The sequence below is a fragment of the Leuciscus leuciscus genome (genome assembly GCF_965113295.1).
Source record: "Leuciscus leuciscus genome assembly, chromosome: 3".
NCBI classification, from domain to species: domain Eukaryota; kingdom Metazoa; phylum Chordata; class Actinopteri; order Cypriniformes; family Leuciscidae; genus Leuciscus; species Leuciscus leuciscus.
The window spans coordinates 64,347,258-64,491,436 of record NC_138727.1 but is presented as its reverse complement, the minus strand read 5'-3'; the positions used below and the strand labels follow the sequence as shown (position 1 = coordinate 64,491,436).

The following is a 144,179-nucleotide window of genomic DNA, read 5'->3' as shown; positions in this document are numbered from 1 at the left end:
CATGCCAAATGCTCTTTATTTCCTGTCAGATATAAACAAGTGTGCCAATAAAACATTTTCCGGCTCTGGTGATGTGGAGATGGAGAACACAACTGATATGTTTGTTACGAACTTAAAGGTATAGCGGAGGATGTTTTACTTCCTGGTGGGTAGTCTAAACTATTGGTCCTCCTAATTGTCAATCATTCTGGTGAATCAATCAAACTTTTCAAAAAGTGGAGAGGGCGGGTCTTATCTAAAATTTGGAAAGATCCTCCGCTATACCTTTAACTGAAATGGTCTTTTGGGGCTTACCTGTTGATGATTTTGAAATGGACATGCAGACCACAACTGATATTATGGACTTTCAGCCCATAACTGAGACGAACACACCTGAATTGGTCTTTTGGGACTCACTTGAGGATGATTGGAGTGATGCAGTGTATATTGACAGAGATGATGAAATGGACATGCAGAGCTCAACTGAGAGGGATTTTCGGAGCTCAACTGGCTCTGAATCAAAATGTGAAGGTGCCTTTTATATTATGTTATACGTCTTATTACGCTTTTCCACTTATTCAACTTTAGTTAGTGTGTAATGTTGCTGTTTGAGCATAAAAAAAGATCTGCAAGGTTACAAAGCTCAAAGTCCACCCCAAAGGGAGATATTTTATTTAACAGAATCCACTTTCCAAGAACTACAACTGACTACTCGTTTGTGCCTCAACGCTTTTTTACGGGCTTTGTGAAGTCATAATGTTACTCATTTAAGTTACCCACGTAAAACCCCCAAAAAGGCCTGGTTGAGCTGCATTAGAGAAGACTGTGGTGTCGCTATGTCAAAGAGATACTGTCGCGTCCACCCCGTTTCAAAAACTCATTTGATCTTCCTAAGGCTGACGAGAGTGGTTAAAATTGATTTTAAACACTGTTCCTAAACATTATAACCCCAACGTTTATCTGTGTGCTGCACATTTTACGGAGAACGGCTTCCAGAAACTAAGAGAGTACAATGCAGGCTACGCACAAAAACTTCTCCTGAAACGGAGCAGTTCCCACTTTTTCGGGACAATTGTTGTTCGTGGATCACAAATTGCAAGTATGTCTTATTATTTGTAGTTGTGTTTTCTATTAACAGTTCCAGTTATAAGTTTTATGTTGTTGCTACGATGTAAACAAAAGGCAAAGCTGTTCGCATGCTAGCCAACATTAGTGTTGTTGACATGGCGTTTAAGCTCTCACTTTTGTAAGACTGTTCACCGCCCTTTAGGAATATTAACCATGGTTTTGTCAAGTCAAGTCAAGTTTATTTGTATAGCGCTTTTCACAATACAGATTGTATCAAAGCAGCTTCACAGTATTAAATTAAAATAATACAACAAAGTTTGTTTCAAGAGGAATTTATTGATTGATAAAATTAAATTAAATATCCCCAAAATATCCCCAACTGAGCAAGCCAAAGGCAACAGTGGCAAGGAACCGAAAAACTCCATCAAGTGACCTAATGGTGTCCTAAAACTCCATCAGGTGACCTAATGGAGAAAAAAAAACCTTGGTAGAACCCAGGCTCAGTCGGGGGCCAGTTCTCCTCTGGCATTTATGAGCTAGAGGCCGGATTGTAGTTTGAACTGTAGGATTATATGAATGCCTGGCTGAAGAGATGCGACTTTAATCTAGTTTTAAACTGGGAGAGCGAGTCTGAGCAACGAACAGTATCAGGAAGACTATTCCAGAGTTTTGGAGCCAAATGTGAAAATGCTCTCCCTCCTTTGGTGGTTCTGGATATCCTAGGTATGACCAAAAGCCTTGAATTTAAGTCAAGTCAAGTCAAGTCAAGTTTATTTGTATAGCGCTTTTCACAATACAGATTGTATCAAAGCAGCTTCACAGTATTAAATTAAAATAATACAACAAAGTTTGTTTCAAGAGGAATTTATTGATTGATAAAATTAAATTAAATATCCCCAAAATATCCCCAACTGAGCAAGCCAAAGGCAACAGTGGCAAGGAACCGAAAAACTTCATCAAGTGACCTAATGGTGTCCTAAAACTCCATCAGGTGACCTAATGGAGAAAAAAAAACCTTGGGAGAACCCAGGCTCAGTCGGGGGCCAGTTCTCCTCTGGCATTTATGAGCTAGAGGCCGGATTGTAGTTTGAACTGTAGGATTATATGAATGCCTGGCTGAAGAGATGCGACTTTAATCTAGTTTTAAACTGGGAGAGCGAGTCTGAGCAACGAACAGTATCAGGAAGACTATTCCAGAGTTTTGGAGCCAAATGTGAGAATGCTCTCCCTCCTTTGGTGGTTCTGGATATCCTAGGTATGACCAAAAGCCTTGAATTTAGTGATCTTAAAGAGCGCGATGGATTATAGGGTGATAAAAGATCCGTTAAATAGACTGGAGCTAAGCCGTTTAGGGCTTTATAGGTCAGTAGCAATACCTTGTAATTAATACGGAACTTTATAGGTAACCAATGCAGTGATGATAAAATCGGTGTTATATGATCATATTTTCTTGATCTAGTAAGAACTCTAGTGGCGGCATTTTGGACTAACTGTAGCTTGTTTATTGAGGATGCAGGACAACCAGCTAGTAAAGCATTACAGTAATCCAGTCTCGAGGTCATGAATGCATGAACTAACTTTTCTGCATCAGAAACTGATAGCATATTACGTAGCTTAGCAATGTTTCTAAGGTGGAAAAATGCTGTTTTTGTAACATATGAAATATGATTTTCAAAAGACAGGTTGCAATCGAGTATAACACCCAGGTCTTTTACTGTAGAGGATAAAGTAACAGGACATCCTATGATGTTAAAGTTGTATTGTGCGAGGTTTTGTGGGCGGTTTTTTGAACCGATAAGTATTACCTCTGTCTTGTCTGGATTTAATAAAAGAAAATTACGGGTCATCCAATCTTTTATATCTCTAACACACTCTGTCAATTTGGAAAATTTTGCGTTTTCATCCGGCCGTGATGAAATATATATTTGAGTGTCATCAGCATAACAATGGAAACTAATTCCATGTTTCCTTATAATATTTCCAAGTGGCATCATATATATTGAAAATAACAGAGGGCCTAATACAGATCCCTGCGGCACTCCATAGTTTACTGGAGTTATGATCGATTTTTCTCCATTTAAATAGACAAAATGGTAGCGGTCAGATAGGTATGATTTGAACCAGCTTAGTGCTTGTCCTTGAACACCAGTATAATTTTGTAGTCGATCTAAGAGTAATGTATGATCTATAGTATCGAACGCAGCACTAAGATCAAGTAAAACTAGTATTGAGAATGAGATACAGCCTTGGTCAGAAGCTAAAAGTAAATCATTTGTGATTTTAACGAGCGCAGTTTCAGTGCTATGATGCGGTCTGAATCCAGACTGAAACTTTTCATAGATCTCATTTTGTTGCAAGAAAGAGCCCAGTTGAGCGGACACCACTTTTTCTAATATTTTAGACATAAATGGAAGATTTGAAATGGGTCTATAATTTGCTAGATTATTATGATCTAATTGTGGTTTCTTAATGAGAGGTTTTATAACTGCCAGTTTAAATGTTCTTGGAACATGACCTAAAGATAAAGACGAGTTAATAATATTGAGGAGAGGCTCTTCCACTACAGGTAACACTTCTTTCAGTAGTTTAGTTGGTATAGGATCTAATAAACATGTTGTTGTTTTAGATGAAGTGATAAGTTTATTTAACTCTTTTTGTTCTATAGTTGTAAAGCACTGTAATTGTTCTTTCGGGGTGATAATTGAAGCTGAATTATAAGGCGCGATTGAAGATTGAACGTTTACAATTGTGGTTCTGATGCTTTCTATTTTCTCAGTGAAGAAGTTCATGAAATCATTACTACTGAACTGTAACGGGATATTTTGTTCGGGTGACGTCTGTTTATTTGTTAGTCTAGCCACAACCTTTAACCTTTAACAACCTTTTGGTTGTTTTCTATTAGTTTGCGGAGGTGCTCAGCCCTGGCCGCTTTTAGGGCCTTTTTATAACGTGACATACTGTCTTTCCACGCGATTCTAAAGACCTCTAAATTAGTTTGTTTCCATTTACGCTCTAAAATACGCGTTTCTCTCTTTAAAACATGCGTAGTATTGTTATACCATGGTGCTTTATTTTTCTCTCTGACCTTTTTTAATTTAATAGGTGCAACCACATCCAATGTTCTAGAGAGAATGGTGCTCATAGTGCTAGTTAGTTCTTCTAGTTCATCTGTTTGTTTGGGTTCAGGCAGCAGCTGAGACAGATTAGATAAGCAATTTGAGAAATTATCTATGGTGGATGGGAGGATTGTTCTGCCTGGTTGATAACGCGACGCCGCATGACATATTACAGCAGTACGTAATATGCAAGTTACCATGTAGTGATCAGTGACTTCATCACTTTGTGGAATGATATCTATATCGGTTGGATCGGTTCCATGTGATATAATTAAATCGAGTGTATGATTAAGACGATGTGTTGGTCCGGTGACGTTTTGCTTGACCCCAAATGAATTTAATAAATCTGTAAACGCAGCTCCTAACGCATCATTTGGATTATCTACGTGTATGTTAAAATCTCCAACAATTAGTGCTTTATCGACATTGACTAATAGGTCTGAGAGAAAATCTGCAAACTCTTTTAGGAAATCAGCGTAAGGCCCTGGCGGTCTATATACGGTAGCCAAGGCTAGAGATAATAGGGATGTTTTTCTAACATCTAAGAGCGTAACATTTAGTACAAGTACTTCAAATGAAATAAACTTATAACCCGTTTTCTGGGTAACATTTAGAATATCTTTATAAATGGTTGCAACACCTCCGCCACGACCAATCAGACGGGGCTCATGCTTATAACAGTATCCAGGAGGAGGAGACTCATTAATACCGAAATAATCATTTGGTTTAAGCCAGGTTTCAGTAAGGCAAAGTATATCGAAGCTATTATCTGTGACTATTTCATTTACAATAACTGCCTTAGGTGTGAGTGATCTAATGTTTAGAAGACCTAGCTTTAGAAATAGTTTTTGTTTACTAATAGCAACATTTTCTGTTTTAATAACAATTAGATTTTTCCTAGATCCTGCATTAGATTTATTATTTGATCTCACTAAACGAGGAATAGACACGGTTTCTATGCAATGTTCTACACTAGTATTTATATCAGTTGAATTGGTGCAGCAGAGACTATGATTTGGACTTTTGGTTACTAGTCAAAGGGTATTTAACATTTTGGAGATGTTATCTGACAGAAGATCCGCTCCGAATCTGCTTGGGTGTAAGCCATCAGCACGGAAAAGCCTAGGACGCTCCCAAAACAGATTCCAATTATTTACAAAGAGCAGTTTCTGCTCATTGCACCATGACATTAACCATTCATTTAGCGCAAATAATCTGCTGAACTTTTCATGCCCTAGTCGGTACTTGGGAAGCGGTCCTGACACAATGATCGTTGTTTCAGGCGATGTGCTGCGTACCGTATCGATTAGATTCCTGAAGTCTTTCTTCAGAATCTCCGTCTGGCGCAGCCTGATGTCGTTCACTCCCGCGTGCAGGACCACAGTTCCGACGCGCTCGTCACCGTTCAGGATCTCGGGAACGCGAGCAGCGATTTCAGAAACACGAGCACCAGGAAAGCAGTGACTTTGCACCTTACTTTTACCTAACGTAGCGTGTACATGCCGAACGATGGAATCGCCGATGATCACAGCATCGCGTTCTGTTTCGCGTAGAGGGGAGAAGCGGTTTTGTGTCGATAACTCGAAAACCGGGAGGGTCGGAGAAAGTCTTGGTCTAAACCTGACTCGCGTCTTCCGCTGCGGAACCACCCAGGCTTCGTGGTGGCGTGTTGGAGCCGGAGTGAACGAGACCATGGCTGATTTCGACCGATGCTGAGGAACGCACGGAGTAGACGCGGTCGGAGTCAGCGGGTTAGTAACGTTAAACACTGATTTGTGTGCATCGGCGCGTGATGTTTCAAGAGCCAAACACCGGTCTCTCAGCTCGGCCTGTCTCAATAAAAGGTTGTGGATCTGTTTCTCAACAGCTTCCAGCTCAGACTGCAGTGCGTGAAGCTCAAATGTGTCCTCACCTGCACCAAGCGGTAGACTACTTACATCTGATATATTCGCCATTTTAACAGATGGACAGTGAGTTAGCAACGAAGCTACCAGTGATGCTATCAATATTAATACTAATTTATATTATAAGTTTGTTTGTAAGTGAATGTGGAGAAGACGTGTTCAGCCGTGATCCATGGACGTAACCTTTAAGAGTATGCAGCGTTGGATCACTAATAGGCTTGAGACGCGTCTGCTCAACAGTCCGCGTTGTAACTATGAGGTTTTTTAGGTTTTTTAGTGGTAGGGGTGTAGAGTAGACGCACGATAGGCGAAAAAAAAATGTTTGTTTATAAGTGAGTGTGGAGAAGACGCGTTCAGCCGTGATCCACGGACGTAACCTTTAAGAGTATGCAGCGTTGGATCACTAATAGGCTTGAGACGCGTCTGCTCAACAGTCCGCGTTGTAACAATGAGGTTTGAGCAGTAGTGCTTCTCAGTGAGGAAAAGTAGAAAATGTTCGTTGTAAGCGAGTTTAAAGAGAAAAATCAAGAATTATAAATCAAATCGATAGAGCTCCAAAAACAACAACGCATTCAGACGCAACGCATGATAATAACAGGACAAGACATTACTCACCGTGTTTGTTGAGTGTTTCTTACTCACCTGAGCTTTTCTGAACTCAAAGGCGCGAGAGAAAATAGATAAATAAAAATAGCTGAGCGCACACGGGTGGCGCGTTTACAGGCTAGCGAATTACTAGCGTGTTGTGCTAGTAGTAACGTAAGCTAGCGATGTCAGGGTTGGGTAAGCTGTATTTAGTAGTAATATAAACAACTAGAAATTGTAGTAAATGATGGTTCAAAACAAGGAAATACGAGGCTAAGACGGAGCTTACAGCACCGAAGCAGACACACTCACAGCAGGCAGCGAGAAAAATCAAGAATTATAAATCAAATCGATAGAGCTCCAAAAACAACTTTTTTGGAGCTTAATTTAGTGATCTTAAATTTAGTGATTTAGTGAAATTTAGTGAATTTAGTGATCTTAAAGAGCGCGATGGATTATAGGGCGATAGAAGATCCGTTAAATAGACTGGAGCTAAGCCGTTTAGGGCTTTATAAGTCAGTAGCAATATCTTATAATTAATACGGAGCTTTATAGGTAACCAATGCAGTGATGATAAAATCGGTGTTATATGATCATATTTTCTTGATCTCGTAAGAACTCTAGCGGCGGCATTTTGGACTAACTGTAGCTTGTTTATTGAGGATGCAGGACAACCAGCTAATAAAGCATTACAGTAATCCAGTCTCGAGGTCATGAATGCATGAACTAACTTTTCTGCATCAGAAACTGATAGCATATTACGTAGCTTAGCAATGTTTCTAAGGTGGAAAAAGGCTGTTTTTGTAACATATGAAATATGATTTTCAAAAGACAGGTTGCAGTCGAGTATAACACCCAGGTCTTTTACTGTAGAGGATAAAGTAACAGGACATCCTATGATGTTAAAGTTGTATTGTGCGAGGTTTTGTGGGCGTTTTTTTGAACCGATAAGTATTACCTCTGTCTTGTCTGGATTTAATAAAAGAAAATTACGCGTCATCCAATCTTTTATATCTTTAACACACTCTGTCAATTTGGAAAATTTAGCGTTTTCATCCGGCCGTGATGAAATATATATTTGAGTGTCATCAGCATAACAATGGAAACTAATTCCATGTTTCCTTATAATATTTCCAAGTGGCATCATATATATTGAAAATAACAGAGGGCCTAATACAGATCCCTGCGGCACTCCATAGTTTACTGGAGTTATGGTCGATTTTTCTCAAAATGGTATTGTGATTGATTACTGTTTGTGTTACCAGAGTTTTCCGATAAATATCATGATGAAATGGTGTATAATATCGTATCTAAAATGTATAAGAAAATTATACATTATAAATCCGTGCATGAAATCCGTTCTGGACGACCCTCTTGTTTGTTAACATTCTTAAGTCTGAATCAGGCTTGAATTGGTTTGAAATTGACGCCACCCTTAATATTTTCACCTGAGCAGATGAAACTCTCGGTTATGGTAAGGGGCGTGACATTTCCCAAACAAGCGCTGCCAATCAAAACACACTGGGCCAGCTAACCAATCACAGCACATTTTGTATTTTGGAAGGAGGGGCTTCATGGAAACAGGAACTAAAGACGCATTCGAGACAGACTAGGGAGAGAGGTGCTGTAATAATGTAAAATATGTGAAAATAATGTGTTTTTTGAACAATCAAACATGAAAGCATATTCTAGTACACCCCAAAAACAAAATTAAGACTTCATAAAAGGGCATAATAAAACCACTTTAAAATTACATTAATTCAAATATTATTAATATTCTAATAATGTTCTCTCACCCCATCTTTTTTTTTCTCTCTCTCTCTCTCTCTCGCTCTCTCTCTCTCTCTCTCACAGACATCGATGAGTGTAAAGATCCAGATGTTTGCGGCACAAACGCAGTGTGCAAAAATCATCCAGGCAGCTTCGTCTGCAAATGTAACCCGGCTTACAGTAACTACGGCAACAACCAGTCAAAGTGCATCGGTGAGCATTACAGCAGGGAGATTGCTCTGTTCTAACGAGAATCTTGTAGAAGTTAATCAGTGCACTGTAATCTTTTTAGTTATTTTGATCTCTGTTGTTGTTGTGCACAGAAATGGACTGTGATCAGTTTAAACCTCAGCCTGATGCAGAACACACACCGAAGAAGGTAGAATGTGTGCTTCTGCTTATTATGATTGTTATAATTATATTATTAATATTATTATGTTATGTTAAGATAAAACTTTCTTAAAATAGCATTTAATGTTCATATATTATTCATATTTGATATGTGTTCTCATTTCTTTGTGGAGAAAAAAAACGTTCTTTAAACTAGAGTTGTCAGAATACTGGAATTTCTAACTTCGATACGATACCTTGAAAAATGTAGATATTCGATACCATTTTCGATACCACAGGGAAAAATCTGCCAAATAGGTTTTTATTTATTTATTATTATCTCATAATTGTTTGAAATTTTGATTACACACAACACAGGGAGGCTTTATTTTAAACTTTGTACTAAATTCTCAAAAAAAGACAAGTAAACAGTCAGTAATAAAATAAGAACAAATAAACAAATTGCAAACAATAGCACAAATAAAGACAAAAGAATAAAGAGACAAATGAAAAATATGTTGAAAAAAACAAAAGATGAAAAAAAATATGTTTAGTTTTTCAGGTGGGTCTGGTAAGAAATACTACAGAAATTTAAATAAAGTAATCAAATGTTAAATAACACTGCATGGATAGTCTTCACTGTAAAAATGAAATACAGATTAGTGCTTACAATTAAATTAAAAGTTATTCAGTCAAGAGCAGCAAGTGATTTTTCTTTGTCTCTTGTTCTTTGATTAACATGACAGGCCGCAGCAGGAATATTCAATATTAGGCTGCTGACACAAATTTTTTATCATAGGGACTCTTCAACTGTGAGTGACGGAATCTAAAACAAAAATCCAGAAAATCACATTGTATGATTTTTAAGTAATGAATTTGCATTTTATTGCATGACATAAGTATTTGATACATCAGAAAAGCAGACCTTAATATTTGGTACAGAAACCTTTGTTTGCAATTACAGAGATCATACGTTTCCTGTAGTTCTTGACCAGGTTTGCACACACTGCAGCAGGGATTTTGGCCCACTCCTCCATACAGACCTTCTCCAGATCCTTCAGGTTTTGGGGCTGTCACTGGGCAATACGGACTTTCAGCTCCCTCCAAAGATTTTCTATTGGGTTCAGGTCTGGAGACTGGCTAGGCCACTCCAGGACCCTGAGATGCTTCTTACGGAGCCACTCCTTAGTTGCCCTGGCTGTGTGTTTCGGGTCGTTGTCATGCTGGAAGACCCAGCCACGACCCATCTTCAATGCTCTTACTGATGGAAGGAGGTTGTTGACCAAGATCTCGCGATACATGGCCCCATCCATCCTCCCCTCAATATGGTGCAGTCGTCCTGTCCCCTTTGCAGAAAAGCATCCCCAAAGAATGATGTTTCCACCTCCATGCTTCACGGTTTGGATGTTGTTCTTGGAGTTGTACTCATCCTTCTTCTTCCTCCAAACACGGCGAGTGGAGTTCAGACCAAAAAGCTCTATTTTTGTCTCATCAGACCACATGACCTTCTCCCATTCCTCCTCTGGATCATCCAGATGGTCATTGGCAAACTTCAGACGGGCCTGGACATGCGCTGGCTTGAGCAGGGGGACCTTGCGTGCGCTGCAGGATTTTAATCCATGACGGCGTAGTGTGTTACTAATGGTTGTCTTTGAGACTGTGGTCCCAGCTCTCTTCAGGTCATTGACCAGGTCCTGCTGTGTAGATCTGGGCTGATCCCTCACGTTCCTCATGATCATTGATGCCCCACGAGGTGAGATCTTGCATGGAGCCCCAGACTGAGGGAGATTGACCTTCATCTTAAACTTCTTCCATTTTCTAATAATTGCGCCAACAGTTGTTGCCTTCTCACCAAGCTGCTTGCCTATTGTCCTGTAGCCCATCCCAGCCTTGTGCAGATCTACAATTTTATCCCTGATGTCCTTACACAGCTCTCTGGTCTAGGCCATTGTGGAGAGGTTGGAGTCTGTTTGATTTAGTTTGTGTGGACAGGTGTCTTTTATACAGGTAACGAGTTCAAACAGATGCAGTTAATACAGGTAATGAGTGGAGAACAGGAGGGCTTCTTAAAGAAAAACGTACAGGTCTGTGAGAGCCGGAATTCTTACTGGTTGGTAGGTGATCAAATACTTATGTCATGCAATAAAATGCTAATTAATTATTTAAAAATCATACATTGACTACGATTTTGATTTTCTGGATTTTTGTTTTAGATTCCGTCTCTCACAGTTGAAGTGTACCTATTATAAAAATTACAGACCTCTACATGCTTTGTAAGTAGTAAAACCTGCAAAATCGGCAGTGTATCAAATACTTGTCCTCCCCACTGTATTTATGTTCCAAAACTTTCTTACATTCGCCAACACAGACATTTTTACAATATTTTGTGTGTATTCGACCGTTTAATGCAATGAGCCACGAAAAACGAGTCAATTTGGAACTTGAGATCGGTTTGAGAGCCGGCTTTATGTGAGCGGCACTTATATAGATCAGTGGTGTGCGCACATTTGGTGTGTGATTATTACGAGAAAACGTTCTGAAAACAACATTCTCTGAACATCATTGTGATGTTATTTGTACCTTATGAATGTTGACATGAAATGTTCTTAGAAAAACATTCTTTGGGATGTTATTGATATTTGCCGAAAGTTAAGGTCTTGGAAAATTACAAGTAAACTTTCAACGAATGTACATTGTGAGTAAAGATAAGGTTACAACTAACATTAAAGATGTCTATAGAATTTGATTTCTGTGTCTTCTTTCAGTTGAAGCATTTGATGTCACTGTTGAAGAACAGCTGTGAGTCTCTGAATAACACACAGGGAGAACATTTCACCGGGGAGAAGTTACTGGAGGTTAAACACACACTGCATGATATATTCTCATAGTAGTTTGTGTACATGCACTTTCACAGTGGCTGAATGAAATTCATTTCGCAGAACTTTTGCAATTCCACTGATGAGCTGCTGTCAGATGGGAACATCGCTGACGGCAAGACGCTGAGTCAGTTTCTGTCCACGGTGGAGAACAGCATGCATCTGATCGGACCTCAGCTTAAAGAGCCTGTGACCAGGACGGAGACGCACAACACCTGTGAGACACAAACATTTAAAGTTTACACATTATCTCATTGTGTTGATGAATGGAAATACTGTGTTTCAAATGTGCATAAAATGAAACTGATATTGAGTACTGGAAGTACTGAAAGCAGTTGCTCTGTATGATCATGTGAATCACAGTTGCTGAGGTTGCAGTCAGACGGGGTCAGGCTCCGCCCAGTGGGCGTGTCACTCTGAGCACAGACTCCGCCTTCTTCAACACCAGCTGGGAAACAGTTGTAGGGAAATCATATCCAGGTACAAATACACTCATGCACATACCGTAAAACTTCAAATAATAACCCGGGCTTTTATTTTCCCAAATCGCCGAACTGCACCGGCTTGTATTTGAGACAGGCGTCTATATGAGACAGGCCTTTAATTTAGTGTTGAGAAGAGCATGACAGTAGGAGGTTACCAAATCTGTGTTTGTGTTTAACAGATCAGTTAATGTAAGAATAAGCCTACTATATTTCCGTATGTCTAAAGGGGGTCGCACACCAGACGAGAAGCGCAGCGCCACGTCTTTAAAATTCGAACACATTATTCTCTATGAGTGTACAATGTCTCAAATCGTCGTTAATGTATATATACTGACTTCACCCTGTGCTGCAATATACATTCAGTTTTACATTCATTAACAGAAATCAGCTGCTTGAATGAAAATTGCTGATGTTATCGGATTTTCAGGTGCTATTCTCAATTCATTCAGTTCACGGACGCTCTGAGGTAAAGTGAATTCAGACTGCAGACTAAACAACGATTGTATTTAATTGTATAATTGTATAACATAGTATAGACATGATCTTAATTCCATAATATCCTTAAACATAACAATATTGCTGGCCATAAACTGACAAAGTGCGCGTCCGGTGTGCGATACCTCGAGTTATCATAGACGTGACGCGGCGCTGCGCTACTTGTGCGGTGTGCGACCCCCTTTAGATTATTGGCAGCATAAAAAAACAAAACGATGTGACAGCAATGGGCTGAACAATACAAGTTACCGGTAATATCTAGGGATCGACCGATATGGATTTTTTAGTGCCGATGCCGATACCGATTTTTTTTCATAAGCCTTAGCCGATGACCGATACGGGCTGCCGATTTTCTTGGGCCGATATTTGGAGCCGATACTGCTTTAATGCTGAGACTGAATTAATTCGGTTTAAACGTGTTTGAATTAATGATTCACATTAGTTTTTCTTTATAAATAGACTGGAACATGTTATTCTGTGTAGTTGTCTGATATATGTAATCGTGATCTCCATTTTAAACAAAACAAAAACGATTTTAAACCAAATAGATTCTCAGTTTATTATGAATTAGGGACTGTTCACATATCGCGTCTAAAACGTGTGGAAAGCACGGCCGCGCCGCTTTCTCCTTTCTACAAGCGCTTGCGCTCCCGTGGCGTCTGTTGTTGCTATGCAACCATGAACTGCGCTCTCCATGATGACGAGGAAGTAAGGATTAATTTATTTCTAGCCCTTTACGACTACATATATTTATGGAGATGAGAAATAAAAACCCGCCCTGTCCAGCTATGATCAGCTGTTCGGCCGAGCTTTCGATGTTGTCATGGAAAGGTCAGTTGTTTTTTTGTCACATGACCTGCGTGTGCTTGCGGCATTCTGAAAAGTTTAGATGTTTTCATCTCACCACGGCATAGGAGCGCCTGGACAAATGAGCGCGCTGCATCGCATGCGTGTCGCAAACACGTCACTGCTTTTATGAGCACACGTCCAAACGGAATCACGGAACAACGTCTGCATTATTTTTAATCCTATGACCAGTGTTTGTAACAGCTGCCGTATGCATATGGATAGCCTCAAACTTAGCTATTTGTATGGCGTTCCTGTCAAATGTCGAGAGCGCATTATTGTAGCGCGAAAGTACATTAATATAATGCGCGAGAGCGAATCTCTCTGCTCGCGCGCGGAATATAATGCGCGAGCGCGAATCTCTCTGCAGCTCCCTAAATACAATGACAAGCAGTTTTATATATGAGGCATTCGGCATTCGCGTTTTCCATTTGGACCCGCAAACTTGCTTAGCTATAGTTGCACGCACATATAGAGCAACGTGTTTCCACTTTCAAAGTGTATGGCAATATTTCAGCTAAGTCAAACAGTTAAAAGATGCTTTGAAAGTTTAAACCTTACAGTTGTCTTGAAGAGGCTACCAGCACTCTGCTAGTGTGGGAGAGGCAGTGCATGGGCTGCACGTGAACTGCAGCGTCTCTAGCAACACAGAGCGGACGCAAAAGGACCCTATTCATCACTATCATCATCACCGCGATCCTCAACTACAAGTTGAAAAATTCCTCCTCCTCGTCGCTCTCCTCCACTTCTCCCTCTCCGGCCTCCGCTAACTCTGCCTGCCTTGCTTGCGCTAACAGCTCCGCCCAGATGCGCAGGGCTCTCTTGCGTTCGCAATCTGCTCCATAGAACTGGCTTAAACAGACGATCTGACAGGTTTTAGAAAATTAAATACAGCCCGAAACTAAAAAACAGACCTGGCCTCTATTTGAGACCGGCCTTTATTTATCCAAACCTGCAGCCACACCAGGCGTGTAAAAGAGACAGGCGTCTATTTGGGACTCAGCTATTATTTGAAGTTTTATGGTATATGTACTTATCAAAGCATGAACGCCTTCAAGACTCTAAATGTTGTTGACTTTTAGGTTTTGCATTTGTGGCACTGGTCAGTTTTAAAGATATGAACTCATCCAGCGATCAGTTTCACACGATGAGCAGAGAGAGATCAGATGATGGAGAGAGAGACATCACTTATCAGCTCAACTCGAAGGTGGTGACGGTCGTCGTCAGTAATCCAGAAACCAAACAGCTGTCTGAGCCGGTGACGATCATCTTTACACACGAGCAGGTGAAGAAGTTAAACGGTTTAATAGATACAGATGAAAAACCAAATAAATGTGCATTCCCTGTTTGAAAATCCGGTTTAAGCTGGATTCTAGCTGGTTCACCATATTATGTTCCAAAAACCAGCTTGACCACATTAAGCTGGTATGACCATCAAGTAGCTGGTTTGTTTCTGGCCCAAGATGCTCCACCAGTCTTATTTTAGTATCATTGATTTATAATTATTAGGGGTGTGATGAAACACTTAGTTTGAGGATACACAATATTGGGTTCACGATAAAAAGTCAAGATGATATTTTAACATTATTTTTATGAAATCTTCAATGATGAAATATATGATTGAAAATATAGTATTTTATTCGACTGAAAGACACAAAATGCAAAATAATGCTGTAGCATTTTGAAACTAATCTAAGGGTTTTTCAAATTTTTTGGGTAATCGAGTACCCCGTCGATTATTTTGACGAATAATCGAGTAATCTGATGTGTTTTGTGGAAATAAAACTAGACCTATGTGAACAATCTGTTCATTGACTACGAGAAAGCATTTAACAGTGTGGACAGGCAGACACTCTGGAAGCTTCTACGACATTATGGAGTACCCATAAAGATCACCGATATATCATCCGGAACTCATACGACGGACTGTCCTGCAGAGTGATCCACGGCACACAAGCCACGGACAACTTCCAAGTGCGGACTGACGTAAGACAGGGGTGCCTGCTTTTTCCTTTCCTGTTTCTGCTTTCCATAGACTGGGTCATGAGGACATCAACAGCACGGAGAAGGAACGGTATTCAGTGGACCTTATGGAAACAGCTGGCCGACCTCGACTTTGCAGATGACCTGGCACTTCTCTCGCACACCCAGCAACAGATGCAGGAGAAGACCAACACTGTGGCAGAGAACTCCTTACGCATTGGGCTGAACATCCACAAAGGGAAGACCAAGGTCCTCAAGGTCAACGCAGCCGACACAGCACCCATCAAGCTGGAAGACGAAGCGTTGGAGGAGGCGGAGAGTTTCACCTACCTCAGCAGCATCGTTGACAAGCAGGGAGGTACCGATGCAGACGTACAAGTGCGTATCGGCAAGGCAAGAACAGCTTTCCAGCAGCTGAAGAAGGTATGGGACTCCAGTGCCCTAACCATCCACACCAAGATCAGACTCTTCAATACCATCGTGAAGCCAATACTCCTATATGGAGCAGAAACATGGAGAACAACAGCCTCAACCATGAAGAGAATCCAGACACTCATCAACACCTGCCTCTGGCGAATACTACGAATCAGAGGGCCAGTAACAGGGAACTGTGGGAGAGAACCAGACAGCAGCCTGTAGAGAAAGAAATCCTTCAAAGAAGATGGCGCTGGATTGGCCATACCCTCCAGAAACCCGCTAACAGCATCACCAGACAGGCGCTCACCAGGAACCCTCAAGGCAAGAGAAAAAGAGGCCGCCCCCGAAACACCTGGCGACGAGACTTGGAGGCAGAATCCAAGAAAATGGGACTGTCATAGGGACAACTGGAGAAAGTGGCCCAGGACTGGAACTGTTTGAGAGCTCTTGTTGACGGCCTATGTCCCAAACAGGACTAGAGGCAAATGATGATGGTGTGAACAATAGCCTTTAGAATTACTTAAAATACATATATTATAACATATATAATAACAATGAGGCATTTGGTTCAAATAAAGTGTCAAATGCAAGTAATTATATAGTTTTATTTAACAACACTGTTAACCCTCTGGAGTCTGAGCGGTTTTCTGGGCCCTGGGGGTGTTCTGACATGCTCTGACATTTGTGCTTTTTTCAGTTGCTTATAAACATATTAATGGCAAAGGTGTAAATTCACTCTATATAGCACAAACAGGACTACAATAATATGTGAGCCACATGTATGTACATGTTTTCATTTTTGAGAGAATAATGTTTATGCGTGGTTATCGAAAAAACTAAAAATTTAAGTTTTTGAAATAAGGCCACAAAACACATACTAAATATGTGGCAATAAGACTTTTGACTAATGGATGTCGTCGCCTATAGTTTTTTCTTCAAAATTATGTGAAAATAGTCTTGCTTTATCGTTCACATAAAACCATACATTGATTTAAATTGATGTAAAACAGGTTTTGCTTGGAAAGCCAATATGCGAGGGGGGCGTGAACGAGGAGTGGTTTACACCTTAGAATACAATGTCCCACCCACTCTGCATAATTAGCCATTCATTCAGGTGTGACACAGTGACTGAGCCACAATGCAAGGACAAAAGATATATTTAGAAGAAGACTTATATTGACCATTTAAGATTTTGCTTACATCTATCTTGTAAATATGTTTTGCTATTTTATTAAAACGGTTACAATTACAACAATAATTACAATTTCAACAATATTTCAAGTGTACTCTTTCTTTGTAAAAAAAAAAATGATTATAGGCCTACATTTTATCTATGTATTCATTAGTTTGAATATAGCCAACATTGGAACAGCTAACATCTTAGTTGATGACTTTATTTTTGACAAAAATAGTATTTTATATATAGAAATTGCTAAACAAAAGCTTATTTGATGTGGCAGTATATTCTACAGTAAAAACTGTACCCAAATCTACTAAACAAAATGTTGTCTTTCATATTTCGTCTGACTGTAACGTTGTTTTCATGAAATATTAGGGCATATTGTTAATTTGCAGTTTAATACGTTGCTTATACAAATAGCCTACATTTTATTTCAACATTCAGTCGATTTTTACTCATCTCAGTATAGCAATACAGTTTGCTAAAACATCATCATTCATTCACACACGCGATTTAAATTTAAACTGTCTTTGCCAGCTGTGGTAAACAGCGCGCATCTCTGCCGTTTATTCATTCATAAACAGAAACCCACGTGAAGAAATTCACGTGAGAAGGAAAAAACGTACTAGTATTCCTCAGCTCGCTCCTCGATATACCCGCACTTCTGAGGGACATTTTCCATTAGTATTATTCCTCACAGCGCTGCAAGACGGTGTAAACAAGTAATGATCTAAATAAACTTGTGTGTTTTCTCGAGCTGATGGGGGCGTTCACAGGATTGCCTCAGCCATTTGCGTTTGAATAGCGCGCGCTCTCCGTGGGCGTGTCACATTACATCTGAATTAGCTGTAATGAGGTCGACTGGAATCGCTCTCTTTTAATACAGATTTCACAAGATGAGAATATTTGTTTTTTATATAAATTATTTCATTTAAAAGAAGAGAATTCAAGCTTCATGCCTGTGTGTCTGTATGCCTGTTTGACTGAGTATTCGCTGAGTTATTGTTCATTTTCGGACGCGTTTCAGAATGGACTTCACTGGCAGAGAGAAGGCAGAACTCGCTTCGTGTTTATTTTTCTTTATTTGGCAAAAAGCACAACACTTTGTTTTTATTGTGAGTATACACAAAAATAATACACATTTAACAGAATCGATTGATGTATGAAACTCCTATGGAAAATCAAAGTCAACAGAGTATTTATGAGTTTCTTTTACACTGATAAAAAAAAAGCGAGCTGGTATCGCCGGCGATACCGTCGACCTCAGGGGGTTAAAGTACATAATAGGCAGGTGTTCACTTATTCCTCATTTCCTAAACTCTTCTTCTCCCTTCTTCAGGAGAGGGCGGAGTCTCTCGGAGATGGTGTGGTTTATTCCTGTGTGTTCTGGAATGAGACAGAGGGGGCGTGGTCTGGGAAGGGCTGTGAGAAGGTGTGGTCTAATGACACTCATACAATGTGTTCCTACTCTCATCTCAGTAGTTTCGCTCTGCTCATGGCCCTCTACCCTGTCCAGGTACATGTGTGACATATTTCAGATTTGAGACTAAATTATGATGATATTAACATGTCCGTTTGCTCTTCCTTTCCTCCAGGACACGTTTGAGCTGGTGTTGATCACGCGTGTGGGTTTAGTTCTGTCTCTGCTCTGTTTATTTCTCTGTATCCTGACGTTCCGGTTCTGTCGTTCCATCCAAGGGACCCGAAACAGCATTCATCTTCATCTGAGCGTGTCTCTCTTCATCGCAGACCTCGTCTTCCTCTGCGGGATCTCCAGTACTCACAATCAGGTGTGTTCGAATGAGAAAACAAGTGTTGGAGCTGCGGAGTGCGGAGGGTCTGGACACACCACAACATGGTGTACCAGGCCTACCACTATGCCCTCAGAGCGTGCTTCTGCCTGCTTCGCCACCATTGGTGACCCGAGGAGCAGAGACACCCATTGGTAGACCCACCCTTGCTCATGGACAATCTCTTTCTAGGGCTTGTTCGATGTTTCCTTGCCAGTTCTTTGTTTCAGGGTCCCGAACAGGTAGACTCTATTTAAATGATCCCTCTGTCAAACTTTGTGGCAGTGTTGCAGCGTCTGCCCAGTGTTTCTCAGAGGGTTCTGAATATTTTGGAAAAAGGTTACACAATTCAGTTTGCCTCCTGTTCGCCTCATTTCAATGGGGTGTTAGAAACAGCAGTAAATCAAGATCAGTCAAGGTTCCTAAATCAAAAACTGCATCCTCTCTTGGCGAAAGGCTCCATAGAAGTTGTACATCTTCATGTGAGAGAGGCAGTTTTCTTAGCTGGTACTTTATTGTACCCAAAAAAGACTGGAAGCTGCATCCAGTTTTGGATCCACATGACCTTAATTGTACTCTGAGGACATACAGATTCAAGATGCTTACGCTCAAACTCAAATTTTCTCAAATTCAATCCAAGGATTGGTTTGTGACAATAGACCTAATGGACACTTATTTCCAGATGAGATTTGGCCAGAACACAATACATTTCTCATGTTTGTTTTCTGGGGCGAAGCTTACCAGTATTGAGTGCTTCCTTTCAGCCTAGCCTTGACAAACTAGTGCACTGATCCTGTTCTGGCTCTTCTAGGACTCCAGGGAATTCATGTGCTCAATTATATAGATGTATGGTTGATTTATCCCAGTTGAAATAGCTAGCAGCATGACATTGAGATGTTGTGCGGGCTCGTATGAAGTGTTTGGGGCTCAGGTTGAACCTCAAGAAGTTTTTTGCAATCTCCCTCTCAGAGAACCCTTTTTCTATGAGTTGTTAGGGACTCTACAATGATGGAGTCATATTTGTCTCCTGCACGTGTACACTATCTTAACCATGAAGGCATTAGGCTAGACCTGAAGTTGTCAGTTGTTCAGGTTCAAATACAGTTAGGTTTCATGGTGACAGCAGCCAGCGTCATTCCATTGGGTCTGCTGCACATGAGGCCATACCAGTTCTGGCTCAAGGACAAGGGGTTTCATCTTTTTAACCATCCTTCCAGAGTAATAATGGTTATGCACAGAGAACTTTGTATCCTTCAGCTTTGAAAGAGACATTGGTTTCTAAACCAGGGCCCCATCCTCGGGGCGTGTTGTTGTTGCAAGACTCTAACGACAGATGCTTCCCTCAGGGGGCCACCCCGCTCAGGGATTTTGAAACGGAATGGATCTTTCGTGGCACATAAATTGTCTCGAGATAAGGGTGGTATTTCTGGCATTGAAATACTTTCCCGTTCAGTTGATGGGCTATCATGTGTTAGTCTGCAGAGACAACACTACGGTAGTTTCTTACGGTAGTTTGCAAAATCTTTTCCTGACAGGCGCAGCAGATCCTGTTCTGAGCAGAGACTGAATACTGAATTTCCCTCCTTGAGAGCCGTTTATATTCTGGGACATGTAAACCTGGGGGCAGACATCCTGTTGAGGCAGAGTGGAAGTTCTCCAGCCCAACTGGCGCTGGGTCATCTGCGGACCAGTTTCAAGAGAGTGCTGTGTCTCCCGAGATGACGGAGAATCGACGCCAGAGACTCACCGCTACCCTGTGTGGCCACAGGAGAGAACGACTGAAAAGAGAACGACTGAAAAGAAAACTCTCCGCTGATTCCGTTGCACAGGAAGACCTGGACATAAAAAGACAGCTCCTTAACAGACTACAGGCAACAAATGACGACTTGGGGCAGACAATGGGACGGTGGTCATCTACAATGGACCGTCTGAACTCAAATATTGAACTGCTAGTACAGCATATTGTGGGTTCAGGTAGGCCTACCCCTCAGTATATGCCTCCACAGTCACCACACACCATTCACGATAACCCATTTAATTATGGACATATGCCAATAAGAAGGCCACTCCAGGAATACAATTCCCCTGGACATAGCCACCACAGCAGTCCACCTGCAAAGCACAGAGACTACAGACATTTGTAAATGTTATTTTAGTACTGCCAACTTAAAAAGCAGTGCTCTTGTATATAGTTTTGTATTTGCATGGTGTGTTTATTTGGGTGTTGTAGTTAATAATTTGTTATTTGCACAGTATAAATTAGTTTAATAAAGACAATAAAAAAAACGTATTCATGTGTATTTGCTGTCTTTTTCATCTATAAATATCTATATCTCTAGGTATATAGATATATCTACAGATATATTTAGATACAGTACAGGTCAAAAGTTTGGAAACATAACGATTTTTTTTATATTTTTGAAAGAAGTCTCTAATGCTTATCAAGGCTGCGTTTATTGGATCAAAAATACGGAAAAAAACCCAGTAATATTGTGAAATATTATTACAACTTAAAATAATAGTTTTCTATTTGAATATACTTTAAAAAAATAATGTATTTACATTTACATTTAGTCATTTAGCAGACGCTTTTGTCCAAAGCGACTTACAAATTAGGACTAAATTAAGTGAGTCATCGTGAAGAGGCAAAAACAACGCAAGAAGTGCTAAAAATACGAAGTTCAGGCATTATTCAGAGTAAGCGAGAATTTACAGGAAAAGGAATTTTTTAAATTTTTTTTTTATTCCTGTGATGCAAAGCTGAATTTTCAGCATCATTTCTCCAGTCTTCAGAGTCACATGTGACATCCAGTCTATCACATGATCCTTTAGAAATCATTCTAATATTCTGTCATTCCAACTGTGTTGGAAACAGTTCTGCTGCCTAATATATAACGTGCACGCTACCTTTGTTAGTACATCCACGGGGGCCCTCATTTTTGTTGTTGCTCCTTCCAAGTGCGGACGAAGTCTTTCGCTGAGGTTGATAAGTGCCAATCTGGACATTCGAAAGTTTTGGCACCATTCCTCAGGAACCACAACTTCATCGATAAAATGATCCCACCATGCGCTGGTTCTTCCCGGCTTAACCCAAAACCGACGCTCCATGTACGGTCGATACCGCCGCTGCACACGAGAATTGTCAAAGATCGATCGAATAATAGATTGCCTCCGGCGCATGTAGGCAGTTATAGCATTGTAAAATGCAGAATTTACTTGCACAACAGCTGCTAGCAAAGACATCAAAGTCAGTAACACTTGTAATTCGTTATCCATGTTGCAGTCTCTAACGTAACCAACTCCAGCTGTTTTTGTATGTTTTCTTCTGGGGACGGGTCATGTGATGGGTGGCTGACGAATCAGGGAAGGATACGCCATGACCGATGACACCCAATCATAGAGCCGAGAGTGAGCTTCTGCGTCATCGTTTCTAAAGTCCTCCGTTTTGACCCGTCCACACTAAAACGCCCTCCGGAGATTCAAAACGAAAAACGGGTCGTCAGCGTTTCTAAACTTCTCCGTTTTGGGTCTCCGTTTTTGCCGTTTTAGTGTGGACGGGAGGTGCAAACGTAGCAAAAGGTCTCCGTTTTTAAACGAAAACGCAGTAGTGTGGACGGGGCCTAAGGCTCTTGCCAAGGGTCTGTGCTGCAGCAGGATGGTCATCATCACACGTGTTTTTAAAATGTTATAGCTTGGACACTGATTCAACACCAGGGGGCGCATTACAAAAAGATCCTAACTTTAGAATCCCGTCTTATCTGTTTGCTAACCATGGCAATTTCAGTTAGGACCTCATTTAGGACAGAAGCTATTACAAAATGACTTTCTTAAGTGCATAATCTTATCTTAACTGCAGATAGGAAAAGGCTAATACAGAAGCATCCTAACAACCCCAATGGTGTCCTAACTTCAAAATTATTTGAAAGCCAACTATAAAAATCACACAATAATAGCTCTGTCTGAGAATGGCGTCACATGTATTAATGATACAAGAGATGTTTGATGGTGGAAAGACTTTATGAACACCCAAATGATGTGCTGCACTTTGACAACAAAACTCCGACAAATAATTACAGACTTAGGCTTTGCCCTTTCTACCAAGCTTATCAAAACTTTACTTAATGAAAAGCACCCCTTATTTTGTTTCTCCATTCTCCAGTTTTTACGTTTTACTTCATACCAGCTGTTTGCGTGTCGTTGGTTGCCTGGTAACAGACCAGAGAGTTGATTATCGAACTCAATGGAGGGGTTTAAATTTTCTAACTACAGATAAGATGAGATTTTGTAAGATAGGATAAGAACCCTAAATCAACTTAAGATTTGCTTCTGTAATATGAATTTGTGAAAAATCCTAAATTAACTTGTCAGATCTTAACTTAGAAAGAATGTTTCTGTAATACGCCCCCAGGATCTCAGGTTCTTCAGGGATGATCCAGGTTGTACTGCCTTCAGAATTTGCCTGAGCCAAAGTTAACAGTCTAGCATGGTGGTGTGGGTATTATCATTCCCATAGTGTCAACACCATGGCACAGTGTCAAAGTTCCCATCTGAAAGGGAACATCTCAGGTTACATATGTAACGTACTAACGCAATTTCTACAGAACCCCTGTCCTCCCCCCCTTGCCCTTAACTAATTTGGCCCCTGCCCATGCGGAGGTCTTCGCACGCCACTTCAGACACTGGTGTTAGTTAATGGCTAATAACACTGGCTTATTTAACACAAAATGTAAAATGGTTATTGTAATCAAACAGGAGCTGATCTGACATGTCTGTTTGTCTCTCAGGTAGCGTGTGCGATTGTGGCGGCACTGCTTCATTTCTTCTTCTTGTCTGCGTTCTGCTGGATGCTGCTGGAGGGGGTTCAGCTCTACCGGATGGTTGTGCTGGTGTTTCACACCACAGTAAAACATCTCTACATGTATGCGGTGGGATACGGAGTCCCTCTCGTCATCGTCATTATCTCTGCCATCGCCTTCCCAAAGGGATACGGCACCCAAAGACAGTGAGTTTCTGCAACCAGTGCTGTTCATCTGTAGAATTATGTGTGTGTGTCTCTATGTACATGTATATGCACATGCATAATTATTAGACGATATTTTCGAAAGTCGATATTCTGATCATATATTTTTTTCCAGGCACATTTTACCTATTCCAAACTACATTAGTCTTAATACAATTCTTACTATGTTTATTAGTCCATAATAAATTGCATAAAATGTTTACAAATGTTCTTTTTAACTGAAAATTCACATGTAAACCCCCACACGGCACAGATCCTCAAGAAACATTTAACAATAAAAAGAGACAGACAGGAACAAGAAGAATTTATTTTTATTTTTAGAAAATGTTTATTGCACGTCTAGATATACAACTATTAGACAACATACAGTCAATAACACTAATGTATTTGTTGTAATATACTGAGCCGGGAAGCAGTCAGGTGACAAAATAACAAACTACTCGAACCCGAAGATGAACCAATCACTTCTGTTACCGGTACAGTCTGCATTGCCTAAGAATTGTTCTTTATTGAAAGTCCATTTTGCCAGTGGTGAAGAACCCCTTTAAGATTGATGTGGTTTGGAATTGGTAAAATATGTTACATGATCAGAATATTGACTAATAATTATGCACATGCACTATATAATATATAGTTAAAGACCCCATGAATCAAAATGTGAATTTTTTCTCTCAACTTTTTGGTCTATATGCTAGTGCACTGTTTAAATGTTTTGACAATTATGAACACTTATATTTATCTTTTCCTTTGGGAAATGGACCAAACGTATTGATTACTCATCTTAAATGCAAACAAATCATTTAAATCAAGGTTCATGGCTGTGATGTAAACTAAAGTCTTTTGAAAAATGTCTCCAACTTCCTGTCTGAATAGCAAATACATTGCCCATAAAGATAATCATTTAATAGGTTAAATAATACTCTGGATAAAAAGGTCATTCTGAACCAGAACTAAATTTGAGCTTGAGTCAAAATGCAAGAGATTAAAGGGTAACTCTCGCCAAAATGCAACCTAGGCTCTTTTTGTTAATCTACCTGAGGCAAACCTTCATTTAAAAGCATAATTAGAATGGAAACGTCACTTTTAAGTTTGACCGTATTTTCGTTTTTGGTTAAAATGCCTTGTGAGTGGGGCACTTTTATGATAGCATCAAGTTGTTCAAAATCAGTCTTTTTAGTAAACTCTTTGTACACAAACAATGTTGTCAATGCTTGAGTTCATGTGTAGAGCCCCTGGTGATACTTCCAGCAAAGTTTCATGTTGTGTCGAACCTTCTTAGTGTTTTAAAAATAGTGATTTTTGATGCTATCATAAAAGTGCCCCATTCACTCCCATTCACAAGGCATTCAACCTAAAATGAAAATACAGTCAAACTTAAAACTGGTGTTTCAATTCTAATTATGCTTTTAAACGAAAGTTTGCCTCGAGTAGATTAACAAAAAGACCCTAGGTTGCATTTTGGCGAGAGTTACCCTTTAATATTTGGTATCAACAACCACCTGATCTCCAATAGTTCAGAAGAATTCTCCTTCAGCTACTTCATGGTCAACATCAACACATCAGATCATTCACGAGTCTATGATTAATTTTCAAAGGGAATTGGAAAGGGCAAGAGGGATGAATTATTTTGTGTGTCTGTGTTTGTAACCATGTGACTGATTTATCATTCCAGCTGTTGGCTCTCTCTTGATCGTTATTTTATCTTGAGTTTTTTCGCACCCGTCTGCATCATCGTCATCCTCAACTGTTTTTTCTTCATCATCACTGTGTGGAAACTGGCAAAAAAATTCTCCAGTCTCAATCCAGACCTCTCCAAACTCAAACAGATCAGGTGTGTGTGTGTGTATTATTTTACTATCATTCATATCCTATTATAGTTTTTGTGTCCGTCTTTAATTTTGTTTTATCTCAGTAGTTCTGATGAATTATATTGGGTGTGTGTTTCTCTGTAGGAGTTTTACGGTGACCGCAGTGGCTCAGTTGTGTGTTCTGGGCGGGACGTGGGTCTTTGGCTTCTTCCTCTTCCAGGAGAACGGGACTGAAGTCATGTTGTACCTCTTCACCATCCTCAACAGCCTCCAGGGGGCGCTAATCTTCATCATGCACTGCCTGCTGTCCAAACCGGTACTTACACACACCATAACAGCAGAAAACACATGATGAATTGGCTTCAACACACTGAAGGTTTGGTAACAGTGGTTTGTTTTGTATCTCGCAGGATTTCAGTGATTTGAAGTGACAGTTCACCCCCCCCCCCCAATAAAAGGATGCAAACGGATCACAAAATGCAATTCATGCCATATATACCAAGGGTTCTGAAGTAGTGGTTGACCGATATATCCCCAAGGACCAATATATGGCATTTTTAAGTGATTGGCATTGACCAATATTTTTCTGATTGACTTTGAGCTTTTATTTTGACATCGATGGTACTTTTATTTTGACAGCGCTAAGAACACCAGCGTCTGAGCGCAGTTTTAAGCGTAATCTTTAAATCCTTGATTTAAAACTATGCTGCGCTATTACCAAATGGCCACTACATCATATTCATGTCATATCCTCTGTGTACTGTATGTAAAATTAGCGTTACCTGCTCTTTATTTATGGAAAGTATGATATGATTCCCAGTGTGCAAATCACTTATCACATTACTGGGTGAACTGCTAGTTACAGTGTTTATTTAATCAGAAAATCCATATCAGTCGACCACTATGGTCGACTGATAAGCAATTGGGTTGGCCAGAAACGTCTCGGTTACCAATGTAACCCTCGTTCCCTGAAGGAGGGAACAGAGACTAGGAGGGATAACACCTAGTGAGCCCGATCACTCTGATTACTCTTAAAATCAAGCCAACAAGCTTTGGCAGGTGCGTAATCAACGCCCCGCCTTACCCTGCGGGTATAAACACGGAAGTGGATGCACCTACCAGTTGTTTTTCGCTGAGGGGGGGAGACACAACCAGTCAATGACGGCAGAGGTGACTCTGCCGAAGGAAGATACAAGCTTACCGTAGGAAGCATGCCGTAGAGAAATACACATATGGGATCACCGTAGGGATCACAACGTATGGGCCCCACCTAACACAAGTTTCACAAGCATACAAGTGATAGGACTAGTATCAGACACACGCCACGTCTACTACCAACAGGGGGCTCGGAGGAACTCAATAGGGTTCCGTAGAACTCACCAGAGTAAATTTATGCACTTCAAGGAGGGGAATGGCGTAGCAAGCCGACACTAAACTCAGGCTAAGTGAGGCTGACTTCAGTGAAGGAGCCTACTAAGCCGTGAGTTCAATACACATTAGTGTAATGTCGCCCAACCCCTAACACAATATCTGTTCAGCGAGGCACCAATGTCGACGCTTAGGAAAGAGCACACGCTCCAGATGGAGAGACTCTTAACCCAAGTGGACACGGTGCACCTTGGACTTCCACCAAGATGATGGCCACACATTCCCACGTTGGCCAACCATCGCACAGGGAACCGCCCTCCTTTCTGCTGGTCCCCAAACAGACAAGTAGTTAGTCCGGTACCGAGACTTTGCGTTCTGTTCTACCACCGCAGAGCGAGAGAAGCAGAGAAAAGTCAAGGCTGGGTCTGCTTCCTCCGAGGCAGCGCTCGCAGGCTCACTATCTATTCCCATTACAGGAGAGATAGGAGCCTTGGCATATATCCAGGCCAGGGTTCCCTGCAGGAGTAGCCCTGGCCCGAATCCAGGCACACTTCGTCAACTGAAATGATGCAAGTTCCCACCTTCTGAGGAGTAAAACACAATAGGAGAACTGTTACTAAAAACAGGTTTTTAACTCACTACCTGACTACTCAGGGGACCGCTCCGAGTGCATGGCACTGGAGAAGTCTCAGAGAAGGTAAGAGCTATGCAAGAAGGATGACCCCTTGCATTGCTCAGGAACCAGACGATCAAATTGTACCCCCCTCAGAAGCCGCACCGTGATGTGCCCATGAGAACATCGTCACCCAGAAAGGTGGAGCGGAAGCCGCACCCCACAATTCTAGTGCAGGAGGGAAGTGACAAAATGACTGGACATCTCAGGGGTTCTTATTTCTAAGAACGCCAAAGAACCGGTTCTACTTCGGATCACAAGCAGGCCTCCAGTATGGAGGGGTCTCAAGCAGAAGTATTAGTATCCATAGCTCTTTCAGAGGTAGATACTGAACCACCACAACCAAGCTGCCGTTTAGGGCTCAGTGCGGGTGCCATCGATGCCCATCTCTGAGAGACTCAGAGGAAGTCAGAAGGCTCTCGAGGAATAAGTCTAGTTGGGCCGGAACGGGGCAACTGAAGACTGTTCCATTCTGACATAGCACGCTGACGTGCAAGAAAACTCACCGGGGAACGCCCTTAGCGTGAACCCTGGCGTCAGTTCGTTCTGATACACTATCCCCAGTGAGTAGCAAAAAGATAGGGGAATACCCAAAGCAGCACGGATGACCCAGTGCAGCCCAGAGAATCCTCCCTACTGATACCTAGGGGGATGGGGTTTCCACTCTCTTATGGCGTTTGCTATCATGAGGCCCTGAGGCGGCATGATTGAGCAGGCCAGAGTTCTACTGTGGAGAAGCGTACCCAGCTTCAGCCCCATCGGAGGTAGTGGCAGGCGAGTTTGAACCAGCAAGGAAGCCCTTGAATTATCCTCGCTGAAACTCTAGGCGAAAAGACGCCAATGTAGTCTGACACGCCCAACTTAACTGACTACATGCCTGTTATACATGGCCCCTGCGCTCATGTCCCCAGTTCTGGTCTAGAGTCACTGACTCGAAAACCAAGACCTGTACACGGCTAAGGGTTTGGTAGCACACCACATGAGTGCGCTACTCTGCCACGGCCACTAGCGAATCTGGTCATAAAGTCAATGTTGAAGCGGTCAACACATGGAGGAAACCATCCAGGATGGCTGCGTCTCACACATGCCCCGGGAGCCTCTGAAATTAATCAGTGGGACCCTTTTTTACCCCAACACTGAGCCGACATGTCCCCTGAGGAACATGTAAACGAAGTTCACCTCCAGACTAAGAAAGGTACCTCTCTGTTTAGGAAAGGAATCCCTCTCAGTTGACCTGTGAACCCCACTGGCTATGCAGCACTCGTAGGGTAAGGACCGGTACCGAGACCTCCACCCCAGACGCCAGGCACGGGATGACCCATGTCTCGTGGAAGAGTGCAGCCCAAAGTACTGATCCAGCAGGTCCTTCGTTGCAACCACTGAAGGACCACAGTTTTACCTCCTGTGTGAAAACTGAACGGGGGCTTTTTATCTTCCAAAAAAAGGCCCGAACAGTAAACACAGATCCCAATGAACTCAATGTAACCCAAGTATTACAGAAACGGATCCCATAGAGATCCGTTTCCATATCGGCTGGAGGAATGGCCTCACCGCGACCCTCACCAGTGGGAAGCGATGACCACGCTCGTCACGGTACTACCTGCACACATAGTGACACAGGCAGCACCGGACCGAACGGGTGCCAGACGAACTGAATCGCCTTAGCCGAGTCAAAAATACACGAACCAATCGAGACGGTCAGGAACACTTTTCAGTGCTACAACTGACCACCCCAAAAGGCTCAGCGTACCAGACCTACTCAGAATGAGGCAACGGTTCGGAGGCAGAGACCTAGCTTCAGAGGTGGCCAAAGACCAGGTCTGCCTCCTTAGTTAGCAGCAGAGTGCGTGAGAAGGCATGAGCAGGTCCTCGAACGTATTACTGCTAACTAATGAAGCTGAGTCTCTAGCATAAGGAAAAAAGCTGAAACAGCCAGGAAAACCTCACGGCGCTACACCAACAGAATTCCAGATACCATCAACCACAACTTCGGTTAACAGAGACTCTACTCGGAAGGCCCGTAGGCGGCCCGAGACTGAATCATGTGTACATGTAAGTGCACTTCCCAGGGGGCGCTCTAGAACGGGGCAAAGGCACGGGGACTACACTTCCGCGTTTAACGGAAGCGAGTCTCGATCTTAGCACCGAGATGATCATATCCCCGCAATGAGGACATGAATCATCCACAAGAGCCGCTTCAGCGTGCTGAATGCCCAGGCACGTGACACAGCTCTCGTGGCCGTCAGAGGACGACAGAGACCGACCGCACCCAGAAACGCACGGATGAAATGGCATCTTGAAAAAGACACACAAATCACAACCGTGTTTGCTCTTTTAGAAATGGGACCCGTCACCAGTGCCGGAGCACACAGGGGAACAACCGCGGCAACACTCGAAAGTGAAGCACTCACTACTTCCGCCCTCAACCGCGTCAACAAAACACTCTTACTAAGAAGAAAATGCTGTGGAAACAGCTGAAGAGAGCTTCTGTAGCTCGCGACCACCGCTGCAACTGCTGTAAACACCGACACCAGGAGAGTCTTCCAGAAGAACACCGACACACTCGTTGTATAGTCGCTCGATCAGAGACCATCAGAATGAACCGATCAGCTCCGAAAGCGAAAGACAACTGGTAGGTGCATCCACTTCCGTGTTTATACCCGCAGGGTAAGGCGGGGCGTTGATTACGCACCTGCCAAAGCTTGTTGGCTTGATTTTAAGAGTAATCAGAGTAATCGGGCTCACTAGGCGTTATCCCATACAGTCGGTACGATCGACTGAGTTGAACGTTACCCGACTGAAAGGGAACTGTAATTTATTATTTAGTCAAACATCATTTGCTTTAGCTGTTGTGTCGCCCCCTTCAGGTCAGGACGGAGTATTACAATCTGTTTGGCCGAATTTGTCCACATAAGAAGAAAGTAGAATGCCGTGTCAGCCAGTCCAACAGCAGTCAGGTACAGTACACTAGTGAGTGTGTTTGAGTGTTTTAATGCTGTGTTTGTGGCTTCAGCTTCTTCATTCTTCCTTTGACTTTCACAGAAACCTCTGCGGAGCGACGGCAGCACAGCAGAGTCACAGATATAAAGTGCTTACAAACTCCTGAACACAAGGCACTCGAACACTTTCTGTAAAAGACTTTCACAAAGCATTCACAAAGGGTTGTTGTCATCTGATGAATATTGCAGATGTGGGTTTATCATAGATAGATAGATAGATAGATAGATAGATAGATAGCACTTTATTGTCCGTGTACACGGAAATTTGTATTGCAATACAAGCTCATATAGTGCATGTGCCAACGAGAAAAAAAGAGACAAAAAAGAGAAAATATATCCAATGCAACTGCAATAACTTTATTATCTTTAATCTTTTACTTTACTATGTCTATTATATTTCACAATATTATTTCATATTTCACTCCTAATAGTCTTTTTATAAATGCATTCTATTTACCACTATATCTATGCATTATATCTATTCAATGATATACTTTAAAATATGTTAGCAGAGTAATTTACGCAGACAACAGGGAATACTGTTTCACATCAACCAGTTTCGTTCAGACTGGCGCACTTTTATTTAAACAGAAACGTGCATTCAGTCACTGATTAGGTCACATGACATACACTCTGCAATATGATTGCCTGGTTCAAAGAAAAAATAAATAAAAGGTAAACAAATCAAATATAAATGAGAGCACAATATTTATAAATCTCAACACCCCCACTTGCTCTCACATTTCTATTTCATCATTTCCAGTTCATCATCTCAATACAAGTACAAAATTCATACACCAAACATAAATGAGTTAAATTTCATTAACTTGAGCTTTGTTGCTGGTTTTGTTAGCACATCTGCAACCATTTCACCAGTTGGACAGTATTCCAGACTAATTCTGCCCTCCTTTATCACAGATCTCACAAAATTATATTTAATGTCCACATGTTTACACCTCTGTCTATACACAGGATTTTTTGCTAAAGCAATGGCACCCTGATTGTCCTCATACACTCTCGATTCATATTTCTGACCATCAATGTTTTCTAACAATTGCTGTAGAAATAAACACTCATGTACAGTCGCAGCTAAAGCCATATACTCTGCTTCACAAGTCGACAGTGCAACAGTAGGCTGTCTTTTGGTCTTCCATGAGACCAGTGGACCATTTTTGTTTAGGCTAACACAGTAACCTGTAGTACTCCGTCTATCAGTTACATCAGCTGCCCAATTCGCGTCGCTGTATGCATGAATCAAGTTCTGTGGTTCTGTGGAATCTGTTCTGTGGTTGGTCTAGTAAAATACTGTGAGAGTTTGCTCACTACAAAACTTAGGTCTGGTCTGCCAGGTAGATTAAGCTACCTACTACCTCCCTGTATTTTCTAACATCATTCATTTCCTCAGCATCATCAGTGTAGTTTAGTTTCTGTTCACATGGAGTTACTCTGGACTTACAATTTTGTATGTCAAATCTCTCAAGTATTTTCTTAATATACTTATGTTGTGACATTTTAACACAATCAAAATCTTGCTCAAAATCAATACCAAGGAAATGTGTTAATTTTCCCAAGTCCTTCATTTTAAATTTTGCACTGAGGGTCTCTTTTACATGATTAAGCACATACATATTGTTGGCTGCAATAATCAAGTCATCAACCCATATGATTATAAAAACTTTCTCAGTTTCTGTAACCTTCGTGTAAACACAATGGTCAGCTGGGTTTTGAACAAACTTCATTTCACAAAGATACTCATGCAACATTCGGTTCCAGTTCCTGCCCGACTGTTTAAGTCCATACAGTGATTTTTTCAATTTATACACCAGTTTTGTATTACCTTGAGATTTTATCTCGTAACCCTCTGGCTGTTTCATATAAATGTCACACTCTATTGGCGCATGTAAATATACAGTCGTCACATCCATTTGATGAACAATCAAATTTTCCTGTACTGCCTTCTGTATCAACACTCTGATGCTTGTCATACTGGCTGTTGGAGAAAAAGTCTCATCATAGTTCACACCTCTCTCTTGACTGTAACCTTTGGCAACATATCGTCCTTTGTATTTGTCTGTTCCATCACTATTTTTCTTAATAGCGTAGACCCATTTACCCCCCACTAATTCTTTACCTTGAGGTAGACTGGTCAGGGTAAAAGTTACACTTTCCTTTAATGACTTCATGTCTTCATTCATAGCCTTAACCCATTCATCTGCATTCACTGATGTTACTGCTTCTTTGTATGTTTGGGGTACATTACATACAAGTCTGTAACAATAATCAATGTCAGCTTCGTCACCATCAAAACCACAAACATGAGAATTCTGCAGATTAATTTCAGGACCTTCTCTTTTCGATTCTCTACGATTATTCCCAACCCCAAAATCGTCACAATCATCATCAATCGGTATCTCGTCCGCCTCAGTACTCATTCTGGGTAAAAACTCAACTAGTCTGTGCTTCTGTATTTTCCTGCTATCAGGATAGTAGATCATGTATGCTGGACTATTCTTGTCATATCCCACAAAAATGCCCTTCTCACATCTCGAGTTCAGCTTACTTTTATCATGTTGATAAGCGTAACACGAAATACCAAACTTCTGCATTCTAGAAATGTTCGGTTGCCTGCCTGTTAACATGAAGTAAGCTGTCTGTTTAGTTCGGTTATTAAAACATCTATTTCTCACTACAGCAGCTGTCTGGACTGCATAGGTCCACAATGTTTTTGGTAACCCACTTTCTATTAACATGCACCTAGCCATGTCAAATAAGGTTCTCCAATTTCGTTCGGCAGTGCCATTTTGGTGTGGAGAGTATGGTGCAGAGGTCTCATGTTTAATACCATTTCTACTCAATAATGCCTGGTACTCCCTTCCTGTGAACTCTGTCCCATTATCAGACCTAATGCATTTAACTCTCCCATATGGAGCCATATCAGCAAGGAATTTCTCTGTGGCGGTTGTTGTGTCACTCTTGTTTCTCAAAAAGTATACAAAAATAGCACTAGAATAATCATCTGTGAAAGATAATGCATATTTATGTCCGTCTTTGGACATTGGGTCTATAGGTCCTGCTAGATCAGTGTGTACCATTTCTAGAGCTGCTTTGGCTCTCACATCAGGCTCTCTGTTTCTAGTCTCAATAAACTTGCCTTGTAATCAAATCTCACATGGTGGGGTAGGTTTGTCTGCTCTATTCTCAATTTGCATACCGTCTACAACATTCTCGAGCTTAATTACATCCCCATAGTTGCAATGACCTAATATTTCATGCCATGTCTGCAAGTCATAACATTTTCTACATTGGTCATCACACTCGTTGTCTATTGTGTGCAAATAGTACAGTTTATTGTGCACGTGTATGGGGAATTCAGTACCGTCTTTATGTAGCAGAACGTTCTTCCCTTCTCTGAAGATCACGGTTGCTCCGTTCGAGGTGGCTGCCTTCACAGAGAAGATGTCCTGTGGATATGTTGGGATGTACAGCGCGTTCCTTAGTGTTGTCTTGAAACGTCGTCCAGTGCTGTCCACCAAACATACTGCTGCGTCTCCTCTGTTCTTAGCGACTCCGTTGCACCTCATGCCGTCAGCCAATTCCACACAGTGTGTGTCAGCCTGGAAGCTGTTGTCAAACCACTGGAACTTTGCGATGTCTGTGATGATGTGTGAAGTTGCACCTGCATCCACCATTAGGCCCCTTCTCTCATCCTCATGCCTCCACATCTCAGCGTCGCTTGCCCGAAAAACATATTCCTTGTCACCCGGCTCCTCGGACACTTTTCTTGCGTTATCCCGCTGCTTTCTCCGTCTGCAGGTTGCATCGCAGTGAGTGGTATTTTTGCATTGACTGCACCACTGTTTACGCTGGCATGTCCTTGCTTTATGGCCTTTTGTGCCACACCGGTAACAGACAATGTCAGCACTTGCAGTCGCACAGTCAGCAAAAGTAAATTTCGTTCCAAGCTGTGCTCTTGCTTTCATTACGTTGTCCCCGGAAGCAGTTGTCCGCATATTTTCGATATCCTCATAACTTCGAAGTCTTGTCTTAAATTCGGCAAAAGTCATTTTAACATCACTCTGAGTAAGTCAAGTCAAGTCAAGTTTATTTGTATAGCGCTTTTCACAATACAGATTGTATCAAAGCAGCTTCACAGTATTAAATTAAAATAATACAACAAAGTTTGTTTCAAGAGGAATTTATTGATTGATAAAATTAAATTAAATATCCCCAAAATATCCCCAACTGAGCAAGCCAAAGGCAACAGTGGCAAGGAACCGAAAAACTCCATCAAGTGACCTAATGGTGTCCTAAAACTCCATCAGGTGACCTAATGGAGAAAAAAAAACCTTGGGAGAACCCAGGCTCAGTCGGGGGCCAGTTCTCCTCTGGCATTTATGAGCTAGAGGCCGGATTGTAGTAACATGGATAGTAAATGGCTTAAATGTCCCTGGAAGTCCTTTCAAAACCATTGCTGTCAAAAGTTCGTCACTCAGATTCTCACCTGCATTTCTCAAAGCAGTGATTGTAGTCTCAGCTCTGATGACATATTCCGTAACACTCTCACTCGGCAATTTTTGCAGTGAAGTTAGCTCTGTGTACAAGCTTATTACCCGGGGCTTCCCTTTGCCAGCATAATATCCACGTAAAATCTCCAGCACCGCACGTCCGTCATCTGCTGCTTCTCTCATGACTAGCGACAGGCTTTTGTCATCCAGGAACTGTATCAGCTCAGCATAGGCTTCGGCGTTTTTCGTCTCGTCTTCCTCATCTTCGACAGAAGGCTCATTCAAAATAGTCTCTTTCAGTCCTTGCAAACAAAGGTGACCCAAAAATTTCGTCTCCCATAACTCATAATTCTTCTCATCTCCGTCAAAGACAAGCCTTGACCAGCAGCTCGTTGATACCGCTGCTTTTGTCTTTCTGCTCATGTTTGTAGCCTCATATCTCTTCTCCCACAAACTTAAACTCAGGTACACGCAGTTTTCGTTGCGACTTTTACCCAGCGACTTAACACCCGTATTCTGGGCCCATAACCTGTTAGCAGAGTAATTTACGCAGACAACAGGGAATACTGTTTCACATCAACCAGTTTCGTTCAGACTGGCGCACTTTTATTTAAACAGAAACATGTGCATTCATTCAGTCACTGATTAGGTCACATGACATACACTCTGCAATATGATTGCCTGGCTCAAAGAAAAAATAAATAAAAGGTAAACAAATCAAATATAAATGAGAGCACAATATTTATAAATCTCAACAAAATATGAAACCAAAACCACCAATAGGTGGCAGCAAAGCGTTGTCTTAACCAAGCGGCAACCTCCCTGTCTCTCTCTTGAAACCAACACGGAAGTGAATTAAACGGCAATTCATCGACTGACCGCTTGAGACCGGCTGCAGAAGTGAGTCAAATCTGCATCTCCCCCATGTTAAAATACCCAACTTTACAGCAGAAAAAAACATGTTTACAGCCTGGTGCAAAAAGTGGCTTTGGTCTATAAAGCTAATTTTGCCCTTCATGACGACTGTGAGGGGGTGAATTTTTTTTATAACTCATGCGTTTAAATTATATTAAGCCTTACATTTCTGCATAATTAAGGGTGTCCACTTTTGAGTGACAGGTGGATTCCCGCTGCTGTGGTCATTAGTCATCATTAGCTGTTTGTCTGCTGTCTGTTAGCCGTCACGTTACCTCAGCTCATTGTCTGACTGTAAAAGTAAATAAATTCGGGAGTGACGCGCTGCCAAGATGGCGACGGTCGGCCACGCCCACTTTAGGCTTCAAAAGGTCTTCAGAAACCTTTTTACAGTCTATGTCAGAAACCTACAGGTGACGTCACGCACACTACGCCCATATGTTTTTACAGTCTATGGTCTTAACAAGTGAGTCATTGAATCATTCACTCAGAAGGTTCGTTTAAACGTTTGGTATATTCAGGTCTTTTCGTTGTCTTTTCTTTGCAAGTGGAAAGTCTTACATTTAAGATCATGCAAAAGGCAGCTTCTTTAAAATGCTAAATGTTTTATTGAGGGAGATCTTGGTTTGATTATGAAGGTGAAACTGTAGCTGGGTTTTAAACCGTAGAGAGGGTTCATTTATGACAGCTTTACTATAGATATTTAATCAGAGACTGTGGAATATATATATATATATATACAGTATATGTATTTTTTATAATGCAAGTTATGTTGTCTGTTTGTGTACTAATATTTACAGAAAATGTATTAAAATATATATTTTTTTCCAAATCATTTTGTCCTGTTATTATGCTGATAATTTTACTGAGAAACAGTAGTCCTGATTTTTAGTGCATCTTAATCTTATTTCTAACCTGTCGTTTCTCTTGTTTCTGCCTCCATTGAATGTAAAGACTGTAACGACCAACGGTTACCCTGAGTGAGATGTCTGTTATATTATATTATATTATATTATATTATATTATATTATGTAAGATAAGATTTAGAGCTGAGGTCATGTGTGAAAGGACAAATCATCTAATTTGTCTCGTCAACTTATTACACTGTGTGCGCTGTGTTATGTCTCCCCCTTCAGGTCAGAGGGAGTATTGCGAACAGCAAAATCTGTGCACGTGAGAAGAAATGACCACAACAACCAGTCCAGTATCAGTCAGGTAAATTAACAATCGGTAAAACAAAAAGGTCTTAGTAAATAGAAGTGGTGAAAAGTGAATTAACCTTCTAAGTGTCTCATATCTGTTACACATTTTAGGCATATTAAACTATTATGAAATCAAACAAATTGTGAAATAGCGATTCAGTTCATTCACTAAAATGACTTTGCGTACATGATCCTGATCTCACTGACGTTTTTATACCTTAATGAGAACGTGATCAAAACGTTGTTAGAACATATTTAGCTGTGAGCTGAGACAGCCCTCATTTGGCAGTGTTAATTTTGACAGCAAATTTTGATTTAGTCATATTTTAGTCATCTGAATTGTTTTAGTTTTAGTCGACGAAATACAATAAGATTTTAGTCGACTAAATCTACAGTAGATTTAGTCGACTAAAATATAATGGGTTTCAATTTAAATGCATTTATTTAGAATTTCTCTAAAATTTCCAAACCCATATACTCTCGGAGAAAACATATATTAACCTGCTAATATGAATGATTTTAAAGTTTGAACGTGCAATACAGATACAGATTTAACTACTGTAACTTTAAAAATATCTTAAAATTAAATAAAACCACTTTTCCTAAAGTAGAAGACAGTCTTTTTTTCAATGAATGATATATGAATTCTTTATAACTACTTGCATACATCATTCTCTATTCTTTCAAGCAGACATATTTATTTGTATGAATTAAATATAATTAATCCTTATTAAAGCTATTAACGATGCTTTTCTCTTTTGTTGCTTGATCAATATTAAGGACACAGACCGCATTAGGTTTATTACCCACTGTCACTTTAAGACATCGGATCATGTCCATGACATGCGGATCCAATGCACTGATGCACATAGATACACTCACAACTGTTTAAGACATAACCAACATAGTTTACGTGAATACTCTCCAAAACGGACATTTAGACATAATATTTGTGTGTATTTGTCCATTCAGACACGAAAGAAAGCTCAATTCTGTACTCGCGCGCTGTATATAGGCTAGGTGTCTATGTGAATGGCTGCACGCTTCGGGTCGGGTGTGTGCGCACAGAAAACCGTACCGAATATAGCTCTTTTTTTTTGCGTCGTCACTCTTATTCAGATCTTCATGTCTGCTCTAGGCTACTCATTCTCCCAGACGTTTACCGTTAACGTTTTATGAGACATGCAGCGCATGCCAACTCGTGTGCCGCTGGGTAGATCACGTTACAATACAATTGTGCGCATCTACCACAAATACAGGACATCAGACTGGATCGCTTCCCAAATCGTCACTATCTAACATTTTCGTCTAGTTTTATTCGTTGACGAAAATGTCAATAGATTTTCGTCATAGTTTTTGTCATTCAAAACTAGTTTTTATTTAGTTATCGTCTCGTTTTCGTCTGTGAAAAAATGTCGTTGACGAAAATAACACTGGTCAGAGGGTTGAGTTGTGACAGGACCCCAAAACAGCCAGTCTAGACACGCAGAACCCAGAGAACCGGCAGACCCGTGATTGACACCAATGAGAGCGGAGCTCGGGAACGTGGAGGCGGGGCTTCCAAGCTTAGGAACAGGTAGGGTAACTGTTGGTCATTACAGTCTTTATATTCAATGGAGGCAGAAACAAGAGAAACAAGAGAAATTAGAAATAAGATTAAGATGCACTAAAAATCAGGACTACTGTTTCTCAGTAAAATTATCAGCATAATAACAGGACAAAATGATTTGGAAAAAATATATATTTTAATACATTTTCTGGAAATATTAGTACACAAACAGACAACATAACTTGCATTATAATATATATATATATATATATATATATAATCAGAGACTGTGGATATATATATATATATATATATATATATATATATATATATATATATATATATATATATATATATATCCACAGTCTCTGATTAAATATCTATAGTAAAGCTGTCATAAATTAACTCTCTCTACTCTCTCTACTGTTTCACCTTCATAATCAAACCAAGATCTCCCTCAATAAAACATTTATCATTTTAAAGAAGCTGCCTTTTGCATGATCTTGAATGTAAGACTTTCCACTTGCAAAGAAAAGACAAAAACAAACTAAATATTATGTTCAAATAATGGTGTGATCAGTTTTATCTGTTCTTACATTATGGACACGGCCTTTGTTGTGTTTTTCGTAACAGAAAAGGCCTCCGCTTGCACTCGAGAAAGTGCAACTCGCTCATCAACTGCTTTGTGCCTGAATAAACCTAACGTTTAAACAAACCCTCTGAGTGAATGATTCAATGACTCACTTGTTAAGACAACGCTTTGCTGCCACCTATTGGTGGTTTTGGTTTCATATTTTATAGTATATTATTGAATAAATATAATGCGTAGATATAGTGGTAAATAGAATGCATTTATAAATAGACTATTAGGAGTGAAATATGAAATAATATTGTTAAATATAACAGACATAGTAAAGTAAAAGATTTGTCTCTTTTTTTCTCGTTGGCACATGCAATATATGATAAACCCACATCTACAATATTCATCAGATGACAACAACACTTTGTGAATGTTTTGTGAAAGTCTTTTACAGAAAGTGTTCGAGATCCTTGTGTTCAGAAGTTTGTAAGCACTTTATATCTGTGACTCTGCTGTGCTGCCGTCACTCCGCATAGGTTTCTGTGAACATCAAAGGAAGAATGAAGAATCTGAAGCCACAAACACAGCATTAAAACACTCAAACACACTCACTAGCGTACTGTACCTGACTGCTGTTGGACTGGCTGACACGGTATTCTGCTTTCTTCTTATGTGGACACATTCGGCCAAACAGATTGTAATACTCCGTCCTGACCTGAAGGGGGCGATACCATAGCTAAAGTAAATGATGTTTGACTAAATAATAAATTACAGTTTCTGGCCAACCCAAGTTGCTTGCATTCAGAATAGTGGTCGACTGATATGGATTTTCTGATGAAATAAACACTGTAACTAGCAGTTCACCCAGTAATGTGATAAGTGATTTGCACACTGGGAATCATATCATACTTTCCATAAATAAAGAGCAGGTAACGCTAATTTTACATACAGTACACAGAGGATATGACATGAATATGATGTAGTGGCCATTTGGTAATAGCGCAGCATAGATTTAAATCAAGGATTTAAAGATTGCGCTTAAAACTGCGCTCAGACGCTAGTGTTCTTAGCGCTGTCAAAATAAAAGTACCATCAATGTCAAAATAAAAGCTGCTTCCGACACTTGTCAGTCAAACAGAAAAACATTGGTCAATGCCAATCACTTAAAAATGCCATATATTGGTCCTTGGAGATATATCAGTCAACCACTACTTCAGAACACTTGGTATATATGACATGAATTGCATTTTGTGATCCGTTTGCATCCTTTTTTGGGGGTGAACTGTCACTTCAAATCACTGAAATCCTGCCAGATACAAAACAAACCACTGTCATCAAACCTTCAGTGTGTTGAAGCCAATTCATCATGTGTTTTCTGCTGTCATGGTGTGTGTTAGTACCGGTTTGGACAGCAGGCAGTGCATGATGAAGATGAGCGCCCCCTGGAGGCTGTTGAGGATGGTGAAGAGGTACAACATGACTTCAGTCCCGTTCTCCTGGAAGAGGAAGAAGCCAAAGACCCACGTCCCGCCGAGAACACACAACTGAGCCACTGCGGTCACCGTAAAACTCCTACAGGGAAACACACACCCAATATAATTCATCAAAACCTCTGAGATAAAACAAAATTAAAGACGGACACAAAAACTATAATAGTATATGAATGATAGTAAAATAACACACACACACACACACACACCTGATCTGTTTGAGTTTGGAGAGGTCTGGATTGAGACTGGAGAATTTTTTTGCCAGTTTCCACACAGTGATGATGAAGAAAAAACAGTTGAGGATGACGATGATGCAGACGGGTGCGAAAAAACTCAAGATAAAACTAGAAAAAAAAGTTTGTTGAGACAAACTTTAAGTTGGCTTGAGAAAGCCGGACCAGAGAGTTTGAAGAAGTTTAAAGTAGTTTATAGTTTAAAGTAGTTTAAAGTTTGATAGATAGATTAGTTAGAAAGAAAGAATAGTTATAAAAAATAAACAGTTTAGTTAGAAAGAAAGAAAGATAGATTAGTTAGAAAGAAAGAAAGAAAGATAGATTAGTTAGAAATATAAGTTAGATAGATTAGTTAGAAAGAGAGAAAGAAAGATAAGTTAGAAAGATAGATTAGTTAGAGAGAAAGATAGACTAGTTAGAAAGAAAGGAAGAAAGAAAGATTAGATAGATTAGTAAGAAAGGAAGAAAAAAGATTAGTTAGAAAAAAGAAAGATAGATAGATTAGTTAGAAAGAAAGAAAGAAAGAAAATAGTTTGAAAAGAAAGAAAAATTTGTTAGAAAGAAAGAAAGGTAGATTAGTTAAAAAGTAAGAAAGAAAGAAGGAAAGAAAGAAAGATTATTTAGAAAGAAAGAAAGATTAATTAGAAAGAAAGAAAGATAAGTTAGATAGATTAGTTAGAAAGAGAGAAAGAAAGATAGATTAGTTAGAGAGAAAGAAAGATAGATTAGTTAGAAAGAAAGATTAGTTAGAAAGAAAGAAAAAAGAAAGAAAGAGAAAGAAAAAAATAGTTTGAAAAGAAAGAAAAATTTGTTAGAAAGAAAGAAAGAAAGAAAGTAAAAAAAGAAAGATTAGTAAGAAAGAAAGATTAATTTGAAAGGAAGAAAGATTAGTTAGTTAGAAAGAAAGATACTAAGAAAAAAGAAAGATTAGTTAGAAAGAAAGAAACAGATTAGTTATAAAGTCAAGTCAAGTCAAGTCAAGTCAAGTTTATTTGTATAGCGCTTTTCACAATACAGATTGCATCAAAGCAGCTTCACAGTATTAAATTAAAATAATACAACAAAGTTTGTTTCAAGAGGAATTTATTGATTGATAAAATTAAATTAAATATCCCCAAAATATTCATAAAGAGAAATAAAGAATAGTTTGAAAGAAAGATTAGTTAGAAAGAAAGAAAGAGAAAGAAAAAAATAGTTTGAAAAGAAAGAAAAATTTGTTAGAAAGAAAGAAAGAAAGAAAGAAAGTAAAAAAAGAAAGATTAATTAGAAAGGAAGAAAGATTAGTTAGTTAGAAAGAAAGATAGTAAGAAAAAAGAAAGATTAGTTAGAAAGAAAGGAACAGATTAGTTATAAAGAGAAATAAAGAATAGTTTGAAAGAAAGATTAGTTAGAAAGAAAGAAAGAAAGATAAGTTAGAAAGAAAGAAAGATTAGTTAGAAAAGAAAGAAAGAAAGATTAGTTTGAAAGAAAAATAGAAAGAAAAATTAGTTAGAAACAAAGAAATATTAGAATGAAAGAAATATTAGTTAGAAAAGAAAGAAAGAAAGATTAGTTAGAAAGAAAGAAAGATAGATTAGTTAGAAAGATAGATTAGTTAGAAAGAAAGAAACATACATCGATAGATAGATTAGTTAGAAAGATAGATAGATTATTTAGAAAGAAAGGAAAGAAAGATTAGATAGAAAGAAAGAAAGATTAGAAGGAAAAGAAAAAAGATTAGTTAGAAAGAAAAAAGATTAGTTAGAAAGAAAGAAAAGTTAGAAAGAAAGAAAGAAAAGAGAAACATTTTATAGAAAGAAAGATTAGTTAGAAAGAAAGATTAGTTAGAAAGAAAAAGAAAGAAAGAAAAAGAAAGATTAGTTAGAAAGAAAGAAAGAAAAAAGAAAGAAAAAAGAAAGATTAGTTAGAAAGAAAGATTAGTTAGAAAGAAAGAAAGAAAGAAGAAAGATTAGTTAGAAAGAAAGAAAGAAAGAAAGAAAGAAAGAAAGAAAGAAAGAAAAAGAAAGATTAGTTAGAAAGAAAGAAAAGAGAAAAATTTGATAGAAAGAAAGATTAGTTAGAAAGAAAGGAAAGAAAGATTAGATAGAAAGAAAGAAAGAAAGATTAGAAGGAAAAGAAAAAGATTAGAAAGAAAAAAGATTAGTTAGAAAGAAAGAAAAGTTAGAAAGAAAGAAAAATTTTATAGAAAGTTAGAAAAAGAAAGAAAGAAAGAAAGAAAGAAAAAGAAAGATTAGTTAGAAAGAAAGAAAGAAAAAAGAAAGAAAAAAGAGATTAGTTGGAAAGAAAGATTAGTTAGAAAGAAAGAAAGATTAGTTAGAAAGAAAGAAAGAAAGAAAGAAAGAAAAAGATTAGTTAGAAAGAAAGAAAAAAGAAAGATAAGAAAGAAAGAAAGAAAGAAAAAGAAAGATTAGTTAGAAAGAAAGAAAGAAAAAAGAAAGAAAGTTTAGTTAGAAAGAAAGGAAAGAAAGATTAGATAGAAAGAAAGAAAGATTAGAAGGAAAAGAAAAAAGATTAGTTAGAAAGAAAAAAGATTAGTTAGAAAGAAAGAAAAGAAAGAAAAATTTGATAGAAAGAAAGATTAGTTAGAAAGAAAGATTAGTTAGAAAGAAAGAAAGATTAGTTAGAAAGAAAGAAGGAAAAAATAAAATTGATAAAAAGAAAGATAGATTAAATAGAAAGAAAGATGGATGGATTAGTTAGAAAGATAGATTATTTTTGAAAGAAAGATGGTTAGTTAGAAAGAAAGATAGATTAGTTAGAAAGATGTGCATATGTGTATTTGTACCTGCATATGATTTCCCTATAACTGTTTCCCAGCTGGTGTTGAAGAAGGCGGAGTCTGTGCTCAGAGTGACACGCCCACTGGGCGGAGTCTTATTCCGTGTGACTGCAACCTCAGCGACTGTGATTCACATGATCATACAGAACAACTGCTTTCAGTACTTCCAGTACTCAATATCAGTTTCATTTTATGCACATTTGAAACACAGTATTTCCATTCAGTAACACAATGAGATAATGTGTAAACTGTAAATGTTTGTGTCTCACAGGTGTTGTGCGTCTCCATCCTGGTCACAGGCTCTTTAAGATGAGGTCCGATCAGACGCATGCTGTTCTCCACCGTGGACAGAGCCTAACTCAACGTCTCGCCGTCAGCGATGTTCCCATCCGACAGCAGATCATCGGTGGAATTGCAAAAGTTCTGTGAAATTAATTTCATTCAGCCACTGTGCAAGTGCATGTACACAAACTACTATGAGAATATATCATGCAGTGTGTGTTTAACCTCCAGTAACTTCTCCCCGGTGAAATGTTCTCCCTGTGTGTTATTCAGAGACTCACAGCTGTTCTTCAACAGTGACATCAAATGCTTCAACTGAAAGAAGACACAGAAATCAAATTCTATAGACATCTTTAATGTTAGTTGTAACCTTATCTTTACTCACAATGTACATTCGTTGAAAGTTTACTTGTAATTTTCCAAGACCTTAACTTTCGGCAAATATCAATAACATCCCAATGAATGTTTTTCTAAGAACATTTCCTGTCAACATTCATAAGGTACAAATAACATCACAATGATGTTCAGAGAATGTTGTTCTCAGAACGTTTTCTCATAATAATCACACACCAAATGTGCGCACACCACTGATCTATATAAGTGCCGCTCACATAAAGCCGGGTCTCAGACCGATCCCGAGTACCAAATTGATTCGTTTTTCGTGGCTCATTGCATTAAACGGTCAAATACACACAAAATATTGTAAAAATTATAACAGTTTTGGAACATAAATACAGTGGGGAGAACAAGTATTTGATACACTGCCGATTTTGCAGGTTTTCCTACTTACAAAGCATGTAGAGGTCTGTAATTTTTATCATAGGTACACTTCAACTGTGAGAGACGGAATCTAAAACAAAACTCCAGAAAATCACATTGTATAATTTTTAAATAATTAATTTGCATTTTATTGCATGACATAAGTATTTGATCACCTACCAACCAGTAAGAATTCCATCTCTCACAGACCTGTTATTTTTTCTTTAAGAAGCCCTCCTGTTCTCCACTCATTACCTGTATTAACTGCACCTGTTTGAACTCGTTACCTGTATAAAAGACACCTGTCCACACACTCAATCAAACAGACTCCAACCTCTCCACAATGGCCCAGACTAGAGTGCTGTGTAAGGACATCAGGGATAAAATTGTAGACCTGCACAAGGCTGGGATGGGCTACAGGACAATAGGCAAGCAGCTTGGTGAGAAGGCAACAACTGTTGGCACAATTATTAGAAAATGGAAGAAGTTCAAGATGAAGGTCAATCTCCCTCAGTCTGGGGCACCATGCAAGATCTCACCTCGTGGGGCATCAATGATCATGAGGAAGGTGAGGGATCAGCCCAGAACTACACGGCAGGACCTGGTCAATGACCTGAAGAGAGCTGGGACCACAGTCTCAAAGAAAACCATTAGTAACACACTACGCCGTCATGGATTAAAATCCTGCAGTGCACGCAAGGTCCCCCTGTTCAAGCCAGCGCATGTCCAGGCCCGTCTGAAGTTTGCCAATGACCATCTGGATGATCCAGAGGAGGAATGGGAGAAGGTCATGTGGTCTGATGAGACAAAAATAGAGCTTTTTAGTCTAAACTCCACTCGCCGTGTTTGGAGGAAGAAGAATGATGAGTACAACCCCAAGAACACCATCCCAACCGTGAAGCATGGAGGTGGAAACATCATTCTTTGGGGATGCTTTTCTGCAAAGGGGACAGGACGACTGCTCCGTACTGAGGGGAGTATGGATGGGGCCATGTATCGTGAGATCTTGGTCAACAACCTCCTTCCCTCAGTAAGAGCATTGAAGATGGGTCGTGGCTGGGTCTTCCAGCATGACAACGACCCGAAACACACTGCCAGGGCAACTAAGGAATGGCTCCGTAAGAAGCATCTCAGGGTCCTGGAGTGGCCTAGCCAGTCTCCAGACCTGAACCCGATAGAAAATCTTTGGAGGGAGCTGAAGTCTGTATTGCCCAGCGACAGCCCTGAAACCTGAAGGATCTGGAGAAGGTCTGTATGGAGGAGTGGGCCAAAATCCCTGCTGCAGTGTGTGCAAACCTGGTCAAGAACTACAGGAAACGTATGATCTCTGTAATTGCAAACAAAGGTTTCTGTTCCAAATATTAAGGTCTGCTTTTCTGATAAGTATCAAATACTTATGTCATGCAATAAAATGCAAATTAATTACTTAAAAATCATACAATGTGATTTTCTGGATTTTTGTTTTAGATTCCATCACTCACAGTTGAAGAGTACCTATGATAAAAATTATATACTTCTACATGCTTTGTAAGTGGGAAAACATGCAAAATCGGCAGTGTATCAAATACTTGTTCTCCCCACTTTACATAGAAAAATATGCACCAAACAAGCCACTTTGAAATTTAGCTGTTTTCATGAATACAAAAGTTGGATGACTCACCCCTCAACAAAGAATAAAAAGACAAGACCCTCCCCTCAACAAAGAATAAAAAGACATGACCCTCCCCAATTTTCCTCCAGTGGTCCATTCCATAAGTACCGAACGGTCTTGAACTGTTTCCTAACATGGAGCTAAAATGGAAACTTCTTTTGGGTGAGTAGCCTATATTGTTTTACTCTTTTACATCTGAAGTGTATTTCTGATGAACTTTAGTTGGATTAGTAGTCAGACAGCAGCTGGGAACATGTGTCAAAGACCACAAGTACAGAACTGTGCCTGTCTGTGTTAAACAAGACTTCTTCTTTAAGATCGATGATCTCCGTTGTTAGAAACTTGAAACCAGAGAGACTTTGAGTATATCATTCACAACCCAGTATCACAATCAGTTTCTTTCTAATACTCAACACGCCCAGAAACCGCCCCAGTGTAAGAAAGACTGACAGTGTGGAAATGATTGTGAAATAGTGCACAAAAGAGTTTTTGGTTTTTTTTGACCACCCACATGAGTCCAGACATGCTTGCGATCCCGAAGGTCTGGAGGAGCTACTGTCTGTATATTAAATACAAGTTAGCTCTCTCTGCAGCTTTTATGACATGCTGCATCAATTATTTCAGAAAATATTTTGTCACCAGAAGCCAAATTAGCTACGAATATGACCGTTTTTATTTACAGCCATGAGGCTCAATGTTTTACAGTTTTCTCTGCCTCATACAGGTATACAACAGAAAACAAAATATAGCTTTGTCAAAGTGGCACTCAAAATTACAATTTCACATTTGCAGTAAATCAGGACAGGTTGTATGTTTCCTTTAACATCTGAACTAAACTACATGGTATGCAGATTAACACCGAAGTTTAACAAACGTTAAAAATGCAGGAAATATTTGGAAGAGGCTAAAATTTGCAATATCTTATCACTTACAAATTTTAAATTTGAAAAACGTACAAATGAATTTGTTTAAAAAATAAAAACCAATGTGATACGCTGAGGGATATGACCGTTAACTTTTAAATTGTAAGAACGTGTGAAACCGCAAATTCCTGTGGAATAAAAAAGGGCATTTTTGTATGTTTTTTCACAAGTCGGATTTATAACGTTTGTCCCATCAAATGCGATTTGGCTGCAAATTGCACACATTTAATGATGTTAAGCATACGTAAAAATTATAGCTAAATAAACTATCACAAAGTTCTTGTGAGTTTTTACTATCGCTGTATTTTTTTTCTTTCTCTTCCCAGGTCTCTTTCTGCCATCATGTAGTGGATGTCTCATTGGATTTAAACTTGTTCAAATGAAATGTGTTGGTAATTATGACCTCATGGTTTGATTAAATTAAAAAAATTTAAAATGAACAGTTCGACTAATGAAGTTTTTAATGGTCGCACATTTAAAAGCGTGAGTATGTCTATGTGTCACTGTAGTTGTAGTCTTTTTAACTTTATATTGACATGTTTCCTTCCTCAATCCACTCCTCTGTCTGTCTGTTGTTCAGATGAGGATGAGTGTGCAACTTCTCCGAGTGTGTGTGGCGATCACTCCGAGTGTGTCAATACACATGGAAGTTACTCCTGCGCCTGTGTTCAAGGGTTCATAATGAGGGTCCCAACAGGACAGTGTACAGGTATTAGAGAGGATTGAGGAGTCCACCATATTCATTTAGTAGAAACTTTAATCCTGTTTTTTACAAAACATAAACGCATTTGATCATAAAAGAAACAATATTTGCAGTTCATCATTTTGGCTTTATGTCTTTGCTTAAATTATAATTATATCATTTGTTCTAAAACAATAATTCATGCCAAGTGCTCTTTCTTTCCTGTCAGATATAAACAAGTGTGCCAATAAACCATTTTACGGCTCTGGTGATGTGGAGTTTGAGAACACAACTGATATGTTTGTTACGAACTTACCTGATGACTATTTAGCTGATGAGTACTATTATCATAAAACAGAATATGAAGGTACCCTTTTTTATTTTTAGCAGACACTCCAAAATTACTTACAAAACATCGTAAAAGCATTTGATCATAAAAGAAACAATATTTGCAGTTCATCATTTTGGCTTTATGTCTTAAATTATAATTATATAATTTGTTCTAAAACAATAATTCATGCCAAATGCTCTTTCTTTCCTGTCAGGCTCTGGTGATGTGGAGTTTGAGAGCACAACTGATAAGTTTGTTACGAACTTACCTGAAATGGACTTTCGGGGCTTACCTGTTGATGATGAGTACGATTTGAGTGATGAAATGGACATTCAGAGCTCAACTCGGATGGACTTTCGGAGCTCAACTGGCTCTGAATCAAAATGTGAAGGTGCCTTTTATATTATGTTATACGTCTTATTACGCTTTTCCACTTATTCAACTTTAGTTAGTATGTAATGTTGCTGTTTGAGCATAAAAAAGATCTGCAAGGTTACAAAGCTCAAAGTCCACCCCAAAGGGAGATATTTTATTTAACAGAATCTACTTTCCAAGAACTATAACGGACTACTCGTTTGTTCCTCAACGCTTTTGTACGGCTTTGTGAAGTCATAATGTTACTCATTTAAGTTACCCACGTAAAACCCCCCAAAAGGTGCGAGGCCTGGTTGAGCTGCATTAGAGAAGACTGTGGTGTCGCTATGTCAAAGAGACACTGTTGTGTCCACCCCGTTTCCAAAACTCATTTGATCTTCCTAAGGCTGACGAGAGTGGTTAAAATTGATTTTAAACACTGTTCCTAAACATTATAAACCCAACGTTTATCTGTGTGCTGCACATTTTATGGAGAACGGCTTCCAGAAACTATAAGAGACTACAATGCAGGCTACGCACAAAAACTTCTCCTGAAACGGAGCAGTTCCCACTTTTTCGGGACAATCTGTTGTTTGTGGATCACAAATTGCAAGTACGTCTTATTATTTGTAGTTGTGTTTTCTATTAACAGTTCCAATTATAAGTTTTATGTTGTTGCTATGATGTAAACAAAAGGCAAAGCTGTTCGCATGCTAGCCAACATTAGTGTTGTTGACATGGTGTTTAAGTTCTCGCTTTTGTAAGACTGTTCACCGCCCTTTAGGAATATTAACCATGGTTTTGTGATCGATTACTGTTTGTATTACCAGAGTTTTCCGATAAATATCATGATGAAATGGTGTATAACATCGTATCTAAAATGTGTAAGAAAATTATACATTATACTCTGAAACGTCCTGTGAAATCCGTGCATGAAATCCGTTCTGGACGGTCTTCTTGTTTGTTAACATTCTTAAGTCTGAATCAGGCTTGAATTGGTTTGAAATTGACGCCACCCTTAATATTTTCACCTGAGCAGATGAAACTCTCGGTTCCCTTTCGTTCGGTCACTCCTACGAATTGGGATCACGCTTGGGAGACCAATTGCCCTCGAGTGAAACTAAAACGAGCCAATGAACATTGGCATGCAAGATTTGCATTCCGCGCCCCGCCTGCCAGTGCGGGTATAAAGCGGAAGCGCGAGCATACACAAATCGCTTTCTGCTTCGGAGCCGAAAGGTTGTGTCCTCTGAGTGGATGAGCGTTTCGGATAGTGTTTCCACGAGCTCAACGAGTCTGCTGTTTCAAGACCTCTCTGTGTTGGTGTTACGGCGCTTCAATGATCTTCGCGAGTCTCCCGGGTAACGGCCGTCACTTCACGTGATCTGCTTCTTTCAAAGAGCTGTTGTCACAGCTGGTATCTGGTTGAGTGCACACAGTGGGCTTGCAGTTTCCCCGCTGTGTTGCCGCGTTGATCCCTGTGTGCTTCAGCACAATAAGAGAGCGTTTCTGAAAGAGCAACACAAGTGAAGATCGCGTCCTTTTCAGGATGACGTTTCACCCGTGTGTTTCTGGATGTGGTCAATATCTGCCACCGGTTGATGGTCACGATCGCTGCCTCTCGTGTATGGGCCTCGCGCACGCTGTGGCAGCGCTCGTGAATGAGTCTTGTTCCAACTGCGGGAACATGACCATCACGATGTTAAGATCGAAACTGAGAACCCTCAAACGAGGGGGAGTCCCTTTGGAGATTCCCCGATCTAGTTCTTCTTCTGGTTCATTTCAGAAGAAGGCTACTTCGGCTAATCCCATTGGTGGTCTGAGGATTACAGTGAGGAATGACCCGCCGGGTGAAAGACCCCCACGGGCCCCTCACTCCTCTGCATCGCTGCCATCGGAGTCTTCGCAAGGGACAGCCGGGCCATCTCGTGTGGCTCCGGTTGTTTCCTTCGGAGCTCCGCCGGAGGACCAGATGTCGATCGCTGCATCGAAGGGAGAGCGGTCATCTTCTGGGGATGACGACTCGGCTGCGTTGCCCCCTTCGGGTGTTGTAGCGTTGTCCGAGCCTGACCCGGAAATGGCATATGCTTGCCCGGGCGGCCGCAAGTGTCGGGCTCGTGTGGAATCCTCCACCGTGTCCCGAACCCTCGCGGCTCGACAATTGGTATCTCGGGGCGGGCCGTGCAGGTTCTCAGCGTGCCGCCCCAGTGCCTTTCTTTCCGGAAGTGCATGACGAGGTGACGAGATCGTGGACGGCCCCTCTGGCTGCCCGACACAGATCAACTCCCTCCTCCTCCCTCACCACTCTCGATGGCGGGGCAGTGAAGGGATACGAGGGCATCCCCCCAGTGGAACGGTCTTTGGCGATGCAATTGTGTCCCAAGACCGCGTCCACCTGGCGGGGTAACCCCATGCTCCCCTCCCGCGCATGTAGGTTCTCATCCAGTCTGACTGGAAAGGCTTACAGTGCGTGTGGAGAAGCTGCTTCTGCCCTGCATGTCATGGTGCTTCTCCAGGTCCACCAGGCTCGCGCTTCCGCTTTATACCCGCACTGGCAGGCGGGCCGCGGAATGCAAGTCTTGCATGCCAATGTTCATTGGCTCGTTTTAGTTTCACTCGAAGGCAATTGGTCTCCCTAGCGTGTTCCCAATTAATTGGTAACTCCTACCGACGTGACATCTCCGTTCCCTCAATCAGGGAACGAGGGTTACCATACGTAATCGAGACGTTATAGTAAGGGGCGTGACATTTCCCAAACAAGCGCTGCCAATCACAACACACTGGGCCAGCTAACCAATCACAGCACATTTTGTATTTCGGAAGGAGGGGCTTCATGGAAACAGGAACTAAAGACGCATTCGAGACAGACTAGGGCGAGAGGTGCTGTAAAAATATGTGAAAAATAATGTGTTTTTTGAACAACCAAACATGAAAGCATATTCTTGTCCCGGGGTTTTCAAAGTGGGGGCTGCGGCCCCCCAGCAGCAAGTAAAAAAAATTATTTAAAAAAACCTACAAATATTTGTTAATATGAGTATTGTTTAGAAATAGCATTATAATAATTTGTTGCATAGCCTATCTGAACATTATACTTTTAATGCTAATCTTTTAGAGATGAACTGATTGATCGGCTGGTGAGCGGAATTGGCAGATTTTCACGTGATTTTCAGTCATATGAACATATGAGTCATATGAACATAGTCATATGAACATTTCAGTCTGACATATGCCGATTTTATGCCAGTCAAATGCACTCGGGCGCCGCATGATTAACATCGCGCAACATCAGCATCACACGTGCACACGGAACGCACATGTAGGAAACCTTGTGAATTACGGCCGTTTCAGACCGCAAGCGCGAGCAGCGCGAATTGTTTTCGGCGTGCACGTTCAATGAGTGCATTCACACCGTGAGAAGGAGCAGCGCGTGAGCGTCAAGCTGGTGCGTTGTGTGAGCAGTAGTGAAGCTGAGGGTTTCGGCGCCGAGTCTATTTTTGCTGCGCTGCTCACGCTCAATTAAAGTGAAAGCCCACTTTTGATGGAAAAAATAAATATGATTTCACACTAAAAGTCCCTAAAATGCACATAATTTGCATGTATAGTGTGTTTTAACAAGAACTAGATCAGAAAGACTCAAAAATATTTCTAGAAAATGTACCCATTTAAACTTGTTTTTATTAATCAGATTGGGTAAAAGTAGTGTTTTATAAAGAATATATAGAAAATAAATATTTGTGTGTGCTGTAAAGTGGTTAAAAAAAATGAAATCGGAATCTGCTAAAATCTGTATCGGCAGGTCAAACTCAATGGAAAAATCGGAATCGGCCTAGAAAATTGTAATCGGTGCATCTCTATAATCTTTCTGATTGGCTGGTATCAAACATTATCACATAATCTGATGTTCACCTAGATGTTTTATTTATTTATTTCTACATTTGCCGTAGTATTGTCGATGGGTTCAATAACACATCCTGCAAAAGGGGGGCCTTGGCCAGAACCTAGTGGTATTTGGGGGGCCTTGTCATGGAAAAGTTTGGGAACCCTTGTTCTAGTACACCCCAAAAACAAAATCAAGACTTCATAAAAGGGCGTAATAAGACCACTTTAAAATGACATTAATTCAAATATTATTAATATTCTAATAATGTTCTCTCACCCCATCTTTTCTCTCTCTTTTTCTCTCTCTCTCTCTCTCTCTCTCTCTCTCTCTCTCTCTCTCTCACAGACATCGATGAGTGTAAAGATCCAGATGTTTGCGGCAAAAATGCAGTGTGCAAAAATCATCCAGGCAGCTTCATCTGCGAATGTGACCCGGGTTACAGTAACTACGGCAACAACCAGTCAAAGTGCATCGGTGAGCATTACAGCAGGGAGATTGCTCTGTTCATTATGCAGCAGCTAACGAGAATCTTGTAGAAGTTAATCAGTGCACTGTAGTCTTTTTAGTTATTTTGATCTTTCCTGATGTTGTGCACAGAAATGGACTGTGATCAGTTTAAACCTCAGCCTGATGCAGAACACACACCGAAGAAGGTAGAATGTGTACTTCTGCTTATTATGATTGTTATAATTATATTATTAATATTATTATGTTATGTTAAGATAAAACTTCCTTAAAATAGCATTTAATGTTCATATATTATTTATATTTGATATGTGTTCTCATTTCTTTGTGGAGAAAAAAACTTTCTTTAAGCTAGAGTTGTCAGGATACTGGAATTTCTAACTTCGATACGATACCTTGAAAAATATCGATTTTCGATGCCATTTTCGATACCATAGGGAAAAAACTGCCATATAGGTTTTTTTTAAAATTATTTTTATTACACACACAGCACAGGTAGGCTTTATTTTAAACTTTGTACTAAATTCTCAAAGAAAGACAAGTAAACAGTCAGTAAAAAATAAGAACAAATTGCAAACAATAGCACAAATAAAGACAATAGAATAAAGAGACAAATTAAAAATATGTTGAAAAAAACGAGATGAAAAAAATATGTTTCGTTTTTCAGGTGGGTCTAACAGTATTCTGGTAAGAAATACTACAGAAATTTAAATAAAGTAATCAAATGTTAAATAACACTGCATGGATAGTCTTCACTGTAAAAATGAAATACAGATTAGTGCTTACAATTAAATTAAAAGTTATTCAGTCAAGAGCAGCAAGTGATTTTTCTTTGTCTCTTGTTCTTTGATCATGAGAGGCCGCAGCAGGAATGTTCAATACCGTAAAACTTCAAGTAATAGCCCGGGCTTTTATTTTCCCAAATCGCCGAACTGCACCGGCTTGTATTTGAGACAGGCGTCTATATGAGACAGGCCTTTAATTTAGTGTTGAGATGAGAATCAGAATCAGAATCAGAATCAGAAAGAGCTTTATTGCCAAGTATGCTTGCGCATACGAGGAATTTGTCTTGGTGACAGTAGCTTCCAGTACACATACAATATAAAGTGACAAGACAAGTGACAAGTAACATAAGTATAAATAAAAAATAGAAAAAAATTAAAATAAAATAGAAATAAAAGATTATAAATTATAAATATATATAAAGTTATAAGGTGCTATAATGAAATGTCTGAGGGAAGTATTGCACATGTTTGTTCCACAGTAGGGGAACATTTAAGTGTTCATGAGGTAGATGGCCTGGGGAAAGAAACTTTTCCTGTGTCTGGTTGTTTTTGTGCTCGGTGCTCTGTAGCGTCGACCAGACGGTAACAGTTCAAATAGAAAGTGTGCTGGGTGTGACGGGTCCAGAGTGATTTTGCGAGCCCTTTTACTCACTCTGGATGAGTGCAGTACTTTGAGTGTGGGAAGGGTAGTGCCAGTGATTCGCTCAGCAGTCCGAACTATCCGCTGTAGTCTACGGAGGTCGGTTTTGGTAGCAGAGCCGAACCAGACGGTGATGGAAGTGCAGAGGATGGACTGGATGACAGCTGAGTAGAACTGTACGAGCAGCTCCTGTGGCAGGTTGAATTTCCTCAGCTGACGCAGGAAGTACAGTCTCTGTTGGGCTTTCTTCACAATAGAGTCTATGTGAGTGTCCCACTTCAGATCCTGAGAGATGGTGGTGCCCAGGAACCTGAATGACTCTACTGCAGTCACAGTGCTGTCCATGATGGTGAGTGAAGGGAGTGCAGGGGGGTTTCTCCTGAAGTCCACGATCATCTCCACTGTTTTGAGCGTGTTCAGCTCCAGGTTGTTATAACTGCACCAAAGAGCCAGCTGCTCCACCTCCTGTCTGTACGCAGACTCGTCACCGTTCCGGATGAGTCCGATAACAGTAGTGTCGTCCGCAAACTTCAGGAGCTTGACAGAGGTGTCTTTAGAGGTGCAGTCATTTGTGTACAGGGAGAAGAGCAGTGGTGAGAGAACACATCCCTGTGGAGCACCGGTGCTGATGGTGCGGCTGTCGGACGTGATTTTGCCCATTCTGACTAGCTGTTGTCTGTCTGTCAGAAAGCTGGTGATCCATTGACAGATGGAGCTAGGGACAGAGAGCTGGGTCAGTTTGGTCTGGAGCAGTGATGGGACGATGGTGTTGAAGGCAGAACTAAAGTCCACGAACAGAATCCTTGCATAGGTCCCTGGTTTGTCCAGATGTTGTAGGGTGTAATGCAGTCCCATATTGACCACATCATCCACAGACCGGTTTGCTCTGTAGGCAAACTGCAGGGGGTCCAGCAAGGGTCCAGTGATGTCCTTCAGATATGCTAACACCAGTCTTTCGAATGACTTCATGGCCACAGATGTTAAGGCAAGTCGAGCACGACAGTAGGAGGTTACCAAATCTGTGTTTGTGTTTAACAGATCAGTTAATGTAAGAATAAGCCTACTATATTTCCGTATGTCTAAAGGGGGTCGCACACCAGACGAGAAGCGCAGCGCCACGTCTTTACAATTCGAACACATTATTCTCTATGAGTGTACATTGTCTCAAATGTACACGTCGTTAATGTATATATACTGACTTTTTCCCTGTGCTGCAATATACATTCAGTTTTACATTCATTTACAGAAATCAGCTGCTTGAATGAAAATTGCTGATGTTATCCGATTTTCAGGTGATATTCTCAATTCATTCAGTTAACTGGATTTAATTGTACAGTACAATCATAACATAGTACAGACATGATCTTAATTCCATAACATAACTAAATTGCTGGCCATAAACTGACAAAGTGCGCGTCCGGTGTGCGTTACCTTGAGTTGTCATAGACGCGACGTGGTGCTGCGCTTCTCGTACGGTGTGCGACCCCCTTTAGATTATTAGCAGCATAAAAAAAGGCTACCCTGTAAAACAACTGCAGTCATGTGATAAAAAAGGGCCCTATATTCATCACTATCATCATCACCGTGATCCTCAACTACAAGTTCATTGGCGAATTCCTCCTCATCGCTCTCCTCCACTTCTCCCTCTCCGGCCTCCGCTAACTCTGCCTGCCTTGCTTGCGCTAACAGCTCCGCCCAGATGCGCAGGGCTCTCTTGCGTTCGCAATCTGCTCCATAGAACTGGCTTAAACAGACGATCTGACGGGTTTTAGAAGATTAAATACAACCCAAAACTAAAAAACAGACCTGGCCTCTATTTGAGACCGGCCTTTATTTATCCAAACCTGCAGCCACACCAGGCGTGTAAAAGAGACAGGCGTCTATTTGGGACTCGGCTATTATTTGAAGTTTTACGGTATTAGGCTCCTGTCACTAATGCACGGATACAATATACTGTTACACAACATGGGTTTTCTTTCTCAAATACAGTGGGGAGAACAAGTATTTGATACACTGCCTAGTTTGCAGGTTTTCCCACTTACAAAGCATGTAGAAGTCTGTATCTGTACCTATTTTTATCATAGGTATACTTCAACTGTGAGTGCCGGAATCTAAAACAAAAATCCAGAAAATTACATTGTATGATTTTTAAGTAATTAATTTGCATTTTATTGCATGACATAAGTATTTGATACATCAGAAAAGCAGAACTTAATATTTGGAACAGAAACCTTTGTTTGCAATTACAGAGATCATACGTTTCCTGTAGTTCTTGACCAGGTTTGCACACACTGCAGCAGGGATTTTGGCCCACTCCTCCATACAGACCTTCTCCAGATCCTTCAGGTTTCGGGGCTGTCGCTGGGCAATACGGACTTTCAGCTCCCTCCAAAGATTTTCTATGGGGTTCAGGTCTGGAGACTGGCTAGGCCACTCCAGGACCTTGAGATGCTTCTTACGGAGCCACTCTTTAGTTGCCCTGGCAGTGTGTTTCGGGTCGTTGTCATGCTGGAAGACCCAGCCACGACCCATCTTCAATGCTCTTACTGAGGGAAGGAGGTTGTTGGACAAGATCTCGGGATACATGGCCCCATCCATCCTCCCCTCAATACGGTGCAGTCATCCTGTCCCCTTTGCAGAAAAGCATCCCCAAAGAATGATGTTTCCACCTCCATGCTTCACGGTTGGGATGGTGTTCTTGGGGTTGTACTCATCCTTCTTCTTCCTCCAAACACGGCGAGTGGAGTTTAGACCAAAAAGCTCTATTTCTGTCTCATCAGACCACATGACCTTCTCCCATTCCTCCTCTGGATCATCCAGATGGTCATTGGCAAACTTCAGACGGGCCTGGACATGCGCTGGCTTGAGCAGGGGGACCTTGTGTGCACTGCAGGATTTTAATCCATGACGGCGTAGTGTGTTACTAATGTTTTCTTTGAGACTGTGGTCCCAGCTCTCTTCAGGTCCTTGACCAGGTCCTGCCGTGTAGTTCTGGGCTGATCCCCCACCTTCCTCATGATCATTGATGCCCCACGAGGTGAGATCTTGCATGGTGCCTCAGACCGAGGGAGATTGACCATCATCTTGAACTTCTTCCATTTTCTAATAATTGCGCCAACAGTTGTTGCCTTCTCACTAAGCTGCTTGCCTATTGTCCTGTAGCCCATCCCAGCCTTGTGCAGGTCTACAATTTTATCCCTGATGTCCTTACACAGCTCTCTGGTCTTGGCCACTGTGGAGAGGTTGGAGTCTGTTTGATTGAGTGTGTGGACAGGTGTCTTTTATACAGGTAACGAGTTAAAACAGGTGCAGTTAATACAGGTAATGAGTGGAGAACAGGAGGGCTTCTTAAAGAAAAACTAACAGGTCTGTGAGAGCCGGAATACTTACTGGTTGGTATGTGATCAAATACTTATGTCATGCAATAGTATTAGATTCCGTCTCTCACAGTTGAAGTGTACCTATGATAAAAATTACAGACCTCTACATGCTTTGTAAGTAGGAAAACCTGCAAAATCGGCAGTGTATCAAATACTTGTTCTCCCCACTGTATTAATGTTCCAAAACTGTGTTTACACTCGCCAACACAGACATTTTTACAATATTTTGTGTGTATTTGATCGTTTAACCCTCTGAGGTCGGAAAACGCGCCCCCGCGTTTTGCTGGATTTTCTTCACATTGTAGTACAATAAACTTAAATTACTCCGTCATTTATGGTTATACAGAAAAAAGAAATATAAATAAAGAATCTGTGATATTTCTACTTTTGTATGTGTCCACTTACAATCAAATCAAAACATTGTGCTTTTGTAAAATAAAGAAAATAAACAGGGTGTGCGTTCTGCCTCTCCGTCGCGGTGAACTTTTTTTTCTTGAGCACGTCTATAAACTGAAACAAAACTCAGCGAATACTTCTCACACATTTATGAGCCATATACCTTTATACACATTTAAGTGTGTACTTTTAAATGATTGGATTCAAACTGAAAACAAATATTATCTGTTTAAGTAATTTGTATAAAACCAACAGGATGTCCAGTATCTCAAACGCTTGCTAATTACTTTTAATTCGGCCACGCCCACTCGCGCAAAAGAGATTCACATGCAAATATCCACATGGAACGCGAACGCCCTCGTTACCTCAAACACAAAACACCAAAACACTTCACAAGTCTCTGCTTTTCGTCGAGTTTGGAAGATGCGCTGTGAGCTTACATTGGATTTACATCAGAAGAAGAAGAACGCGATTTGAAGACAAGAAAGATGTAAGGTTAGTTATTTTCTTACTTATTAGTTTATGGTATTGTTGCATAAACTTCACATTGCAGTTGAACTGTTGCTAGATATATGGTGAATATTATACTATTTAGACCCGTGTTTACTGTTAAATACTGTTTGTGGATATCTGCTCAAACATAGATATGTATAACCATAATGTTTAATATTTTGGAGCGCGATGGCGTTTGAATGTATCATATTTTGGAGCGCGCTGTGGGTTTGAATGTATCATATTTTGGAGCGCGATTGCGTTTGAAAGGAAAAATGCACCAAACATTAGGCTCTATGTTTTTACTATTATCTCATTTCATATCATCATAACGAATGGAAAAATTTGAAGTAACATAAGATAATCAATATATTTTTCTCTAGCATTGTTACTGAAATCTTTTGGAAGATTTATAGGCTGCTTTGTAAAATAAAATTATTTTATGCAGTACTGCACATAGCTTATGCCTACAAGGCACAACAAATATGGTGTTCTTTATATTATATATTGTTGGAAACATTTGTGTGTGTGTGTGTGTGTGTGTATTCTGTGAATTTTAAAAAGCAATTTTAACCAGAAAAATCTAAAATGTATTTCCAAAATCGTGCAGGCCTAGTTTCTCTTGATACCAGTATGTTCACTTTTTTCTTTTCTTTCAGGGACCAGATGCAACTGAGTCCTGCTGACTTCAACATTCACATGAGTCTCTGTACATGAACATGGTAAAGTGAAAATCAAACACCTTGGAAATGGTATGTACAATGTTTTTAGGAATGGCACAAAGGTCTCTGTCTTTGGATCATTGTTTTCAATGTGCTCTTTTGTCATTTGTTGTGTATTTTTGGATTATGTTGTGTTGTAAATAAATCCAAACAATCTAAAAGCCATTATTTTTTAAATCTCCTCATTCTTTGTGCAAGGTTGCTCTGAATGACAGGGCCTGATCGCTCCTAATAGGGCAGTTAGGGGAGTGTCTTTGTCTTTCTCAGGTGTTAAAAGCTTACATATTCATGAGATGATCACGCCTCTTCGAATATGGCTTTGTCACACAAAACACGTCTTAGAAATTTTAAATCAATATATTGTCTTATCTGAATGAGCAGTCAGGGTGATTTTCACATAGTTTTGGAGCAAATATTCTAGGCTACGTCATACAATTTTCAAAAGTCTTGTGAAGAAATAATCAGTATGGGTTTCATGGCCTTATTTCAGTGACAATTTTTTTTTGTATTTTCACAAACCACGCATAAATGTCATTATCTCAAAACTACAAACTTTTACATACATGCTGCTGATATATTATTGTAGCAGAGTTTGTGCTGAATACAGTGTAATGAGACTTTAGCCATGAAAATATCACTAGTAACAGAAAAAAACACAAATGTCAGAGCATGTCAGAACACCTCCAGGCCCAGAAAACAGACCTCAGAGGGTTAATGCAATGAGCCACGAAAAACGAGTCAATTTGGTACTCGGGGATCGGTTTGAGAGCCGGCTTTATGTGAGCGGCACTTATATAGATCAGTGGTGTGCGCACATTTGGTGTGTGATTATTACAAGAACATGTTCTGAGAACAACATTCTCTGAACATCATTGTGATGTTATTTGTACCTTATGAATGTTGACATGAAATGTTCTTAGAAAAACATTCTTTGGGATGTTATTGATATTTGCCGAAAGTTAAGGTCTTGAAATATTTAAAGTAAACTTTCAACGAATGTACATTGTGAGTAAAGATAAGGTTACAACTAACATTAAAGATGTCTATAGAATTTGATTTATGTGTCTTCTTTCAGTTGAAGCATTTGATGTCACTGTTGAAGAACAGCTGTGAGTCTCTGAATAACACACAGGGAGAACATTTCACCGGGGAGGAGTTACTGGAGGTTAAACACACACTGCATGATATATTCTCATAGTAGTTTGTGTACATGCACTTGCACAGTGGCTGAATGAAATTAATTTCACAGAACTTTTTTAATTCCACTGATGATCTGCTGTCGGATGGGAACATCGCTGACGGCGAGACGTTGAGTCAGTTTCTGTTCACGGTGGAGAACAGCATGCATCTGATCGGACCTCAGCTTAAAGAGCCTGTGACCAGGATGGAGACGCACAACACCTGTGAGACACAAACATTTACAGTTTACACATTATCTCATTGTGTTACTGAATGGAAATACTGTGTTTCAAATGTGCATAAAATGAAACTGATATTGAGTACTGGAAGTACTGAAAGCAGTTGTTCTGTATGATCATGTTGAATCACAGTCGCTGAGGTTGCAGTCACACGGAATCAGACTCCGCCCAGTGGGCGTGTCACTCTGAGCACAGACTCCGCCTTCTTCAACACCAGCTGGGAAACAGTTGTAGGGAAATCTTATCCAGGTACAAATACACATATGCACATATATGTACTTATGAAAGCATCAGTGCATTCAAGACCCGATGTAAATGTTGTTGTCTTTTAGGTTTTGCATTTGTGGCACTGGTCAGTTATAAAGATATGAACTCATCCAGCGATCAGTTTCACACGATGAGCAGAGAGAGATCAGACGATAGAGAGAGAAACATCACTTATCAGCTCAACTCGAAGGTGGTGACGGTCGTCGTCAGTAATCCAGAAACCAAACAGCTGTCTGAGCCGATGACACTCATCTTTACACACGAGCAGGTGAAGAAGTTAAACGGTTCAATAGATACAGATGAAAAACCAAATAAATGTGCATTCATTGTTTGAAAATCCGGTTTAAGCTGAATTCTAGCTGGTTTACCATATTATGTTCCAAAAACCAGCTTGACCACATTAAGCTGGTATGACCAGCAAGTAGCTGGTTTGTTTCTGGCCCAAGATGCTCCACCAGTCTTATTTTAAGTATCATTGATTTATAATTATTAGGGGTGTGATGACACACATTTTTTGGGGTAATCGAGTACTCGGTCGATATTTTGACGAATAATCGAGTAATCTGATGTGTTTTGTGGAAATAAAACTAGACCTATGTGAACTATCTGTTCATTGACTACGAGAAAGCATTTGACAGTGTGGACAGGCAGACACTCTGGAAGCTTCTACGACATTATGGAGTACCCATAAAGATCATCGATATCATCCGGAACTCATACGACGGACTGTCCTGCAGACTGATCCATGGCTCCTAAGCCACAGACAACATCCAAGTGCGGACTGGCGTAAGACAGGGGTGCCTGCTTTCTCCTTTCCTGTTTCTGCTTACCATAGACTGGGTCATGAGGACATCAACAGCACAGAGAAGGCACGGTATTCAGTGGACCGTATGGAAAGAGCTGGACGACCTCGACTTTGCCGATGACCTGGCACTTCTCTCGCACACCCAGCAACAGATGCAGGAGAAGACCAACACTGTGGCAGAGAACTCCTTACGCATTGGGCTGAACATCCACAAAGGGAAGACCAAGGTCCTCAAGGTCAACGCAGCCGACACAGCACCCATCAAGCTGGAAGACGAAGCGTTGGAGGAGGCGGAGAGATTCACCTACCTCAGCAGCATCTTTGACAAGCAGGGAGGTACCGATGCAGACGTACAAGTGCGTATCGGCAAGGCAAGAACAGCTTTCCAGCAGCTCAAGAAGGTATGGAACTCCAGTGCCCTGACCATCCACACCAAGATCAAACTCTTCAATACCATTGTGAAGCCAAGACTCCTATATTGAGCAGAAACATGGAGAACAACAGCCTCAACCATGAAGAGAATCCAGACGTTCATCAACACCTGCCTCAGGTGAATACTACAAATCAGATGGCCAGTTACCATCAGTAACAGGGAACTGTGGGAGAGAACCAGACAGCAGCCTGTAGAGAAAGAAATCCAAGAAGATGGCACTGGTTTGGCCATACCCTCCGGAAACCTGCTAACAGCATCACCAGACAGCCGCTCACCTGGAACCCTCAAGGCAAGAGAAAAAGAGGCCGCCCCTGAAACACCTGGCGATGAGACTTGGAGGCAGAATCCAAGAAAATGGGACTATCATGGGGACAACTGGAGAAACTGGCCCAGGACCGGAACTGTTGGAGAGCTCTTGTTGACGGCCTATGTCCCAAACAGGACTAGAGGCAAATGATGATGATGTGAACAATAGCCTTTAGAATTACTTAAAATACATATATTATAACATATATAATAACAATGAGGCATTTGGTTCAAATAAAGTGTAAAATGCAAGTAATTATATAGTTTTATTTAACAACACTGTTAAAGTACATAATAGGGCTTTTCAAATTTGAAATAGTTAACCCTGGGTCATTCTAAACCCTGGGTAAATGAAATCCTGGGTTGTCTTTATTCACGTTTCACATTGCTCATACTATACCCGGGGTTAACAGCTAATCCTGGTTATTCCATAAGCTTCCTTTCACACAACACATTCCTAAAATTATAAAGTCCTTATTTGCACATTTGCTGTGTCACTTTTACTGACTGGACAAACGCAGCACGTGACCTGTTTACATAAAGCTGAGACTTTGATTCATGTCATGCTCTGTCCTGTCTATCAGCGCTTTGTCCATGTCCTCTTTGCTCTGCTTTTCAACTTGACAAGAAATATTGTCATGTTTTAATATCACAAGATCTCGTGGCACTTTTCAGGCAGGTGTTCAGTTATTCCTCATTTCCTAAACTCTTCTTCTCCCTTCTACAGGAGAGGGCGGAGTCTGAGGGTGTGGTTTATTCCTGTGTGTTCTGGAATGAGACAGAGGGGGCGTGGTCTGGGAAGGGCTGTGAGAAGGTGTGGTCTAATGACACTCATACAATGTGTTCCTGCTCTCATCTCAGTAGTTTCGCTCTGCTCATGGCCCTCTACCCTGTCCAGGTACATGTGTGACATATTTCAGATTTGAGACTAAATTATGATGATATTAACACGTCCGTTTGCTCTTCCTTTCCTCCAGGACACGTTTGAGCTGGTGTTGATCACGCGTGTGGGTTTAGTTCTGTCTCTGCTCTGTTTATTTCTCTGTATCCTGACGTTCCGGTTCTGTCGCTCCATCCAAGGGACCCGAAACAGCATTCATCTTTATCTGAGCGTGTCTCTCTTCATCGCAGACCTCGTCTTCCTCTGCGGGATCTCCAGCACTCACAATCAGGTGTGTTCGAATGAGAAAACAAGTGTTGGTCGTGAAGGAATTCCATCCATCCATCTTCTTCCGCTTATCCGGGGCCGGGTCGCGGGGGCAGCAGTCTAAGCAGAGATGCCCAGACTTCCCTCTCCCTAGAGCTTTTCCTCCAGCTCTTCCGGGGGGACACCGAGGCGTTCCCAGGCCTGCCGGGAGACATAGTCTCTCCAGCGTGTCCTAGGTCTTCCCCGGGGTCTCCTCCCAGTGGGACACACCCGGAACACCTTGTGGAGGATGTGGAGGAGCAGCGGCTCTACTCTGAGCTCCTCCCGAGTGACCGAGCTTCTCACCCTATCTCTAAAGGATTGCCCAGCCACCCTGCGGAGAAAGCTCATTTCGGCCGCCTGTATCCGGGATCTTGTCCTTTCGGTCATGACCCAAAGCTCATGACCATAGGTGAGAGTAGGAACGTAGATTGACCGGTAAATCGAGAGCTGCGCCTTGCGGCTCAGCTCTTTCTTCACCACGACAGACCGGTACATCGACCGCATTACTGCAGAAGCTGCACCGATCCGTCTGTCAATCTCCCGTTCCATCCTTCCCTCACTCGTGAACAAGACCCCAATATACTTAAACTCCTCCACTTGAGGCAGGAACTCTCCACCAACCTGAAGTGGGCAAGCCACTCTTTTCCGACTGAGGATCATGGCCTCGGATTTGGAGGTGCTGATTCTCATCCCAGCCGCTTCACACTCGGCTGCAAACCGTCCCAGTGCATGCTGAAGGTCCTGGTTTGATGAGGCCAACACGACAACATCCGCAAAGAGCAGATACGAAATCGTGTTGTCACCAAACCTGACACCCCCCGGCCCCTGGCTGCGCCTAGAAATTCTGTCCATAAAAATCATGAACAGAACCGGTGACAAAGGGCAGCCAACATGCACCGGGAACAAGTCTGACTTGCAATGCGAACCAAGCTCCTGCTTCGGTCGTACAGGGACCAGACAGCCCTTAGCAAAGGACCCCGGACCCCATACACCCTCCACAGGCCGCCGCAAGGGACACAGTCGAATGCCTTCTCCAAATCCACAAAGCACATGTGGATTGGTTGGGCAAACTCCCATGAACCCTCCAGCACCCTGTAGAGGGTATAGAGCTGGTCCAGTGTTCCACGGCCTGGACGACAACCACACTGTTCCTCCTGAATCCGAGGTTCTACTATCGGCCATATTCTCCTCTCCAGTACCCTGGCATAGACTTTCCCATGGAGGCTGAGAAGTGTGATCCCCCTGTAGTTGGAACACACCCTCCGGTCCCCCTTCTTAAAAAGAGGGACCACCACCCCGGTCTGCCATCCCAGAGGCACTGTCCCCGACCGCCACGCGATGCTGCAGAGGCGTGTCAGCCAAGACAGCCCCACAGCATCCAGAGACTTGAGGTACTCAGGGCGGATCTCATCCACCCCCGGTTCCTTGCCACCGAGGAGTTTCTTGACTACCTCGGTGACTTCAGCTTGGGTGATGGACGAGTCCACCTCTGAGCTCTCAGCCTCTGCTTCCTCAATGGAAGACGTGACGGCGGGATTGAGGAGATCCTCGAAGTATTCCTTCCACCGTCCAACGACATCCCCAGTTGAGGTCAACAGCTCCCCACCTCTACTGTAGACAGCGTTGGTAGAGCACTGCTTCCCTCTCCTGAGGCGCCGGACAGTTTGCCAGAATCTCTTCGAGGCCAGCCGATAGTCCTATTCCATGGCCTCATCGAACTCCTCCCAGGCGCGAGATTTTGCCTCCACAACCACCCGGGCTGCAGTTCGCTTGGCCTGCCGGTACCTGTCAGCTGCCTCAGGAGTCCCACAAGCCAACCAGGCCTGATAGGACTCCTTCTTCAGCTTGACGGCATCCCTTACTTCCGGTGTCCACCACCGGGTTCAGGGATTGCCGCCTCGACAGGCACCGGAGACCTTACGGCCACAGCTCTGAGCGGCCGCTTCGACAATGGAGGTGGAGAACATGGTCCACTCGGACTCAATATCTCCAACCTCCCTCGGGATCTGGTCGCAGCTCTGCCGGAGGTGGGAGTTGAAGATCTCTCTGACAGGAGACTCTGCCAAACGTTCCCAGCAGACCCTCACAATACGTTTGGGTCTGCCGAGTCTGTCCAGCTTCCTCCCCCGCCATCGGATCCAACTCACCACCAGGTGGTGATCAGTTGACAGCTCCGCCCCTCTCTTTACCCGAGTGTCCAAGACATACGACCGCAGGTCAGATGAAACGACCACAAAGTCGATCATCGACCTACGGCCTAGGGTGTCCTGGTGCAACGTGCACTGATGGACACCCTTATGCTTGAACATGGTGTTCGTTATGGACAAACTGTAACTAGCACAGAAGTCCCATAACTGAACACCGCTCGGGTTCAGATCAGGGCGGCCGTTCCTCCCAATCACGCCCCTCCAGGTGTCACTGTCGCTGCCCACGTGGGCATTGAAGTCCCCCAGTAGAATGACAGAGTCCCCAGTCGGAGCACTTTCCAGCACCCCTCCCAGAGACTCCAAGAAGGCCGGGTACTCTGCACTGCCGTTTGGCCCGTAGGCACACACGACAGTGAGAGACCTATCCCCGACCCGTAGGCGCAGGGAAACGACCCTCTCGTTCACCGGGGTAAACTCCAACACATGGCGGCTGAGCTGGGGGGCTATAAGCAAACCCACACCAGCCCGCCGCCTCTCACCATGGGCAACTCCAGAGTGGTGAAGAGTCCATCCTCTCTCAAGGAGTGTGGTTCCAGAGCCCAAGCCATGCGTAGAGGTGATCCCGACTATCTCTAGTCGGAACCTCTCAACCTCACGCACAATCTCAGGCTCCTTCCCCGCCAGCGAGGTGACGTTCCATGTCCCTAGAGCTAGTTTCCGTGTCCAGGGATCGGGTCGTCGAGGCCTCTGTCTTCGACTGCTGCCCGATCCTCTCAGCACCGGCCCCTTACGGTCCCTCCTGCAGGTGGTGAGCCCACGGGAAGGCGGCCCCACGTCGCTCCTTCGGGCTGAGCCCGGCCGGACCCTGTGGGGAAAGGCCCGGCCACCAGGCACTCGCATACGAGCCCCAACCCCGGGCGTGGCTCCAGGGTGGGGCCCCGGCTGCGCCATACCGGGCGATGTCACGGTCCTCGATTTAATGTCACTCATAAGGTTTTTTTGAACCACTCTTAGTCTGACCCGTCGCCTAGGACCTGTTTGCCTTGGGAGACCCTACCAGGGGCATATAGCTCCTAGGGTCATTCGGGTACTCAAACCCCTCCACCACGTTAAGGTGGCAGTTCAAGGAGGGGCGTGAAGGAATTATTTGAAAAAAATAAATATTACCCTGCCTGTTGCTCAAATGGGCCTCATTTCAGAACTTATCTTTACTTTTAAAATGCTTATAACCGGTTGTCCCTGTGCTTTATATTCCATATTACTTTACAACTGCAATTCACTGCAGTGCAGTGGCAGGACACTTGGAACATTTGTTTGAACTCAGTTTAGATGACCTAATATTAGGTACCTTCTTGCGGAGGGTCTGGACATACCACAACATACCAGGCCTCCCACTATGCCCTCAGAGCATGCTTCTGCCTGCTTCGCCACCATTGGTGACCCGAGAAGCAGAGACACCCAACGGTAGACCCACCCTTGCTCATGGACAATCTCTTTCTAGGGCTTGTTCGATTTTTCCTTGCCAGTTCTTTGTTTCAGGGTCAGGTAGACTCTATTTAAGTGATCCCTCTGTCAAACTTTGTGGCAGTGTGGCAGCTTCTACCCAGTGTTTCTCAGAGGGTTCACAATTCAGTTTGTCTCCCGTTCGCCTCATTTCAATGGGGTGTTACAAACAGCAGTAAATCAAGATCAGTCAAGGTTCCTAAATCAAAAACTGCATCCTCTCTTGGCGAAAGGCTCCATAGAAGTTGTACATCTTCATGTGAGAGTTTATTGTACCCAAAAAAGACTGGGGGCTGCATCCAGTTTTGGATCCACATGACCTTAATTGTACTCTGAGGACATACAGATTCAAGATGCTTACGCTCAAACTCAAATTGTCTCAAATTCAATCCAAGGATTGGTTTGTGACAATAGACCTAATGGACACTTATTTCCAGATGAGATTTGGCCAGAACACAATACATTTCTCATGTTTGTTTTCTGGGGCAAAGCTTACCAGTATCGAGTGCTTCCTTTCAGCCTAGCCTTGACAAACTAGTACACTGATCCTGCTCTGGCTCTTCTGGGACTCCAGGGAATTCGTGTGCTCAATTGTATAGATGTATGGTTGATTTTATCCCAGTTGAAATAGCTAGCAGCATGACATTGAGATGTTGTGCGAGCTCATATGAAGTGTTTGGGGCTCAGGTTGAACCTCAAGAAGTTTTTTGCAATCTCCCTCTCAGAGAACCCTTTTTCTATGAGTTGTTTGGGACTGTACAATTATGGAGTCATGTTTGTCTCCTGCACGTGTACACTCTATCTTAACCATGAAGGCATTAGGCTAGACCTGAAGTTGTCAGTTGTTCAGGTTCAAATACAGTTAGGTTTCATGGTGACAGCAGCCAGCGTCATTCCATTGGGTCTGCTGCACATGAGGCCATACCAGTTCTGGCTCAAGGACAAGGGGTTTCATCTTCTTAACCATCCTTCCAGATTAATAATGGTTACGCACAGAGAACTTTGTACCCTTCAGCTTTGAAAGAGACATTGGTTTCTAAACCAGGGCCCCATCCTCGGGGCGTGTTGTTGTTGCAAGACTCTAACGACAGATGCTTCCCTCAGGGGGCTACCCCGCTCAGGGATTTTGGAAGGGAATGGATCTTTCGTGGCACATAAATTGTTTTGAGATAAGGGTGGTATTTCTGCCATTAAAATACTTTCCCGTTCAGTTGATGGGCTTTTGCAAAAAAAAATTCCTGACAGGCGCAACAGATACTGTTCTGAGTAGAGACTGAATACTGAATTTCCCTCCATGAGAGCCGTTTATATTCTGGGACATGTAAACCTGGGGGCAGACATCCTTTTGAGGCAGAGTGGAAGTGGATCTGTTTGCATCCAAGGAGTTAACCCACTATTCCCCTGACAGCAAAGCCTATCAGTCAGCTGTGAGTTCCTTCTTGGGACCTATCTCTTAAAAACAGCGTATTTCAAATTGGATCACTGATGCCATTGCCCTCTCTCTTATGAGGCGTGCTGTATGGCTTCGCCTTTAGGGGTTAAGCCCTAACACACCAAACCGACGTCAAAGAACTAGCACTGATGAAAGCCGACTGTGTTGTCGCCTCGCATCGCCTGCTTCGGGGGGAAAAGCTGCACTTGAACACACAGAGAGAACTACAGCCGACTGTCAGCTAGAATGGGTGTTCTGCGCCTGCGGATATATTCGTCTATATTCGTCATTCAAAAAGGGAAACCGACGCTGCAGGCTGCAGATACACAAACCATAAACAAAGCAGTGCATGCTTACTGGTTTGAATATCAATCCTGCAAAAAACTTTCTTTATTCCACTCCGCTCATGTTAATATTGAAATATTCGCCAAGGAAGACTCAGGTAAGATGATGTAACATTAGAGCAGCTTTCTATCTGTACCGTTTTGACTTTTTGCTCGCTGTTTTGCTATTGTTCTCGTGCACTGACTCGTTCACTAAGTTGAACAGCCAATCAGAGTTCCCTCCTTCACCAACGGCCAGACGCTGATTCAACATGTCGAATCGGCCGGAAAAAAACCCCAGATGAAGACCAATTTCTGTCAACAGTGCGGAACACTGAGAAAACTTGCACAAAAACTGCCCGATGGCTGACCGTCGGCTTGGTGTGTCCCGGGCTTTAGGGTTCACTCTACTGGGAGAGCGGCATCTTCTAAGGCTCTTGCCAAGGGTCTGTGCTGCAGCAGGATGGTCATCATCATACATGTTTTTAAAATGTTGTAGCTTGGACACTGATTCAACACCAGGGGGTGCATTACAGAAAGATCCTAACTTTAGAATCCTATCTTATCTGTTTGCTAACCATGGCAATTTCAGTTAGGACCTCATTTAGGACAAAAGCTATTACAAAATGACTTTCTTAAGTGCATAATCTTATCTTAACTACAGATAGGAAAAGGGTAATACAGAAGCATCCTAACTCCACAAAAAAATCCTAAAACTTTCTTAACTTTAGGACAACCCCAATGGTGTCCTAACTTCAAAATTATTTGAAAGCCAACTATAAAAATCACACAATAATAGCTCTGTCTGAGAATGGCGTCACATGTATTAATGATACAAGAGATGTTTGATGGTGGAAAGACTTTGTGAACACCCAATTGATGTGCTGCACTTTGACAACAAAACTCTGACAAATAATTACATACTCCTATGAAATAAAAAGATTAGGCTTTGCCCTTTCTACCAAGCTTATCAAAACTTTACTTAATGAAAAGCACCACTTATTTTGTTTCTCCATTCTCCAGTTTTTCCGTTTTACTTCATACCAGCTGTTTGCGTGTCGTTGATTGCCTGGTAACAGACCAGAGAGTTGATTACCGAACTCAATGGAGGGGTTTAAACTAAGATGAGATTTTGTAAGATAGGATAAGAACCCTAAGGCACTGTTCGTTTTTTATTTAAGGGGCCACCGGAGGAGTTTTGAGATCTGTTGTCAAAAAAGACATGACCCTCCCTTCGCCAGCAATACATTTTTCTATGACCCTCCAAAATGTTTGTAAAAAAAGGCATGACCCTCCCCGATAATTTATTGATTAGCCTACTTCTGTACTGGTTTGCGCTTGGCAAAGATGTTCAGATAGCCATTGTTTGTTTTTTTTTGTTTTTTTAAACCATAAACTCTTGCTTTCTCATCTTACTAGGGCTGTAACGATCGACCAAACCTACGATTCGGTTCGTATCACGATTTTTGATTTTAGATTTGAAAAAAATCATGTTTTCGGTGCTGATGGTGAACATGTGGGTGGCGCTGCCGCTGCCAATAAAGCATCTAAAAGCTGTCACAAAGAACCAGCAAAAGTAATGATTATTAATATGTCAAATATAGCAAGGAAACATTTTAATTGTTTATTAATAAACAAGTGTTTTCTGTGTCGACTGCAAAGATGAAGTTGACGATGCGTCGCGATCTTCTCAGAACGCGCCAGAGAGAAATGCACATTTCATAAGCAGAAAGCAGTCTGTTTTTTGAATTGTTCTGTTTAAAAGTAGACATTTCAAGCTTTCTATATATTTCTCAGGTCTGTGAGGCAAGTAGCCTACCTTACGCTGAGTTTCGGTTCATTTATGAGACAAGAGTCCAGTTCACTCGCCCACGCCTCCGTGATTATCTATTTTCTACTATATTTACTTCTTATTTATTAAATCCAGATGAAACATTGATTAAAATTAAGATACAATTAATAAAAAAACGAAATTCACTTTAAAGAAAGGCTTTGTGCTTTCTGTTTGAGGTCTCTGTGAAATTTTTAAAGTCGCTTTCAGAGCAGTCATGTCCGTAATGGAGAACTGTCACGCCCGTAACATTGTTTTTTTTGTTTTTTTCACATAAATGCGAACACGAAAAATAAAATAAAAATAATATTTTATGTTCTGTGGAGGCCGATCTTTATTCATCCGGTGGGTATATATCTTTTGGTTTGCACAGTGTAATTTATAGAAGAATTACTAAAACATATTTTGCCACTTAAAAGTTAAAGATTTTTTTGTGTCACGTCACGTCACATGTGTATTTCCCTCATATTAAATATAAAATTTAATGTGTAGACTGATATTTTTCTAATGTCTTGACTCCTTTATTTTTCTAATGTCTTGACTCCAAAATATTGGTATTAAATGCATTTTCTGAGAATTTATATTTCAAGTTTTGACTGCAAATGTTACGTCTATAACACTGGAATCGCCCAATTTTAACGAATTTATCCTCAACTAGTTTTTATGGTGTAGGTCTACGTATTTTATTATGTTAACTTAAATAATACTAATAGTAATTTAAAGATGTGGTAGCCCTACATCTTACACATCGTGGAAACAAAATAAGAATGGAACTAAAATATGGTAGTATCGCGCTACAGCGCACATTCTATCAGCAGCAGTTCTGGCGCCTCAGTCGCAATACTGTAAAACTCGACGTTCACATCACATGTTAATGCAGTGGTAGAGTTACACTCACAGGACACTGTGCACTTATTCGCAATCACAAAAGTTCATTATTTGCTCGTGCTTTAAAGCTTTGCCGGGTAAACATTTCATTGGCATTCTGTTCTGACATGATGCATTTTTTCTAAGCGCGAACTGAAGTGCGCGCGCACTGTCAAACAGCGCCAAACTGGATTTTTGTTGGGTCAGACCCATCTGATATCGAAGGGGGGCTGATAACGCGAGATCAACATGGAGCTAAATGGAAAAAAATATCACCAAACAAGCCACTTTGAAATGTTGCTGTTTTCATGTATATAAAAGTTGGGTGACCCTCCCCCTAGACTAAAAAAAGTTGAATGACCCTCCCCTCAACAAAGAATAAAAAGACATGACCCTCCCCTATTTTCCTCCGGTGGCCCCTTCCATAAATACCGAACGGTCCCTAAATCAACTTAAGATTTGCTTCTGTGATATGAATTTGTGAAAAATCCTAAATTAACTTGTCAGATCTTAACTTAAGACTTAAGAAAGAACGTTTCTGTATTAAGACAGTGTGGTGCCCCTGGGCACTATACCTCAAAGCCCCCCCCCCGACATAATCAAGGTGATTTCTCAAATGTAATTTACTAACTTGTCCAACTACATACATGTAGGCATATGAGCAGTGAGTACTATATTCAAATGTCTCAATTCAAAATGTACATCAATTCATTGACAGCGTCAATTCACGTTTGCCCAAAAAACCTTCATTAATGTCCTCTTCCTCACCGGAGTCTTCCTCGCTCCTGTCTCCCCCAAGAAGAATATCTTCATTCGCCTGGCGCCATCGCCGACGCGTAGGCAAACATTAGCATGCGTGTCCACTACAGCGGCAAAACTCCGCTCAGTGCACTGGCAACGCTGTAACGTCTCCGCTTTGGTTGCGAGTGTGTTTGAGTCGAAGTTTTTTTCAACACACTAACAGTATAATCATCAGCGATGCACGCGATTACATTTAGAAATAGACAAAATTTGTTTCCAAATGCACCAAGCAAAGATCCTTTCAATTTTATAAACTTTTATAAACCCAGCCAATATAATCACAATGAACACATCCAAAATAAAATCTTTAACACATAGGCCTATATAACAACTGCAAAACCACTCAATTGACATCTGTCCGTTTTGGATTTAGATTCATTTTCTGTAGCCGTTAAAAAAAAAATAGACACATTTGTGCGTACTTGTTGTGGACCAACTCAACTCTGACAGATTGGGGGGGGAGGGAGGGGGGGAGTGATAGTGGTCATGTAATCTTTATTTATTTATAATTTATTATTATTATTAAATTAGTGTTCATAAACGAGTTATGTATGGTCTTTCAAGAATTTCAAGTTAATAATATAACAATTTATGAAAAATATTTTTAAAGCTTGTGTCATGTGGTGCCCCCCTAATGGTTGTGAATGGTTGGTGCCCCTGGGCACAGGCCCAAGTGCCCTTATGGATAATCCGGCTCTGAATACGCCCCCAGGATCTCAGGTTCTTCAGGGATGATCCAGGTCGTTCTGCCTTCAGAATTTGCCTGAGCCAAAGTTAACAGCCTAGCATGGTGGTGTGGGTATTATCATTCCCATAGTGTCAACACCATGTTCCCATCTGAAAGGGAACATCTCAGGTTACATATGTAACGTACTAACGAAATTTCTACAGAACCCCTATCCTCCCCCCCTTGCCCTTAACTAATTTGGCCCCTGCCCATGCAGAGGTCTTCGTACGCCACTTCAGACACTGGTGTTAGTTAATGGCTAATAACACTGGCTTATTGAACACAAAATGTAAAATATTATTGTAATCAAACAGGAGCTGATCTGACATGTCTGTTTCTCTCTCAGGTAGCGTGTGCGATTGTGGCGGCACTGCTTCATTTCTTCTTCTTGTCTGCGTTCTGCTGGATGCTGCTGGAGGGGGTTCAGCTCTACCGGATGGTTGTGCTGGTGTTTCACACCACAGTAAAACATCTCTACATGTATGCGGTGGGATACGGAGTCCCTCTCGTCATCGTCATTATCTCTGCCATCGCCTTCCCAAAGGGATACGGCACCCAAAGACAGTGAGTTTCTGCAACCAGTGCTGTTCATCTGTAGAATTATGTGTGTGTGTCTCTATGTACATGTATATGCACATGCATAATTATTAGACGATATTTTCGAAAGTCGATATTCTGATCATATTTTTTTTTTCCAGGCACATTTTACCTATTCCAAACTACACTAGTCTTAATACTCTTAATAAAATTCTTACTATGTTTATTAGTCCATATTAAATTGCATAAAATGTTTAAAAAAATTCTTTTTAACTGAAAATTAACATGTAAACCCCCACATAGCACAGATCCTCAAGAAACATTTAACAATAAAAAGAGACTGACAAGAAGATTTTTTTTTTTTTTTTTTTAAATGTGTATTGCACATGCTTAGTTATACAACTAATATATAACACTAATGTATTTGTTGTAATATACTGAGCCGGGAAGCAGTCACGTGACGTGACAAAAGAACAAACGACTCGAACCCGAAGATGAACCAATCACTTCTGTTTCCGGTACAGTCTGCATTGCCTAAGAATTGTTCTTTATTGAAAGTCCATTTTGCCAGTGGTGAAGAACCCCTTTAAGATTGGGAATTGGTCAAATATGTTACATGATCAGAATATTGACTAATAATTATGCACATGCACTATATAATATATAGTTAAAGACCCCATGATTCTCTCAACTTTTTGGTCTGTATGCTAGTGCACTGTTTAAATGTTTTGACAATTATGAACACTTATATTTATCTTTTCCTTTGGGAAATGGACCAAAAGTATTGATTGCTCATCTTAAATGCAAACAAATAGTTTAAATCAAGGTTCATGGCTGTGATGTAAACTAAAGTCTTTTGAAAAATGTCCCCAACTTCCTGTCTGAATAGCAAATACATTGCCCATAAAGATAATCATTTAATAGGTTAAATAATACTCTGGATAAAAAGGTAATTCTGAACCAGAACTAAATGTGAGCTAGAGTCAAAATGCAAGAGATTAATATTTGGTATCAACAACCACCTGATCTCCAATAGTTAAGAAGAATTCTCCTTCTGCTACTTCATGGTCAAACATCATCACATCAGATCATTCACGAGTTTATGATTAATTTTCAAAGGGAATACGAATGGGGAAGAACGATCAATTAGTCTTTTGTGTGTGTGTGTGTGTGTGTGTGTGTGTGTGTGTGTGTGTGTGTGTGTGTGTGTGTGTGTGTGTGTGTGTGTTTGTAACCATGTGACTGATTTATCATTCCAGCTGTTGGCTCTCTCTTGATCGTTATTTTATCTTGAGTTTTTTCGCACCCGTCTGCATCATCGTCATCCTCAACTGTTTTTTCTTCATCATCACTGTGTGGAAACTGGCAAACAAATTCTCCAGTCTCAATCCAGACCTCTCCAAACTCAAACAGATCAGGTGTGTGTGTGTGTGTGTGTGTGTGTGTGTGTGTGTGTGTGTGTGTGTGTGTGTGTGTGTGTGTGTGTGTGTGTGTGTGTGTGTGTGTGTGTTATTTTACTATCATTCATATACTATTATAGTTTTTGTGTCCGTCTTTAATTTTGTTTTATCTCAGTAGTTGAGATAATGATGAATTATATTGGGTGTGTGTTTCTCTGTAGGAGTTTTACGGTGACCGCAGTGGCTCAGTTGTGTGTTCTGGGCGGGACGTGGGTCTTTGGCTTCTTCCTCTTCCAGGAGAACGGGACTGAAGTCATGTTGTACCTCTTCACCATCCTCAACAGCCTCCAGGGGGCGCTCATCTTCATCATGCACTGCCTGCTGTCCAAACCGGTACTAACACACACCATGACAGCAGAAAACACATGATGAATTGGCTTCAACACACTGAAGGTTTGGTAACAGTGGTTTGTTTTGTATCTGGCAGGATTTCAGTGATTTGAAGTGACAGTTCACCCCCCAAAAAAGGATGCAAACGGATCACAAAATGCAATTCATGTCATATATACCAAGTATTCTGAAGTAGTGGTTGACTGATATATCCCCAAGGGCCCCGATATATGGCATTTTTAAGTGATTGGCATTGACCAATGTTTTTCTGATTGACTGACAAGTGTCAGAAGCAGCTTTTATTTTGACATCGATGGTACTTTTATTTTGACAGCGCTAAGAACACTAGCGTCTGAGCGCAGTTTTAAGCGTAATCTTTAAATCCTTGATTTAAAACTATGCTGCGCTATTACCAAATGGCCACTACATCATATTCAGGTCATATCCTCTGTGTACTGTATGTAAAATTAGCGTTACCGGCTCTTTATTTATGGAAAGTATGATATGATTCCCAGTGTGCAAATCACTTATCACATTACTGGGTGAACTGCTAGTTACAGTGTTTATTTCATCAGAAAATCCATATCAGTCGACCACTATTCTGAATGCAAGCAACTTGGGTTGGCCAGAAACTGTAATTTATTATTTGGTCAAACATCATTTACTTTAGCTATGGTATCGCCCCCTTCAGGTCAGGACGGAGTATTACAATCTGTTTGGCCGAATGTGTCCACATAAGAAGAAAGCAGAATGCCGTGTCAGCCAGTCCAACAGCAGTCAGGTACAGTACACTAGTGAGTGTGTTTGAGTGTTTTAATGCAGTGTTTGTGGCTTCAGCTTCTTCATTCTTCCTTTGACTTTCACAGAAACCTCTGCGGAGCGACGGCAGCACAGCAGAGTCACAGATATAAAGTGCTTACAAACTCCTGAACACAAGGCACTCGAACACTTTCTGTAAAAGACTTTCACAAAGCATTCACAAAGGATTGTTGTCATCTGATGAATATTGCAGATGTGGGTTTATCATAGATAGATAGATAGATAGATAGATAGCACTTTATTGTCTGTGTACACGGAAATTTGTCTTGCAATACAAGCTCATATAGTGCATGTGCCACCGAGAAAAAAAGAGACAAATAAAAGAAAATATAATCAAATGCAACTGCAATAACTTTATTATCTTTAATCTTTTACTTTACTATGTCTATTATATTTCACAATATTATTTCATATTTCACTCCTAATAGTCTTTTTATAAATGCATTCTATTTACCACTATATCTATGCATTATATCTATTCAATGATATACTTTAAAATATGAAACCAAAACCACCAATAGGTGGCAGCAAAGCGTCGTCTTAACCAAGCGGTAATCTCCCTGTCTCTCTCTTAAAACCAACACGGAAGTGAATTAAACGGCAATTCATCGACTGACCGCTTGAGACCGGCTGCAGAAGTGAGTCAAATCTGCATCTCCCCCATGTTAAAATACCCAACTTTACAGCAGAAAAAAACATGTTTACAGCCTGGTGCAAAAAGTGGCTTTGGTCTATAAAGCTAATTTTGCCCTTCATGACGACTGTGAGGGGGTGAATTTTTTTTATAACTCATGCGTTTAAATTATATTAAGCCTTACATTTCTGCATAATTAAGGGTGTCCACTTTTGATTGACAGGTGTATTCCCGCTGCTGTGGTCATTAGTCATCATTAGCTGTTTGTCTGCTGTCTGTTAGCCGTCACGTTACCTCAGCTCATTGTCTGACTGTAAAAGTAAATAAATTCGGGAGTGACGCGCTGCCAAGATGGCGACGGTCGGCCACGCCCACTTTTGGCTTCAAAAGCGGTCTTCAGAAACCTTTTTACAGTCTATGGCCCTGTCCACACGGAGACGCGTTTCGCTGTATACATATACATTTTTTATCGTATTGGCGTTTCGTCCACACGGATCCGGCGTTTTCGGAGACTGAAACCGCTATTTTTTTAAACCGGGTCCCAAGGTGGATAAATCTGAAAACGCCGCCCTTGGGTTTTCGTGTGTACGGCCAATCCGTATATTTTGTGAAATGATGATGTCATCACACCAAGTGTCAACTACATTTATGGTTTTTCATATTGTTCAACAAAGTTCTTGATTAAAAAAGAAAAAAGAAAAAAGAAAAGAAAAAAAGAAGCTACTGTGCCTAATATTCTAATATTATTGTTGTATACAGCACGCAAGGTTTATGCGCATGCTTTAAGTCTTCTTCTCCGTTTTTAGTGTATGTCTGTGGAAAAATTACAGCGCCACATACTGGTCTGGCATGTATACTACATCGTTTTGAGTCGGTTTCAGTGGTTTCAGTGGTTTCGTGTGTACGCAGATATTTCTTGAGATGACGCCGTGTTTACGGAATTATTATTTTTTTAACGGGGAAAAAAAATATCGGATAGGGAAAGCTCTGGCTTCGTGTGGATGTGGCCTATGTCAGAAACCTACAGGTGACGTCACGCACACTACGCCCATATGTTTTTACAGTCTATGGTCTTAACAAGTGAGTCATTGAATCATTCACTCAGAAGGTTCGTTTAAACGTTTGGTATATTCAGGTCTTTTCGTTGTCTTTTCTTTGCAAGTGGAAAGTCTTACATTTAAGATCATGCAAAAGGCAGCTTCTTTAAAATGCTAAATGTTTTATTGAGGGAGATCTTGGTTTGATTATGAAGGTGAAACTGTAGCTGGGTTTTAAACAGTAGAGAGAGTTCATTTATGACAGCTTTACTATAGATATTTAATCAGAGACTGTGGAATATATATATATACAGTGAGGAAAATAAGTATTTGAACACCCTGCTATTTTGCAAGTTCTCCCACTTAGAAATCATGGAGGGGTCTGAAATTGTCATCGTAGGTGCATGTCCACTGTGAGAGACATAATCTAAAAAAAAATCCAGAAATCACAATGTATGATTTTTTAACTATTTATTTGTATGATACAGCTGCAAATAAGTATTTGAACACCTGAGAAAATCAATGTTAATATTTGGTACAGTAGCCTTTGTTTGCAATTACAGAGGTCAAACGTTTCCTGTAGTTTTTCACCAGGTTTGCACACACTGCAGGACGGATTTTGGCCCACTCCTCCACACAGATCTTCTCTAGATCAGTCAGGTTTCAGTCAGGTTTCTGGGCTGTCGCTGAGAAACACAGAGTTTGAGCTCCCTCCAAAGATTCTCTATTGGGTTTAGGTCTGGAGACTGGCTAGGCCACGCCAGAACCTTGATATGCTTCTTACAGAGCCACTCCTTGGTTATCCTGGCTGTGTGCTTCGGGTCATTGTCATGTTGGAAGACCCAGCCTCGACCCATCTTCAATGCTCTAACTGAGGGAAGGAGGTTGTTCCCCAAAATCTCGCAATACATGGCCCCGGTCATCCTCTCCTTAATACAGTGCAGTCGCCCTGTCCCATGTGCAGAAAAACACCCCCAAAGCATGATGCTACCACCCCCATGCTTCACAGTAGGGATGGTGTTCTTGGGATGGTACTCATCATTCTTCTTCCTCCAAACACGTTTAGTGGAATTATGACCAAAATGTTCTATTTTGGTCTCATCTGACCACATGACTTTCTCCCATGACTCCTCTGGATCATCCAAATGGTCATTGGCAAACTTAAGACGGGCCTTGACATGTGCTGGTTTAAGCAGGGGAACCTTCCGTGCCATGCATGATTTCAAACCATGACGTCTTAGTGTATTACCAACAGTAACCTTGGAAACGGTGGTCCCAGCTCTTTTCAGGTCATTGACCAGCTCCTCCCGTGTAGTTCTGGGCTGATTTCTCACCTTTCTTAGGATCATTGAGACCCCACGAGGTGAGATCTTGCATGGAGCCCCAGTCCGAGGGAGATTGACAGTCATGTTTAGCTTCTTCTGTTTTCTAATGATTGCTCCAACAGTGGACCTTTTTTCACCAAGCTGCTTGGCAATTTCCCCGTAGCCCTTTCCAGCCTTGTGGAGGTGTACAATTTTGTCTCTAGTGTCTTTGGACAGCTCTTTGGTCTTGGCCATGTTAGTAGTTGGATTCTTACTGATTGTATGGGGTGGACAGGTGTCTTTATGCAGCTAACGACCTCAAACAGGTGCATCTAATTTAGGATAATAAATGGAGTGGAGGTGGACATTTTAAAGGCAGACTAACAGGTCTTTGAGGGTCAGAATTCTAGCTGATAGACAGGTGTTCAAATACTTATTTGCAGCTGTATCATACAAATAAATAGTTAAAAAATCATATATTGTGATTTCTGGATTTTTTTTTTTTAGATTATGTCTCTCACAGTGGACATGCACCTACAATGACAATTTCAGACCCCTCCATGATTTCCAAGTGGGAGAACTTGCAAAATAGCAGGGTGTTCAAATACTTATTTTCCTCACTGTATATATATACAGTAAATATATATATATATATATATATATTTTATAATGCAAGTTATGTTGTCTGTTTGTGTACTAATATTTACAGAAAATGTATTAAAATATATATTTTTTTCCAAATCATTTTGTCCTGTTATTATGCTGATAATTTTACTGAGAAACAGTAGTCCTGATTTTTAGTGCGTCTTAATCTTATTTCTAACCTGTTGTTTCTCTTGTTTCTGCCTCCATTGAATGTAAAGACTGTAACGACCAACGGTTACCCTGAGTGAGATGTCTGTTATATTATATTATATTATATTATATTATATTATATTATATTATATTATATTATATTATATTATATTATATTATATTATATAAGATTTAGAGCTGAGGTCATGTGTGAAAGGACAAATCATCTAATTTGTCTCGTCAACTTATTACACTGTGTACGCTGTGTTATGTCTCCCCCTTCAGGTCAGAGGGAGTATTGCGAACAGCAAAATCTGTGCACGTGAGAAGAAATGACCACAACAACCAGTCCAGTAACAGTCAGGTAAATTAACAATCGGTAAAACAAAAAGGTCTTAGTAAATAGAAGTGGTGAAAAGTGAATTAACCTTCTAAGTGTCTCATATCTGTTACACATTTTAGGCATATTAAACTATTATGAAATCAAACAAATTGTGAAATAGCGAGTCATTTCATTCATTAAAATGACTTTGCGTACATGATCCTGGAACGTTCTTAGAGCATATTTAGTTGTGAGCTGAGACAGCCCTCATTTGTCAGAGGGTTGAGTTGTGACAGGACCCCAAAACAGCCAGTCTAGACACGCAGAACCCGGAGAACCGGCAGACCCGTGATTGACGGCGGAGGCCACCAATGAGAGCGGAGCTCGGGAACGTGGAGGCGGGGCTTCCAAGGCTTAGGAACGCGCACTGTGAGCCAAGTGAGAGTTCGCGAGCGTTAATAAAGGGTTAGGTGTCATCTTCTGTAGAAAGTCTATCCGTTACAAACATTTCTCAATAAGTTCTCGTCAGCTGGTGTAACGTTCAGCATTTCTCAGGGATTTCTTTGGGCGGAGGATTGAACAAGCGGAGCGCAGGCAAGTGCGTTTCATGAGCAGTGCGCGTACTTTACAGTTATTATACAGCCTACGCAATGCTTTTACATGTATTTAGTTGATTCTTCAGTTAGCATAACGTTTTAAAATAATGGATGATGAAAAATGTTGTTATTCCATCCATTTTAGCTTTACAGAATAGAGTAAAACATATATATTTCTGTGATTACTGTCTTTTTGTAAATGAAAAAAAGTATAATAGTTCAAATGAGGAAATTATATATCTTTTTTACTTTGTCAGAATAATTTAAACATTTTCAATTGGGTATTTATATGTACAATTGATCATTTTTGTAACAATGAATCACTGTCCAAAATTCTGCTGTCATTTCCATCACACCAAGCATTTTAGAGAATAATTGATTTTTCTTATTGAAATGAGATGTGATGACAGTGGAAGAGAGTTAGCTGTCATTACCAAAACCATCAGTAGCCTATATGAGAATCGTAATTCAGAAACAATTAATATGTTTACTTTATTGACAGCTAGCAGACTTGATCAGGTTCAAGGCTCATCCACCTTATTTAAAAATGAAAAAATGCCATCACATGTCATTACCAAGATTTACCAATAATTATTATACAAATTAGAGGTTAAAATGTAGATGGACGTCTAAGGGAAAGTGTATATCGAGGTCTTCTAACTGGTAACCATTTCGTTTTCACTGGTTAATTTGAGGTCATGTAGTGTCAGAAACACACTTATCCTCAATGAACATGTGTATTAATTAACAGCTTGTTTCCTCTGGTCTTCTGTGGTCCAGGATGGGTGCTGGAGACGGGTTTCGTGCCCCAGTCGCGGTGATCGCTGCCGGGCTAGCGAGTGTCCTGGGCCTCTCATGGTTCTGGAGCTTGGTGGCACTTTTAGGAGTTTATCTGTGTTCTGGAGGATGGTGGTTTCTCTATGTGGCCGCATGTACCATCAAGAGAGACGTTATGCAAGTACAACCTACTTTCTCTCACTTTGTTTAGTCGTGTTGTTTGGACCTGTTTGATTGTTTTTAAATTGTGCAAATGTGCAAGTCTGGATATATTCTCGATACTACATCTCAAAATTGTGAAGATCGCGACTCAGATCGTGGATTGTGGTTGTTTGTTATAAGATCGTAATATGAAATTGAAAAGATTGCCCCTAGGATGGCGTAAAATGACGCAGAGAAGATTGACATGAACACATCTACTATTAGTCATGAAACCTGTTAAAAACAGAACTACGTATATCATACACATATTTAAAGGGGCTGTATGTAACTTTTTCACTCTATTAAAAGCATAAAAATACCATGATATGTTTGCATATATTGAGGAAACATGCTAAGTTCACAGACTCGTTCCTCTGAATAACACTTCTACAGCCAGTTATTATACTCTGAAATGTGTGTTTCCAGGCTGGAATGTGATACTTTACAATTTACGATCCAATTTGCCGATTTTCATTGTCTATTGCGCTCGTTCCTGCTGCGCGTGCTCAAACTGACGACTCGTGTGAGCGCCGTCGAGTCTGTGGAGGCGGGAGAAATGACGATCTCCGATATTTTTGAATTTCTGCAGTACCTGTTTCGACCACTAGCTGTGATTCTTACAGATTGCACCTTTAACTCTGTCTTTGTCTCTTCCAGTGGTCTGTACGTACTGTTGCGTGTGAAATTCTTCATGTATCATTATACCCGTACACGCAGCACCGTCCCGTCCATATTCGCCCGGCAGGTGGCGCTCCACCCGCACAAACCGGCTCTCATAGAGGAGTCCACGGGCGAGGTGTGGAGCTTCTCCGAGCTGGACCGGCGCTCTAACGCCGTGGCTTGGTGGGCCGTGGCGCAGGGCTGGGCGTCGGGGGACGTGGTGGCCATCTTCATGGAGAGCCGCCTGCCCACGGTGGCGCTGTGGCTTGGACTGGCCAAAGTGGGTGTGGAGCCGGCGTTCATCAATTTCAACCTGCGCCGCGATTCGCTGATGCACTGCGTGAACGCGTCAGGAGCGCGCGGGATGGTGTTCGGGGCGGAGCTTCTGGACGGTGAGATGCGCTTTTTATTGTGTTCGTCTGTTCGCAAACTAAACTGTGTTTTTCAATGGCCAGTAGAGATAGTGTGTGAGAGGTGTGTCTAATAACTGATGGTATATACATAATTCAATATGAGCAAATAAGACCAAATTATTATTATTATTAATTTTTTTTAAATTTTAGCACAATATTTACTCAAAATTAGTTTAATAACTGAAATCTGTTGTTATTTTATAAGCTATAATATGTTGACATTATATATATATATATATATATATATATATACATATACACATATATAACATTTTAATTAATATTATTTCATTATGAGTTTTAGTGGCATCATCTACTCAAGGCCGGACAATTTTTTTTATTCAATCAGATGCTCAATTAATTATTTTATTAATTCAATAAATAATCAAGTAATAAATAATAACATAAATCAAGTAATAAATAATGATAATAAATAAATAAATAAAATAGATAATAATATAAAAAAAATATATTGTAATAAATAATAAATAAAATATAAATAATGATAATATTTTTTATAACAATATGAAGTAATATAGTAATAAACATAAATAATGATAATAAATAAATAAAATAAACAATAAATAATTAAGTAATAAATAAATAATTAAGTAATAAATAATAACATAAATCATAAAATAAATAATGATAATAAAAAAAAATTATAACAATATAAAGTAATATAGTAATAAATAACAAATAATGATAATAAATAAATCAAATATATAACAATATAAAATAATATAGTATTAACTAATGGATATAATGATAAGTAAATCAAGTATATAATAAGTCGCATCAGTTCCACTAAAAGTGAATGTGAATAGCTCACATGTGTGTGTGTGTGTGTGTGTGTGTGTGTGTGTGTGTGTGTGTGTGTGTGTAGTGCTGCTGGAGGTGAAGGGGTCTCTGGGCTCGCTCTCTCTCTTCTGCACCGGTGTGTGTCCTGGACTCGCGGCGCTGGACTCGCTGTCGGCACAGAACCTGGACTCACTGCTGGCGTCATCGCCACACACACCGCCCGTCGTCTCACACAGCAAGGGCTTCAACGGTGGGTGTCACACTCCACTCTCTGTGTGTATGGATGACTGATGGTGTGTGTGTGTGTGTGTGAGTGAGAGAGAGTGAGTTTTTTAACGACAGGTAAATGCCTCTACATGTCTTACATATTTACATATTTTAGATTTTGCAATCGTTCCGTTCTCTCAAATGTCTGTTGTCATGAGGGCACGTCCGGGTCACATTTCACTGCGAAAACCAAAGGAAAAAATGATGAAAAGACACTTCTTTATTTTTCCTAAAGTAGACAAGTCTATTTTATGCCCCCGTCCCTTTATTTTTTACCTTATGATATTCTGTCACTCAAATAAAGTTTGATTTTAATTCTTATAATTATTTTAAATATATTTATTTATCAAAAGTCAAATTTATTTATACAGCACCATAAAAAAACAAAACAAGTTGAATGTTATGAGCAACAATAAATACTAAATCTAGTAATAATAAATAATAATAACAATTTATGATGCTTGTTTATAGTATTATATATTTATTATGTTTTTAATGTTGATTCTCATTAGATTCTGATTACATCATATCATCATATCATAATTGAATCATCACAGATATTACCTTGATAAATACATGCTTTTATAACTGGAATTTTATGTGTACAATATGTTGTTTATGATATAATCATGAGAATAATCTTAATAGTCTAGTTATCTTGTTATATTATTTATTATGTTTGCTTTATTTAAATCTGCATAAATGAATCATCATAGTCAAATATTGAATATAATATACATCAAATATTGTCTGATGAATAAATACTTTTACTTAAAATGTATGTAAACAATTTAAAATATATAACAAATGCATTTAAGGATATATATATATATATCATTAGATACAATTATTAAGCTAATTACAATATATAAAGTAACATTTTGGGGGAAATGTGCTTGAAAATGCAAAAAATCCAAATAATCTTAAAAACAGGTTTAATTTTCTTTATGCACAATCTAATTTCTTGTCTTTTTTCCTCGTGAGTTTGAGTTGAAAATGAGCCGGACGTGTTTTTGGCAGGTCGCGTGAGATTCACCCCTTTATAAAGAGAGATTACGTGTGTTTTCAGCCAGAGAGCGAGTGGTTAAAGTGGGGAAAAGGTTACATACCAGCCAAGAGCGCATGAAAGAGAGAGAGAGAGAGAGAGAGAGAGACTGAAAGAAAGTCTGAGGCACAAAAGCAGATTGTGTGAGAAAAACACGATGAAGGGAGAAAGAGAGCAGAAACACATCCGGTCCCTGAGGACCAGATCAGGAGAAACACAGCAGTGTCTTACACAGAGTAAATGTGTCCGAGGGGGAACTCTCATTGGTTAATCAACTCTGACCCAGTCAGCTGTGTGTGTGTGTGTGTGTGTGTGTGTGTGTGTGTGTGTGTGTGTGTGTGTGTGTGTGTGTGTGTGTGTGTGTGTGTGTGTGTGTGTGTGTGTTTGGTGGTACACTCATCTCCAGACGCCAGTCAAATCTGACACAACTGGAAACATGATTCACACTATGTATTCCTGACCTTTCCCCCATAATGCATATGTGGGATCCAGTTCGATTCATGTCCTCTATTACACAACACACGCAGTCAATGATGATTATTAATGTGTGTATAGTGTGTGTTTATTTCAGGCTAACTGTAAATCACATGGAATAAAACAGGGCTATTACAGTTATGGACAACCTTGAAATATAAGGGCCATGTAGAGATAATATAAAGATTTACAGGCCTAGAAATGTGCAAATCCTAAAAATGCATAATTTTTTTTAAATTAATGTTGATTTTTTACAAAAAACAAAACAAAAAACGTAGTCAGCTAAAAAATATTTGAATTTAATGAGGAGAATTTTTGTAAACAATATACTGTATATATTATAATAAATTATTTAATATTATTATTATTAAGTTTTTTTTTATTGTAAAGCACTTTATGATGCTATATAAATAAATTTGACAAATACATATATTTAAAATAATAAGAACGATTACAATAAAACTGAAGAGTGAAAATAAAAAATAATTAAATTTAATAAAATAAAGTCAGAAAGTATAAAATCTCACTGCTTCTAAAATAGTCTTCTTTAGACGAAGTCTAATTTACAGGCCTGAAAATAAAAAGTCATAGACATTTTTATAGTCAATATAGATTTTTTTTCTTCTAGTTTTGCTCTGCTATAAAATATTTAATTGAAATTGCTCTTTAAGTGCAATCAGAATAATTTTTGTTAAATTCGTCACTAAAATGTATGGAAATTCATTGGCCAAAATGTCAAAAGGCATCTTTTGCTGAAATAACCTCTTCACTTAAAAACTGGACGGATGTATCCGTTTTAGAGTTAAAATAATACTAAATTCCATTGTTTTTCTTTTAGGGCTCACGTTAGCATGTAGTAATTCTAATAATCTTTACAAACGAAGCTTTGTGAGTGTGTGCTACAGGATGAGCTGATGTGTGTCTCTGGTCTCAGACAGGTTATTCTACATCTACACCTCAGGAACGACAGGTTTGCCTAAAGCTGCCATCGTGGTTCACAGCAGGTTTGTGCAACACTGCTCTTAAAACACTGAGCAAACATCATCTGTACGACTGCTTGGCTCTGTGTGTGTGTGTGTGTGTGTGTGTGTGTGTGTGCGCGCTGTGTCATCTGTGTGTGTGTGTGTCCACAGGTACTATCGCATCGCTGCGTTTGGATATCACTCGTTCGGTCTGCGGCCGGATGATGTAGTTTACTGCTGTCTGCCGCTCTATCACTCCGCAGGTTTGCAGGACACACACACACACACACACACACACACACACACACACACACACACACACACACACACACACACACACACACGTTCAACGCTCGGGTGTGTGTTTCCCGTACAGCGATGTAACTCGCTGCTTCACTACTTTACGACGCACCGCTGGAGAAATCAACTAGCTCATCACGACTGTTTTTCGTGGGGAATTTTTTAGAAATTGAGATTTATACATCACATGAAAGTAGTAAATAAGATTTCCATTGATGTATGGTTTGTTAGGATAGGACAATATTTGGTCGAGATACAACTATTAGATAATCTGGAATCTGAGGGGGCAAAAAAATCTAAACATTGAGAAAATTGTTCATTTATGTTGGCGATTGTGCAGCGTTCACTCACACAAATACATGTTTTATATATTTACGGTAGGAAATTTACAAAATGTCTTCATGGAACATGATCTTTACTTAATATCCTAATGATTTTTGGCATAAAAGAAAAATCGCTAATTTTGACCCATACAATGTTTTGTTGGCTATTGCCACAGATATACCCGTGCGACTCGAGACTGGTGACGTGATCCAGGGTCACATATTATTGCAAATTGGTGGTTCAACCACGTTGGCTATTTCTCATTTTGCTTTATTTTGCAGATTCAATCATAGGCTCGTTCTTACGCACTAGAGCTCGTTCACACATGCGCACTCTTCAAAAACTACGCTTTAAATCTCATGACAAACTAAAAGACGTAAATGACATTTGTATATATTCTAAATCAAAGACACAGTTCGTACAGAATGTCAGCTTGCTTATTCTGCTCAAGATAAGGATTTATTGAGTCCACGTCATGCAAACTGGAAACTCTTCTTCTAACCGCAGGTCGAGAGCTGTCGTTACACACACACAACTCTGCGATGCTGTTTGCGAATGTTCGTTATAACGATGGTTTCGGGAAACGACAACTCGCTGAACTGCTGATAATGACAGAACTTGCGAACATAAGGCGCGTTTCCATTAAAGATTTGCGCAAAACTTTTGCGATATTTTCTAAATATCGCTAAAAAACTATTGCGAAATGACGGCGTTTCCATTAACCGATGTTATGCGACTAAAACGTTATTTTTTCCTCTCGCGATAAGTCATTCCAAAAATCATGGTAACGGACATTGGTAAGTTTATATCACAGCCACGTACCGCACTAGACATTATTATTATTAATGGAAGGAAACGTAGGCATGTTATCCAAGCATTAATGGCAAGGAAAGACCCTTATACTGTGAGCGGCACATATGAGGAGTTTCTGGGTTTTTCTCACTCATTTCTTCTCCGAGGTCTTGATTGTGGCATTTCTTTGAGGTCTAGAATCCAGTATTTCTTTCATTCTTTTGTCTTTTATGAATTCAATAAAAAACTCTGTCTCGTATTCTGTCCAAACACACCGCGCCTTCTAAGTCAGGTGACCTGTAAATGCGCAAAAACTGTTTCCATTGCAGTTTTGCGAAATATTCCTTGCGAAATTGACGTATTGGGCGTATTTTCAATTTTCAATTTCAATTTGCGCAATTTGAAGGGTAATGGAAACACGGCTATAGTTGGCTGACGGTGCTTTCGGGAAACACACCCCTGTTAAGCGTATAGATTACAACACCACACCGCTAAGAGTGCCTTGAGTAACTCTTCATTATAGGGATATAGACCAGGCTGGTAAATTGGCCCATATTTGAGTTTACTGATATACCAACCGGTGTAATAGTTCACCTTGGGTCAGATCCATAATCTACCAACAGCCCTGTCAATGGATAAACAATTTGTTCTTGTGAGCTTGAGTAAATATTGTGTAAGATGGGTGTTTGTTTAAATTCAGCACTTTTTGTGTGTATTATTTACATTATCAGGTTAAGTAAATACTATAAATGGAAGTATATACCAGCATGTTATCATCAGAGATCACCACTGACCTTTTAAAACCTTTTAATGGATGACTACCAGCTCATTTGGACCCTTTTCATATTTTGTGTATATTACGCTGGTATTAAACAACAACAACAACTTACATTTAGAACATAAATCTGAAGATTGAATTAAACCGGTTCAAAATTCTTATTTGATTTTGTTGACATTAGAGATTTCTGTTTTTATCACTAAATAAATCAGAAAATACTGTCAACAATAAAGGAAAAAGACATTTACACCATAGTTTTTGTAAGGATGTATGCAGGGAAGCTGAAGAAGACAGAAGACTCAGGTTCAACAAAACACTTGACCAAGAGTGAAGGCAAGCGTGAGGCTTAACGAACTGAAACCAGATCATAAATGACACACAGCTGAAACTAATGAACTAATGATGACGGTAACCATGGAAACTCAACAAAGGAACATGAACAAAACAGGGAAACAGATCAAAAACAAACTAAAACCAAACATAACCCTGACAGTTTTCTGAATAAAATATTAAATATTTATCAGGCGAATTTTATATGAACACACCCCTCAGTAAAAACCTTCATATTATAGATATTAATAAAAAATTTAAGTTTGGTGTGTGTAAGTGCTGCTAAAGTGGAGAAAAAAACTCAATTTGAGAAAAAAACACCTTTAAGAAATACTGTATGTACTGTAATTGAAATCTACGAAAGCAAATCAAATTGACCAATGCATGAAAAAAACAATGTTTTCTCCTGCAGAATCTTGCCTTAAATATCTTTAATCTCAAGTGACCAGTTTTTAACATTCAATCCAGAAATATCTATACTGAAAAAGATAGATATATCTCTATATCTGTATAGATCTATAAATATATCTATAGATATATCTAAATATATAGTAAAGGTATTCAGTATGGAGACTTTAGTCTGTGTCTCTGCGGGTTCTTGAAGGAACTGCCACATTAATTATCCTTTTTAAATGACGAAATATGCCATTGAATGTATAGTTTAGGTCACATGATCGGTGTGATCAACCAATCAGCTCCCTTCTTTCTGTGTTTTGCAGGTAACATCGTTGGCGTGGGTCAGTGTCTGCTGCACGGTCTGACTGTGGTGATCCGCAGGAAGTTTTCCGCTAGTCGTTTCTGGGACGACTGTGTCAAATACAACTGCACGGTGATGACCTTTGACCTCAATCACAGTCATGTTTGATTGGCCAGTGAGAGATCCGTCTAGTGCAGCTGATCTTGTAACTGGTGCAAGGACAGTAAATTATCAGACTTTTACAGCGCATTTTTCATTCAAATCAAATTTTATAGTATTTTGGTGCAAATTCATGTCACTTCACTGCAAAAAATGCTTTCTCTAAGTTAGTGTTTTTGTCTTGTTTCCAGTCCATATATCTAAAAATTCTTCAAGAAAATCAAGCATTTACTGGATAAGTAAAACGCCATAAGAGATTCTGTCTTGTTTCCTGATAAAAAAAGATCAAATTAAGTGAGTTTTTACTTAAAACTAGCAAAATTATCTGCCGATGGGGTCAGAAAAATTATATTGTTTTCCATTTGAATTAAGATTTAAAAACTCACTTAATTTTATTAATTTATTTTTTATCAGAAAACAAGATATAATTTCTCATGTTATTTTTACTTATCTAGTAAATGCTTCTTGATTTAAGTTATTTTTTTTGTTTTATATATTTGGACTGGAAACAAGACAAAAATACTAAGTAAGAAAAGCATTTTTTGCAGTGTTCAAAATAAAAGTTAAATACTGTACCATGAAGAAAACCAGTTTGTGACAACCAAGATGTGTCGTATACAATAAATAATTGGCTTTACGCTCTACTAATAAATTTAGTTTGTTTTTAAGGTCTTTTTTGTTTACTTTTGTACGATAAATGCTTATGTCTTGTGTAAAATATGACAAAAGCCAATTGAGAACCATCAGGTTATAAAACTATCAAAACCAGCAGTGTTACCACGTGCGCACAAATACATGTTTTTTTTTTTGTTGAAGACCGTAACTTTTTCACTCTACTAAAAAATTTAAATACCATAATATGTTTGCATATACTGAGGAAACATGCTAAGTTCACACACTTGTTCCTCTGAAAAACACTTCTACAGCCAGTTATTATACTTTGAAATGTGTGTTTCCAGGCTGGAATGTTTGTTTTTGTTTTGGTCTGTGAAACTGCACGTTTTCATTGTCCATTGCGCTCGTTCCTGTTGCGCGTGCTCAAACTGACAACCCGCGTGAGCGCCGTCGAGTCTGAGGAGGCGGGAGAAACCACGATCTCCGACATTTAGAATTGGACTGCAGTACCTGTTTCGACCACTAGCTGTCATTCTTACAGACTGCACCTTTAAATAAAAGTTAAATGCTGTTTGTGTGTGTTTGCAGGTGGTCCAGTACATCGGTGAAATCTGCCGGTACCTGTTAGCACAGCCGGTCCGCGCGTCCGAGTCTCTTCACAAGGTGCGTGTTGCCACGGGCAACGGTTTGCGGCCCAACGTCTGGGGAGCGTTCACTAAACGCTTCAACATAAAACGCATCGGTGAGTTTTACGGAGCCACCGAGTGCAACTGCAGCCTGGCCAACATGGACAACAAGGTGCGTGTGTTTGAATCTGAACTCATTACATTTAATGGGCCCTATTGTAACGATCTAAGCGCGTGATCTAAAGCACAAGGCGCAAGTGCACTTATGGCGTGCCCGAATCCACTTTTGCTAGTTTAACGACGGGAAAAATGGTCGGCGCTCCCGGCGCATGGTCTAAAAGGGTTGTCCCTATTCTCTTAATGAGTAATGGGTGTGTTTTGTCCCTATTCTCTTAATGAGTAATGGGTGTGTTTTGTCCCTATTCTCTTAATGAGTAATGGGTGTGTTTTGGGCGTAACAATATTTAAACCAATCAGAGTCTCATTTCCCATTCCCTTTAAAAGCCAGTTGCGCTCACGGCATGGCGGATTCGCTATTTACATGACAGAATTTGCAAGTGGAAAAACTGAATGCGTCTTGAGATCGCAAACGGATCTGCTCGTGCACGAGGTTTAAGCTTTGTGTGTGTGTGTGTGTGTGTGTGTGTGTGAGGTTAAAGCTGTGTGTGTGAGGTTAAAGCTGTGTGTGTGTGTGTGTGTGTGTGTGTGTGTGTGTGTGTGTGTGTGTGAGGTAAAAGTGCGCAAGCAGACCATCTACGGCACGAGCCGGATTCCACCATATCTTTATGTACACATTATTGATCTTTTACATTGTAATCCTTTTATTTTTTATATTTGGCTTGTTTGTGTGCAGCTGTGTGTCCCTGTGTGTGTAATAAGCAGAGTGTGTGTGTAATAAGCAGAGTGTACGCGTGTTGTGGACCCGCCTATAGGCGCACATTACTAACACGCTCATTAAATAACAAACAAAATATTGCGCCATTGACTTTAGAGCAGGTTTCAGTCGGTCAATGACTCAGTCTATTTCTGTTCCTCAAAATAGCAACGTGTCAACAATGCGCCAGAACACACACCTCGTTCTCAGACCAGCTGCCCATGGGCTACAGATGGGCGCAAATGCATTTGCTATTTAAACAACGTGGCGCAGGATGTGAAAATGATAACTGTGTCAGGCTGAAACTAGCACACACACTCGCGTCGCACCTGGCGCTGCATTCCGCTGGGTGTATGATAGGTATTATTAACGTTTTATGTTTATAAAACGGTTAGTTCCAATCCTTGATTCTGATTGGTCAATATATTCACAATAAAACACGGCTATGACCGCTTCACCCAACGGTTCTATGTATCACAACACAACACCCTTAGCAACCACTCTTAGCAACTTAAACACATGTGTGATCTCATTGATATTGTTCATTGAAGCTATAGTGGAGTATTGTGAGAGATCGAGTAAGTGTGTGTTCCTGCATTCACAGTAGACATTGCATTTTCCTTCAGGTCAGTCCTATAGTCATAATAAAAAAATCCGTTTGAATGTCCACTGCCATATCTTGTCCTTTTAACAGTTCAGTGGTTTCCCGAGCCTGTAGTCATCTGTCAGTTGCGTCTTCCTTCTCTGTGATCACAAGTTTGAGTCCTTTCAATATAAAAGTCTTCTCTACCGACTCACTCATAAACACAGTCTTTGTCTCCATCTAATGGTGAAAATTTGTATGTAACTTCTGTTGCTGTTCACGGTCAGGGACAATTTTTTCCAGTGGAAGGAAGGCTTTTAGTGATTTTACTTCATGAAAGTTGCATTGATACATATTTTTCGGCTTTAATATTTGTATTGTGTGGCAACCGTTTTATAAAAGCAATAAGGTTCTCGAGGCAAGTGCTGTATCGTGAATAAGTCACGACTGAAGGTGTTACTGCGCTTCGCGTCGTGCCTAACAGCGCCCTTCAGCCGTGACTTATTCACCATACAGCACAGCCTCTCGTACCGTATTGCTTACGTAATGTGGTCCTCCGGCCAGGTGGGGGCGTGTGGCTTCAACAGCATGATTCTGCCCAGCATCTATCCCATCAGACTCCTGAGGGCCGACGAAGACACGATGGAGTTAATCAGGGACAGTCGAGGACTGTGTGTCCCGTGCAAACCTGGTGAGAGAAACACACACACAAACACAATCTGAACCTGAAAACACACTGTAGATGTGATTTATTTCAATAATAATAAACTGCGTAAAATATTAGATATTTTTGTGAAATGACTTTATAATTGAAACAAAAACGTCTGGGCTCAGTAAGATGTTTTAATGTTTCTGAAAGTCTCTTCTGCTCACCAAGGCTGCATTTATTTGATCAAAAATACAGTAAAAACAGTGAAATATTATTACAATTCCTAATAGCTGTTTTCTGTGTGAATATAAATAAATGTATTCCTGTGATTAAATCAGAATTTTCAGCATAATTACTCCAGTCTTCAGTGTCACATGATCCTTCAGAAATCATTCTAATATGATGATTTGATGATCAAGAAACATTTATGATTATTATCAATGTTGAAAACAGTTAATATTTTATATTCATATTTTCATATATTCAGGTTCTTTGATGAATAGAAAGTTCTAAAGAACAGCATGTACTTGAAATAGAAATCTTGTATCATAATACATTTCTATACTTTACTTTTGATCAATTTAATCCATCCTTGTTGATTAAAAATATTAGTATCTGTAAAATATAAATAAAAATAAATCATACTGACCCCAAACTTTTGAACGGTATTGTATATTTTCCAATAATGATCTGGTAATCGTACATTGTCCCTTCCTTATTGAAACAAAGTATGTGGAAGTAGACTGAATGATATATCGTTCCCTTTCGTGGTCACTCCGAGTTACGTCGGATGACGACGATTGGGGTTTCGCTTAGAAGCCTATCACCTTCGAGTATATAAAACGAGCCAATGGCAATGAAATGCCATGGGTCTGCGGAATTTGCCTAGCGTAACTCCGCCCGCCGCAGGGGGTATAAAAGGAAGTACGCTGGCACAATGCAGATATGTTTTCGCTTCGGAGCCAAGAGTTTTCTTCACTCCTACAAGCTATTCTGTATCATCTTCACTCTACGAGACGAGCGGCTCTTCAGTGTGTTGGTGTGACGGCGTGTTCCAGCGAGATCGCATTGCCTGCTGCTGATCTGGGCAGTGATCTGCCGACAGTGTGTGTGTTTCTCCCTGGGCGCTTCAGCACTCTGCTGAGCTTTTCCTCTCTCTAAAAGAGCTGCACGAGGCACGTCTTTTTCAAGACGGCTCGCCCGTGTATTTACTGGATGTGGGCGCGTGATTCATCTGCCTAACGGTCACGAGCGCTGTTTCGCGTGTTGGGCTGATTCACGCTCGGCAGCGCTCGTGGGTGAGTCACGTTTTCTCTGCGGGAACGTGACCATCGCGATGTTTATAGATCGAGACTCAATGATCCCCGTGTGGGTAGAGTCCCCTCTGCCACACCCCAATCTATCTCTTCCTCGAGAGGGGATACTTTGGCTGGTGGCCAGGGTGATCTGAGGGTTACAGTGTGGCATAATACCGACGAGCATTCCTCGGGCCACGCCCCCCTCCACATCGCAAACCGTGGGGCTTCCGTGTGTACCTGGTTCTTCTTAGGGACCCAGTGTTTTCATTCGGGGCTCCAGCAGGTGGTGTCATGTCACTCACAGCATCACAAGGCGGGCTTGATTCCTCTGGAAATGAGGATTCGACTGCGTTGCCTCCCTCTGGAGTGTCAGCGTTAGTCGAGTCAGATCTAGAGCTGATGGCCATGCTTTCCCGGGCAGCTGAAAGCATCGGCTGGAGTGGCGCCGCCCTCCCCCTGAGCGCTGTAGGCTTCCCGGATGTGCATCAGGACGCTTCCGGCCCGCGGGCGTCCTCCGCCTTCGCTGCACTCGATCGCGTGGCGATCATGGGCTGTATGTTCTCTGTCACTATCGTGGCACAGGCATGCAGTGCTGTGTGTCGCCTTCGCCTTCGAGGCAGTGCTGACTCGGGAGTTCTGTCGGAACCGGCCGCAGTGGAACGCTAGTCCTTCCCTGGCCAACACTGACAGAACGCGGAAACTCGACCACGCCCCCTTGCTGGGACGCTATGCCTCCCATGCCCGGCTTGGTCGTTCCGCCGCGCACACTACTGACCTCGCTCTCGGGCGACATCGGTACCTGCGTGATCCTGGGTCAGGTGGTGTCCACTAGAGTGGTCCAGACATGGGCTCAGCCAGGTTGATGTGAGGGGGTCTGAGAATTCATTTTCTCAGCTCCCTCATGTCCCAGGCTGGGCTCCTCGGCGGTGTGGTTGAGGACTGTACCCTACAGTTTTTGACCCCCCCCCCCAGAAGCAGACTGAGGCCTTCTGCACCGACGGTCATCCGTCCGTGCGGTCTCCTTAGTCTGCTTCCCGCCGAGGCCACCTCCATGCGGCTCCTCCCCTCGGGCCTTCACTGGCCATGAGCAGGAGGAGGTCGCAGGAGGGCGGCGCTGCCCGTCTCCGCCCCTTAGACTGCCACGCCAGCCTAAGCAGCACTCTTGAAAAGCCCCGCGGCCCGCTAAACGCCAGGCTAAGCGGCGCTCCTGAGACGGGCAGCTCAGGATTGGCTTTCTTTTCTCTACAGGAGGTGGTAGCAGGGCCACTCCTTCCCCCGGTGGAGGGCCGGGGGAGAATCTTTTGTTCTCCACTCCCCGCTGCTCGTCCCACGACGGGCAGCACCCTAATGTGGTTAAAGAAAGAATCGAAATTCCCAATCCTGAGCCTACAGAGTCAGAGGGCCGCAGTGCGCGCCACCCTCGGGTCCCGCCACTGCCGCCCTCCTCTGTCCCAGAGGTCTGGGATGACAGCACGCGCCGCCCACGGGCCACGCTCCTCTCATCCCCCTCTGTCGCCAGACCCCTGCCAGAGCACGCCCCCGTGGGACGCGCGCCCTCCCCTGGCCTCCTCTGGCAGGACGCGGTTAATGACCGTGCCCCCGCACAGGGCCGCGATGCCACCCTCGCCGGTGCCGGTCATTCCGCCTCGCTGCCCCACCGACGGTACGTCTGTGGTTCGTATGACCCCGCTGGTGCACTTTCTGGAGGCCTGGCTAGAGCTTCCCAGACTGTCCCGCTGGGTCGCGAGAACCATCAGGCTCGGCTACGCGATTCAGTTCGCGCGATCTCCTCCCCGCTTCAGCGGAGTCCGCTTCACTATGGTCGGTGGCAATGCCCCTGTCATGAGAGCGGAGGTCGTCACCCTGCTGGCGAAGGGTGCGATCGAGATTGTCCCTCCAGCCGAAATGAAGTCCGGCTTCTACAGCCCTTACTTCATTGTACCCAAGAAGTCCGGTGGGTTACGGCCAATCCTCGACCTGCGCGTCTTGAACCGCTCCCTTCACAGGCTGCCGTTCAAGATGCTAACGGCCAAACACATCCTCCAGTGTGTGCGGCCGCAGGATTGGTTTGCAGCGATCGACCTGAAGGACGCTTACTTCCATGTCTCCATTTTACCTCGACACAGACCGTTTCTACGGTTTGCTTTCGAGGGGCAGGCATACCAGTACGCGGTTCTCCCTTTCGGGCTAGCCCTGTCTCCTCGCGTCTTTACGAAGGTCGTCGAGGCAGCCCTTGTTCCCCTTCGGGAACACGGGGTTCGCATCCTGAACTATCTCGACGACTGGCTTATCCTAGCTCACTCTCGAGACCAGGTTTGCGAACACAGGGACCTAGTGCTCCGGCACCTAGTCCGTCTGGGCCTTCGGGTCAACTGGGAGAAGAGCAAACTCTGCCCCGTGCAGAGGATCTCTTTTCTCGGTATGGAGATCGACTCGGTCGCCATGTGCGCGCAGCTTACGAGCGCGCGCGCGCAGCCACTGCTGACTTGTCTTCGTCAGTTCGAGGACAAGAGTGCGGTTCCACTGAAACTTTTTCAGAGGCTCCTGGGGCATATGGCATCCGCAGCCGCAGTAACGCCGCTGGGATTGCTTCATATGAGACCGCTTCAGCTTTGGCTTCGCGATCGAGTCCCGAGGTGGGCATGGCAACACGGCACGCTCCGAGTCCCAGTGACTCCAGCCTGCCGTCAGACCTTCACCCCGTGGGCGAACCTCAATTTTCTACGGGCCGGAGTGCCCTTAGAACGAGTTTCCCAGCATGTTGTTGTGTCAACAGATGCCTCCAACACGGGCTGGGGCGCCATGTGCAATGGTCATGCTGCCGCGGGCTCCTGGACAGGACCCCAGCGCCTTTGGCATGTCAATTGCCTCGAGTTGCTGGCTGTACGTCTCGCCCTGCACCGCTTCCATGCGCTGCTCAGGGGCCAGCACGTACTAGCCCGATCAGACAATACCGCAACAGTAGCGTACATCAACCACCAGGGTGGTCTACGCTCCTGCCGTATGTCGCAACTCGCTCGCCACCTCCTCATATGGAGTCAGAAGCATCTGAGGTCGCTTCGAGCCATTTATATCCCGGGACACCTGAACCAGGCGGCCGACGAGCTGTCTCGAGTTCGGCCTCTCGCTGGAGAATGGCGACTCCATCCCCAGACGGCCCAGCTGATTTGGGATCAGTTCGGCGACGCACAGGTAGACCTGTTTGCCTCCCACGACTCGTCCCATTGCGACCTGTTTTACTCCCTGACCGAGGGCACGCTCGGCACGGATGCACTGTCGCACAGCTGGCCGCGGGGCCTACGCAAGTATGCGTTTCCCCCAGTGAGCCTTCTTGCGCAGACCTTGCGCAAGATCAGGGAGGACGAGGAGCAGGTCATTTTGGTTGCCCCGTATTGGCCCAACCGGACCTGGTTCTCCGAACTAGTACTCCTCGCGACAGCACCTCCCTGGCCAATTCCTCTGAGGAAGGACCTCCTTTCTCAGGGACGGGGCACCTTATGGCACCCTCGTCCCGATCTTTGGAACCTCCATGTGTGGCTCCTGGACGGGACGAGGCAGGTTTGAGTACCCTACCACCTGCGGTGGTGGCTACCATCACTTCCGCTAGAGCATCGTCCACGAGACATGCCTATGCGTTGAAGTGGAACCTCTTCGTCAGCTGGTGTTCTTCTAAACATCAAGAACCCACGAAATGCCCGATCAGTGTCGTGCTTTCCTTCCTGCAAGATGGGTTGGAGCGAAGGCTGTCTCCCTCCACCCTGAAAGTGTATGTTGCCGCCATTGCCGCACATCACGAAGCAGTTGATGGTAAGTCTCTGGGAAGGCACGACCTGATCGTCAGGTTCCTGAGGGGAGCGAGGAGACTAAATCCTCCTCGTCCTCCCTTCGTACCCTCTTGGGACCTCTCAGTGGTTCTAACTGCCCTGCAGAGTGCTCCATTTGAGCCTTTACAGTCAGTGGAGCTTAAGTTCCTGTCAATGAAGACAGCGCTCCTGGTTGCATTGGCCTCCATCAAGAGGGTAGGGGACCTGCAGGCATTTTCGGTTGACGAAGCGTGCCTGGAATTCGGGCCGGCTAACTCTCACGTGATCCTGAGACCCCGGCTTGGATACGTGCCCAAGGTTCCTACCACACCCTTTCGAGACCAGGTAGTGAACCTGCAAGCGCTGCCCTTGGAGGAGGCAGACCCAGCCTTGGCACTGCTCTGTCCAGTACGCGCCCTCCGTGCTTACGTAGACAGAACGCGGTGTTTCAGGACCTCAGACCAGCTCTTTGTCTGTCATGGTGGGAAGCTGAAGGGAAAGGCTCTCTCAAAGCAAAGGTTATCCCACTGGATAGTGGATACCATTGCTTTGGCATACCAGCAGCAAGGTCGTCCGTGCCCCTTGGTGTGAAAGCCCACTCCACACGTAGTGTGGCTTCCTCTTGGGCTCTAGCGCATGGCGCCTCGCTAACAGACATTTGTAGAGCTGCAGGCTGGGCGACACCCAACACATTCGCGAGATTCTATAATCTCCGAGTAGAGCCAGTTTCTTCTCATGTACTCGCTTCAACCAGCCGGTGCTAGATTCTGCTCAGGTGTCTTCGCTTGCTCGCCATTCCTCTCCACGGACGGGATACGTGCGATATTTCTCTCAGGTGAGTCTGATAAGCTCTGAGTTTCCTCCAGCACTGGTTACGTCAACGCCTGAGTTATGCCAATCTGCCATAACGCAGCTTTTGCGCTTGACTAGGTGCCTCCATGTGCATGGTTCCCCCTCTGGGCGACCCCCACATGTGTATTCCACTGTAAGTCTCCTTGTGAGCGTGTGTCTTTCCCTTGGCAAGCCACCTTGCCACCCCTGGGGTTTAAAATTCCACCTGCGGCTGGACACCCCAGTGATTTTCCATATGCAGCCCTCTGGGTCATATGTGTATTCTAAGTCCCCCCCATCAATGGCTGGGCATAACTGCATATTTCTCTCTGGAGATATGCTTCCCAGTGTACCTTGGTATCCCTGTGTTAAGTAGGACTCCTTCGTTCGTGCTAGTCTCACAACAGGGAGCTCAGACTTACGCAGGGCACTGGAAGACAGCCGAGGTGGCGTGATTAGACTGGAACCCCAATCGTCGTCATCCGACGTAACTCGGAGTGACCACGAAAGGGAACGTCTCGGTTACGGATGTAACCCTCGTTCCCTGAGTGGGAACGGAGACGTTACGTCTTCCTGCCACTTCCGCTGTACCGCTGAAAAACGCCTGGGGCTAGTCTCGGCTCCTCAGCGAAGACATATCTGCATTGTGCCAGCGTACTTCCTTTTATACCCCCTGCGGCGGGCGGAGTTACGCTAGGCAAATTCCGCAGACCCATGGCATTTCATTGCCATTGGCTCGTTTTATATACTCGAAGGTGATAGGCTTCTAAGCGAAACCCCAATCGTCGTCATCCGACGTAACGTCTCCGTTCCCACTCAGGGAACGAGGGTTACATCCGTAACCGAGACGTTTCTTTTAATATATTAACACATCATGTTGTGAATATTATCTACATATTTGCCTGGCAACTGGAAGCAAACGGAGCAGCTGTGCAGTTTTCTGAACACAAAGTCTCATGACAGAGTAAACAAGTGCATTTCGAAAGTGTTTCAAAAGGTCTTCTTTTATATAATTTGTAAATGGGTCAAAAGGCATCTTCTGTCTGGCTAGTGACGGTAACGTACACTTGGTGTGTCCTTGTTTGAGCTTAAAAAAACACATTTCACATCAGAGACAAATGACAGCCAATGAGACTGTGGTGTAAATCTGTGTTATTTCAGGGGCCGTTTAACACCATTTTCAACTAAAAACGGGAAACTCTTTGTGTTTTGGCACACGACAACAGCGTTTGGGCCCTGAAAATGCACGTTTTTGAAAGTTACACTGTTATTGTCTCCATGTAAACAACAAAAAACATGATTTTGTGAAAACGGTGACATCATGGCGGCGCATATTACAGGCGCGTATTGTTTCTTTTACAAAGTGAAGTCGCCAAATACTGGCCTGGCAGCAGATTTCAGTGATCTTAATTGTTTTCACAGATCGAAGTGTACGGGATCATTTTGACAATGTTGTCGTTTGTACGCGAAAAACGCGAAGGAGAAACTTCTCAATTTTTAGTACATCGCTGTTGTGTAAATGTACCTTAGTGTCATTGAGATACTATTATAGTTTTTTTTTTTATTAATATTTTGAAATAGTTTTTCTAATTTTATTTCACATTTTAAGTATTTTTTTCATTTTTTAAATTTGTATTGGTTTAAAAAAAATGTCTATATAGTTTAAATATTTTATTAAAATTTTTGTTATTTTAGTACGTTAAGTTAAACAAAATAAAAATGAGATTTTTTTTCCTTGGAAACTAGCTGAAATAAAATCAGTTATAAGTAAGAAATACGTTTTACTTCAAGTAACGAAAATGTTTTTTATCTTTTTATTTTAGTTAACTATAATTACCCCCCAAAAAATTCTCTTCTTTCTCTCGCCTTCTTCCTTATTACATCTTTTACTATATATATATATGTATATATATATATATATATATATATATATATATATATATATATATATATAAAATCAGCATTGTTCTACACAATTTTACACACACACACTTCACATATAATTACACGTACATCCTACTTTCTGTTTTATGTATTTTGTATTGATGGTATCGCCTGTATTTTGTTCTATGTTCTGCTTTAAAAAAATGAAAAATGTAAAAAATAAATTATTGTATATTTACCCTGGTGTAAATATGCGCCTACAAGACATTTAGCCCCACAATACTAAGTTTTTTGTGTATTTTCTGAGCATTTTAGGAGAACCAGGGATCATCGTTGGCAGAATCAATCCACACGATCCATTACGGCGTTTTGATGGCTACGCGAATCAAGAGGCCACCAGTAAAAAGATCGCACACAACGTCTTCAAAAAGGGCGATTCTGCGTATGTATCAGGTAAAGTCGAAGCTCTCCGGATGCGTCCCGATCCTCCGGGATTCCTCTCACTCTGTGTTCTTCTGTCTCAGGGGATCTGATGGTGATGGATGAGTTCGGTTACGTGTATTTCCGGGACCGAGGCGGAGACACGTATCGCTGGCGGGGCGAGAACGTCTCGACCACGGAGGTGGAGGGAGTCCTGAGCTCTCTGCTGAATCAGACGGACGTGGCCGTCTACGGCGTCTCAGTGCCAGGTTAGGTGTTCGAAATCATTAGCAGAAGACGCTAGGGCTGTAGCGATACCTTCATGTCACGATACATATCGCGATACTGTATTCACGATACCATATTATTGCGATACTCCAAGACATATAATAATAAAAGAAGTAACAAAAAATGTACTGTTGATTAAAATGCTAAATTTGGTGTTATATTGTGTGTGTAAATGAATAGTCTTGGACTTGGTGCTGGAAACTCAATGAACAGTAGAGACACCAGAATAACAATATTCATGATTCTTGATTTTAGACCAATATATTTGCACTCTGACTAGATATATTTAAAATAATGTTGGACTTTTTACTGGTAACATCAGACATTTGGCATTATCAGGACACACAAATATTCCCACATTGCATTATTATACATTATATTCAACATTATGTGTAACATACACAATACATTTTGTTGGATTTTTGTATTGCGATATATTGTAATATGATATATTGTTACACCACTAGAGGACGTTTTAAATAAAGAAAAGAGCTGCAGCTGCTTTATATAATGCAGTGGGGATTTTTTTAGCCGAGTATATGCAATAAAATTGTTCCATCCATGCCTCTCTTTTCTTCACCAGGTGTGGAGGGGAAGGCCGGAATGGCCGCCATAGCGGATGTAACGAATAACTTTGACTGCGAGGCTCTTCTGAAGGACATGCAGAACACTCTTCCCTCTTACGCTCGGCCCGTCTTCTTACGGCTGTTACCCGAGGTCGACAAAACAGGTGACGGATCCATACACCATTCCCCACAATCTTCCACTGTTTTCCTCAAACATACTCTGTAAAAAATTATTAAAGTTCAATTTAATGGTAAAAATGCTAAATTAAAAACCTGTTAATTGGTTAATACTTCCCTAGCGATACACTAGAGATGTGCGGATCAGCTGAAACGTATCCCAGATCTGCTGTTAAAGATAAATCATCCGCCCGCCCAAACCTATGATGTTTCCTGATGTAGATATCCACACCTCATCGTCACGTTACAATTATTAAGATTCTCACTAGCTGCGTTTCCATTACCCTTCAAACTGCGCAAATTGAAATTGCGAATTGGAAATACGCCCAATGGAAACACGTCAATTTCGCAAAAAACTCCCATTTATCGCAAAAAAGTTTTCCCGCTCGCATGAGGAGGTTTTTTAGGCAATTCGAAAAATAAATATTTCGCAAAACTGCAATGGAAACAGTTTTTGCGCATTTACAGTCACCTGACGTAGATGACGCGGTGTGTGTGGACAGAATACGAGACAGAGCTCTTTATTAAACTCATAAAAGACAAAAGAATTACAGGAATAATGGATTCTAAACCTCAAATAAATGCCACAATCAAGACCTGGAAGCAGATCTGAGGGAGAAACACCCAGAAACACCTCATATGAGCCGCTCACAAATATAATAAGGGTCGTTCCTTGCCATTAATGCTTGGAAAACACACACACATCTCCGTCGATTAATAATAATGGCCAGTGCAGTGGCTGGGATATAGTACATAAACCTACCAACGTCCGTTGCCATGGTTTTTGGAATGATTTTACTGATCGCGAGAGGAAAAATGAAGTTTTAGTCGCATAACATCGGTTAATGAAACCGTTAATTAAGCGTGATGACATGGTAGCATATTACACTGAAGTAGGCGGCTTTTAAAGGTAAGGTTGGCAATTTATTTTAATAAACACTCTTTGATACACTGGCTGAAACTCTATTCACATCCTGATAGCAATCAATAATAGAAGTGGTCTAAATATTAAAACATGTACATATACCTTCTGTATATGGTATAAATTAACTAATTAAATTGACTAATTAATGTAAATTATCAGAGAGGTTGTGGAGTCGAGATGAAAAACAAAATAAATAAATAAGTAAAAAAGAATAATTTTATAATAATAATAATAAAAACAAATACATAAAGAATAGGGAAAAAAAGAAAAGAAAAAAGAAAAAGTTTAAGAAATAACTTTTGTTTTTCTTCTTTAAATTTAAGTTCAATCCATAAAACCTAAAATGTTGCTACCAAGTTTTTTTTTTATGGTGAAGTTCTGGCAACCACAGCTGTCAGTTTCACCGATTCTTTTGTTTAACAGTGTAAAGGCCCGTTCACACCAAGCACGATAACTATAACGATAACTATATTTGCGTCCACACTAACGAAAGATAACGGTCTGTTTATGCTAAGCTCGCGCTGCGGTTTCAACGTGTGTACGACGTCTTTGAACATGTTTCTGCTGTTTCTTGTTGCATTTACTTTAACCAGCCGATGTCCTCAGCATGCTGTGCTTCGAGTGAAGCTAGTGTCATCGATCTAATAACCTAACAGTGAATTTAGAGACGTAGTCAATATAGTGGAATAAAAACAATATAATAAAAACTACTTCAAAGGAAGCAAGACAATGTTGTGGAAACGAGCACTGGATACCTGAGGTAATCCTGTTTATGAACCATTGTTTTCCTTATCCATTTAATCGATTAACTTCCCCACAATGTCGTCTGCGATTTTAAATGTGCGAGCCCTTAAATTCGAGTGTATTCTGATTGGCTGTCAGTGTTTTATCGTTCGACAGCTGGAAAAAAATCGTTCTGAAAGTGATCCCAACGATATCGTTCCTCATATCTTTATCATTATAACTGTGGTGTGAACTCTTGCTATTCTTTAATATGGAGAATGATTTTTAGAACTATATCGTTAACTTTATAGTTATCGTTCTTTGTGAGAACGGGCATTAAAATCTTTCATGTTTTTCATCTCCAGACACATTTAAAATAAAAAAAACTCGCCTACAGAAGGAGGGATTCGACCCACGACAAACCAGCGACCAGCTCTTCTTCCTCAACAGCCGTTCGGGGCGTTACGAGAGCCTGACGGATGCACTCTACAGCGACATCATGCAGGGAAACGCGTCTCTATAAGAGCCACACTGAGTCTTTATTGTGTAAATGTCATAGTGGGGCTTCAATACGCAGTTTATTGTTCAAAATCAGTGAGAGAACTGCACTACAATCGAGCTCATACTTGACACACTGTTCGGGTAGCACTTGAAACTAGTTCTGCCTTTCACATCATTCTATAGTAAAACAAGTGGCGTATTTCAATTCAGGCACATCAGTAACGGCTGTGGAGTGAGACTACTTTTATTATTGCAGACTTCCTACATGTTTATAGAGTTTTCTGATTAGAAATAATGGACTGAACTCACTCTGTGAGATTAAGCTGAACTAAACACGTGATTTTTTTCCTCAATGGATAGCATAAAATGTCTCTCTGATATCACTGAAATAGGTTTCACGAGGTAAACATTACTGTAAACGGTTGTGGGGGAGCAGACTAGACTAGATGATCAGTTGCGCATCATTTTGCATGTTTGCGTTTGATGGTTTTGGAGAGGTTTTCCCATTCATCTGCAATCGAGGACGAATAGCTTTATCCAGGTATTATTGATTTACAGCACTGTGTATGTGGTCAACACTGTAACTGAGTCTTCAGTCTTACAGATTATAGACTAATAATGGTAATAGTATTACGGACGAACAGTATGTAAAACATCAACATGTAGAATTTCTGTTTTTAAAAGCAAAGACTTCTGAGCAACTCAGTCTCAGTGAAGTGTGTTGAATCAAAATATTTTGATGTGAAATGTACTTGATCATTAACCATTAGAAACCCAGTCAGCAACACAGTGTCGGCCCCAGATGGGCCGTGTGAAAGCCATGTGTGGGCCGGATCTGGGCCGACCCTGTGTTGCTGTCCGGGAAATCAGATTGTTTTATTCTTTTTTTCAGATGTTTTGACTATTTTACATTTATTTGAACTCGATTTTCTAAACAATTTTAATAAATTTTAACGTAACAATAAGTACATGAGCTTGTTTATTTTCCAGCTTTAGATAATCGGGCTTAGAGAAAACAACGAGAACAAATGCTGCGAAGAGATTCAAATTCTTCTCTTACTCTCATTCTCATAGAAACACTCAAAGAAAAGTGTAACGGATGATCATGTTCTGTCAGCATGTCTTGTAAAGGCCGTCCAAAGGCTGTTAAATCTCACATAAAGACACGGAACAGTCTGACTGGAGCAGGAGATCCAGCATAGAGGGGTTCAGTGAATGTGTGTGTGTGTGTGTGTGTGTGTGTGTGTGTGTGTGTGTGTGTGTGTGTGTGTGTGTGTGTGTGTGTGTGTGTGTGTGTGAAGGACAGAGTGTGTTTAGTCATACGATTATTGTGCGAGACAAGATATCTTAAACAAGAACACTTCAGCTGCCAAGACCGTGCATTACAGCCGAACAAATAGTCATAATGGGCTTTCGCTCCGGATAGTTCTGGGATCTCACCACCAGGATGGTTCCCCGATAACTAATGGTTCCCCTAGGAATGTTTTCCTGGTTGCGTTCGCACCGCCAGTAGGAACTCTGAAGTGACGTAAGACAAGCTTGTTGTTGTGACTTTTATTTTGACGCTGCTGAGAACGCCTGAACACAGAGTGCTCACATTCTCCCTGTTCATTAGTTTACAATCTAATGCGTTATTAGACAGAACTGTTATACATAGAAAGTAGACGGTAATGAAGAGTTATTAGCGTATGCGTGTGTTGATGTCCAGTGTTACTGAGCAGAAATGCATTATCATGTTTCTCTTGGTCTCCTCAAAGTTGTGTCGGATTTTCTCCTCAGCGTAAAGTTTAGAGGCTTATCTATCACTGTTTTCCATGTTCATAGAGTTCGTTTCTGGAGTAAATATATAAGATATAATCTGTGTTTACACAGCCTTTTCAAAAATCAGCGAGCCAATCAGCGAACACTAACGCCACGGATAGTTCCTTTAGCGCTGGTTTAGACCGACTCTGAAGAGTGGCTTTCTCACCAGAGGAACCTCTACGTCGTTCCTAGAACTATTGGTGGAAGTTCCCGGTTTTTGGCGTGTTCGCACCGCAGGAACTAGGAACCATTTTAGTTCTGGGATCTCCTTTTGGAGGATCTAATTTATCCTACTTCAGAGAGCAGTGAATCAGCGTGAGTGAAACTAAAGATGATGTGACGAGCAGCTTCTTCTCCATAGTTCTCCTGAATCCATTTCACAGCGTTCTTCTTTTCGTCTGTGAATCTCTCATCCAGTCTGATGACCAGCAGAAACACACGAGGACCAGGAGCAGATATTTCCATACACTTCTTCATTTCTGCCTTAGTTGTGTTTCGATACATTTCTGTTGATGTGTCTCGGAGGCCTGGAGTGTCGATTATCGAGATACTCCTGCTACCTTTTCTTGTCATTTTTCTCTCAAGAATTGTTTTGTTACTGAGTCTGGATTAAAATCCACTGTAAACTGTCAGGTAATCATACAAAATGTATTATGGATTAGAAATGATATGGTACTTTTTGTCCTTAAAGTTTCACAGTGATCACTTGTTTGATTTTCTCCTGGCAAGATAAAAGATAAAACTGGTGAAAAATTGAAGGACAGACCTGAGTCATAGAGATTCAGTAAACAATGGACAAGTAAACAACCACTTAGAACAATCAAATGTCAGCAAGTTTCATATGTGCCAAGTGGATTAGCAAGTACCAATGGAAAAAGAAACTATGTTGTTATGTTTAGTACCATTTATTTATTTTTTTACCATTATGATTTCTTTCTTATAACTATTTTCCACATGCTTACACAACATAATTAATTTATGAATTATTCCTTTATCAGGTCGAGGAATAAACTGATTTCTTGCCTCTTTCTCAGTTTACCTGAAGTCAGGTTTTTTTTCTAACTTGTATTTATTTTTCTGAATGATCCGTTTGATCTTTAATATTCTCATTAGTTTTAAATTTGATTCTAAAATTTGTTTAGCTGTATATCAGTTTTATCAAATTAGTAATTCATTTCTCAAATTATTTCATTCTCATGTGGCCCCCATAATTTTCCAATTCATTTGACAATTTTCATTTTTAGAAATCAAATAGCTTCGTTTTATAAATAAATAAATACAGTCAATACTCTAATTTTGTGGTTAGGTAATACAATTTTGTTAGAATGTCCAGAATAAGATTCATTTTCTTCTTGATTAACTGCATCAGATTAATCAGGTGATTTACTGACCTGTAATTGGTGGTGCCATTTCTCAAGAAATCCTCTTTTTCTGATTCAGACGCTCAGTGATCACTTTTACTTGCACTGCTCACTGCTCTCTCTCTCTCTCTCTCTCTCTCTCTCTCTCTCTCTCCTTCTTGATCTGGATGAATCAATGACGGATGAATGGAAAGGACAGACTGAAACTGCTCAGGTTAACTCCCCGTATTTGAGTATATGATCACATGACTGCAGCGTGCAAATGTTTCGCTTTAACCTTTCAGAGATATTGTAGTTATTAATAATTAAATAAAATCTCTTTGTCAATCTAAATGGAAAGTTTTATTTTACTAGGATGCTTCTTAAATAATTTAATTGTTTAATATGTTAGTACATTTACAAAGTTTAATTTGGTACATAAATCTTCTGTAGAGGATTTGAAAGAAGGAAAGGACAAGCTAAACATAAATCAGATAAAGGTTATGTTTCTAAACTGGAATATGCTCATCATCAACTGTAGCAGTTTGCTGGTTATTATAAGGGAATTTCGTTTTTTATCAAATTACTTAAAAACGTACAGTCATTGTGTGCGTGTGTTTGGATCCTATTTCCAGAATATAGTCACGTATTTGTTGTATATTTGTTATATTTTTGTTATAATGCTATAATGTTATAATGCTTGGCCTTCATAGTGTAATTATATTGCAACCTAAAAGCTGTCAAATATCCCCACCTAGTGTTCAAGTCAAATATCTCTACCTACAGACATATTTGACCTGATTACAAGAAGATATTTTAATTTAAATAATACGCTTTTATGTATGCACTATTATTTACCACATAAAACGTCCCGGTTACTGATGTAACCCTCAGGGAACGGGAGACGTAACGTTGACCTGATGACGTAATTGGGATCACCTTGAGAGACTAATCTACATCGAGAGTATTAAAACGAGCCAATGCACATTGGCATGCAATAATTGCATCAGCATCTCTGCTTGCAGTGCAAGCATATAACAAGCAGCAGGTGCGTCACATTTGTTTTACGCTGAGGAGCCGAGACGTGTTCGGCCGTACAGCGATGGTCAGCAATGGTGACGACGGGACGTTATGTCTCTCGTTCCCTCCTTCAGGGAACGAGGGTTACATCAGTAACCGAGACGTTCCCTATCAGTCGCTCGCCGTAATTGACCTTTCGCCGGCCCCTCCCCCAAAACGGCCATTGTCCAATCACACATCATAGCAACCGTTACTATGTGAGCATGTCCAACAAACATTCTCCAAGCAAGATGGTGAAGCCCAGGGCGTTTGTAAATATGTGGAATAATTATTATTATTTTTTTATTTGTTTGTTTATTTGGCAGGGACAGCGCACAATTCAGACAATTGCACCAGAGTTAGCTAACAGCTAATTTGCATCTGTTGTCCCTGGGCAGGTAGACAAAACAAAAGACTCAAAACAACCACTAAACAACAAATATACTACATAAATTTACAAAAATACATATTCAAAATTGATAAGAACGGTTTGATGTATACACCAAATACAGAAAATACAATGCAATCATTAGTGGTGACACTCTTGTACTGATTTTAGCCAAATTTTGAGGCTGGCTTTAAATACTGCAAAACTTCCTGAGTTTCTAATATTTGTGGGTATTGAATTCCACTTCTCCACTACTTTGACAGAGAAGACGGATTGACCAAAGGTTGTCTTTCTAAAATGCGGTACCAAATCACCCCTAGTTGATGCTCTAGTTCTACAGGCACTGCCACTGCCAGATAAAACTATGCATCCTCTAAGAGGAGGGGGTGCAAGATCATGAATAACTTTAAACATTAGACATACATCCGAATAAAATAAGAAATTATCAAAATTGAGAAGATTATATTTTTTCAGAATATTACAATGATGATAATCCTTAGGTTTTTTGTCTAATACTTTTAAAATTTGTTTATAAAGTGAATACATAGGCTTGAGCGTAGTCGCTCCTGCCTTTGACCAGGTTGTTATACAGTAAGACAAATGGGGAAAGATCATTGTGTGTACAAAAAGTTTTGCAGCAGACAGTGACAAATTATGTCTAATACTCTTAAAATTGTTTAGATTAAATTTAACAGTCTTTATGACCTTACTAACTTGTTTTTTGAAGGTCAAATTTGTGTCAATTATGATGCCTAAATATTTAACATGTGTCACAGATGTAATGACTTCACCGTTAATTAAAATATCAGGATTAACTGAATTATTAATCCTCACTCTAAAATACATGCAAACTGTTTTACTTAGATTTAGGGTCAAACATGAATTTGCCAGCCAATCCGACACCTTACTCATCGAAGCTGTCAGTTTGGCTGCAGCGTGTTCTTTAGATCTTGCATGGGTAAAAATCACAGTGTCATCAGCATACATTTGGATGTTAACATCTGGACATGTTTGAGGGAGGTCATTTATATATATACAAAATAAAAGAGGTCCTAAAATAGACCCTTGAGGGACCCCTGAAATACAGTTTGCAAACGAGGAACACTTATCACCCACTCTTGTACATTGTTTTCTGTTATTCAAATAGGATTCCATCCAGGTCATGGTATTAACAGATAAATTAAATTTAGAAAGTTTCGATAATAAAACGTTGTGATTAACGGTATCAAATGCCTTCTTAAAATCTAAAAACACAGCTCCAACGACACCGCCTTTATCAAGTAGACTTTTGATTCGTTCCACAAAAAAACAATTTGCTGTTTCTGTCGAGTGATGCTTTCGGAAGCCAAACTGCATCGGGTGCAAGGTAAATTCACCTTCATTTAAATGAGAGACTAGCTGATCATAAACAACCTTTTCTGTAATTTTAGAAACTATTGGAAGTATACTAATGGGTCTATAATTTGATATAAGAGTTCTATCACCTGTTTTTAAAATTGGAGTCACTACTGCAGCCTTCCAGGATGAAGGAAAATAGGATTTTGTTATTGACAAATTTATCAAATGAGTTAAAGGCTTAGATAGTATTAAGTTATAATTTTTCAAGAATTTTGCATCAAAATCAAAAACATCCTTAGACTTGGTCCCTTTCAAACAATCAAGTGTTTTCATTACTGTATATTCTGAGACATTTTTGATTGTGAAAACAGGGAAATCATTATTAGCCGATGTAAGTACTCTTGGTCTTAGACCAAAATTTCTGGCTAGACACTGTACTGAATCTACAAAGAATGAATTAAAGATTGTAGCTATTTCTCCTTTATCTTCTATCACTTTTGATTGTTCGTTTATTACCCAATTTTGAACAGATTTACGCTCCTTCTTTGTAATGCTATTAATATTTTCCCAAATCAATTTACTATTTCCCTTAGAGTCATTGATTAATTTAATAAAGTAATCCGCTTTAGCCTGCCTTAGATCTTTTCCTACTTTATTTCGTAATTCTTGGAATTTTCTCCTATCATGTGGTAGTCCGGATTTAAGAGTTGCCTTCAATGCTAAGTCTCTTTGCTTCATTAACTTCCAAAGATTCTCATTTAACCATGGCAGATTATATTTTTTACGTGGATGTAAGATTTTTTTGCAAAACTCATTTTTAGTCTCACTAACTCTGGTCATCATAATATTAGATGCCTTTTCTATATCATCAGACTGCAGAACATCATTCCAGTCCAAGTGCTTTAATTTATCCTCAAATGGACCGACTACGGTTTTAGGTATAACATTAAAATAACTTTTACCCTCTTGTCTATAAAAGAATTTTTGTTTTGTCAATTTTCTAACAATTAAGGTCAGATTATGATCTGACATACCAGTTATCAAATTAAAATATTTTGTAATTCTCTCAGGCTTATTACTAAAAATAAGATCTATTTGTGTTTGTGATGATTGAGTAATCCTAGTTGGGCCTTGAATCATTTGAGCAAGATTAAACTGATCTGATATACTTTTAAGTTTTTTCCTGCTTTCTTTCTCAGCCCAGTTTATGTTAAAATCACCTAATACAATTAGTTCAGTCTTAGTACCAATTTCCTTTAATAAGGATTTTAGTTTGTCATAAAAAATATTATTAGAATTTGGGGGTCGGTATATACCTGTAACAATAAAAGACATATGAGGGGACAATACAATAGAGACAGTAATGCTTTCAAGTTCTTGTGAGGAATTAGGATGCACTTCTGCACATTTAAAGTGATTTCGAACATACAAAAGAACTCCACCTCCTCTCCCTAATTTTCTGTCTTTCCTAAAAATTTGGTACCCAGGTATAGCAAAAACAGTCCTTGGTGATGATTCAGTTAACCATGACTCTGAGATAAAAAGAAAATCTAAATTAGAGTCTATCAGCAAACCTTCAAGTTGCTCAGTTTTTGACACAATGCTTCTGAAATTCAAATGTCCACCAAGCAATCCTTTAGGTTTGAGTCGTTTGTCCCACAAGGCTTTAGTCTGATTTACTGGTTGAAAGAGTTCAAACTTCCTTTTAACCGCCATTCTATTCAAAAGTTCTTTATGTGTACAGTCACTCGGATTAAATATTGCGTTTTGCAGGGATACGTTTGAACTTACAGGTAGATTGTTGCTTTCTTGATGTAGTTCAGCAACGTTTGCAAACTCCGGTATATCCGACAACAGCGACTTTCCTTCGCAAACTGGTCCCGGATTAGAATGGACATCACCTGCCAGTAGAAGCGTAATCATCATGTAGCCGATCAGCCTGTGATATGGACGGTAAGATCTCAGTGTTGAACGCGCCCGAGCTGGAGTTGGTATATTGGCCTCTCCGTTGTTCAGTACTTTAGAATATACTGCTTGATGACTCCATTGAGTGAACGTAAGACAATCAACCTGCCGCCGGGTACCGTCAGTTTGGCAAGACCAGCAGCAACGCAACGAGATCAACAAGAGAGCAAATGCGTAGGTGAACAAACAGCCTCTGTACGCCACGTCGCCAAAACATTTCCTTAATCTGGCACCGGGTATGGGGCTAGTTTTATAACAAAAAACGTTCTTGTTAAAATAAGTCTTATACTTGTATTTGACTTTAGCTGTGCAGACACCTGCAGCACCTGCCTTGCTGCCCGTCCGCAACGCCATACTGTGTGGGCCCGAATAAGGGCTGCATTCGACAAAAAAAACATTTTCTAGTCGACTATAGTTATTCATTTAAGCCATTAGTGGACAAATCGCCCCTTTATATTAATTGAATTACTTAAATACAGGATAATGAGCGTTTACGTAATATAGCCGCACTCAAGCGCACGACCGCACGCATAAAGCTTGCCACAAAGAACCGGTAAAAGTCATTTGGGGTCAGTAAGATTTTTTAAAGAAATTAAGAAAAGTAATAGGCAAGGATGCATTCAATTGATCAAACAGTAGGCTATAGACATTTATAACGTTAGAAAAGCTTTCTATTTCAGAAAACTCTGAAACTTTCTATTCATCAAAGAATCCAAAAAAAAAAAAAAAAAAATTCTACATTGATAACAATCAGAAATGTTTATTGAGCAGTAAATCAGCGTATTATTCCCTCAGGTAGGTTGCACGTTTTCTTGCGTGGGTGGATGTTGCTGGAATCAATAATCACGTTGTTTTTGTGTTCGCCTAAACTGATTTGCCGAAATCAAAATGCTGACATTGAAAGTCCCGCTCGGAGCGGTAAATCAAACAATGATTTGTCCCTAAATAATGATATATTATATCATAATATATTATATATTATTATTATTGATAGGATGATAACAGGTGTCGTGATCAGCACTGCTGCTGTATCAGTCAGTGGTTAGATCAGCTTTGCAGTAAAAAAAAAACAGGACAAGGGAGATATAAATTATGCATTATTAATTATGACAAATAAATTATGCCCAAAATACGGGACATTTGGCAACCCTAACGTTAGTTTTTTCCCTTTCCCAAGAACAAAGCACATAACGTTAGCAGGGCTGAACTGGAACAAAAAAAATTTAAATCAAATTTGCTAATAAAAATGAGCAAAATATAGCTAACAGCTCAGATAACTGCGATTGTCTGCAACAAATCGGAGAAAATCAAGACAGAAGAAGAGGTCTACGATGCCAATACGGATATTGTGGGTATTAGAGATTTTTTTGCGATTGTCATGGGGTTTCTCAGATTTTGCTTGAGACCGGTAAGCATTAGCCTCGATAGTAGTCGTGTCTCCTTCATTGCGTATTTTTATATTTTGAATATATCCCTCCACTGCATAACTTACTGTAACCCCTTTTGCCTTGATCTGGAGGATATCGCGAAGGCATTGCTCAAAAAAGGTCACTGACACGCACGGGTATACCTCTTCCCGTCATGGCAATCTGTCGCGCTGGTCGTGTTTGCCCATTTGTTTGTCGGACGTAGCAACAGTAACTAAGGGGGGTGGGGCTCGGCGAAAGGCTAATTGGGATCCCTATGGAAAATGCCGCGGTTGCTGCCACATCCAGCACCCTACGCAAGACTCTCAGACCCCCAACTGGCTGGGGCGGAAGGCCTGCGTAGAGGGAGTTCAAACTGCTGTTTCATTATATCCCACAAAGTGGAACTCTTTGGATAACACGGGGAAAGCGTGCCTTTCCAGGGGAGAGGGACGCTGCGGAAGCCACATCCTGCCCGAAGGGAGGTAACATGGGGAGAATACACATATGGACTGGCCGGTTAGGCGCAGTGCAATATATGGAATATCACTGGGGAGGCTCCAGCCTGAGAAGGGGGAGGCTGCACCAGACAGTGACGGCAGAGTGGACTCTGCCAAGGGAAAGACACAGGGGGTGCTTCTCAATATCCCTCCTTGTCTCCTCGCTCCTCTGTCCTCCATCCTATGACCCGAAAACTGATCGAACTCAGCCATCTTGAAGGATATCTCAATTCTCTAATTGCACCGCGAGGAGGCGAGGATCGAGGAGTGAGGAAGCTTCCTGAGGAGTCATGAGCGAGGATACACAGGTGTATCCTTTGCGGAAGAGCTTTATTGACTAAACGTGACGCACGTATAAATTCTCCTCCCCCTTCACATCGGTCACAATAATTTTAATTTATACTTTACCTTTGCAGTTTATATAAACCACACATCTCACATATTTCAACAGAGTATCTTGCTTTATTATAATTTATTTTGAATTTCTTAAATAACCAAACTAGTACAACATAAGGGCAGATCCTTTGAGCGCAGCTGATGACGCTATGAAGTGACGCTTGAGGACGCTTGAGTGATCAAGTATTCCAATGTATAAAAAAGCTTTCATTCAATTCCTCCGCCTCATTTTCTTTCCTTGCGTCCTTCCCTCGCATGCTACAGGGAGTGGAGCTGAGACGTGAGGAAAGGAAGCGAGGAAAGGAAACGAGGATGCACAAATAAGTATTTAGAAGCACCCAGGCTCACCACAGGGAGCTGGTCGTGGAAGAATACACATTTGGGATCGCCACAGGGATCACCACATATGGAACCCAGCCTAGGACAGGTTACACAAGCCTACGAGCACTAGGCCAGGCGTCAGATGCTCTGCAATGTCTGACTGCCAAAGGGGTGCGGAGGTACTCAACAGGGTTTACCTAAGTGGGGAACTCGACTGGAGCAGAAAAGTGCACGTATCCACTCCATGAGGAGGGGAGTGGCGCAGCAAGCCGACACTAGAGCAGGAACTTCGGCATTACCGGCTGGTTGAAGTGAGCACACAGGAAGAAACCAGCTCAACACGTAGGCTATAAAACCTAGCGAACGTGTTAGGTGTCGCCCAGCCCGCAGCTCTACAGATGTCTGTCAGCGAGGCGCAGTGTGCCAGTGTCCAAGAAGAAGTGACACTCCTAGTGGAGTGGGCTCTCAACCCGGGCAGGCAGGGCACGCCTTGGGCTTCGTAAGCCAAAGCAATGGCATCCACTATCCAGTGGGCCATCCACTGCTTGGAGACAGACTTTCCCTTCTGCTGGCCTCCGTAACAGACGAAGAGCTGATCTGAGGTCCCGAGACTTTGCGTTCTGTCCATGTTAAGGCGCAGAGCACGAACGGGACAGAGAAAAAGCCAAGGCTGGGTCTGCCTCCTCCGAAGGCAGCGCTTGCAGGTTCACCACCTGGTCCCGGAACCCTCTTGTTGGAGGCCAATGCAATCAGGAGTACTTTTACAGGACAGAATTTTTAACTCCGCTGACTGCAAAGGCTCAAAGGGTGGTCTCTGAAGTGCCGAAAGGACCAGGACAAATCCCAAGAGGGTAAAGAGAGCTGGTGAGGTGGATTTCATCTCCTCACCCCCCTCAGGAACCTGACAATCAGGTCATGCTTTCCCAGCGACTTACCTTCAACTGCATCGTGATGTGCGGCGATAGCGGTAACATACACTTTAAGGGTGGAGGGAGACAGCCTTCGCTCCAACCCATCTTGCTGGAAGGAAAGCATGGCTCTGATTAAGCAAGTTCGGAGGTTCTCCTCGTGAGAAGAACACAACTCAATTAACAGATTCCCCTTCAACGCATAGACGCGCCTCGTAGAGGGGGCTCTAGCGGAAGTGATGGTGTCAACTACCGCCTGGGGTAGGTCACCTAGAACCTCCGTGTACCGTCCAGGGACCAGACATGGAGTTTCCAGAGGGAACGGGCCTCAAAAGGAATGGGCCAGGGAGGGGCTGTCACGAGGAGCGCTAGTTCCGGGAACCAGGTCCAGTTGGGCCAATAAGGCGCAACAAGCAAGACCTGCTCCTCGTCCTTCCTGACTTTGCACAGGGTCTGTGCAAGAAGGCTCACTTGGGGGAAACGTGGGAATCTACCTGTGCAGTCCCGAAGTGCCTCCATATCAGCTGAACCACCTAGGTATTGAGTCTCCATTCTCCCGGAAGCACCTGCTGCCGTGAGAGCTCATCGGCTGCATGGTTGAGCAGGCCTGGAATATGAACTGCACGAAGCGACCTCAGATGCTTCTGACTCCAAAGGAGATGGCGGGCGAGTTGTGACATACAGCGGGTGCATAGACCACCCTGGCGGTAATGTATACAACGGTCGCAGTGCTGTCTGTAGGGACCAGTACTTGCTTGCCTAGTAGCAGCGTTTTGAAGCGGCCCAGCACAAGATGTACAACAACTCGAGGCAGATGATGTGCCAATGCAGTTGAGGCCCCATCCACAGACCTGAAGCGAGCTCACGCAGTTCAACACTGACTGGACGCGGGACTCGCGTCGTGTCTGTCTGCGTCGCGTCTGAACGCGTTGTTGTTTTTGGAGCTCTATCGATTTGATTTATAATTCTTGATTTTTCTCTTTAAACTCACTTACAACGAACATTTTCTACTTTTCCTCACTGAGAAGCACTACTGCTCAAACCTCATAGTTACAACGCGGACTGTTGAGCAGACGCGTCTCAAGCCTTAGTGATCCAACTCCGGATACTCTTATAGGTTACTCTAGTGGATCACGGCTGAACGCGTCTTCTCCACACTCATTTACAAACAAACATTTTTTCGCCTATCGTGCGTCTACCCTACACCCTTACCACTAAAAAGACGGATTATATCCAAGACTTCAGTCATAAATTAGTATTAATATTGATAGCATCACTGGTAGCTTCGTTGCTAACTCGCTGTCCATCTGTTAAAATGGCGAATATCAGATGTAAGTAGTCTACCTTTTGGTGTAGGTGAGGACACATTTGAGCTGCACGCACTGCAGTCTGAGCTGGAAGCTGTTGAGAAACAGATCCACAACCTTTTATTGAGACAGGCCGAGCTGAGAGACCGGTGTTTAGCTCTTGAAACATCACGCGCAGATGCACACAAATCAGTGTTTAACGTTACTAACCCGCTGACTCCGACCGCGTCTACTCCGTGCGTTCCTCAGCATCGGTCGCGATCAGCCATGGTCTCGTTCACTCCGGCTCCAACACGCCACCACGAAGCCTGGGTGGTTCCGCAGCGGAAGACGCGAGTCAGGTTTAGACCAAGACTCTCTCCGACCCTCCCGGTTTTCGAGTTATCCACACAAAACCGCTTCTCCCCTCTTCGCGAAACAGAACGCGATGCTGTGATCATCAGCGATTCCATCGTTCGGCACGTACACGCTACGTTAGGTAAAAGTAAGGTGCACAGTCACTGCTTTCCTGGTGCTCGTGTTTCTGAAATCGCTGCTCGCGTTCCCGAGATCCTGAACGGTGACGAGCGCGTCGGAACTGTGGTCCTGCACGCGGGAGTGAACGACATCAGGCTGCGCCAGACGGAGATTCTGAAGAAAGACTTCAGGAATCTGATCGATACGGTACGCAGCACATCGCCTGAAACAACGATCATTGTGTCAGGACCGCTTCCCACGGACCGACTAGGGCATGAATGGTTAATGTCATGGTGCAATGAGCAGAAACTGCTCTTTGTAAATAATTGGAATCTGTTTTGGGAGCGTCCTAGGCTTTTCCGTGCTGATGGCTTACACCCAAGCAGATTCGGACCGGATCTTCTGTCGGATAATATCTCCAAAATGTTAAATACCCTTTGACTAGAAACCAAAAGTCCAAATCATAGTCTCTGCTGCACCAACTTAACTGATATAAATACTAGTGTAGAACATTGCATAGAAACCGTGTCCATTCCTCGTTTAGTGAGATCAAATAATAAATCTACTGCAGGATCTAGGAAAAATCTAATTGTTATTAAAACAGAAAATGTTGCTATTAGTAAACAAAAACAATTTCTAAAGCTAGGTCTTCTAAACATTAGATCACTCACACCTAAGACAGTTATTGTAAATGAAATACTCACAGATAATAGCTTCGATGTACTTTGCCTTACTGAAACCTGGCTTAAACCAAATGATTATTTCGGTATTAATGAGTCTACTCCATCTGGATACTGTTATAAGCATGAGCCCCGTCTGATTGGCCGTGGCGGCGGTGTTGCAACAATCTATAGAGATATTCTCAATGTTACTCAGAAAACGGGTTATAAGTTTATTTCATTTGAAGTACTTGTACTAAATGTTACGCTCTTAGATGTTAGAAAAACATCCCTATTATCTCTAGCCTTGGCTACCGTATATAGACCGCCAGGGCCTTACGCTGATTTCCTAAAAGAGTTTGCAGATTTTCTCTCAGACCTATTAGTCAATGTCGATAAAGCATTAATTGTTGGAGATTTTAACATACACGTAGATAATCCAAATGATGCGTTAGGGGCTGCGTTTACAGATTTATTAAATTCATTTGGGGTCCAGCAAAACGTCACCGGACCAACTCATCGTCTTAATCATACACTCGATTTAATTATATCACATGGAACCGATCCAACCGATATAGATATCATTCCACAAAGTGATGATGTCACTGATCACTACATGGTAACTTGCATATTACGTACTGCTGTAATATGTCATGCGGCGCCGCGTTATCAACCAGGCAGAACAATCCTCCCATCCACCATAGATAATTTCTCAAATTGCTTATCTAATCTGTCTCAGCTGCTGCCTGAACCCAAACAAACAGATGAACTAGAAGAACTAACTAGCACTATGAGCACCATTCTCTCTAGAACATTGGATGTGGTTGCACCTATTAAATTAAAAAAGGTCAGAGAGAAAATTAAAGCACCATGGTACAACAATACTACGCATGTTTTAAAGAGAGAAACCCATATTTTAGAGCGTAAATGGAAACAAACTAATTTAGAGGTCTTTAGAATCGCGTGGAAAGACAGTATGTCACGTTATAAAAAGGCCCTAAAAGCGGCCAGGGCTGAGCACCTCCGTAAACTAATAGAAAACAACCAAAACAATCCAAGGTTTTTATTTAACACCGTGGCTAGACTAACAAATAAACAGACGTCACCCGAACAAAATATCCCGTTACAGTTCAGTAGTAATGATTTCATGAACTTCTTCACTGAGAAAATAGAAAGCATCAGAACCACAATTGTAAACGTTCAATCTTTAATTGCGCCTTATAATTCAGCTTCAATTATCACCCCGCAAGAACAATTACAGTGCTTTACAACTATAGAACAAAAAGAGTTAAATAAACTTATCACTTCATCTAAAACAACAACATGTTTATTAGATCCTATACCAACTAAACTATTGAAAGAAGTGTTACCTGTAGTGGAAGAGCCTCTCCTCAATATTATTAACTCGTCTTTATCTTTAGGTCATGCTCCAAGAACATTTAAACTGGCAGTTATAAAACCTCTAATTAAGAAACCACAATTAGATCATAATAATCTAGCAAATTATAGACCCATTTCAAATCTTCCATTTATGTCTAAAATATTAGAAAAAGTGGTCTCCGCTCAACTGGGCTCTTTCTTGCAACAAAATGATATCTATGAAAAGTTTCAGTCTGGATTCAGACCGCATCATAGCACTGAAACTGCACTCGTTAAAATCACAAATGATTTACTTTTAGCTTCTGACCAAGGCTGTATCTCAATACTAGTTTTACTTGATCTTAGTGCTGCGTTCGATACTATAGATCATACATTACTCTTAGATCGACTACAAAATTATACTGGTGTTCAAGGACAAGCACTAAGCTGGTTCAAATCATACCTATCAGACCGCTACCATTTTGTCTATTTAAATGGAGAAAAATCGATCATAACTGCAGTAAACTATGGAGTGCCGCAGGGATCTGTGTTAGGCCCTCTGTTATTCTCAATATATATGATGCCACTTGGAAATATTATAAGGAAACATGGAATTAGTTTCCATTGTTATGCTGATGACACTCAAATATATATTTCATCACGGCCGGATGAAAACGCAAAATTTTCCAAATTGACAGAGTGTGTTAAAGATATAAAAGAATGGATGACGCGTAATTTTCTTTTATTAAATCCAGACAAGACAGAGGTAATACTTATCGGTTCAAAAAAACGCCCACAAAACCTCGCACAATACAACTTTAACATCATAGGATGTCCTGTTACTTTATCCTCTACAGTAAAAGACCTGGGTGTTATACTTGATTGCAACCTGTCTTTTGAAAATCATATTTCATTTGTTACAAAAACTGCCTTTTTCCACCTTAGAAACATTGCTAAGCTACGTAATATGCTATCAGTTTCTGATGCAGAAAAGTTAGTTCATGCATTCATGACCTCGAGACTAGATTACTGTAATGCTTTATTAGCTGGTTGTCCTGCATCCTCAATAAACAAGCTACAGTTAGTCCAAAATGCCGCCGCTAGAGTTCTTACGAGATCAAGAAAATATGATCATATAACAAATAAAATAACAATGATTTTATCATCATTGCATTGGTTACCTATAAAGTTCCGTATTAATTACAAGGTATTGCTACTGACTTATAAAGCCCTAAACGGCTTAGCTCCAGTCTATTTAACGGATCTTCTATCACCCTATAATCCATTGCGCTCTTTAAGATCACTAAATTCAAGGCTTTTGAACATACCTAGGATATCCAGAACCACTAAAGGAGGAAGAGCATTTTCACATTTGGCTCCAAAACTCTGGAATAGTCTTCCTGATACTGTTCGTTGCTCAGACTCGCTCTCCCAGTTTAAAACTAGATTAAAGTCGCATCTCTTCAGCCAGGCATTCATATAATATTTTTAATCTTACAGTTCAAAATACAATCCGGTCTCTAGCTCATAAACTGGCCCCCGACTGAGCCTGGGTTCTCCCAAGGTTTTTTTTCTCCATTAGGTCACCTGGTGGAGTTTTAGGACACCATTAGGTCACTTGATGGAGTTTTTCGGTTCCTTTCCGCGGTTGCCTTTGGCTTGCTCAGTTGGGGATATGTTGGGGATATTTTGGGGATATTTAATTTAATTTTATCAATCAATAAATTCCACTTGAAACAAACCTTGTTGTATTATTTTAATTTAATACTGTGAAGCTGCTTTGATACAATCTGTATTGTGAAAAGCGCTATACAAATATACTTGACTTGACTTGACTCTGTGAGGCAAGATGATTGGTTTCGTTCCAATGAACTGCCGTAGCCAAGGCGACTTCTATTGTATATATCTATACCCGCCCGCGCTCTCAGATCACTCGTGTCTTAGGCCATCAATGTGTACTTACGATGGGGAATTGTTTAATTTGGACGACGGGGAATTGTTTTAATTTGGACTCTGTGCATGCTCTTTGAGGTGGTGACCATAGACCTGCATTATATGACTGACAGACAAGAACGGTTTGACCTAAAAATATCAAAATTGAAACTACTGCGGAAAAAAATACACCTACATCTTGGATGCCCTTGAGGTAAGCTAAAACATACCAAAATTTAATTTCAAAGTGAACTATCCCTTTAATTAGATTTTTTTGTGGCTGCTGTGATAGTCAAACATATTAGCTAATAGTAATAGTTCAAGTTACAATCATTGTTCTATTCTGTCCAACACAACTTCATATACAGAGTTTAGTTCAATCCATCTCTACTCTTTCAATCCACAAGCTCAATGTGACACTGCCTCCTACTGGCAGAAAGAGCTCAATGTACAGTTTCAGGATGAGCTCAATGAGTCTTTTATCCAAATTTACTAATGAAAAGACACTATGATGATGCAGGAACAGTTTGTTCTTTAGCGTGTTTCTTCTGGTGGGTCTGAAAACTACCTAAATAAGCGAATCTCTCGTCGCAGATGGAGCAGCGGTAAGGCTTCTCTCCTGTATGAACTCGCTCATGAGTCTTCAGGACGTCCGATCGAGCAAACGTCTTGTCACACTGAGAACACTTGAATGATCTTTCTCCCGTATGAATCCGCTGGTGATTTTTTAAGGTACACTGTTTACCAAAACTCTTCCCACAAACGCCACAGTGATACGGTCTTTCTCCAGTGTGAACTCTCTGATGAAGACCAAAATTAGCCGGACTAAAGAAGCTCTTCCCGCAGTAGGAGCACAGGTACGGTTTCTCTCCGGTGTGAGTCCTCTCATGGCAAATCAAATAAAATTTGTGACGGAATCTTTTATCACAGTGTGAACACTGATATGGTTTCCCCTCAGAATGTATTTTATGGTGTGACTTTAGAGAACTTGAGTTTGTGAAGGTTTTCCCACATTCGCTGCACTGGAACGGCCTCTCGTTGGTGTGAATGCGCACATGCGTCTTCAAATGGGATCCATGGTTGTAACTCTTCTCGCAGTGAGGGCACTTGTACGGCCTTTCACCCGTGTGGATTCGCTTATGAGCATCAAGATTCCCTTTGGTGCTGAAATACTTGTCGCACTCGCTGCAGTGGAAAGTCTTTTCGCCCGTGTGGATTCTCTTATGACTTGAAAGTTGTTGTTTGTTCCTGAAATACTTGTCGCACTCACTGCAGTGGAAAGTCTTTTCGCCAGTGTGTGTCTTCATATGAACTGTCATATTAGATGGAGTGGTGAAAAAATCCTTCCCGCACTGTTCGCAGTGAAACTCCTTCTTCACGCTGTGCTCTTTTGAATGACGTCTCTTCTCTTCTAAGGTAGGAAAGCTGATGTTGCATCTCTTGCAGGAGAAGCTTTTCTGTTCTGTGTGTGTTCTCTTGTGTCTCGCTAAATTTCCCTGTTTTCTGAATGTTTTCCCACAGGTGATGCAGGAGAAACTCTTGACCTTCAGCTGCTCTTTTGATGTCGAGGTTGTTTCCTCATCAGAAGATGAACCTCCATTCACATCTAAAAAGAAAAAAAGGTATTAAAATCGTTGTTAACCGATACCATTCAAATTTTACGGTTCTCTGTACCAATTTCGGTACCACAGCAAAATCTGTTGGAACTATTTTTCTATTTGATTTAACTATTTAAAAAAAAAAATTCAATTCAATTCAATGATTTTATTATTTATGACGGTAAGCATAAGTAAATTATATATGAGTATTGAAGGCTATATGCTGTTTAAACGTAAATATTGCTAATAAAAAAAAATCAAGTGAAAAATAAACAACCTATGCACACATTATTATTATTAGTAGTAGTAGTATTTTTAATACATGGAGACGTGGCTAAATCTACTGTACAGTAGCCTAATATAAGTAGCCTAATATAATTATTTCTGTCAATTTCTTCAAGTTAAACCGAACTTTTATTTTGACGGGTTGCCGTGAAGACCTTTGAGTTTCTGTGTGTGTATATGACGATAAGTTGAGATGAGATGAATTTCATCATGTCATCATATCGTGAGGCAGCAGAGACTGAAAACAGCGTCACTCGTGCTTCAGTGTGTGCGTGTGTGTGTGAGGTAAATGAAACTGCGCGTTTGTGCCATTCATTCACACAGAGACCAGCAGAACATGCAGGGTAAATATTTAAATAGTCTTTTTGCGGTTTAATATACACAGACACTATATATATCGTGGTATATATCGGCTACAGTGCTCCTAGTAAAAGAGTTAGCCTGGAGCCCCAAGCTTAGATATACACGGATATACTACAGAAATGCTGATATCGTCACATTTAAAAAAATTAAGTACCGACTTGGTACCGAAGTACCGGTACTTTTGACAACACTAATATATACATTAGTTTATGTAGCAGTTGACACACACTATGTATAAACATGAACATGTTTTCCCGCTAGTTTCTCGCTGTAGAATTATGTTTACCAACAGCCCAAATCAATGCCTTATTATTAAATAATGTTGATAAGGTACACAACAGCATTTTTACCTTTAGGGTAAGATGGGGATTTAGAAATGTTCATCCTTAGTGTGCGTCAACTGCTACATAAACTAATGTAAATATGTACAGTAAGTTAACCTTACAAAACAGTAACGCTTTTCACAGGCATTGTTCAAGGTTAGTTAATGTTAACTAATTGTGCTGTTAACCCTCTGGGGTCTAAGGTGTTTTTGGGGTCCTTGAGATGTTTTGACATGCTCTTACATTTGTGCTTTTTTCAGTTGCTTATAAACATATTAATGGCAAAGGTGTAATTACACTCTATTTAGCACAAACAGGGCTACCATAATATGTGAGCAACATGAATGTACATGTTTGTATTTTTGAGAGAATAATGTTTATGCATGGTTATTGAAAAAACTAAAGTTTCTGAAATAAGGCCACAAAACACATACTAAATATGTGTCAATAAGACTTTTGACTAATGGATGTCGTTGCCTAGAGTTTTTTCTTCAAAATGATGTGAAAATCATCCTACCTAATCATTCACATAAAACAATACATTGATTTAAATTTTGCCAAACACTTTCTGTTTGGAAAGGCAATATGCGAGTGGGCGTCAACGATCCAACAGCATCATGCATATTTAGTGATTCACACCTGAGGAGACAATGGGGCCCGCATACTTAATGAGCCATTCATTCAGGTGTGTCACCTATAGCCACAAGAAAGAATGCAAGAGCAATATGTGTGTATATATATATATATATATATATATATATATATATATATATATATATATATATATATATATATATATATATATTCTACCAAATTGGAAGCATCTCATTTATTTATTTATTTTTCCACAAATTGTGCTTGCAAATTGTATAATATCCAAGGAAAACATGTCTAGTAATTGTGCAGTTAATTCTCATATTTTCAGTTTTGGAATATGTATCCTCTCCCCAAAATTGTCACTAATAAAACACAATAAAAAATATTTACAGAAAAGGCTTTTTAGGGATATTTACCTTTTAATAGTTTGTTTACATCTACCTTGTAAATATATATTTTTTATTAAAAAGGTTACAATTACAACAACAATTCAAGTGTAATCTTTCTTTGTAAAAACTAAAGTATACATTTTATCATACATATTTCAAAGTTAAGGATTTGATTTAGGGATGCACCGATCCACATTTTTTCACTTCCGATCCGATCCCGATACCTGAATTTGGATATCGGCCGATACCGATACTATTCCGATACCAGAGCTGTGTTTGCTTTAATATTATTATTATCATTATTGTTTATTTTATATGATGCTGAAATAAACTCCTCTCAACAGGCAAGTATGATATGTAGGCCTACATATTTATGCATGTATGGTAAGTATAAGGTCAGAAAAGGAAGTCAGAAAAACAGTAAATCCTGTTAACAGGAAAAATCCCATTCTGAAAACAAATATGCAACTGTAGGTCATGTCAATATTTATTACATTCCCAAAATGTCAAATACTTGAGTCTTGAAATATAAGAAAAGTGCAAGTGTAAACATCTTACACACACACACACTATCTAAAGGGTGATCCTCGCTCCGATGCTGTAACTCTCTCGATGAATGCTCGATCAACATCAGCCATGTGCAAACAGACAAGCGGATTTCGCCTCAGACGCGCGTCAATTTCGCTTCAAACTTTTGCTTTTTACGAGCGTCAATTTCGCTCTGGGCGCGCGAATGGATTCAAAATATTCAAGCGTCCAACTAGACGCGAATTTGACGCGCTATTCGCGTTTGGTGTGAACGCACAGTAACGTGGTGCTTTTTTAAATGTTTGATTGCATTCGTTGTGTTGTACGACGCGTGGGAGCTTCAACGAGCTCTGAATTACGGCTTTGCAAACATTGCATTTTGCTGTCTTGCTCTGCGGTGTTTCCAGTGTGAAGAATTTCCACACAGCGGCCGCAAACTGCGGAATGGATTTCCTGAGCGGTGGCGTGTCTCATAACTCTGTGTCTCATTGAGCCGCGCCTCCGTTCAGGAAATCCATTCCGCAGTTTGCAGCCAGCTAGCAGACTAGCCGGCGGGAATCACTTTTGGAGTCATTTCAGCAGACAACGTTAAAGCGCAGACATGACTCAAGGATATCGGATATCTCCGCAGGTTGGATCGGGAAAATCCGATACGTGAATTACGTTGGTATCGGTCCCGATACCGATACTGGATCGGATCGGCCCCATCCCTAATTTGATTACTTTATTTTTGACAAAACATACTAGATTTAACATATGAGCAAAAGCTTATTTGAGGTGGCAATTATTTTACAGTAAAAATGTATAATCTATCCAAAACTAGTCAACGAAATGTTGTCTTTCATATGTCTGTAACATAGGTCTTTCGTTTATATAAGAAATATAAATGTTAATTTGCAGTTTAATACGTTGCTTATACAAATACATTTTATTTCAACATATTTCAGTCGATTTTTACTCAGTATAGCAATACAGTTTGCTAAAAGCAGATCATTCATTCACACACAGAAACGCAATTCAAATTTAAACCGTCTTTTTGCGAGTTGTGGTAAACAGCGCATCTCTGCGTTCATTCATTCACACACAGAAACGCGATTTACTTGAGAATGAAAAAATACTACAGTATTCTCAGGATCCGTTGCTCCTCGAAATACCAGCACTTCTGAGGTACATTTTCCATTATTATTATTCCTCACAGCGCTGCGAGACGGTGTAAACAAGTACAATGATCTGAATAAACTTGATGTGTTTTCTCGAGCTGATATGTGGGCGTTCACAGTTTGTATGGGATTGTCTCAGTCATTTGCGTTTGAATAGCGCGCGCTCTCCGTGGGCGGGGCAGATTAAAAATAATTAGCTGAGAAGAGAACGACTGACATCTCGCTCTTTTCATACAGATTACATAAACTGAGAATATTAGTTTTTTATATAAATTACTTCATTTAAAAGAAGAGAATTCAAGCTTCATGCCTGTGTGTCTGTATGCCTGTTTGACTGAGTATTCGATGACGCGTTTCAGAATGGACTTCACTGGCAGAGAGAAGGCAGAACTCGCATCATGTTTATTTTTCTTTATTTGGCAAAAAGCACAACACTTTGTTTTTAATGTGAGTATACACAAAAATAATACACACTTAACAGGATCGATTGATGTATGGAACTGGTTTGTAAAATCAAAGTCAACAGAGTATTTGGACTCTCGTTTCAACTGATAAGAAAAAAAACGAGCAAATCACGCCCGCGCGATAGCCGACCTCAGGGGGTTAATGTGACGTGAATAGATGCATTAGTATATCTTTGAGTTAACATTAACAAAGATTAACTAATGCTGAACAGAGGCGTTGTTCATGGTTAGTTCATGTTAACTAATGCATTAACTAATGGAACCTTATTTTAAAGTATTACCAAAATGTCTAACTTAAAGGGATACTCCACTTTAAAATGACATTTCTGTCATCATATACTCACCCTCATGTTGTTTCAAACCTGTATGAATTTCTTTCTTCTGCTGAACAGAAAGGAAGATATTTAGAAGAATGTCAGTAACCAGACAGTTTCTGGTCACATTGACTTCCATAGTAGGAAAAATATATACTATGGAAGTCAATGAGACCAGAAACTGTCTAAAGTGGAGTATCCCTTTAAAATGAACACAAATAGATTTAATGAATCATGCACTTACCATCATGAAATTCTATAATATCTGTCTATATTTTTCTATAACTTTGAGAGCTTAAAATGTAAAGATAAATGTGAAATTGTGATGCAGCTCATGATACAGTGTTTTCAACACATCGGTTCACAGTAACTTAGGGGTGGGCGGTATGACCAAAATTCTGTTTCACGGTATGACTAATTTTATTTCACGGTAACGATATATTTCACGATATAGTTATATATTTATATAGTTATTCTCGAAAAATCAACAAAAAGGGCTTTGTATAATAAATAAACCTAAATACTTTAGAAATGTAAAGTACTTCACTTTGTTTGAATTTTCTTTTATTTGGTAAATTATTTATTTGGTAAACTGTTTTTAATAGCTAAATATAGTAAACAAAGCACTCTCATCAACTTTTAGATGAACTGCCCCCAACTGATTGATATTAAATACAACTCAAACTTTAAATAAAGTGTTGCTGAATAATTTTTCAATCTCATGCCTATTGCTTTACTTCATCCATCAGTTTATAATATCTGAATTTTTTTTTATTAAACTAGCCTATTCTATTCATAATAAATTAGTTACTTCCTGTTAATTTGGTAGGATATTAGTAAATACTAGTTATGTTTAAATGTTTTCCCGGTACATTATTTGCCATGTCTGCTTATTATAGCCTACTGCGTTTTAAAGGGCTTGCAAAACATTTTACCCTTTTTGTGATATCTGGCAACCCGTCACCTAAAGCTTTAATCAAGAGAGTTTCAGAAGTGTTAAGTTCATCAAGTTCATAAGTGACTAGGAGAACAGCAGTATGAAAACCGAACAGCAGCTACTGTTAGTGTTGACTAAGTAGTGTAAATTATACACACCTTGTAACTGCGCCATTATTTTACATAGCCCGGTGAACACCGACACACCGCGCTCCCTCTCAGTGCGTGTGCACGCGCGCGTCTTTTGCATCAGTAAAATGCGATCGGTTAATTTGAGTGACAAGTTGTAATCACGCATTGAATCAAAGGAAGATTTTATCAGCTGTTTCAGTGGCCAATTGTTTGGAATTAGAAATATAACTCGCGCTGCATATTTAGTAATTTTGCCTCAGATACAGGATTATACATTTGCTTTAACAAGCAGGTTGTTCATTACCACGGCAACCGCTCGCGTGTCATGCTGAATGCGAGTTTCGTGTTTAAAAAGTAACTATACATAACAGACGGAAAGATGCCTATAAGACAACTATACATTATTTAAGGTTATTTCTATTCGTTACGATATTGATATATGAGCTGTTGTTGTCCAGCTTTCATGCTTTCCCCGTTGCGATCGTGCACTCCTTTGAACTGTAGCCTACGGGTGCCGCACTGCTCTAGTTGACTGCTGCGCCTTTCCCTCCGAAAATATCACGTTAACAACAAACCTTTAGAAAACGTAATTCCTTTGTGGATCCTCTTGATCTGCTTTCTCCATGTTTCTTTGACAAATCTCAGTGTCTCAGTCTCACGCACGCTGCATGTGAGTTAACCACGCCCACTTATTTACATGTCGCGGTATCACGGAATAAAAAAATCTGTTATGGTTGACATTTTCTACCGCGGTAACGATATATACCGTCATACCGCCCAGCCCTACAGTAACTAATGTCTGCACCTGCTGATTTAGGAGCACAACTACATTTTTACACACATTCTGACTATGATTTACTATAATAAAAGATCATAAATGGAAGATACATACCTGAAGGAATAAAATCATCACTGTCATCATTTCGATTATCCTCATCCTCATTTTCTTCATCCTCAACATCATTTCCTTCATCATCCTCATTCTGAACATTATCTTCCTCCTCCTCCTCCTCCTCCTCATGGCTCTGTTGTTGTTCCTCTGCTGTGGTTTCTTCTCCTCGTCTCTCTATCAGGTTCCTGCAGTCCTCCAGTTTGACGGAGCACATCTTCATCTGCTGTTCTCCAGCGTTACAGTCAGAGGTTTGATCAGCGGATCCATGATCCTGAGCGTCAGTATAACACAGTAAAGTGAGGCTGAGCTCTGAGTCCTGTGTGTCTCTGGATCTCCAGACTGAATCCTGAGCTTCTGTCCCATCAGTCACACACACTGAAACCTTCTCCAGATCCTGACAAACACATCATAGATCAACACAAATAAACCAGTTGATATTAGCCTCATTATTCAGCAGTTATCTCTAGTGGGTATACTGGTGATTTGTTTGCAAATTTTGCTGCTGGCTTAATTTGAGATGTGCATAAGAAGTGAGAAGCTAACAAAGCTTTGGTTTGATTGAGCTGAAGGATGAAATGATGAGCTTCTCAAACCTCTCTGTTGGGTTTGTCTCCTCTTTCTCTCAGCTTTGCCTCCAGTGACGCCACCTCTTTCTTCAGCTGACAGATTTCAGTGATGAAATCCTCAATATCCAGCATGGACAGATCAGTTCCTACTGATTTACAGCAGATCACATCCATCTGTGCTCTCATGGTCAACATCTGAAGACAAACATCATCATTATTACAAGAGGCATTTATAATGAACTCACACTGATTTAAACTCAAAATGACAAACAGAATAAGAAAATGATTGCATTTTCTGATAATATTAATATACCGGTAGACATTAATTTCACATATAAATAAACATATGTTTAGGCGTGTATGTTTAATTAATTATCGTAGGAATATCTTTATAATAATACATTATCATTATCTAAAACTGCTGGATTTAAACGCAGATTTCAGAAATTAAACGTGATAATGTGATACCTGTACTCTTTTCTAAGCGTCATTTAAGTGTCCAGCATTGAAAATTAAACGTGTTAACTATGGTTTTATTACAAATATCACAGTTAAAACACAGCTACTGTAGTAAGCAAATGCTAATGTGTGTTTATAACTACAAATACACTTACTATTACAAATACACTTTACTATGGTTACTGTGGTAAAATCATGGCTAATTCGTCTTTTTAATGATAAATGCGAATAAGTAGTTCATTTAAAGCTCATTAAAACACTACAGACTTTAAATCAACAATCACACAAACAGTTAAAACAACACACCTCAGTCTGAGCGCGCCAGGCTTCCTCTTCTTCAGTGGTTTTACCGGCGGACTGAAGAGCGTCACAGCGACTCCTACAGGTTTCAGGAAGAAACGCTAGTCAGTAGAATTTTTTTTTTTCATTCAGAGGATTAATTTCTTTGCGATAATTATTTTACCTGACATGGTGGCACACATGTTATGGGAAAACACATGGCATTGAAAATGCATAACCCATGGATCTTTCTGATTAAATAATATTTAAAATCCCAATGATTTGATTATGGCTTTTATGAATGGCTTTTTAACAAGTCTAGCTCAATCAATCTCTCAAGTTTAAGATACGATCATTGTTCTATTCTGTCCAACACAACTTCATTTACAGAGTTTGGTTCAATCCATCTCTACTCTCTCAATCCACAAGCTCAGTGTGACACTGCCTCCTACTGGCAGAAAGAGCTCAATGTACAGTTTCAGGAGGAGCTCAATGAGTCCTTATCCAGATTTACTGATGAAAAGACATTATGAGGCGGTTTCCTGGAGAGAGATAAAGCCTTGTCTTCACATTAACAGAAATCTGATTTATCTGTCATGGTTTTAAATAGTCCTACACTTATGCCTGGCTCACACTACAGGAGTTTTAGGCCGATTTATGCCCGATTTCCCCCTCCCGAGAATCGGAGAAAAAATCTTGTCGAGGACCTTGATCGGTTCCGATGTTCGGCGCAGATTATCTGGTAATGTGAGGTGTTCACAGATCGAATCTTGCACCTCCCGATCTGCTCTCACACAAATCGGGCTCGCCCCGATCATATCAAACATGTTTGATATTTAAGATTTTAAATCGGGATGAGCAAGTCTGTGATTACGTCAGTGCTGTCAAAATAGCCAGGAAACAAGTAGGGCTGTCGTGCTGAAGGAATTTCCCTTGAGATAATTTTGAGTGACTCAACTCGATATGCGTTTTTATCTCCATTTATTTATTGCTAAATAAATGAGTGTTACGCTGTGGTCAGCAGGCACAAGGACAAGTACATGTTCAGTAATGAAACCGAAAGTAAAAAGCGCGTTAAAACTAAGTGGATTAAAAATGAAGAGACAACACGTCAAAATAAGGGTCGGGGGTCCACATAATATAATAAACACAACATAAACATGACAATGAGCTTGTTAGACCATTGTTATATAACAGTTAATTCCTTGAATCTCACTTTACGAGAGGCTTTCTGCTGATATTTTTACCAGTATTGACATTGAAAGTCTCTGCGCATTAGAGACTGTCACTCAGTCATTAAACTGTTCATTCAACGGAAATGTAAAAATGCGGATGCATTCACAGATAGGTGCTAGATGTAATGAAACAAGCTGTTAATTATTTTAATATTTAATTTAAACTTTGAGCTCCACTTTACAAGACTCTGAGCAGGACAACGCTGAAGCTGATGACGTCACTCCATGATCAACGCCGGCATTGATTTATTGTATTGACCAGCGCTGACGCCATTCATGAGAAATATCCTTAAAAGGATGATTTTTGAAAGATTTCGCTTTCCTTGGTCAGGGCTACCTTTTCACCAATAGGCCTATGACTTGATATGAAGGCACACCCGTCGTTTTGGGCGGCCAGGGGGCTGTGCCCGCCCCCAAAAATGCTTGTGTTTTTTTGTGCTATTTGTTAAAATATTATAATGTTATTTTTTTCCATTTAGGCTATGTTGATTATGAAAAGTGAACAGCACGAGTAAGATATGATGTGAAATGGATCGGGAGACAGATAGAGTGGGTCAGACATGATTTTGACCACTTCATTACGTTTTGCTTTGTAGAAAGCCTTTCTTTAAAGTGAATTTCGTTTTGTTTAAATTGTTTCTTAATTTATATAATTTTTTTATCAACCAATTGCCAATTGCCTGGAAGCAAATATAGCAGACAATAATCATGCAACATGACATAGAGGCGCCTGCGCTGTCACTTGCATTGCTCGTGTATTGGAGCACATCTCATCATAAATTAACCGAATTATATTACTGTATATTACTGTATGTCCCATATGAGAGCTATTACAGTTTTTCATTGTCCATAGTAAGGTCACATACTGTTTAGCAATTAACATTTCTTTTCCGTTTGCTTTTTAAAAAAATTTTTATACCGTTAAAATTAAAGAAATTTACAGTGTAGATTTTGTATAATATTCTATTTGTATTCTATTCTATTCAATATTCATTGGAGAATGAGTTGCCCTTTAAAGCCTTGTTTATACTCGACGCAGCCGCAAGATAGCGAGGCGCGCGCAGCAAAAATGACGTCATTGCGGAGTGGGCGGTCTCGCGCGTTGGGTTCGCAAGACCCAATTTCGCCTGGCGGTGTGCACGGCACTTTTTGTAACATCGCGCACCGCGCCGCATCCGAAGATGAACGAATTCGAGGCGACTTTGTCCGAGCTGGTACGTCTGTTTATGATCCTTCCATGCGGGACCATAGAGACAGTCAGATGGCACAGAATTCCTGGAGGGAAATTGCGAAGACGTTGGGGAAGGAAGACGTATTTTGTCGAAAAGTTTGGAAAAATCTTCGAGACAAATTTGTCAAAGCCAAGAAAAAAGTCCATGGAAGAAGCGGTGACCCAGGTGGATACAAGAACAATCCGCCAATATTAAACGAACTAAGTTGGCTGTCCCAGTATGTAAAGCACCGTGAAACCGATTCCAATATGGAATTCCAAGTTGAGGTGAGCAATATTTTTAATTACCTTTTCTCTTTTAAAAGTTAAGGAATTTAACTAGTATTTTTTTGGTAATTTAATTTTGTTTTGACGTAAATAGGCGTAAGATTGTATGATAGGCCTATGTTGTATAACGTAATTACTTAATTAAAAGTTAAGTTGTATGTTTAATTTTTAAGTTATTAGCATGTAACATGTAAGCATGTAACATGTAAGTATATAGTAATGTGCCTGAGGAACTTGAATACATTGTGTTTACATAGGCATTCTATATTTCTGTAGCATTGTGTTTTTTAAAATACTTTTTATTGATTTTTTTTTGACTTATTGCCTTTTTAAGGAGGAAGATAACACCAGAGATGATCATATCTCCATGGCCACACAGTCACCTGGAACATCTTCAACATCTGCTTCACCTCCAGAGACAACAACTTCGGACAGCTCCTCACCAGTTACGCCATCACCACCCCCCATCTCTCCACTTCCTATAACATTGCATATTCCACCATCTCCTACGCCATCTTTGTCCTCCCTACAAACACCATCACCGAGAGGCAATCCACAGCATCCCTTCCAGTCGCCATGTCCTTTATCCCGTAAAAGAAAACGGAGCACTGAAGATGTCCTGCTAAAAAGACTGGAGAGGCTGGACGAAGAGAGACAAAGTGCCATGCAGCAGGACAATGAGGACTACAGGTTTACATTAGTTTTAGCTGACATGCTTGCAAAAGTGGACCCAAGGAAGAAGCTTGATGTAAAGTTCAAGCTGAATCAGGTCCTTTTTGATGCACTGAGGGACAACGATGCATAGACTTTGTTTGCCATTACACATTACAAAGTACTTAAAAATTTGTAAACAGAAACGTTTTTTATCTATTGTGTATTATTTAAAATTCTAATTCATTTACAAAAGAGATTTGTATTTATAGTTTGCTGTGAAATAAAAACAAAAACTAAAGATTTTATTTTGTGTTTGCATTCATAAATGTCTTCATAAATAAAAGTGAGGCAGTACACTGATGGTAACAGACAGTGATTAACCTCATTCTTTTGTCTCTATACACATAGAAACATTTACATTGATGGCGACCAATAAAAGCCTCTCATTTTGTGAATAGAAACACATTTCTATTAAGCACCCAGTTTGCACTTGTCTAAAGTAACTGCTTACATTTCTTCACTGCTGTTTCCCGGTGGTTTAGAGGTAAATTACTCCGAGTCGCCCCCTGTCGTTTCAAAGAATAACACAACGGCGCGCGCGTCAAGTATAAATGCCTCGTCCGTCTGGAGAGGTGCGCGCGCGGTCTGCGGTGACTCGCGCTCTTGCGGCTGCGTCGAGTATAAACAAGGCTTAAGACATTGTTGACAGGCTTACAAATTATCTCATGCACTGTAAAACCTAACAGTGATATGTAAGTTCACTGCACTCAAATATTACCGAAACTTGAATGACTGAAACAGAACTCAAACTGAATGAATTATAGAACATTTCTAGATCCCAGAATGATAATTGTATAATTAAGTGATTAATTGAGGGATGATTGAGCATTAGTGATGAACACCTGCTGTTAACAAGCAGAATCACTGAAGGAAAGAGGAACACAAGAACTACAACTGACTTCCAACCACAGCAAAATCAACTGAAGATAAAAGAAGACATTAAATATCTCAAGATCTCAGCAGAGGAGGATTAAACAACTCCACGAACAGCATTACCAGCTTCACTTATTATTAACCAGACTGACTTTATTACTGCCATTCGTCTACAGAAGTTCTTATTAGAATTAACAAAGGTTTAGAAGTTGATGATTTGAGTTTCATGTAAGGTCACCATGATGGAGATCAGCGTTTGCTTTAGTTGGCATCTTGACCCTTGACTTTTGCACTTCAGATTTTCTTTGGCTGCAATAATTGAGTGTTTATAAAACATATTTGTTATGGCACAAAAGGCAAGGAAAAGTCTGATTGGGTGTTGATGGTGAAGGACTGATGATGACAATCATCATTTAGTGACTTGATTCACTGATTTCATTCAGAGTCTGATCTCTGATTCAAAGGGCAACATATTAGTGTTACTCAAAACTGTGATTCTACAGCATAAGAGCTAGCCATGTTGTGACCATCAGATAATATGAAGGATTTTACAAATAGTTGTGCACAAAAAGTTTCACAGGAAAGCAATTGCATTACTAAGACTCACACAGACATCAAGAATCAGCATATGAATCTCAACAATGGTGACCATTAATTCATGCTGCAATGCATGCTGGGTACTAGCATAATACAAAACTTATCCATGATTCCCCAGCATGCATTGTGGCATAAATTCTTTTTTAATGGTCACCATTGTTGAGATTCATATGCTGATTCTTGATTACTGTGTAAGTCGGCATGATACCATAGAGGTTTTTAAAATCAACAATGGGCCTTACAGCAGAATCAGATCTATTATAATGAATAATACAAGTAATACATCATCTGTGTAATCAGAGATATAAAGTCAATGTCGGTCAGATGTTTTGACTATTTTACATTTACTCGAACTCGATTTTCTAAACAATTTTAATAAATTTTAACGTAACAATAAGTACATGAGCTTGTTTATTTTCCAGCTTTAGATAATCGGGCTTAGAGAAAACAACGAGAACAAATGCTGCGAAGTGATTCAAATTCTTCTCTTACTCTCATTCTCATAGAAACACTCAAAGAAAAGTGTAACGGATGATCATGTTCTGTCAGCATGTCTTGTAAAGGCCGTCCAAAGGCTGTTAAATCTCACATAAAGACACGGAACAGTCTGACTGGAGCAGGAGATCCAGCATAGAGGGGTTCAGTGAATGTGTGTGTGTGTGTGTGTGTGTGTGTGTGTGTGTGTGTAGGACAGAGTGCGTTTAGTCATACGACTATTGTGCGAGACAAGACATCTTAAACGAGAACACTTCAGCTGCCAAGACCGTGCATTACAGCCGAACAAATACAACAACAACAACAACAACAACCTTTATTTATAAAGCACATTTAACACAATAAAAATTGATCCAAAGTGCTGTACATAGTGCATAGCAGGACTACACTATAAAAAAACAACAATTACAAATGTCCAAAAGCTAAGGAATAAAAATGTGTTTTCAGAGTAGATTTAAAAATGTCCAGTGAAGAAGCAGACCTCACATGATAAGGGAGAGCATTCCAAAGCTTGGGCCCAACCACAGAAAAGGCCCGATCACCCTTTAATTTGTAGCGACTTCGTGACACATTTAAAAGCAAGTGATTTGAAGATCTAAGTGCCCTAGCAGGACAGTATGGCACAATAAGATCACAAATATACCTTGGTGCACAGCCAGACAACGCCTTATAAACAAACATAAGGATCTTAAAATCAACTCGAAACTTAATGGGAAGCCAGTGAAGGGATGCCAAAACAGGAGAAATATGATCCCTCTTTCTAGACCCAGTCAACAGTCTTGCAGCTGCATTTTGAACAAGTTGTAATCGAGATAGTGACCAGGATAGCACCGGATAGTTCAAGGATCTCGCCACCAGGATGATTCCCCGATAACTAATGATTCCCTAGGAACGTTTTCCTGGTTGCGATCGCACCGCTAGTAGGAAGTTCCCGGTTTTTGGCGTGTTCGCACCACAGGAACTAGGAACCATTTTAGTTCTGGGATCTCCTTTTGGAGGATCTAATTTATCCTACTTCAGAGAGCAGTGAATCAGCGTGAGTGAAACTAAAGATGATGTGACGAGCAGCTTCTTCTCCATAGTTCTCCTGAATCCATTTCACTGCGTTCTTCTTTTCGTCTGTGAATCTCTCATCCAGTCTGATGACCAGCAGAAACACACGAGGACCAGGAGCAGACACTCTCATACACTTCTTCATTTCTGCCTTAGTTTAGTCAATGGGAAAAGAAACTGTTGTTATGTTTAGTACCATTATGATTTCTTATAACTATTTTCCACATGCTTACAGAACATAATTGATTAATTTATGAATTATTCCTTTATCAGGTCGAGGAATAAACTAATTTCTTGCCTTTTTAGTTTACCTGAGGTCAGTGTTTTTTTCTAACTCTGTCTTTTTATTGTATTCATTTTTCTGAATTATCCGTTTGATCTTTCATATTCTAATTAGTTTTAAATTTGCTTCTAAAATTTGTTATAGCTGTAAATCAAACTAGTAACTCATTTCTCAAATTATTCCATTCTCATGTGGCCCCCATCATTTTCCAATTCACGTGACAATTTTTGGTGTCTTTTTTTTTATTTTAGAAATCCAATAGCTTTCTTTATAAATAAAATCAATACTTTAATTTTGTTGTTAAGTAATCAAATTTTCTCTCTCTCTCTCTCTCTCTCTCTCTCTCTCTCTCTCTCTCTCTCTCTCTCTCTCTCTCTCTCTCTCTCTCTCTCTCCTCTCTCTCTCTCTCTCTCTCTCTCTCTCTCTCTCTCTCTCTCTCTCTCTCTCTCTCTCTCTCTCTCTCTCTCGATGAATCAATGACGGATGAATGGAAAGGACAGACTGAAACTGCTCAGGTTAACTCCCCGTATTTGAATATATGATCACATGACTGCAGCGTGCAAATGTTTCGCTTTAACCTTTCAGAGATATTGTAGTTATTAAAAATTAAATAAAAACTCTTTGTCACTTGTAACAATATTAGCTCAAAGGGGAAATATTAATAATAATTAATAAAGAGTATGAAAGCATGGCAGGCGTTGCTCAGGCCTGTTTGCTTTAGTTGGGCTCTTGACCCTTGACTTTTGCAATTAAGATTTTCTTTGACTGCTATAATTGAATGTTTATAAAAGATATTTGTTATGGCACAAGCGCCAAAGAAAAGTCTGATTGGGTGGGGGAAGTTTCACAGGCATTTGTTGGGAGAGTGAGTTTGCTGGATTATTCATAAAAATAAATGAATAATTTGTGTGTCTGATTGGTCCAGACGCTACACACTCTAAATAGAAAGTTTTAATTTACTTGGATGCTTCTTAAATAATTTAATTGTTTAATATTATTAATATGTCTAATATTACTCAATATTAGTTTTACTCGATCTTAGCGCTGCGTTAGATCACAAAATACTCTTAGATCGATTACAAAACACACTGCTGTTCATGGACAGGCATTAAGCTGGTTTAGATCGTACTTATCAGACCGCTACCATTTTGTCTGTTTAAATGAAGATAACGTCAGTAAACTATGGAGTGCCGCAGGGATCTGTGTTAGGCCCTCTGCTATTCTCAATATACATGCTGCCACTTGGTAATATTATAAGAAAACATGGAATTAATTTCAACTGTTATGCTGATGACACTCAATTATATATTTCGGAGAAAACCTTAGAGATTGCTGTCCATGCACTTATTACATCGCGGTTGGATTATTGCAACTCCCTCTACTATGGCATACCCAAACACTCTATTGCTCGTCTCCAATTAGTACAGAATGCTGCTGCAAAGTTCCTCAAAAGAAAACGCAAATTTGATCATGTTTCACCTATTTTAAAATCGCTGCATTGGCTACCAGTGCATTTTAGAATTGAATTTAAAATTCTTCTCTTTGTTTTTAAATCCGTTAATAATCTGGCACCGAGCTATTTGTCCGAGCTTCTCTGTCCACACAATCCCACACGAAACCTGAGGTCTGGTGATCAGAAACTTTTGTCTGTCCCCAGATCACGATTAAAGAATAGAGGAGACAGAGCTTTTGCGATTGCCGGCCCTAGACTGTGGAACAGCCTTCCGGTTTACATCAGAGCGGCTCAATCTCTAACTGTTTTTAAAAACTCTCTTAAAACCTACTTTTTTTCTTTAGCTTTTAATACATTGTGAGCTTTTGTCATGAATATGTGGTTATGTCCTTGTTCTGTATCTTATGTATTGTTCAGCACTTTGGTCAGCCCTGTTTGCTGTTTTTAAATGTGCTATATAAATAAATAAAAAAATAAAAAATAAATAAAATATATATATATATTTCATCACGACCAGATGAAAACAATAAATTATCTAAATTGACAGAGTGTGTTAAAGATATTAAATACTGGATGACGTGTAATTTTCTGCTATTAAATTCAGATAAAACGGAGGTATTACTTATGGGTCCAAAAAACTGCCCACAAAACCTCTTACAATGCAACTTCAATTTAGAAGGATGTCCTGTTACTTTATCCTCTACAGTAAAAGACCTGGGTGTTATACTAGATCGCAACTTGTCTTTCGAAAATCATATTTCATATGTTACAAAAACAGCCTTTTTCCACCTTAGAAACATTGCTAAGCTACGTAATATGCTATCAGTTTCTGATGCAGAAAAGTTAGTTCATGCATTCATGACCTCGAGACTGGATTACTGTAATGCTTTATTAGCTGGTTGTCCTGCATCCTCAATAAACAAGCTACAGTTAGTCCAAAATGCCGCCGCTAGAGTTCTTACGAGATCAAGAAAATATGATCATATAACACCAATTCTATCATCTCTACACTGGTTACCTATTAAGTTCCATATCAATTACAAAGTATTACTAATGACCTATAAAGCCCTAAATGGTTTAGCTCCTGGGTATTTAACGGAACTTCTATCGCCCTACAATCCATCGCGCTCTTTAAGATCACTAAATTCGAGGCTTCTGGTCATTCCTAGGATATCTAAGACCACTAAAGGAGGGAGGGCATTTTCACATTTAGCTCCTAAACTCTGGAATGGCCTTCCGGATATTGTTCGAGGCTCAGATTCGCTGTCCCAGTTTAAAACTAGATTAAAGACGCATCTCTTTAGCCAAGCATTCACATAATACTTACCTTTTATACTACAGTTGAATCAGATTGAATGCATTAATATTATGAACAGCAGCTACGCTAATTATTTCCCATCTGCTTTTCTGTTGTTATCTCGGGACGCTAGACGACTCCACGCACGTGAGGAGACGACTCCCGAGGAGACGACTCCACGCCGGCGATATGTTATGCCCTAAATTAATGCATGATTAACTAACTGTATTTTTCTATGTACATTTCTGAAATGCACTTTCTGTAAAGCTGCTTTGAGACAATATGTATTGTGAAAAGCGCTATACAAATAAATTTCAATTGAATTGAATTGAATATGTTAGTCAGTATATTTAAAAAGTTTCATTTGGTACATCAATATTCTGTAGAGGATTTGAAAGTGGGAAAGGACAAGCTAAACATAACTCAGATAATGGTTATGTTTCTAAACTGGAATATGCTCATCATCAACTGTATCTGGTAATTATAAGGGAATTTCGTTTTTTATCAAATTACTTAAAAACGTACAGTCATTGTGTGTGTGTTTGGAGCCTATTTCCAGAATATAGTCACATATTTATTGCATATTTGTTATATTTTTGTTTATGTTAATCCTTGGCCTTCATAGTGTAATTATATTGCAACCTAAAAGCTGTCAAATATCCCCACCTAGTGTTCAAGTCAAATATCTATACCTACAGACATATTTGACCTAATTACAAGAAGATATTTTAATTAAAATAATGCACTTTTATGTATGCACTATTATTTACCACATAAAACATCTCGGTTACTGATGTAACCCTTGTTCCCTGAAGGAGGAAACGGGAGACGTAACATTGACCTGATGACGTAATTGGGATTGCCTTGATCTACTTCTAGAGCAGTGGTTCTCAAACTGGGGACCGCGGCCCCCTGGGGGGCCACCAGATGGCGCTAGGGGGGGCCGCAAAGAAATTCAATCTAGAATATGAAATTATTTTTACAAATTATTTTACCTGTATGTAAGTTAGGATTGTCCTATGTGAACTATGATGTATTTAAAAAAATTGAAATATTTAAAAAATAATATCAATTATACACAGCACATTACGCTGAAACGTCACCAAACCGTTGAGGTAGGCCTACTAGTGAACACAACGACATGAACACGCTGATAAATGCCAAGACTATTTAAAATGGACAAGTTTTTAGATAGAGGATGCAGTGTCTCAGCTGAGAAGGTCACAACAGAAGAGCCCAGCGTGAAAAAAACGAAACTGCGTAAATTTGACGACTCGTACATAAAATATGGCTTTATGGAATATAGTGACGGCAGACCACAGTGCACATTGTGTTTGAAGATTGTATCTGTTGAAGCACTGAAACCATGTAAACTCAACCGACATCTCACAACAATTCATCCGGAGCATGCAAATAAAAGTAAGGATTTTTTTCAGAGAAAGAAAGAAGAATACGTCAAGCAAAAGGTATGACTGACTAACATCACGACAATACCTGACAAAGCACAGCAAGCATCGTATCTTGCAGCCCTGCGAATAGCCAAATGTAAAAAGCCTCACACAGTCGGAGAGGAATTAATACTTCCAGCAGCAGTGGATATGTGCCGAGTGATGGTCGGGGAGGAGGCCGCGAATAAGATTAAATCCATACCGCTGTCCAACGATACAGTAAGAAGGCGGATCAAAGACATCTCTTTTGATGTAAAATCTCAACTGACCGAAAGATTACGATCGTGTGAGCAGTTCGCGCTTCAGCTTGATGAATGCACTGACGTTAGTAGTGCTGCGCAGGTATTAGTGTACGTTCGATATTTATGGGACAGTAAAATTATGGAAGATTTTTTATTTTCAAAAGAACTCGAGGGGAGAGCCACAGGTGAGGAAATTTTCTAAATGTTGGACACTTTTATGGTAGAAGAAAATCTGAGCTGGGAAAAATGCGTGTCTGTTTGCACTGATGGTGCGGCAGCAATGACTGGGCACAGGAGTGGAGTTGTCACCCGAATTCAAGCCATAAATCCAAAGATCGCAGCCACTCTCACGGTATGCTTCATCGTCAAGCACTTGCATCGAAATGAATGGCACCCGACCTGCATGATGTGTTGGAAGTAGTAGTAGCGGCTGTCAACTTCGTGAAGTCAAGACCGCTGAAGTCACGTCTCTTCGCAAAACTATGAGATGGGAGCAGCTCATGATCGGCTACTGTTCCATTCAGAGGTGCGGTGGCTCTCTCGTGGAAAGGTTTTAGAGCGAGTGTTTGAGCTCAGACGTGAGCTTCATGATTTTTTGAAAGAACATAAACCTGATCTAGAGCTGTTTTTTTCTGACCAACAGTGGATGGCAAAACTAGCCTACCTTGCAGACATTTTCAGTAGTCTCAATGGACTGAATCTGTCCATTCAGGGATGTTATTCCACAATACTGGAGGCAAGTGACAAAATAAATGCATTCAGGAGAAAAATTGACCTGTGGGTACGTAAACTACAAAGCGGCATCACTGACATGTTTCCAAATCTATCTGAATTTTTGGATACAAACTGCATGGCAGTGGACTTCATGCTCAACACCATTACCAGTCACCTCACCTCACTGAATGAACATTTCAGTCGCTACTTCACAGACATTGACATGGAGAAATATGACTGGGTTCGAGATCCCTTTTCTTGTGATGTGATGGCCAGTGGCCTCAGTGGAAAGGCTGAAGATGAACTTTTGGAACTGTCCAATGATCGTACTCTCAGGATGAGATTTAATCAGCAGGGCCCAGCAGAATTTTGGCCCACAGTTGAAAAGGAGTACAAGGAGGTTGCTCTTCAGGCCATGAGAATATTGCTGCCTTTCCCAACAACATACCTTTGTGAGACATCTTTCTCAGCCATGATGGCAATAAAGACAAAATACAGGGCACGGCTTAATGTGGAAGATGACTTGAGAGTTTGCCTGTCCC

The 144,179-nt window shown here is 40.6% G+C and overlaps 5 protein-coding genes and 1 long non-coding RNA gene across 15 annotated transcripts in view; 5 read left to right on the top strand and 1 right to left on the bottom strand.

The window, feature by feature from the left end:
• The window catches only part of LOC309495398 (adhesion G protein-coupled receptor E3-like), a 56,890-nt gene extending 17,820 nt beyond the window's left edge, over positions 1–39,070 (top strand). Inside the window, exons 5-19 of one of the 4 annotated variants that reach the window (XR_014204654.1) lie at positions 30–116; positions 271–510; positions 8,507–8,635; positions 8,746–8,801; positions 11,518–11,607; positions 11,692–11,845; positions 11,992–12,108; positions 14,537–14,739; positions 18,374–18,550; positions 18,630–18,824; positions 23,609–23,826; positions 25,517–25,675; positions 25,797–25,968; positions 26,063–30,650; positions 30,736–37,188. Coding sequence is in view for 2 of the 4 variants with exons in the window: in XM_082165145.1 (XP_082021271.1) it covers positions 30–116; positions 271–510; positions 8,507–8,635; positions 8,746–8,801; positions 11,518–11,607; positions 11,692–11,845; positions 11,992–12,108; positions 14,537–14,739; positions 18,374–18,550; positions 18,630–18,824; positions 23,609–23,826; positions 25,517–25,675; positions 25,797–25,968; positions 30,561–30,650; positions 37,249–37,299 (2,138 nt within the window). In the remaining 2 variants the exon portion in view is untranslated. Of the gene's footprint in view, positions 1–29; positions 117–270; positions 511–8,506; positions 8,636–8,745; positions 8,802–11,517; positions 11,608–11,691; positions 11,846–11,991; positions 12,109–14,536; positions 14,740–18,373; positions 18,551–18,629; positions 18,825–23,608; positions 23,827–25,516; positions 25,676–25,796; positions 30,651–30,735; positions 37,189–37,248 lie in introns of those variants that run through there. The other 3 variants (XR_014204655.1, XM_082165145.1, XM_082165146.1) reach the window with 3 other exon arrangements.
• On the top strand, positions 15,395–18,315 carry LOC309495475 (uncharacterized protein). Its single transcript, XM_082165288.1, has 2 exons — positions 15,395–15,800; positions 16,061–18,315. The coding sequence occupies exons 1-2, from the start codon at positions 15,498–15,500 to the stop codon at positions 16,253–16,255; spliced, it is 498 nt and encodes a 165-aa protein (XP_082021414.1). The 5' UTR covers positions 15,395–15,497; the 3' UTR covers positions 16,256–18,315.
• Positions 39,071–46,660: 7,590 nt separating the features above from the next.
• Positions 46,661–77,954, top strand: LOC309495403 (adhesion G protein-coupled receptor E5-like). 2 transcript variants are annotated; one of them, XM_082165159.1, is made up of 18 exons: positions 46,661–46,799; positions 47,887–47,952; positions 48,141–48,269; positions 48,472–48,609; positions 48,788–48,964; positions 53,153–53,281; positions 53,405–53,460; positions 60,763–60,852; positions 60,937–61,090; positions 61,238–61,354; positions 61,438–61,640; positions 63,644–63,814; positions 63,894–64,088; positions 74,083–74,300; positions 75,533–75,691; positions 75,895–76,066; positions 76,755–76,844; positions 76,930–77,954. In XM_082165159.1, exons 1-18 carry the CDS (start codon positions 46,772–46,774, stop codon positions 76,972–76,974), a joined length of 2,337 nt encoding a protein of 778 aa, XP_082021285.1. In that variant the 5' UTR covers positions 46,661–46,771; the 3' UTR covers positions 76,975–77,954. The 2 variants fall into 2 exon arrangements, with proteins under 2 accessions (XP_082021285.1, XP_082021286.1); XM_082165160.1 differs by lacking the exons at positions 48,472–48,609; positions 48,788–48,964.
• Positions 77,955–80,956: 3,002 nt separating this feature from the next.
• On the top strand, positions 80,957–106,278 carry slc27a1b (solute carrier family 27 member 1b). 4 transcript variants are annotated; one of them, XM_082165171.1, is made up of 13 exons: positions 80,957–81,016; positions 82,351–82,524; positions 83,206–83,600; positions 84,508–84,672; positions 87,143–87,212; positions 87,342–87,433; positions 90,414–90,523; positions 91,754–91,963; positions 93,813–93,939; positions 102,029–102,166; positions 102,238–102,402; positions 103,005–103,151; positions 105,178–106,278. In XM_082165171.1, exons 1-13 carry the CDS (start codon positions 80,985–80,987, stop codon positions 105,333–105,335), a joined length of 1,983 nt encoding a protein of 660 aa, XP_082021297.1. In that variant the 5' UTR covers positions 80,957–80,984; the 3' UTR covers positions 105,336–106,278. The 4 variants fall into 4 exon arrangements, with proteins under 4 accessions (XP_082021297.1, XP_082021298.1, XP_082021299.1 ...); XM_082165172.1 differs by lacking the exon at positions 80,957–81,016 and adding an exon at positions 81,393–81,568; XM_082165173.1 differs by lacking the exon at positions 80,957–81,016 and adding an exon at positions 81,393–81,572.
• Positions 106,279–122,261: 15,983 nt separating this feature from the next.
• On the bottom strand, positions 122,262–131,890 carry LOC309495430 (uncharacterized protein). Of its 3 annotated transcripts, XM_082165218.1 has the most exons (5): positions 131,763–131,890; positions 131,025–131,192; positions 130,432–130,825; positions 123,719–124,056; positions 122,262–123,634 (listed from the first exon to the last, which is right to left on the bottom strand). In XM_082165218.1, the coding sequence occupies exons 2-5, from the start codon at positions 131,190–131,192 to the stop codon at positions 122,957–122,959; spliced, it is 1,578 nt and encodes a 525-aa protein (XP_082021344.1). In that variant the 5' UTR covers positions 131,763–131,890; the 3' UTR covers positions 122,262–122,956. The 3 variants fall into 3 exon arrangements, with proteins under 3 accessions (XP_082021344.1, XP_082021342.1, XP_082021343.1); XM_082165216.1 differs by having other exon boundaries at positions 122,262–124,056; XM_082165217.1 differs by lacking the exon at positions 131,763–131,890 and adding an exon at positions 131,612–131,746 and having other exon boundaries at positions 122,262–124,056.
• On the top strand, positions 124,370–130,455 carry LOC309495501. Its single transcript, XR_014204694.1, has 4 exons — positions 124,370–125,215; positions 128,315–128,444; positions 128,668–128,830; positions 130,321–130,455. It is a non-coding gene; the product is annotated as an uncharacterized lncRNA (long non-coding RNA).
• Positions 131,891–144,179: the final 12,289 nt, after the last annotated feature.

Coding starts and splice junctions, on each gene's coding strand:
- LOC309495430 (XM_082165216.1), bottom strand. CDS start 131,192: ATGTTGACCATGAGAGCACAGATGGATGTGATCTGCTGTAAATCAGTA. Junction 130,826..131,024: donor GAGACAAACCCAACAGAGAG/GTTTGAGAAGCT, acceptor TGTGTTTGTCAG/GATCTGGAGAAGGTTTCAGT. Junction 124,057..130,431: donor TGATGATTTTATTCCTTCAG/GTATGTATCTTC, acceptor TTTTCTTTTTAG/ATGTGAATGGAGGTTCATCT.
- LOC309495403 (XM_082165159.1), top strand. CDS start 46,772: ATGGAGCTAAAATGGAAACTTCTTTTGG. Junction 74,301..75,532: donor GGATACGGCACCCAAAGACA/GTGAGTTTCTGC, acceptor TTATCATTCCAG/CTGTTGGCTCTCTCTTGATC. Junction 75,692..75,894: donor TCCAAACTCAAACAGATCAG/GTGTGTGTGTGT, acceptor GTTTCTCTGTAG/GAGTTTTACGGTGACCGCAG.
- LOC309495475 (XM_082165288.1), top strand. CDS start 15,498: ATGAGGACATCAACAGCACGGAGAAGGAACGGTATTCAGTGGACCTTA. Junction 15,801..16,060: donor TTGACAAGCAGGGAGGTACC/GATGCAGACGTA, acceptor TGGGAGAGAACC/AGACAGCAGCCTGTAGAGAA.
- slc27a1b (XM_082165170.1), top strand. CDS start 82,961: ATGTGTGTTTCCAGGCTGGAATGTGATACTTTACAATTTACGATCCAA. Junction 87,434..90,413: donor GCCGCTCTATCACTCCGCAG/GTTTGCAGGACA, acceptor TGTGTTTTGCAG/GTAACATCGTTGGCGTGGGT. Junction 93,940..102,028: donor GTGTGTCCCGTGCAAACCTG/GTGAGAGAAACA, acceptor TGAGCATTTTAG/GAGAACCAGGGATCATCGTT.